Here is a 144,179-nt window from a genome sequence, read left to right as displayed (position 1 = left end):
TTTAAATGAAAGAAGTTTGGAACCACCAAGACTCTTCCTAGAGCTGGCCGCCTGGCCAAACTGAGCAATCGGGGGAGAAGGGCCTTGGTCATGGAGGTGACCAAGAACCCGATGGTCACTCTGACAGAGCTCCAGAGTTCCTCTGTGGAGATAGGAGAACCTTCCAGAAGGACAACCATCTCTGCAGCACTCCACCAATCAGTCATTTATAGTAGAGTGGCCACACGGAAGCCATTCCTCAGTAAAAGGCACATGACATCCCGCTTTGAGTTTGCCAAAAGGCACTTAAAGGACTCTCAGACCATGAGAAGCAAGATTGAACTCTTTGGCCTGAATGCCAAGCGTCACGAAACCTGGCACCATCCCTACGGTGAAGCATGGTGGTGGCAGCATCATGCTGTGGGGATGTTTTTCAGAGGCAGGTAGTGGGAGACCAGTCAGGATTGAGGGAAAGATGAACGGAGCAATGTACAGAGAGATCCTTGATGAAAACCTGGGGCGAAGGTTCACCTTTCAACAGGACAACGACCCGAAACACACAGCCAAGACAATGCAGGAGTGGCTTCGGGACAAGTCTCTGAATGTCCTTGAGTGGCCCAGCCAGAGCCCGGACTTGAACCCGTTCGAACATCTCTGGAGAGACCTGAAAATAGCTGTGCAGCGACGCTCCCCATCCAACCTGACAAAGCTTGAGAGACTCTGCAGAGAAGAATGGGAGAAACTCCCCAAATACAGGTGTGCCAAGCTTGTAGCGTAATACCCAAGAAGACTCGAGGCTGTAATTGCTGCCAAAGGTACTTCAACAAAGTAAAGGTTATAAATACTTATGTACATTTGATGTTTCAGTTTTTTATTTTGAATACATTTGCAAAGATTTCTAACAACCTATTTTTTCTTTGGCATTATGGGGTATTGTGTGTAGATTGATGAGGGGAAAAAACCAATTGAATCCATTTTAGAATAAGGCTGTAACTCAACAAAAGTTTGAAAAAGCCAAGGGGTCTCAATACTTTCCGAATGCACTTTTTTGATAATAATAATACTTTTGGGCTGAACAAAAAATTAAGAGGACAGATTATTGTATGGGACAATATACAAACGTTTTTGGGAAAGATACATTGATAAGAAAGAAATTGACTGATTTTAAGGTTGTGTCATCAGATTTGGGGAGGGGTGGGGTCATCAGAAATTCTGGCTAAAGAAATGGGGTCCCCGCTGAAAAAGTTTGAAAACCACTGGCCTAGATAGATAACACATTCTACAACTCACCAGCAAGCCAATATTAGTTGAGTGTTAGTCTCTGGTGGAGAGACTACGTAAACATAAATGGTACCGTAGGTCTGTCATGATACAACGGGATGCGGGAGATAGCGAGCAGCATTAGTTCCGGTCCTTGGGTTTTTCCTCACCGGTTATTTGGAAAAATCTAGATTTGGTGTGGTGTGTCGAATTTCGGAAGGGGAGGGGACATTTGGCCCATAGACTTACCCGTAACTTGCAAAGAGAGAGGGTGGAGCTCCTCGTTCTATCTCTTCTCTTCACATGTATGGACCCAGAACTTAATCGAGCATCTGACCAATTACGCGAGATTAACCGAGATTAGTCGCATGTGAGCAAATGAGCCTTTATCTCAATTTATCTCACTTCTCAGGAGCATTAGTTTTAAATAATAGGCTATGTGATTCAGAGGAGACTGGTGGGGGAAGAGCTATAGGAGGATGGGCTCATTGTAAAGACTGGAATGGAAAAGTATCAAACATATGGAAACCATGTTTGACTCCGTTCCATTGATTCCATTACAGCCATTACAATGAGCCTGTCCTCCTATAGCTCCTCCCACCAGCCTTCGCTGATGTGATTATGCATAGATTATGCTGTAAAGTTCTGATATGTGTTTTCTAAATCTTCCTAGACCAATTTCAAACCCAGTCAGCTGTATTCAAAACTTTTTGAAGAAGTTCAGAAAGTAAAATATTGGAAAGTCAAAGTGGACTCAGAGGCTGTGCAAAAAGACAGGAAGCTGCAGGAAAACAAAAGAACAATTGAAACCCAACGCAAAGCCATTCAAGAATTGCAGGTATGTACCAGTAAATGTACTGGTATAGGCCTATATTGAAACGACAGAGTAAAAATGCTATAGTCCTTAAAAAAATATATTATTATTATTATTATCCTATGTTTCCTTTCCTTTATGTTCAGTTCGGAAATGAAAGCCTCAGCATAAAACTAGAAGATCAGATCAGTGAGAATGATGATCTGCAGAACAAGTATGTATTTGATTATAACATGATACTGTCACTATAGATTGTATCATCATCATTCTGCTTTTATCTGTAATGTTTATTTCTTCAACAGAAACAATGCAACACGGAACCTATGTAATATACTGAAGGATACGTTTGAAAGATCAGCGGAGAAAATCCATCTATGTGAGTAAAACATGCCGTCTACTCAGCCTAAGTGTACATGCTAGTTGCCTGAATGCAAAATGATGACATTTCGTAGTCTACGTTGTCCTCAAACCAACCTATGTTCTCTTAGTTGAATCTGAAAGAGAGGAAACCCATCACTTGTTCATGGACAACAGTGAAAGTATTCAGGTGAATATTATAATTTCCTGTTCTTTTGATTAAAATGATATAATGTATTTGTTATCTTCATTAATAAAGCATGTATGGCGTCAGTTACATGATGCTAGTGAAGAACAATAAAAAAAAAAAGTTAATTAATTGTTATAGAGGATGAGTGCTGCCTTTGAGAGCCTACGTATTCAAGCAGAAACTGACCGCCATGAAATGCTGAAAGGTATGTATATATCATCATCAATGCACTTGTATTGTGTTGTTGTGAACATAACACTAGGCACTTTACACAGTATATAAAAAGAGAACAATAACTCCAATGATGTGAACATTTTACAGTCAAAGAGGATTTGCAAGAATGTGCCATTCTAAAGGAGACATTTGAGAAAGAATTCAGCATGAAAGAAGAAGAGGTTCGTCTATAACTGACTCAACATGAGTAATGGACACCCTCTCTCTGAGTGGTTCCCAAAACAAACATTTTTGTAAACCTTGTTGTCACAAACAATATGAACAGTATTTGACATTGTGTATGTAGACTATGCAAACTGAAAGTATCTCTTACAGGTTGTGATACTTCAGATGAAAATGAAGGACAAAGAAAAAGAACTTCAGGCAATCCTGCTCAACCTCCATGAAACCCAAGAGAGTTGCAAACGGTTACAACAGGCAGAAAGTAAGATGGTCACTATTTGGACGAGACTAATATTACTAGAGACGTTGGTTATGTAATTATTATCCCAGCATGTGAGTTATTCCATAGGACGATTTGCACAGGATGTTTTTCCAAACTGCCTCCATTATTCTTTTTTTCCCTTCATTCAATTTACCATTATGACAGAAGCCTGGAGGTTTTTATTCTAGGTGTGAAGATATTTCAACGTCATGTCTAGACAGTAGGCTACACTGATAACTCGTGCTTGGCTGCCAAATTTATAGGTGTCCCCATAATATTTAAATTGAGGAAGTGTGATCAAAATCATTATTTTAGCGATCCACGGTAGAAGTCCCTCCGAATAAAAATGCCTCCAATCCTGCTGATATGAGCTGCTGAACAGTAGGCCTATTTGCACTTGAGATACATTTATGGATGAGAAAGTGAACTTGCCATTTCCAAAAAAGTTGAGCTCAGTGGATCGGGATGCTTTGTGATCTATTAATCTACTGCCTACTACATCAACAGCCAGGGTTTCATTAAAGCGGCAATCAGCAGTTTAAACAATAACAATGCCTTCTCCCGCTTCTGTTTTGGTAAAAAGCTGAGGGATGGGGCTGAAGAAATGTAACCACTCTCAAATTCAAAGACATAGCTATGGATGCAAAGTCTGGGCATCCATGATATCAAAATTATAGTTTTAGGCTATAAAGTGTTTGTTTACATTTACATTGTTTACAAACATCAGAGTAAAACAAGCTTACATTTTAGGTTCTGATGGGGTACGACAGTTGAACTAAGCTCATGAGGCATTTATAAGTTGTATTCGTCAAGAATCAATGGGTACATATCAATAATTCACAAATCCCAAAATGGATGTAGCAACAGCAGATTGCCCCTTTAAATAAGCCTATAACCGCAATACTTTTTTATTGCGCATTTAGGCCTAATTAAGCTGACACATTTGGCGATGTTCAACTTCAATTCACTGGCACAAAACATATAAAGAAAAGTATTCAGTATGAAAGTTGATAAAGGCAGGCCAGTCATATGAAATATACACTATATATACAAAAGTATGTGCACCCCTTCAAATTAGTGCATTCGGCTATTTCAGCCACACCTGTTGCTGACAGGTGTATAAAATAGAGCACACAGCCATGCAATCTCCATAGACAAACATTGGCAGTAGAATAGCCTTACAGAAGAGCTCAGTGACTTTCAACGTGGCACTGTCATAGGATGCTACCTTTCCAACAAGTCAGTTTGTCAAATTTCTGCCCTGCTAGAGCTGCCCCGGGCAACTGTAAGTGCTGTTATTGTGAAGTGGAAACGTCTAGGAGCAACAACGGCTCAGCCGCGAAGTGGTAGGCCACACAAGCTCACAGAACCGGACCGCCGAGTGCTGAAGCACGTAGCGTGTAAAAATCGCCTGTCCTCGGTTGCAATACTCACTACCGAGTTCTAAACTGCCTCTGGAAGCAACTTCAGCACAATAACTGTTCGTCGGGAGCATCATGAAATGGGTTTCCATGGCCGAGCAGCTGCACACAAGCCTAAGATCACCATGCGCAATGCTAAGCATCGGCATGGTGTAAAGCTCGCTGCCATTGGACTCTGGAGCAGTGGAAATGCGTTCTCTGGAGTGATGAATCACACTTCACCATCTGGTAGTCCGACAGATAAATCTGGGTTTGGCGGATGCCAGGAGAACGCTACCTGCCCCAATGCATAGTGGCAACTATAAAGTTTGGTGGAGGAATAATAGTTGTGGGTGTTTTTCATGGTTCGGGCTAGGCCACTTAGTTCCAGTGAAGGGAAAACCTGTGCACAAAGCGAGGTCCATACAGAAATGGTTTATCGAGATCGGTGTGGAAGAACTTGACTGGCCTGCACAGAGCCCTGACCTCAACCCCATCGAACACCTTTGGGATGAATTGGAACGCCGACTGCGAGCCAGGCAGATTCGCGCAACATCAGTGCCCGACCTCACTAATACTCTTGTTGCTAAATTGAAGCAAGTCCCCGCAGCAATGTTCCAACAACTAGTGAAAAGCCTTCCCAGAAGAGTGGAGGCTTTTATAGCAGCAAAGGGGGGACCAACTCCATATTAATGCCCATGATTTTGGAATGAGATGTTCGACGAGCAGGTGTCCACATACACTACCGTTCAAAAGTTTGGGGTCACTTAGAAATGTCCTTGTTTTCGAAAGAAAAGCTAATTTCTTGTCCATTAAAGTAACATAAAATTGATCAGAAATACAGTGTAGACATTCTTAATGTTGTAAATGGCTATTGTAGCTGGAAACGGCTGATTTTTTATGGAATATCTACATAGGCGTACAGAGGCCTATTATCAGGAACCATCAGTCCTGTGTTCCAATGGCACGTTGTGTTTGCTAATCCAAGTTTATAATTTTAAAAGGCTAATTGATCATTAGAAAACCCTTTTGCAATTATGTTAGCACAGCTGAAAACTGTTAAATAAAACTGGACTTCTTGAGACTAGTTGAGTATCTGGAGCATCAGAAATTGTGGGTTCGATTACAGGCTCAAAATAGCCAGAAACAAATAACTTTCTTCTGAAACTCGTCAGTCTATTCTTGTTCTGAGAAATGAAGGCTTTTCCATGTGAGAAATTGCCAAGAAACTGAAGATCTCGTACAACTCCCTTCACAGAACAGCGCAAACTGGCTCTGACCAGAATTGAAGAGGAGTGGGAGGCCCCGGTGCACAACTAAGCAAAGATTACGGATGTGGTGTTTTGTTCTCGTGCACATAATTACATTACCCCCAGTAAAACTAATTCCGTCCGAATAGGTCTTGGTGAACCTTTACCTCCATTTCATGCATTTTACTGGAAGTTAAACTTAAAGCATGGTAGCTGCATCCTAACTGCTTTACTCCTGTATAATATCATGACAGAGCAACATCAGGAAGCCCTTCAATGTTGCAAACAAGAACAAGAATCCCTGTTAGAAAGTCTGCAAAGTGCAGAACAACTCAATGAAGAATGTGAGGTTAGTATGTTTTCTTGTACTCTAATATGCTGATGAAAATAATATTTAAATCACAAGTTATGCAATTCATCATGCATATTCCAAGGGGGCATATGTTTGTCATTTTACATTCTAAAGTGTTATTTATCTTTATGCGGCTGTGGACAGTACATAATGAGACAATGGAAAACATGCATTGTTACTTTGAATCTCTTTAGGGAAATAGAAAAGCTATTGCGACAGCATTAGAGCGCAACAAAGAGGAGAATGCAAAGGTCATTGCCAAGAAAGACTCAAGCTTGGAAGAGCTCAACAAAATAAAAGATCAACAAGCAGACAAGCTTGTAGAGATTCAGGCCACAGCCCAGGAATTTCAGACATCATTAACAGTTGAGATACAGAGGTGGGAAATTCATGTTTGGTGAACCCAAATAGTCAGAATGGTAATCAAGATTCTTATATTACTTTGAATGTTAACTTGTTTCCCAGGGCAAAAGAACTTGAACTGAAGCTTACTGCAGTCACAGAGGAACTTGACTGGAAAAACATTGAATTAGGTAAAGTATTGCTCGGCTTCGCCTCGTACCTACCGCCGTGCTAAAAAAGGTGTATCACACACCCTCTCGTGTTATAATTGCTTTATTTTCCAAACATTGACATTTGTTTTTAGCTTGTATGCAACCATAGATTAAATATACTTTTTGTTTTCTAGGAGAGCTCAAAGAACAGAAAGAAAACCAAGACAGCCAGCTGCAAATCCTTGAAGATGAATTGGTAAAGATTACCGTATATATATTGGCACTTCCCTCATAAATGTCATGCCTAGTCCATGTAGTGAGGTTAATGAAAGATACATTATTTAACTCTTGCCTTTAGGATGTCAAAACTAAATCCATACAGTCACTAGAGGAAACAATTAAAATTGTGGAGACCAGAACATCAGAACTCACCACAGAGCTTGAGGGGAAACATGCTGAAATTCACCAAGTCAAGGTGAGATGATGTTCAGATGATCGTTGTGTAGATACATTTGTAGCGCTACTTATTCAGAAGGATATTGTTTGCATAAATCTTATTATCTTTTAATATTGGAATATGTTGTACCCTTCTAGAATAAAGTGGAAACCATGTCTGTTGAAAAAATTTTACTGGAAAAGGCTCTTGAAAAGGCTGAAACGATGCAAAACGACTTGAAAGAAAAATCCAATATGACTGAGGTTTGATTCTATTAATTGTATTTTCCTTGCACAATATTGGCAGTGCATATTTGTGTTTAAATTTTTTGTTTGACACCTCTACATGCATGAGTCCAGGAAATAGATTTTTCATATGTTGTATCCCACAGAGGAAAATAAAAGAGATTGAGGGGCAGTTATCTGCTGCAATGAGAAGAGATGAAAGATCCATCAAGGAGAAAGATCATCTAAAGACAGACATTGTACAGCATGAGTGAGTCCTTTGATGTTCAAATATCAATTATTCAAAAACCTGAGGGATAGTTTTCGTCCATGTCTCTTTAAATAATGCTGAATGTGAATTCTTCCCCAGGGTGAAGTATGAGGCGCTATCAGCAAGTTTCAATCAGCTGCAACTTGAGAAGAAGACTATTCTGGAGCAGATTCAGAATGAATCTTCAGAGGCAACCATTCTGATAGCACAACTTAAGGTCTGTATGAATTGAACATGTGTTGCTGTCTGTATAGTATAATACAGAATAATTTAGCAGTTTGTTGATAATTCATGGTAGTGTGTTGTAATGGGAATATTTTTCTCATTCAGGAGAGCGAGGCAAAAGAGATGAAGATGAAGAAGGAAATTGAAAGACTCCAAGAAGAAAACCAACAATTACGGTCAGTTAGAGTTCATTGTTTATAAATCTTTAGTAATTATAGTAATTATACAATGCAGCAACATTCTTTTTTTTCAAAATCATTCACCTTTTCTTTCCTGTAGAGAGGAATTGAAATCCTTAAATGCCAAAGTTGAAGAGCAAGGCCAAGACACTGAGAATCTGCAGAAGAAACTTGAAGAAAGTGTAAGCAAATCAACTGTCTGGAGGTTGTAATAATACTGTGAAATTGTGAAAATTATGATAATTCCCTTTTAGTGTTTGAAAAGTTTGAAAAGACCGCCTGAAATTATTGCCTGTTTTGGTGGAATGGAGTTTTGGCCTGCCTGGTGTCATCACCATGTGGTAAATTAGTTAATAGACCAATAAGAAAGAGACTTTCAAACCTCTGCCAATAACAGCTAGTTTTCAATTTCCCCCTCCCCACTCAGACAACTCCCAGACAGTCCTAGCAAAATTATTGCTTGAGAAATTGCTCTTTGCTAAGAAGCTATTTTTGTTTATTTTTTACTATTTTATTTGAAAACAGTCACAGTAAGATACTTAATTGTTACCCAGAAATGATTTGATATTGAAATTAAAACGTCTGTATTGGAACTTTCAACATGATGTCTGTTTAACACAAAATGATATGGCCATGTACTATAAATGTCCAAATGTAAATGCACGTCAGTTTTATTCTATATTCACACAAATGAGTGATAGTAAATCAAGTTGACTATTTTCTGTTTTACTTTATTTCTGTAGTGTGGAGATCTGCAAGCTGAGTTCGCAAAGAAAGAGAAACAAATGAAAGCAGTGGAGTCAAAGGTCATTATCAAAGTCATGTCTACACCTGGATTATTTTCTCTTTAATTATCTTATCAAACACTTTGCTTTTTCTCTCTAGCTGTCCAACCTGAAGATAAAATTAGAGAGTAAAACTAAAGTCCAGGACGAATACCAAAAAGAGGTTTGTGTTGACAATTTTTTGTTGTTGATAAAATTACTAATTAATTATACAGTAATATAAAACATTCAGCTTTCTATAACCTGTTTTTCATTTACTTGTTTGTTCTCAGAACAAAACGTTGAAGAAACAAATTGCAATTGAGACAGCAAAATCCAGTGAACTTGAAAATGAGGTACCGTGTGGCTTTTAAATGATCACTTACAAGACAATTGCAACATTGTAATGCAGTTGTGATGCAACTTGGTTTTTCATCCATTACAGATAAACAAATTGAAAGAGGAGTCAGAAAATGTTCAACGATCAAATGAAGAGGAATGTAAAAGATTGCTTGATGATCTTGGAACCAAATCAACATCTGAGGCAGAGCTTCAGAAAAAGGTGCTTGTTGGAAGTTACATTCTGGAAGGTACATTCTGGTAGATGTGGCAATATACTTACTGCACATCTTGATCCGTGCAGGTGCAAAAGCTACAGTTTACAGCTACAGATGCAGTCAAGAGTAAGGAAGATGTTGAAATCAAATGTCAGAACAAGATAGCAGACATGGTTGCCTTGATGGAAAAGCATAAGGTAAAGTTATCTTTTGGTCAATATCCACAGATTACACCAACACTGCTGCCATCTTGCATGTTGTAGGAAATGTTCTCCATGTGTGTTTGTTAACATTTAGTTCTCTGTTGGTATCAGAACCAGTATGACAAAATGGTTGAGGAGAAAGATGCAGAGCTTGATGAGAAGAAGAGGAAAGACATGGAGGCTACTGCTAATAGAACATCACTGGTATGATACATTATAGTAGAGAAATACACATGAGATTGGATTAACTGGGAGTATTTCAGTAGTGTCATAGCTCTGCTTCTTGGATATTTTTCTGATTTTTCCTCAGGAATTGGAGCTGTCACAGCAGAACATTGAGAATGACCGTTTGAAGGAACAACTAAAGAAAGAAATGAATGAGAGGGTAAGTGTGTCATGTCCCATGCTGACAAAGCTGTGTCAAGTGACAAATGTTGTCTATTTACTCAGTCATGGTGTCATGTTGGGTTGTAGGAAAGCTTACTACAAGAGATTACAGACCTGAAAAAAGAGATTACATCTCAGAAAATGAGCAGGCAACTGGAGACACAGGATAAACAGGTATATATTCAGATTTCAGAGCATTACAACAACAGTTTGTGTTGTTTAAAAGTGTCTGACAAAAAATGTTTTTAATTTGTTATATTTACAAATTAGCTGCCTGAGCCAAAGTCCAAAGAAGTGAGGTGTTCTGAAACCCCCAAAGTATCCTCCTCCGCCAAGATGCCTGTGTTCCGTTTGGCAAAGGACAGTCAGAGAAAGCCAAAAACTCCGAAAGCCTCTGTAACCCCATCCCAAAGCTCAGACAAAATAGTTGCTTTAACTCCAAACATTAATGTAAGTGATCATGAACTTCTTAAAAATGATTGTGTTCAGGTCAAACGTTTTCTGAAAGGTTTCTCCACTACATCCATGTGCATGATCACTGTATTAGATGAACTGATATTTTTGACATGTCAAAGGAAATGGAAAACAAAGCCCCAAAAACTCCATCTTGGAGCTCCATGACTAGAGTTGCAGCAACACCACGAATGAAGGTATTGGAATTGGTTGATTATTTTGTGTGTTGTATTCATAATGCATAAGCTAGGCTATTCAATAATAAATGACCTGTATGTTGTATGATCACTGTAGAATTTATTAGATTAACTGACGTCGTATGTTTGATGTGTCAAAGGAAACCGAAGCTCTCAGAACTCCATCTTGGAGCTCCACCAATATAGTTGGCGCAACACCACGGATTAAGGTATTGGAATATGTTGCTAGATTTCTTTATGTGTAGTATTCATTAACTGTGTTTTCATTTGTTGACCGTGATATGTGAACCATTCCCCCAGAGGATTCTCTCCATCCTATTTCTTTGTGAGTGATTGAGTGATTTTCTCCACAGTCTTACAGAATCAGAACTCCTCCGTCCACTGGGAAGTCTGTGCCCTGGGGGAAGAGCACCCTGGAGCTTGACCCCAAGTCTGACAGCTCTGAACATAATGATTTATTGGTAAATAATGCTTCAAGATCTAATGAACACACTGCTTTAACTTAGATTTGCTTAAAACATTGGATTGGTTTAAAACTCCCAATGACCACAAATAAATTAAACTCATAACTTTATATGCATGCTGGATGGAATGTACATGCACATTTAATTGTGGAAATCATTTTGCTTTACATATCACATCTTCTAACTTGGGTCTTTCTGGTTCTTATAATGGCAGAGCATTGCAGTTGCAACTGATCCATTCGAGAGCAGCCTGCAGCCAAGTGTCCCAGCAGCACAGCATCAAAAAGTGGACATATTCAGGAAGGTAGAATGAGCCAGCCTTACATTAACACCAAATACTTGACTTACTTGGCAGTACTCCCTCTGCATTATGAAATAAGTTGTGGAATACCATATTGCATTTTCTGGTATAGTCTATACTCTGCAACTTCTAAAATATAGTCTGTAACTTGTAAAAGTAGTTAATGCTGTGATGTCCAGGTCAGTATTAGTCTGTAATGTTTCAGATCCAGAGCCCTGCCATTCAGAAATCACCTGGGAGTGCTTTAAAGCTCGCTGCAATGAAAAGGATGCGGGATGCTGGTTGGACATCTGTCACTGGTGCTGAAAAGAAGAAGAAAAAATCAGTTGAAAAGATCTTTGCATAAGAAGCAAGTGCTGTGCTTTTCAAGATAGACTGTTTTCTGTGTGTCTGGGGGAAAAAACAGCGAAAACGGTCTATGCTCTTTTCATTACACCACTGCACTCAAGTTCATTCATGTCTATAGTTGTCTGATGCTGGGAAAGCTGTTGACCAAAATATAAATTTCAAATGCAAGTCAAACAAATTTCAAATGAACCAAGTATGTTATCTTGTTTTGTTGTTACTGTTTAGCAACTTTACTCATATTATTAATGGGAAAATATGTCAAATGCTTGTTGTTTTGACCAAACTTGCCACTTTTGAGTCCATTCAACATGAATAAGTTCATGTTTTCATTAAATGTAATGTATTTGTTCGTAACATTGTTTTTGCTTGTGTGGTTTTTATGAACCTATACACTATAAATACAAAAGCTTATATACAAAAGAATGTGGACACCCCTTCAAATGAGTGGATTCGGTTATTTCAGCCACACCCGTTGCTGACAGGTGTATAAAATCAAGCACACATTTTTATCATTTAGCAGACGCTCTTATCCAGAGTGACGTACAGTTAGTGCATACATTATACATATTTTTCTTCATACTGGCCCCCCGTGGGAATGGAACCCACAACCCTGGCATTGCAAACGCCATGCTCTACCGACTGAGCTACATCCCTGCCAGCCATTCCCTCCCCTACCCTGGGCCAATTGTGCGCCGCCCCATGGGTCTCCCGGTCGCGGCAGGCTACGACAGAGCCTGGATTTGAACCATGATCTCTAGTGGCACAGCTAGCACTGTGATGCAGTGCCTTAGACCACTGCGCCACTCGGGAGAGTACACAGCACACAGCCACGCAATCTACATAGACAAACATTGGCAGTAGAATGGCCCGTACTTAAGAGCTCAGTGACTTTCAACAGGGCACCGTAATAGGATGCCACCTTCCTGTCAGTTCGTCAAATTTCTGCCCTGCTAGAACTGCTGTAAGTGCTGTTATTGTGAAGTGGAAGCCCACACAAGTTCACAGAACGGGACTGCCGAGTGCTGAAGCACGTAGCACGTAAAAATCGTCTGTCCTTGCAACACTCACTACCGAGTTCCAAACTGCCCAGGAAGCAACTTCAGCACAATAACTGTTCGTCGGAAGCTTCATGGAATGGGTTTCCTGTAGCTCAGTTGGTAGAGCATGGCGCTTGCAACGCCAGGGTTGTGGGCTTGATTCCCACGTGGGGCCAGTATGGAAAATGTCTGCTAAATGACTAAAATGTAAAAAATGTAAATGTTTCCATGGCCGAGCAGCCGCACACAAGCCTAAGATCACCATGCGCAATGCCAAATGTCGGCTGGAGTGGTGTAAAGCTTGCCCCCATTGGACTCTGGAGCAGTGGAAACGCGTTCTCTGGAGTGATGAATCACGCTTCACCGTCTGACGGATAAATCTGGGTTTGGCGGATGCCAGGAGAACGATACCTGCCCCAATGCATAGTGCCAACTGTAAAGTTTGGTGGAGTAGGAATAATGGTCTGGGGCTGTTTTTCATGGTTTGGGCTAGGCCCGTTAGTTCCAGTGAAGGGAAATCTTAACCCCATCGAACACCTTTGGGATTAATTGGAACGCCGACTGCGAGACAGGCCTAATTGCCCAACATCAGTGTCCGACCTCACTAATGCTCTTGTGGCTGAATGGATGCAAGTCCCTGCAGCAATGTTCCAACATCTAGTGGAAAGACTTCCCAGAAGAGTGGAGGCTGGTATAGCAGCAAAGGGGGGACCAACTCCATATTAATGCCCATGATTTTGTAATGAGATGTTTGGCAACATTGTGTGATGAATTGTTATTTATTACTATTTATATTACTACCAAATAAAATGATGCTTCAATTTGTCATAGTCATTTATTTGTATTTACTCAGATTGTCATATTCTCCCTTTTGCAACGGAAAAGGGATCCGACTAATACATCCCTGTTTTATACCTTTTAATGTGACCCTCCCTAATTAGGGTCCTAGGGAAACACTGACCAAAACTAGTTTTCCTACTACCGTATCACATAAATCAAACATTTACATTTACATTTACATTTACGTCATTTAGCAGACGCTCTTATCCAGAGCGACTTACAAATAGGTGCATTCACCTTATAGCCAGTAGTACAACCACTTTACAATGTTTTTTTTTTTTTTTTTTTTTTTTGGGGGGGGGGGGGGGTAAAGGTGGGGGTAGAAGGATTACTTTATCCTATCCCAGGTATTCCTTAAAGAGGTGGGGTTTCAAATGTCTCCGGAAGGTGGTGAGTGACTCCGCTGTCCTGGCGTCGTGAGGGAGCTTGTTCCACCATTGGGGTGCCAGAGCAGCGAACAGTTTTGACTGGGCTGAGCGGGAACTATGCTTCCGCAGAGGAAGGGGAGCCAGCAGGCCAGAGGTGGATGAACGCAATGCCCTCGTTTGGGTGTAGGGACTGATCAGAGCCTGAAGGTACGGAGGTGCCGTTCCCCTCACAGCTCCATAGGCAAGCACCATGGTCTTGTAACAGATGCGAGCTTCAACTGGAAGCCAGTGGAGTGTGCGGAGGAGCGGGGTGACGTGAGAGAACTTGGGAAGGTTGAACACCAGGCGGGCTGCGGCATTCTGGATGAGTTGTAGGGGTTTAATGGCACAGGCAGGGAGCCCAGCCAACAGCGAGTTGCAGTAATCCAGACGGGAGATGACAAGTGCCTGGATTAGGACCTGTGCCGCTTCCTGTGTAAGGCAGGGTCGTACTCTCCGAATGTTGTAGAGCATGAACCTACAGGATCGGGTCACCGCCTTGATGTTAGCAGAGAACGACAGTGTGTTGTCCAGGGTCATGCCAAGGCTCTTCGCACTCTGGGAGGAGGACACAACGGAGTTGTCAACCGTGATGGCGAGATCATGGAACGGGCAGTCCTTCCCCGGGAGGAAGAGCAGCTCCGTCTTGCCAAGGTTCAGCTTGAGGTGGTGATCCGTCATCCATACTGATATGTCTGCCAGACATGCAGAGATGCGATTCGCCACCTGGTTATCAGAAGGGGGAAAGGAGAAGATTAGTTGTGTATCGTCAGCGTAGCAATGATAGGAGAGGCCATGTGAGGATATGACAGAGCCAAGTGACTTGGTGTATAGCGAGAATAGGAGAGGGCCTAGAACTGAGCCCTGGGGGACACCAGTGGTGAGAGCACGTGGTGCGGAGACAGCTTCTCACCACGCCACTTGGTAGGAGCGACCGGTCAGGTAGGACGCAATCCAAGAGTGAGCCGCGCCGGAGATGCCCAACTCGGAGAGGGTGGAGAGGAGGATCTGATGGTTCACAGTATCAAAGGCAGCAGACAGGTCTAGAAGGATAAGAGCAGAGGACATAGGTATGGTGTTTTTATAAATGTGTTCCCTACTGTTCTGACCTACAATTCACAATATTGCAACGCAACACAGATACATAAAGTATATTCTTGACGTTGATAATAAAAGTGAGTTACCTCGGGTGCTCAACACGTAATGCTGATGTCACTGTCACTATTGCCGCGTTCAAGTGCTAGTCGGAACTAGGAAACTCGGAAATGTTCGACTTGCTAACTTGTTGTAGTTATTCACGTGCCGCATTCAATAAATTAGCAAATCGAAATGTCCGAGTGTCCTAGTTCCAACTAGCATTTGAACGCGGCATAGCCCCTTTGCCCTTCCTTGCTCCGCTCTCCCACCGCTGACTACGCTCCAGCTGCTTGCGCAGCTGCCTGCTGGTGTCTGCAGCTGGCTCCCCTCTCTAGCCCACATATTCAATGTACAGGTAGCTTAGACCATGACAGGCATCGCCGCTGCCTCCTTCTTCTCCAACAGTTGCAGATTCGGTGGTTGCGGACTCCACTTCGAATCGTTGGCCGAACTCATCGTGCATATTGAGGATAACCACATCGGTAAGCATTGAACGAACCAGACAGAAACAGTCAATCTGCTCACTGCACTTCTGCAATGGCCGTGGCTAGGGCTAGCACGAACCAGTTAGCTAGCTATAGCTACTTCCTGCGTCTGACAGCGCTGTTGGTAGGTGTATTGATGGGACGTTTGTCTTTAGATTTGGTATATTTACTGTCACGCTATAGCATTGCAATGTATAGCTACAAACTGCACGATTAGGAACCATCTCGCACTTCGGAAGCGCCAGTTGGTCAATACATTCAACATTTACGCACGGAACCTATTGCTCGCGCTAGCTATTGCCATTTGCAGCCCTGTCTATGTTTGCAGCGCTAGGCCTGCGCAAGTTTCGTTGCAAACACTTGCTAGATACTGCAACTAGACAGCGCAATGATGGAATGAACCATTGTTGACAACTTGTGTAGCTTTAAAGAAACCTAATTGAAGATTAATTTAATAAACTACCAAGCTGTATTTAGTGTTGAAGTTCGCAAGCCCCTTGGTAACCAGTTAGTTTGTTGACAATGACTGTTATTACACTGTTCTAACGGTGCCTTCCTCGATATTATGAGATTACAATGGCCATGGGGCTCAGATCACAGTGCAATTCAAGTTTAGTTACAATGTTACAATGTTATACTCATGCATTATAATTGCATTGATAATTTGTGAGGTTCTCTCTCACACACACACACACACACACACACACACACACACAAACTGCTAGAGAATGCAGGTGTGCAGCAGACAGTAGAGGAGTACAGAACAGTGGAGGTGAAATTCAGTCACCCTGGGAGACGTGTGGGCGTGAGTCTTGTCCTGATGCAGATGAGTTACCCAATATTGATGAACCTGGATGTGGGTCACACCACCTCTTCTCACTCACACATGATGTTGTCCCTCAAGGGTCACAGTAACTGAAGATCCTCCCACATTGATTAAGCTTCTACCTTGGGGGCTTTATCCTACATGTATCCTATGATCCAACACTGTCTGCAGTCATTGACTTTTCAGTGTTATGGATCTATGGATTGTTGTGTGTTTGTATAAACTGTGTGTATACCAGTGTTGGGGAGCAGTGTACTACATGTAGTTCAACTAACTACATTTTGCAGTAATTTGTAGTGTTTTCAGTATTTAATTACTTTTTTGCCATGTAGTGGTGTAGCTAACTACTGGAACTACACACAACTCTTTTTGCAAAAATAAAATAAATTATGGGTGAAATAGGCAATAATGTCCTTTATTTTTTGGTGTCAGACCTGCCTAATTTTCACTTAAAACATTGTTTTTGTGATTAATAGGATAAATTACACATTCTGTTAACGTCTAACTACAGAGTGATATGTTCTTGCAATTTGTTGTCTATGACATTTTAGATTTACAGTGAGGGAAAAAAGTATTTGATCCCCTGCTGATTTTGTACGTTTGCCCACTGACAAAGAAATGATCAGTCTATAATTTTAATGGTAGGTTTATTTGAACAGTGAGAGACAGAATAACAACAAAAACATCCAGAAAAACGCATGTCAAAAATGTTATAAATTGATTTGCATTTTAATGAGGGAAATAAGTATTTGACCCCCTCTCAATCAGAAAGATTTCTGGCTCCCAGGTGTCTTTTATACAGGTAACGAGCTGAGATTAGGAGCACACTCTTAAAGGGAGTGCTCCTAATCTCAGCTTGTTACCTGTATAAAAGACACCTGTCCACAGAAGCAATCAATCAATCAGATTCCAAACTCTCCACCATGGCCAAGACCAAAGAGCTCTCCAAAGATGTCAGGGACAAGATTGTAGACCTACACAAGGCTGGAATGGGCTACAAGGCCATCGCCAAGCAGCTTGGTGAGAAGGTGACAACAGTTGGTGTGATTATTCGCAAATGGAAGAAACACAAAAGAACTGTGAATCTCCCTCGGCCTGGGGCTCCATGCAAGACCTCACCTCGTGGAGTTGCAATGATCATGAGAACGGTGAGGAATCAGCCCAGAACTACAAGGGAGGATCTTGTCAATGATCTCAAGGCAGCTGGGACCATAGTCACCAAGAAAACAATTGGTAACACACTACGCCGTGAAGGACTGAAATCCTGCAGCGCCCGCAAGGTCCCCCTGCTCAAGAAAGCACATATACATGCCCGTCTGAAGTTTGCCAATGAACATCTGAATTATTCAGAGGAGAACTGGGTGAAAATGTTGAGGTCAGATGAGACCAAAATTGAGCTCTTTGGCATCAACTCAACTCGCCGTGTTTGGAGGAGGAGGAATGCTGCCTATGACCCCAAGAACACCATCCCCACCGTCAAACATGGAGGTGGAAACATTATGCTTTGGGGGTGTTATTCTGCTAAGGGGACAGGACAACTTCACCACATCAAAGGGACTATGGACGGGGCCATGTACCATCAAATCTTGGGTGAGAACCTCCTTCCCTCAGCCAGGGCATTGAAAATGGGTCGTGGATGGGTATTCCAGCATGACAATGACCCAAAACACACGGCCAAGGCAACAAAGGAGTGGCTCAAGAAGAAGCACATTAAGGTCCTGGAGTGGCCTAGCCAGTCTCCAGACCTTAATCCCATAGAAAATCTGTGGAGGGAGCTGAAGGTTCGAGTTGCCAAACGTCAGCCTCAAAACCTTACTGACTTGGAGAAGACCTGCAAAGAGGAGTGGGACAAAATCCCTCCTGAGATGTGTGCAAACCTGGTGACCAACTACAAGAAACGTCTGACCTCTGTGATTGCCAACAAGGGTTTTGCCACCATGTACTAAGTCATGTTTTGCAGAGGGGTCAAATACTTATTTCCCTCATTAAAATGCAAATCAATTTATAACATTTTTTACATGCGTTTTTCTGGATTTTTGTTGTTGTTATTCTGTCTCTCACTGTTCAAATAAACCTACCATTAAATTATAGACTGATCATTTTTTTGTCAGTGGGCAAACGTACAAAATCAGCAGGGGATCAAAAAAAAAATTTCACTAAGTAGTTTGGATGTAGTGAACTACTTTTTCTAAATAACTTTAGGTTAAGTAAACTATCTTTTTTTAAGAGTAGCTTTAGTGTAGCTTAACTTCTTCCAGTGTGAAGTAATTGGTAGCTTGATGAGCTAAATTTTCAGAGTAGCTTCCCAACACTGGTGTATACTGTGTTTACAGTGTGTACTACAGTGTTTACAGTGTATACTACTGTGTTTCTGAGTGTATACTGTGTTTATAGTATGTACTACTGTGTTTCTGAGTGTATACTGTATTTACAGTGTGTACAGTGTGTACTACTATGTTTCTGAGTGTATACTGCGTTTACAGTGTGTACTACAGTGTTTACAGTGTGTACTACTGTGTTTACAGTATGTGCTACTGTGTTTCTGTGTGTAAACTGTGTTTACAGTGTGTACTACTGTGTGTACTACTGTGTTTCTTAGTGTATACTATGTTTACAGTGGGTACAACAGTGTTTCTGGGTGTATACTGTGTGAACTGAGCTGTGTATCTGAGTGTGAGACTGTATGCATTGGGAACATGATACCTATCTCTGATCAGCTGGCAACCATTCCTAAATACTCCAATCAACCACTGCATTCAGTCAAGCCTGACAGGATTCTGGCTCAAGACATAGGCTATCTGTATTTTTGCCCTTTTAGCTCCATGACATTGCCCCAGTCCAGAATTATGAACCATCCGCCCCTTGACCAGACCAAAACCCTGAGATAGGTTCATGGCTGCCACGCCACGGAAGATAAACCATGTCACTGGGCGGAATGCAGGGAGAAGTCCTGGCAGGGTTCTAATCTAAATCAAAGTTTAGCAGGCAGAGCAGTTTGATATAGTGCACTACTTTTGACCAGGGCCCATAGAGCTCTAAAGGGAATAGGGGGTCATTTGAGACGCAGACATATTAAATGTGGTGTTTAGGTTAGTATGGTGACATCAATGCATAGGCCTAGTTCTATAGATGTGTCATGGCACCATTTGATTTCTGCTACTTTTAGAGGACATAGGTTTAATGACTAGGCCTATGTCTGGTTTGTTCCACCCCATCCGTTGTCACTTAGTTTATAACAATGACATTACCAAAAATTGTTCAGGGAACACTGAAATCCAAATTCAATATATTTGCATTATTACTGTGTAGACTAGCCCATATCTTAATACTGTGTAGACTAGCCTATATCTTAATACTGTGTAGACTAGCCCATATCTTAATACTGAGTAGACTAGCCTATATCTTAATACTGTGTAGACTAGCCCATATCTTAATACGGTGTAGACTAGCCCATATCTTAATACTGTGTAGACTAGCCCATATCTTAATACCGTGTAGACTAGCCTATATCTTAATACTGTGTAGACTAGCCCATATCTTAATACTGTGTAGACTAGCCCATATCTTAATACTGTGTAGACTAGCCCATATCTTAATACTGTGTAGACTAGCTCATATCTTAATACTGTGTAGACTAGCCCATATCTTAATACTGTGTAGACTAGCCCATATCTTAATACCGTGTAGACTAGCCTATATCTTAATACTGTGTAGGCTAGCCCATATCTTAATACTGTGTAGACTAGCCCATATCTTAATACTGTGTAGACTAGCCCATATCTTAATACTGTGTAGACTAGCCCATATCTTAATGCTGTGTAGGCTAGCCTATATCTTAATACTGTGTAGACTAGCCCATATCTTAATACTGAGTAGACTAGCCTATATCTTAATACTGTGTAGACTAGCCCATATCTTAATACGGTGTAGACTAGCCCATATCTTAATACTGTGTAGACTAGCCCATATCTTAATACCGTGTAGACTAGCCTATATCTTAATACTGTGTAGACTAGCCCATATCTTAATACTGTGTAGACTAGCCCATATCTTAATACTGTGTAGACTAGCCCATATCTTAATACTGTGTAGACTAGCTCATATCTTAATACTGTGTAGACTAGCCCATATCTTAATACTGTGTAGACTAGCCCATATCTTAATACCGTGTAGACTAGCCTATATCTTAATACTGTGTAGGCTAGCCCATATCTTAATACTGTGTAGACTAGCCCATATCTTAATACTGTGTAGACTAGCCCATATCTTAATACTGTGTAGACTAGCCCATATCTTAATGCTGTGTAGACTAGCCCATATCTTAATGCTGTGTAGGCTAGCCTATATCTTAATACTGTGTAGACTAGCCCATATCTTAATACTGTGTAGACTAGCCCATATCTTAATACCGTGTAGACTAGCCTATATCTTAATACTGTGTAGGCTAGCCCATATCTTAATACTGTGTAGACTAGCCCATATGTTAATACCGTGTAGACTAGCCCATATCTTAATACTGTGTAGACTAGCCCATATCTTAATACTGTGTAGACTAGCCCATATCTTAATACTGTGTAGACTAGCCTATATCTTAATACTGTGTAGACTAGCCCATATCTTAATACTGTGTAGACTAGCCCATATCTTAATACTGTGTAGACTAGCCTATATCTTAATACTGTGTAGACTAGCCTATATCTTAATACTGTGTAGACTAGCCCATATCTTAATACTGTGTAGACTAGCCCATATCTTAATGCTGTGTAGACTAGCCTATATCTTAATGCTGTGTAGACTAGCCTATATCTTGTAGGCCTGTTATTTGTATGTGTGTATTTTAAATGGATCAAATTGAGGGGGCACGTGCCCTAGTTTTAATGGTGTGTGTTCATTTTGCGTGGTGGGGTTTTCTCAGGATCAGTAGGGAAAGGAGGTGTATGGTGACGAGGCTGGAGTCCATTAGCAGTGCTCTGTCTGTCTGTCTGTCTTTATTATTGTTGCATGATTCATTGGGTAAGTCTTTCTGCAGGCATGCAGAGAGGGAGAGAGGGAGGAGGGAGAGAGAGAGAGAGAGGGAGAGAGGGAGGAGGGAGAGAGAGAGAGAGAGGGAGAGAGAGAGAGAGAGGGGGAGAGAGGGAGGAGGGAGAGAGAGACTGAGGAATGCTTTTTAGATTATCCAGTCCCTCAGTCGGGCACCTTATTCCCTTTTTTGTTCAAGCTGGGCTGAAGCGCGTCTGGGTATGCTTTCACTCTATTGAGACTGAGGGGGGTTTGGGTCTGTCTGTCTGGGAAAGGCTACATGGGGTCTTCAAGTCACAAGAAGTGTTTCTCTTGTGATAGCCTGACTATACCACCGTTTAGCCGTGATATGGCTGTGGCCTCCCTAATGGTGTCTATAATGTATAGTATTGTAGAATAATTGATCATTGTATTAGTAATGACACAATCTAGGCCTAAACTGTCATTTCAGATGACAATTTCAATCCCATGCATTTCCCCAGTATTCGTAGGGGTCCTAGTTTGATTAGTATACATTCAAAATGTTTAGTTGTATTTCTTCATAAACTAGGAAACTGCCTGCAACACTTCAGGTTGCCACAGTACACAGTGAGACAGCTGGGAAACTGCCTGCAACACTTCAGGTTGCCACAGTACACAGTGAGCAGCTGGAATATGAGGGCCATTCCTAGAATACAACACCTGAGGAATTCCAAATCACCAGGAAGCTGAAGCACATTCTAGATACAAATTTACTGAGCACTACACAGTCAAACTAGCCTCTCTTGAAAATAGTTTTGAAAGTATCCACTACATATGCTCCAGTTTTACACGTAGGCCTAGCCTACATTATATCTGCAGTTTTTGACCCAATCAATCCACCATCCCAGGGCTCAATACTTCTACAGTATGGAAGCAAACCTGGCCCAGCCCAATCAAAGGCTCTGGCCCAGCCCAATATTAAGCCCAGGCCCAGCTAGAGGTTGACACAGGAACAGGATTCCTGAAGGATCGGGATTTAAATTATAGAGTCAAATTCGCGACAAGATCAACAGTCCACAGGAACGGGAAGTACAGGAATGTGTTATTTTTAAACTGAGTTACGTTTGTGTTATAAGCAGTTTTAGGAGGTCATATCATTTTTTAATGTTTTTGCCCCCAGCCCCTAATTCTCCCAACAGGCTTCAATCTCTAATAAAACAATTATAATTGGCCTTTATCTGCTGGGCAGGCAATGAAAAGTAGTTAGCTAACAGCGAGCTAACTGCTCTCTCTCTGGTCTCATGAGCAGCCCAAAACGAGTCTGTTGCTGAGCAGTTGTCTCGGGGGCACATCCGTGGCTTGGTGGAATCTACCAGCGTGCTGGGGGGTTTAATTCCTTGCCAGCGGGCTACAGTGCGTAATTACCCACCGCGAATCTACACGAAGACTAGGGTTGAGTTATTGTAGGTTATGGGGAAGCTCCATATCCCATCTCTCTTCTGTGGTGCTCGGTGTGATTGTCATTTCTCTTGTGTCTGGTGTGCTCAGCAGAGGGGTTGAGCAAGATTATTATGATATATATAAATCTATTTTTTTTTTTCCTGACTATGGCGTCTAATGTAGACGAGTTCATTCACTTTCCATCAGAAGAACTGTTAGAATTATGTACTAAAGAACAGCTGTTGAAGGTTGCTGAACACTACAAGGTTGAAATTAGTGATAAACGCCTAAAAAATTATATTAGGTTAATATTGAAGGCCAATTTGATGGAGAGTGGTATTCTGGATGTTACCACTGGGGCAGCCTCTGCTGAGGACACGTTGTCTCCCCGATATGTTACAATGACCGCTCCATCGGTTAGTCATAGTAGTCTTCTTTTTGAACAGCAGAAAGAACTGCTTCTGTTACAGCTAGAGCATGAACAAAATGGACAAAGAGCTAAAATGGAGCATGAACAAGCTAAAATGGAGCATGAACGAAATGGACAAAGAGCTAAAATGGAGCATGATCGTGTAAAATATGAAAGGGAATTGGAATTTAAACAGGATATGGAGCGTGCTAAAATCAAGCTGCAACAAGAGCGACTAGAGTTGGTTAGGGAAGGAAAGCTCTCAGGGGAGAGTTTGCTCTGGGAAGGTGACCCAGAGTTACCTAGGGGTCGTTCCTCTTTTGGTCGTAATCCAGACACATTTGATGTTGTAGGGAATTTACGGTTGTTGCCCCAGTTTAATGAAAAGGACCCGGAGACATTTTTTTCGTTGTTTGAGCGTGTTGCTGACGCTAGGAGTTGGCCTGATTCTGATCGCACTTTGATGTTGCAGTGTGTGCTGACTGGTAAAGCGCAAGAAGCATATTCAGCTCTTAGTGTAGCAGACAGTGTTAGTTATGAGAAGGTTAAAACAGCTGTGTTACAGAGTTATGAATTGGTCCCTGAGGCTTACCGCCAACGATTTAGAACTTTAAAAAGGGATGATCAGCAGACTCATGTTGAGTTTGCGCGAATATTATCTTCACAGTTCAATCGCTGGTGTTCTGCCTCTGCAGTTATGACTTTCCAAGGGCTGTGTGATCTGATTATGTTAGAACAATTTAAGGACACAATCCCTGATCGTATAGCGACGTACATTAACGAACGAAAAATAAAGACTGTCGCTGAAGCTGCGGTTTTGGCAGATGAATATGTGTTGACTCACAAAAATGTTTTTGCAGAACCCCGTATTCGGAGTGAGTGGGGGCGTTCGCAGAGATTTGGGCCTCGCTCGCCGAGATACTTCGGTTCCCGGGCAGAGTTTCATTCAACTAGGGTTGAGCCTGATACCCGTGGTAAAACTGACGTTGGTCAAGAGTGTCACTACTGTCAAGAATTAGGTCATTGGAAAAATGAATGTCCGATTCTTAGGTCTAGGGGTAAATTCAGTACAGGTGCTTATGGTAAATCGAGGCCTGCAGCGTTAGCAGCTCCTGTTCCACATCAGTTCACTCCTGACGCATTGTCTCATGCCCAGAGCCAGGTGAAAGGTTATATTGATCCCGACTATTTACCTTTCGTTACGGAGGGTTTTGTGTCTATGGTAGGAAGTAAGAACCTAGTGCCAGTAAAGATCCTAAGAGACACAGGTGCCTCTGAATCATTTGTGTTGGAATCTGTGTTACCCTTCTCTGCGGAGACTGATTCGGGGAATAGTGTTCTAATTAGGGGAATAGGTTTGAACACTCTGTCAGTTCCATTGCATAAACTGATGTTGGATTGTGGACTGGTGAAAGGTGAGGTTGTTGTGGGGGTGCGTCCTTCATTGCCTATTGAGGGTATTGACGTGATCCTTGGAAATAACTTGGCTGGGGAGCGTGTGTGGCCTATCGCGTTTCCATCTTTAGTGGTTTCCACTAAGCCGTCAATTGTAGGGATTCCTGATGAGAGTGCGCAGAATTTCCCAGAGGTGTTTTCTGCGTGTGCAGTGACGTGTTCTATGATCCATGACGACCTGGTCACGGAGCTGGCTAACGAGAATACCACAAAGAAGTCTGTTACTGTTTTCCCTGTTATCCCGTTATCTATATCCCGCTCCGATTTAATCGAGGCGCAACGGACTGACCCTACATTAGAAGAGTTGCGGGACCAAATTGTGCCTGTGGAACAGTTGGGAGATGTCGCACAGGGCTATTTTCTCCAAGAAGAGGTCCTGATGAGAAAGTGGATGTCTCATGGTAGTTGTTTTCTGGGGGAGGCGATTAGTCAGGTGGTGGTATCAGTTAAGCTTCGTGAGTTGGTGCTAACAACTTCTCACAATGACGTTGCTGGGCATATGGGTGTGAGAAAAACCTACAATCGTATATTACGACATTTCTTTTGGCCAAGATTAAAGAGGGATGTTTCTGATTTCATCAAAACTTGTCACACCTGTCAATTAACTGGTAAACCTAATCAAGCTATTAAGCCGGTACCACTGTTCCCTATTCCTGTACTCAGTAAACCTTTTGAGTATTTGATTATTGATTGTGTTGGTCCTCTGCCTCGTTCTAGAAAGGGTAGTAATTATTTGTTGACTGTGATGTGTCAGACCACTAGGTTTCCTGCTGCCTATCCTCTCCGGTCTATCACGACTAAGGCTGTGTTAAAAGCTTTGACTCAGTTTCTCTCACTGTTTGGAATCCCTAAGGTCATTCAAAGTGATCAAGGATCTAATTTCACCTCTAATCTCTTTGGTCAGGTTCTCCAACAACTCCATATTAAACACAACTTGTCTAGCGCCTATCATGCCCAAAGTCAAGGAGCACTGGAACGGTTCCATCAAACACTTAAGTCTTTGTTGAGAGCTTATTGTACTGAGATGGAAAAGGATTGGGAGGAGGGGTTGCCTTGGTTATTGTTAGCTGCTAGGGAGGTTTCACAGGAGAGCACGGGTTTTAGCCCAAATGACCTAGTGTTTGGACATCGGGTGCGTGGGCTTTTATCTGTTCTCCAGGATGACTGGAAGTCTCCCGAGCCTCCTCAGTCCCTGTTATCATATGTGGGTGATTTTCGGTGACGCTTGTATGCCGCTGGTGAAATGGCTAAAGAGAAGCTATCATCTTCACAGGACAGGATGAAGAGCATATATGATCGCCGAGCTGAGCCTCGTCACTTTAGTCCAGGTGATCAGGTTCTGGCTCTGCTGCCAATTGTTGGTTCTCCTTTTCAAGCCAAGTTTCAAGGTCCATATACAGTGGTGCGCCAGTACACTGAGCAAAATTATCTAGTTGCCACTCCAGAACGGAGGAAAGCCCACCAACTGTGCCATGTAAATTTGTTAAAACCCTATTATGCACGTTCCTCTGAGACTGAACAGTGGGAGTCTACAGAGGACGGTAAGGCTGTTCTTTTGGCTGATACTGTTTATTCCAAGAGTTTTGGTCATGCTAGGTCTGTGCAGGAGCGGGAAGATGTTTCTGGTCCCGACGATTGCATACTGCAGGGTAGATTGAAAAATTCAGAGACACTGGAGATTTTAGATAGCCTTCTTACGCATCTACCTGTTGATGGGCGGAAAGAGATAGTTGGTTTGATTCGGAGATTTCCAGGGTTGTTTTCTGATACACCTACACGTACAAACTTAATAGAACATGATATTGACATTGGAGATGCTGACCCCATTCGTCAACGGTTCTATAGAGTTTCTTCAGAGAAACTGCGTTGTCTGGATGCTGAGGTCCGGTACATGCTGGAGAGTAAAATAGCAGAGCCTTCTTTCTCCAGTTGGGCTTCTCCCTGTATCTTGGTCAGTAAATCGGATGGAACAAATAGATTTTGTACGGACTACCGTAAGGTAAACGATGTCACTAAGCCGGATTCATTTCCTCTTCCTCGGATGGAGGACTGCGTTGATCAAGTCGGCGCAGCTAAGTTTGTGAGCAAATTTGACCTGTTAAAGGGCTATTGGCAGGTGCCACTGACGAGTAGGGCACGTGAAATTTCTGCCTTTATTACACCTTTTGGTCTGTACTCGTATTCGGTTATGAGTTTCGGACTGCGTAATGCGCCTGCCACTTTTCAGCGACTTATGAACAGGGTTGTCTCTGGTCTGGCCGGGTGCGCTGTTTATCTGGACGATGTAGTGATATATGCAGATACTTGGGAGGAACATCTGTCCCGTATTCAAGCCTTGTTTGGACGTCTGGCTGCGGGTCGCCTCACGATAAATTTGGCTAAATGTGAGTTTGCTCAGGCGACTGTTACATACCTTGGAAAGGTGGTTGGGCAGGGTGAAGTGCGTCCTGTTCGGGCTAAAGTGGTAGCTATTGATGCTTTTCCACTACCAGCTACTAAAAAGGAACTGATGCGTTTCTTGGGAATGATTGGGTATTATCGTGGTTTTTGTAGGAACTTCTCTACTGTGGTCGCTCCCTTGACAGATTTGCTGAAAGCTAAGGCTGTGTACGTATGGTCTTCTCATTGTCAACAGGCTTTCGAAGATGCAAAGAGGTTGCTTACTTCAACTCCGGTACTGGCTGCTCCTCGTGTGGATTTGTCATTTACCTTGCAGGTGGATGCTAGTCATGTGGGGGCGGGTGCAGTTTTGCTGCAAGCAGATGTGGCTGGGGTTGAGAGGCCTGTTAGTTTCTTTTCCAAAAAGTTTAACCATTATCAGTTGAACTATTCGGTCATTGAAAAAGAAGCATTAGCACTTATATGGGCGCTACAACACTTTGAAGTGTATGTTGGGTCGGGTGTAGTACCTATTGTGGTCTACACCGACCATAACCCTCTCACCTTTTTGAGGTCCATGAGGTGCCCTAATCAGAGGATAATGAGATGGTGTTTATTTTTACAATCCTTCCATCTAGATGTGCGGCACATCCGGGGGACTGATAACGTGATTGCTGATGCGCTCTCTCGTGCGCCCTGTTCATGAATATTGATGTGACCGACCATTGTTTGATTTTGTCATGTTCTATCTTTCCTGTTTGTCCCTTCCTAGTCTTGTGTTCTTCTTTCCTCTTAAAGGTTGCTTCCTGTGTAAAGGTTGCTGAGGTCTGGAGAGGAGGATGATGGGTGGGGCAAGTGGAGGTGTGAACATGTACAATTTGTCGGTTTGGGACGCAGGGGCTGGTACGTTGGTCCGGGGTCCTTGTTGGTCCCCGGTCTTATGGGGGGGGGTGTGACGACCCTCCCACTCTGTCTGCCGTATTCTCTCTTTGCTCTTGTTTCCTTATTAGGATGCCGGTGGGCGGAGTTGGGAGGGTCGTCAGCTACATGGGAAACACCTGGGCCGGGTGTGTCCCAGCATAAATGGACCTCTTCCACATTCATTGGGAAGACTCTCTCCAGGCAGATACTTTGACTTTGGTTGTGGTATTTTTGTGGCCTTTTTGGTTGTTTGCTTTGGCACCTCTCAACACTTTTCCATATTACATTTATGCAAGCAAACACTCACTTACACTACTGATTACTGATTACACACCCCATCGTTATTTGAGTTAGTTTACTTTAGGTAATAAATATATACTTTAAGTATTCCTTGTCTCCACGTGTCTCCCTTTTGTTACGAACTTGAGCCGGTTCGTGACAAAACACACACACAGCATGGGGGGAGGGACAGGACAGGACGGAACGGAAGGGATTTTTATCAGGACAGAAAAGTTTTGGGAGTTATATAACTGTTGCGGGATGAATTTTTACTCCCATGTCAACCCCAGCCCCCCAGCCCTAGCCCAGCCATAACCCCAGCCCCCAGCCATAACCCCAGCCCCCAGTCCAACCCCCTGCCTCAGCCCCAGCCCTAGCCCAACCCCCTGCCTCAGCCCCAGCCCTAGCCCAACCCCCTGCCTCAGCCCCAGCCCTAGCCCAGCCCCCAGTCCAACCCCCTGCCTCAGCCCCAGCCCCCAGTCCAACCCCCTGCCTCAGCCCCAGCCATAACCCCAGCCCCCAGTCCAACCCCCTGCCTCAGCCCCAGCCCTAGCCCAACCCCCTGCCTCAGCCCCAGCCCTAGCCCAGCCCCCAGTCCAACCCCCTGCCTCAGCCCCAGCCCCCAGTCCAACCCCCTGCCTCAGCCCCCAGCCCAACCCCCTGCCTCAGCCCCAGCCCTAGCCCAGCCCCCAGCCCAGCTCCCAGCCCAACCCCCTGCCTCAGCCATAACCCCAGCCCCAGTGCGAGCCCCAGCCCAGTCTTGCCCAGCTCAGCCTTCAATATCCTCTATACCCTCCTTTAACCCTCTGCTTGTGTGCTGTGCATGTGTCCAAGGTGTTAGCCCAAGGAGGGGGGCTCCCAACACTTCCAACGACTTATTGGGGAATAATGAGCCAATTAGTGGTGCCCAGAGTGGAAAAACTCAGCGGCTCCCCTGCCTCACACACACACAGACACACTGAACCCCCTCCGAGGTCCGCTGGCCTACCCTGTGCCCGCCTTCGCCTCGCAGGAGTGCGAAATCTGACGCATCCTGCCAAGCGGATTACAACGAGGGTGCTTGATTTGGCGTTTCTTCCTCCTCATCTGGTGGCCTGCTGCTCTCAAACACATTCTGCTGTATAATTAGGGAAGGGGCCTGGAAAACAAGCTCACAAGGCATTCTTGTCCCCGTATTCCCCTTCCATGTTCCAGCCGGGAGCCTCCTGTTTGGGGTTGTGAGCAGTAGGTGGCAGCGGTGGGTTGTTGATGAGAGGCCCGTGCTAAAACAGTGGGGGTTTATATTTGTCCTATTTCACATGTACAGGTGTGTATTATACACGTGTGTGAATTGGAAATGTGTTTTTGGCATATCCCAACTCCCCCTGAGATACCCTGGGGTCACGGCCAGGGTCGGCCATTATCAACAGCGACCCTGGAGCAATTTAGGGTTAAGTGCCTTGCTCAAGGGCACATCAACAGATTTCCCCACTTGGTCGGCTCTGGGATTCCAACTAGCAACATTTCAGTTACTGGCCCAACACTCTAACCGCTGGGCTACCTGCCGCCCATTGAAAGAGCCGTATGGATCAAGCATCTCGGTGGGAGAGCTGATCAAGGATAAGAGAATGAACAATGAATAAGAGTACATGGACCAGGAGGACCTGATCCTAGATCAGCACCCTTACTCTGATACGCTAGATACATACAGCCCTCTCCTGATCCCCCTAAAGAGGTGATGCTTTTCAGAAGCATAAGATCACGTGACTGGATATATCTACTGAATGTGTTCCTGTCCATAGAGCGTGTAAAGAACGTTACCGTTGTTCTAATTTCAGTACTTCTCAAGTGTTTTGAGGACATAGCCTAACCTACAATGTTTATGTCTCTTGAATTGCTGTGTCAACTTTTAATCAGGGTCTCACTCCCACCAGATATTCTCCCATCAGCCTTGGGATTCGAACCGTCAACCCTTACTGGCCCATCTCTCTAACCTCGAGGCTACCACCGCCCATAAATGCTGAGGTCTATTACAACTTCTACAGCATTTCCAATGAATATGTTGCAAGGTGGCGTGGCTTCACTGGAGCCTGGTTAGTGGTTCGGCCTACGTTTCCCCTAATTACAGACTCTATATTTCAACTCTGATATGAAAACAGACTTAAGCCGCTAATGTGAATATTGGCGGGTCCACTAAGTCCAGTAACCCCTGACAACCCTCAGCAGGGTTTATCACAACAGGTGCTAATGGGTCCTGAACTGCATCCTGAATGGCACCCTATTCCCTATATAGTGCACTACTAGGGCCCTGGTCAAAAGTAGTGTGTTATATAGGGAAGATAGAGTGCCATTTGAGACGTAGCCCTGGACTGGCTCTCTAAAACGGACTGGGGAATAACAGGAGCTTTAAGGCCAATTTCAGCCCAACCACCATGTTACAGTAAGCGCCCCAATGGTCCTGTAGTGGTCTAGTAGTGGTTAAAGCGCCCCAATGGTCCTGTAGTGGTCTAGTAGTGGTTAAAGCGCCCCAATGGTCCTGTAGTGGTCTAGTAGTTGTTAAATATCCCCAATGGTCCTGTAGTGGTCTAGTAGTGGTTAAATCTCCCCAATGGTCCTGTAGTGGTTAAATCTCCCCAATGGTCCTGTAGTGGTCTAGTTGTGGTTAAATCTCCCCAATGGTCCTGTAGTGGTCTAGTAGTGGTTAAATCTCCCCAATGGTCCTGTAGTGGTCTAGTAGTGGTTAAATCTCCCCAATGGTCCTGTAGTGGTCTAGTAGTGGTTAAATATCCCCAATGGTCCTGTAGTGGTCTAGTAGTGGTTAAACTGACCACTGGTGGGTTTAGTTTGTCCCGGCTCAGATCTCTGTGTGTTCTGTGGGAGACAGGTCAGTGTAGGACCAGAGAGAGAGAGAGCCTTATCCTCGGTTATGTAGCCCTGGCTGTGTCTCTGTCTGGGGCTGACCTCCATCCCTACCAGCCTATCTGTCTGCCTGCCTGCCTGCCTGCCTGCCTGCCTGCCTGCCTGCCTGCCTGCCTGCCTGCCTGCCTGCCTGTCTGTCTGTCTGTCTGTCTGTCTGTCTGTCTGTCTGTCTGTCTGTCTGTCTGTCTGTCTGTCTGTCTGTCTGTCTGTCTGCCAGTCTGTCTGCCTCTCTGTCTGTCTGCCAGTCTGTCTGCCTCTCTGTCTGTCTGTCTGTCTGTCTGTCTGTCTGTCTGTCTGTCTGTCTGTCTGTCTGTCTGTCTGTCTGTCTGTCTGTCTGTCTGTCTGTCTGTCTGTCTGCTCTAACAATGGGCCTGTTTGTAGCTGCTCTCTACACAGGGGGCTCATTTAGGGGCTTGAGGAATGCACCCCCCAAAATCTGCTGAGCGGAAATAATAAATTTGGGAAGCAGTAACTGGCGCCCCGATCTCTGCACCTGGTGGACCTAATTACATTTACCCCCCTACCCCTCGCCCCTCCCCCCGGCTGACACCAGTGCTGCACTCAGTTTAGTCAGTCAGTTAGTCACCCCTACCAATAACACACATGCACACACACACACACACCGGCTGACACCAGTCCAGTCAGTCACTGCTGTTCTCAGTCAGGAGGTGACTAACTCTGACTCTAGAACAGAACTGTCTTTATACTGTAGTGGAGCTGTAGCAGATAACCTGCAGGCGGTGTTGATATTACACACTCACTAGGGGATCTGGTTCTGGGTTGAGGGTGTGGGTGTGTCTGTGTGTGGACGTGTTTAACTATACTTGTGGGGACCAGAAGTCCCCACAAGAATAGTAAACAAACAAAAATTTGACCAACTGGGGACATTTTGTTATTCCCCACAAGGAAAAAGGCTATTTCTAGGGGGTTTAGAGTTAAGGTTAGAATGAGTGTTAGAATTAGGGTTAGGATTAGGGGTTAAAGGTTAGGGTTAGGGTTAAGGTTAGGTTTAGGGTTAAGGGTTAGGTCAAATTTAATTTAGAATGGGAATCAATTGTGTGTCCCCACAAGGATAGTAAAACAAGACTGTGTGTGTCTGTGTGTGTGTCAATGCCTGTATGTACATGTGAGTGCATGCATAGCCTATCTGTTTTCAGTCCATTTTCACATCTCAGGTTCAGTCATTGTACAATCAGCCGTGTTATTTAAGGACCTGCGGTAGCAGCAGCAGGGACCAGACTACCAACCAGTGAAGTGCAGTTTGACTCTGTGGTTTCATTTCCTCTGTGGAAGTGGTGTCTCAATGTGTTCCCTGTACCAGGACTCTGGCCAGTGTTCCCCACTGCTCAGACCCACCATAAACATGTCACCATGAACCTTACCACTCCACGCTGTCCAGCAGTGCACTGGGTTGAGGGGGAAGGGGCTGCTGGGATAGGTGACTGACTGACTGGCTGGTTGGTGGAAATAAACGTGGAAGGGAGGGTGGGTGGAGAGGAGGGGGGGTAGGGCCTGTGTCTTGAGGGAAGTTGGGTGGGGGGTAATGAAGGGGTACAGGGGGCGTCACTTCCTCTCTTGCCTCAGGAAGGCAAGTTGTGTTTTGTTGTGTGATGATGGTGATCACCGTCCGTCCTGTGGTTGGCTGGCCCATACAGGCTGGAGTCTGGACGTAGCGAGGGGTCTCTCTTTAACTATCTTGCCTAACTAGAACACGGCCATTACATCATGTCTGCCTCTTACTTATGCTGCTGGGATGTTTTCAGTCTCACCGTACTACCTGTTACAGGCCTGCCAGTAAGTTTGTTAAAAGCAACAACTCATTTAGTCACTTTGTGCAGTTGCGTTCACTGATTTTAAAGTGTTCTTCCTGTACCTACGTGCCACTGACTCAGGAGGGAGTGTGTTGTCTTGATCAGAGCATTTTAGCATCAGGTGACTTTAACAAAACCAATACAGTGAGGGAAAAAAGTATTTGATCCCCTGCTGATTTTGTACATTTGCCCACTGACAAAGAAATGATCAGTCTATACATTTAATGGTAGGTTTATTTGAACAGTGAGAGACAGAATAACAACAAAAACATCCAGAAAAACGCATGTCAAAAATGTTATAAATTGATTTTTTCATTTTAATGAGGGAAATAAGTATTTGACCCCCTTTCAATCAGAAAGATTTCTGGCTCCCAGGTGTCTTTTATACAGGTAACGAGCTGAGATTGGGAGCACACTCTTAAAGGGAGTGCTCCTAATCTCAGCTTGTTACCTGTATAAAAGACACCTGTCCACAGAAGCAATCAATCAATCAGATTCCAAACTCTCCACCATGGCCAAGACCAAAGAGCTCTCCAAAGATGTCAGGGACAAGATTGTAGACCTACACAAGGCTGGAATGGGCTACAAGACCATCGCCAAGCAGCTTGGTGAGAAGGTGACAACAGTTGGTATGATTATTCGCAAATTGAAGAAACACAAAAGAACTGTCAATCTCCCTCGGCCTGGGGCTCCATGCAAGATCTCACCTTGTGGAGTTGCAATGATCATGAGAACGGTGAGGAATCAGCCCAGAACTACACGGGAGGATCTTGTCAATGATCTCAAGGCAGCTGGGACCATAGTCACCAAGAAAACAATTGGTAACACACTACGCCTTGAAGGACTGAAATCCTGCAGTGCCCGCAAGGTCCCAATGCTCAAGAAAGCACATATACAGGCCCGTCTGAAGTTTGCCAATGAACATCTGAATGATTCAGAGGAGAACTGGGTGAAAGTGTTGTGGTCAGATGAGACCAAAATCGAGCTCTTTGGCATCAACTCAACTCGCCGTGTTTGGAGGAGGAGGAATGCTGCCTATGACCCCAAGAACACCATCCCCACTGTCAAACATGGAGGTGGAAACATTATGCTTTGGGGGTGTTTTTCTGCTAAGGGGACAGGACAACTTCACCGCATCAAAGGGACGATGGAAGGGGCCATGTACTGTCAAATCTTGGGTGAGAACCTCCTTCCCTCAGCCAGGGCATTGAAAATGGGTCGTGGATGGTTATTCCAGCATGACAATGACCCAAAACACACGGCCAAGGCAACAAAGGAGTGGCTCAAGAAGAAGCACATTAAGGTCCTGGAGTGGCCTAGCCAGTCTCCAGACCTTAATCCCATAGAAAATCTGTGGAGGGAGCTGAAGGTTCGAGTTGCCAAACGTCAGCCTCGAAACCTTAATGACTTGGAGAAGATCTGCAAAGAGGAGTGGGACAAAATCCCTCCTGAGATGTGTACAAACCTGGTGGCCAACTACAAGAAACGTCTGACCTCTGTGATTGCCAACAAGGGTTTTGCCACCATGTACTAAGTCATGTTTTGCAGAGGGGTCAAATACTTATTTCCCTCATTAAAATGTAAATCAATTTATAACATTTTTGACATGCGTTTTTCTGGATTTTTTTGTTGTTATTCTGTCTCTCACTGTTCAAATAAACCTACCATTAAAATGATAGACTGATCATGTCTTTGTCAGTGGGCAAATGTACAAAATCAGCAGGGGATCAAATACTTTTTTCCCTCACTGTACACCCTAGAACCAACAGACAGATAGACAGACCACCGCTGTGGACCACCTGTGTGGATGGTTTAGCCCTCTCTCCTCTCCAGGGGTCCACACCCTGGTCCTAATGGGGGGGTCCACACTCTGGCCCTAATGGGTGGGTCCACATCCTGGTCTTGGGGGGCTGTCAGGGGGGTGGGGGACCAGAGGGGGCCAGGGGGGTCTCTGCGCTGGTGGCCCCAGAGGGGAGCGGTTGGTTGGGGCTCTGGGAAGCTGGCCCCCTACCAGATACACACTCAGGCCAGCTGAGGTGTATGTGATTTACAGTGTGTGTGAGTGGATTGATCCAGGGCTAATAGCGTGGCCGGTGAGCAGCCCTCCATGACTCTGCTCTCTGCTCCTGTGGACAGCTCATTATTTTATTATTTTTAGTCACTTATTTAATCATGGGAGCCCAATTGAGACCAGGGTCTCATTTTTAATGGTGCTCTGACATAAAATAAAAGATACAACTACAAGATACAAGATAGAATAACCAGTACATTGCATTAGAACATCATAAACAAATTATTAGTCAATCAAAACAATTGCACACCTCGGTGAACTCATTTTATCATCAGGGTTTTAAAATGCCCTAGTGGCACCAGGGAATCCAAATGTAATGAATTTTGTAAGTAATTCCAAAATTGTGGAGCGTTAAAACTAAAAGCGGATTTACCTAGTTCGGTGGAGACCCGAGGAATCGCAAGAGTTAACCAACCCCGTGAACGTGTTTGGTATCTCATGTTTTTATACTTTAACAACAAAGGTAAGTCAGAAGCTTGTATAGTAGAGCTTTGTAAACAAAAAGGGAGTAATGAAGTGATCTACGGGACTTTAATGAGGACCAGCCAACATTTTGATACAGGATCCAGGGATGTGTATTAAAACAATCACCTGTGATAAAGCGAAGGACACTATGGTAGACGGCATCCAAATGTTTAAGAGTAGTTGCTGCTGCATTCTGGTAAATGGTGTCACCGTAGTTAAGAACTGGCAGGAAAGTTGACTGTACAATCTGCTTCCTGCTGTTTCTGGAGAGGCGTAAAGAACTGGCAGGAGAGTTACCTGTACAATCTGCTTCCTGCTGTATCTGGAGAGGCGTAAAGAACTGGCAGGAGAGTTACCTGTACAATCTGCTTCCTGCTGTTTCTGGAGAGGCGTAAAGAACTGGCAGGAGAGTTACCTGTACAATCTGCTTCCTGCTGTATCTGGAGAGGCGTAAAGAACTGGCAGGAGAGTTACCTGTACAATCTGCTTCCTGCTGTATCTGGAGAGGCGTAAAGAACTGGCAGGAGAGTTACCTGTACAATCTGCTTCCTGCTGTATCTGGAGAGGCGTAAAGAACTGGCAGGAGAGTTACCTGTACAATCTGCTTCCTGCTGTTTAGGGAGAGACATGATCTACAGTGGGGGAAAAAAATATTTAGTCAGCCACCAATTGTGCAAGTTCTCCCACTTAAAAAGATGAGAGAGGCCTGTAATTTTCATCATAGGTACACGTCAACTATGACAGACAAATTGAGGGAAAAAAATCCAGAAAGTCACATTGTAGGATTTTTTATGAATTTATTTGCAAATTATGGTGGAAAATAAGTATTTGGTCACCTACAAACAAGCAAGATTTCTGGCTCTCACAGACAAGGGCAAAGGGACCAGGACGACTGATCCGTGTAAAGGAAATAATGAATTGGGCCATGCATCGTGAGATTTTGAGTGAAAACCTCCTTCCATCAGCAAGGGCATTGAAGATGAAACGTTGCTGGGTCTTTCAGCATGACAATGATCCCAAACACACCGCCCGGGCAACGAAGGAGTGGCTTCGTAAGAAGCATTTCAAGGTCCTGGAGTGGCCTAGCCAGTCTCCAGATCTCAACCCCATAGAAAATCTTTGGAGGGAGTTGAAAGTCCGTGTTGCCCAGCGACAGCCCCAAAACATCACTGCTCTAGAGGAGATCTGCATGGAGGAATGGGCCAAAATACCAGCAACAGTGTGTGAAAACCTTGTGAAGACTTACAGAAAACGTTTCACCTGTGTCATTGCCAACAAAGGGTATATAACAAAGTATTGAGAAACTTTTGTTATTGACCAAATACTTATTTTCCACCATCATTTGCAAATAAATTCATTAAAAATCCTACAATGTGATTTTCTGGAGAAAAAAAGTATCATTTTGTCTGTCATAGTTGACGTGTACCTATGATGAAAATTACAGGCCTCTCTCATCTTTTTAAGTGGGAGAACTTGCACAATTGGTGGCTGACTAAATACTTTTTTCCCCACTGTATTTCTATAAAATAAGCCTACTTTAAATCTCAGCTTCTTAACTAGCTCATCCGTATGTTTTTTAAATGTCAAATTATTATCAATCCATGAGGGGGTGGATTTTTTGACCACTTTCCAGAATTTAGCTGGATTTCCACCACTCTCAGATACACAATTCAAGAAGTATGTTGACTTTGCTTTTAGAACCAGAGTAAGACATCTGTTTCTCAAATGTCTGAAGGACTGCCAGTCAGAGGTAGAATCAGTCAATCTAGCCTTAGCCCAAGCTAACTTTCTTTCATGAAATCTTTAAGACAATTCATGCATGAACCATGAGTTAGATCTGTCTTTTACCCTTAATCTCTTATATTGGGGCATAGTTATCTGCAACAGAGTTAAACAGAGAGGTAAAACATTTAAGTGCCTACCCCACATACACCCACCCTACCCCACATACACCCACCCTACCACATATACCCCGCTCTCCCAGCTTTTGACAGGAGGGGAATAATGCATTCATTAATGTGTCTTTCTAGTTTTATGTCTCCGAGCGGGTGGGAGAGGAGAGGTGTGCGGTCCTTTTCACAGTGGGTAAATCACAGTTAATGAAACACTCAGTCTCAGCGAGTGGAGCTCTGAGAGAAACCCTACCTACCTCCCTCCAGACCGCTGAGGTTGAGGTTTGGACCACTACAATATATTACCTGGTGGGAGACCACAAGCAAACACTGCCACTGCACTGCCATGCACTAGTGTAGCCCTAGTGCCCAGAAAAGGGGACGCAGTCCAATTGGCACCCTATTCCCTGTTTAGTGCATTTACTTTTGACCAGGGCCCATAGAGCTCTGGGCCCGTATCCACAAAGCATCTCAGAAAAGATCCTAGGAATCCTGTTAAAACCTGTTTTATGACTAAAAATACTCCCAGCTCAGAGTAGGTTTTAGGATGATGTTAAGACACTGCCCAGACAAGCTCTGAGCCAGGAGTAAAATCAACTCCTAAAAGTTGGTAATCACGACAGTTTGAGGTACCGCTAAGGAAAGATAGTGATGACGCATGCTGTTGCATGTAGGTCTAGATTATTTATGGATTCATCGTACAGAAATGCGGGAACCAACTGACTCGCTGCCTTTTCATCTATCAACAAGACACCTACAGTGCTTTCAGAAAGTATTCAGACCCCTTCAGTTGTTCCACATTTTGTTACATTACAGCCTTATTCTAAAATGGATGAAATGCATTTTTTTTCCCTCATCAATCTACACACATTACCCCATAATGATAAAGCGAAAACAGGTTTTTAGAAATGTTAGCAAATGTATTAAAAATAAAAAACAGAAATACCTTATTTACATAAGAATTCAGACCCTTTACTCAGTACTTTGTTGAAGCACCTTTGGCAGCGATTACAGCCTCGAAACTTCTGCCTTCTTGAAGGCCAACGGGTCACTGCGCAATAGCTAGCAGTAGTTTTCCCCCGGTCTAGCTAGCTAGCTTTTGTTGTCGGCTAGTTTGCAGCGGCTGCAGCAGGTGTTATCAAATGAATAGTGGTAGTGGTAGTATAGTGGTTGTATCATCTCCATTCTCTCTTAATGGAGAGGTGTTCTTAATTTACAGCTCCAGGCTACATGGACAGCCTCATTTCACATCTACAGTAACAGCATTGGGCTGGACCTTGGTGATGTGCTATGTTTGCTTTCAGTTCCAAAGCTGAATATGATAGCTCCAAAGCTGAATATGACAGCTCCAAAGCTGAATATGACAGCTCCACAGCTGAATATGACAGCTCCAAAGCTGAATATGATAGCTCCAAAGCTGAATATGACAGCTCCAAAGCTGAATATGACAGCTCCAAAGCTGAATATGACAGCTCCAAAGCTGAATATGACAGCTCCACAGCTGAATATGACAGCTCCACAGCTGAATATGACAGCTCCAAAGCTGAATATGACAGCTCCAAAGCTGAATATGACAGCTCCACAGCTGAATATGACAGCTCCAAAGCTGAAGATGACAGCTCCAAAGCTGAATATGACAGCTCCAAAGCTGAAGATGACAGCTCCAAAGCTGAATATGATAGCTCCAAAGCTGAATATGACATCTCCAAAGCTGAATATGACAGCTCCAAAGCTGAAGATGACAGCTCCAAAGCTGAATATGGGTCGTAGAAGAGCCTACTTGAGTAACTGGGATATTTTTTTCCTACTAAACAACATAGGCCTAGTTGAATGCACTGTCTGTAAGTCGCTCTGGATACGAGTGTCTGCTAAACACTTTAGCCTACGCTGAATGAACATAAAGGCAAGCGTTAAGAGACCTATAGCTATAGCCTAGCCTATAGACCTATAGGATGCATTAGAGGAGGGATGGAATCATGGCAGTGAAGACTGGTGGTGCATCTGTCAGCCATTACCCCAGCACGGCTTCAACGTGTGTGTATGTGAACACTGTGTGTGTGTGTGTGTGTGTGTGTGTGTGCATGCGAGCGTCCATCAGTGTGTAAGAGGGAGCCTTGTACGCTTGCCACTATGTCCATCCACACACACCCCAAATCCTCTGACCAGACCCACTGTCCACTTTCACCATTCTGCACACACAGACCGCAGGACCTAAGATGGGAAGATGGGCAAAGGTACTAGGGTGTGTTTTGGTGCACATAACACGTACCTAGCTACTGTTGTCCATGGACAACATTGGGCCCTGTAGAATTACATAAGGAACACTTAATTTAATAAGATCTCTATGTTGGGCCCACCCAAAGTGAACGCTCTCCGGAAAAGCTGCAGAAGTCGTTTTTATGAGGGGTTACAGGTCAGATCTAGTGTGAATCTGGGGCAACACCTCAGTGGGAGAGCTTTGAAGATGTTCACGGAGGTGCTTCAGAACAAAGTGCTTCTGCTTTATATGAATAAATCAGTGTGACCTCAGGCGGATACCAGGGTGTATTTTGGGACACAACACAACACGTTGCTACTTGCTTTCCTCTTCTACTTGACCATGTGATTTAAAGACCCTCAAACTGCACTTAGCGTTATCTATTTATTAGATTTGCTAGATTTGCCAGTGAGGCGAACACCATACACAGTGTCATTATATTGATACACTGTGATTGTCTGAATCAGGTTGTTTAGTGCTGGGCTGGAATAAAAGGCTGCCTCAGTAGTGGCTCTCCAGACCAGAGCTGTAGTTTTGAAGAACCCTTCCCCTAAAGGCTGTGGTTGCTTTTCTGCGTCCCAAATGGCCTAGGCTGAGCCCTACGGGCCCTGGTCAAATGTAATGCACTATATACTGAATAGAGTGCCATTTGGGATATAACCTTTGACCCTTGGGGCCACATGCTGCCAGTGTTTCTCTTCATGGCCACAGGGGGGCAGCACTTTCCCATAGCCCAGGCCAGACCAGGCAGAGGCAGGCACTAGGTAGGCAGGCACAGCTGGTGAGTGGCAGACACGGGGTGGGTTTATGGGGCATCTCCGCACTCCCACATGGCATCGCAGTGGGGAGGCTGTTTGAAGTTGGGCCTGGTTCACCTCAGGGTGTGACGGGAGGGAGAGAGAGATGGAGGGAGGGAGGGAGGGAGGGAGGGAGGGAGGGAGGGAGGGAGGGAGGGAGGGAGGGAGGGAGGGAGGGAGGGATGGAGGGAGAGAGGGAGGGAGGGAGGGAGGGAGAGAGGGAGGGAGGGAGGGAGGGAGGGAGGGAGGGAGGGAGGGAGAGAGGGAGGGAGAGAGGGAGGGATGGAGGGAGAGAGGGAGGGATGGAGGGAGAGAGGGAGAGAGGGAGGGAGGGAGGGAGGGAGGGAGAGAGGGAGGGAGGGAGGGAGGGAGGGAGGGAGGGAGGGAGGGAGGGAGGGAGGGAGGGAGGGAGGGAGAGAGGGAGGGATGGAGAGAGGGAGGGAGGGAGGGAGAGAGGGAGGGAGAGAGGGAGGGATGGAGAGAGGGAGGGAGGGAGGGAGGGAGGGAGGGAGGGAGGGAGGGAGAGAGGGAGGGAGAGAGGGAGGGATGGAGAGAGGGAGGGAGGGAGGGAGGGAGGGAGGGATGGAGGGAGAGATGGAGGGAGGGAGGGAGGGAGGGAGGGAGGGAGGGAGGGAGGGAGGGAGGGAGGGAGGGAGGGAGGGATGGAGGGAGAGAGGCTGTCCGTTGTTTGGCAGCACTGCAGAGCCGAGCCAAACGTCTGGAGCACAGCATGGGAAAGCACAGTGTGTGGAGGGTTGTCTAAACTATGGGCAACATGGTGACTGCAGTAAGGAAGAGGCTGCATAGTTAAAGTTGGATCAGATCAGAATAATAATAAAATGCCATTTAGCAGACGCTTTTATCCAAAGCGACTTACAGTCATGTGTGCATACATTTTTTTTAACGTATGGGTGGTCCCGGGGATCGAACCCACTACCCTGGCGTTACAAGCGCCATGCTCTACCAATTGAGCTACAGAGGACCACAGAAGACTTATGAGAAAGCCCAGTGCCAGCCAGCGCCATGGAAGGCTTCATTAAATACGTTGTGTAGCCTAGATTAGACCCAGCCTTCTTTGTTGTGCGTTTTTAATGAAAAGCTAATTTATCTAGTTTGTTGATGAGATGTGAGAGAGGGGTTTGGATACGAGGTGGTTTGTGGACGATCTCCAGCTGTGCTTAGCTTGAGGACGACGGCTAGTCTAGACAGCAGCCCATGACGTAATTTGTTAAACATCATCACACTAGCTAGCTACTGTTGTTTTGGTAAGAGTGACACACACCCAGTCCGAACACACAACCACTGCCTCCCCTCTTGACCACATGTGATTGTTATGAGGACCATTCAGTGACAGCTTTGTTGCTGTGTGTGTGTCATGTCTGCTGTTATATGATCAGGCTAACCTCTCTCTCCCTCCCCCTCTCCCTCCCCCTCCCCCTCCCCCTCTCCCTCTCTCTCTCCCGTCTGTCTCTCGTCAGACACAGATCCTCATCAGTTGGAGAACCAGGAGCAGCAGCAGCCCACCTATGTTGCCCTCAGCTACATCAACAGGTGAGCAGGCTACTAGCCTAACCCTGACCTATACTGAACAAAAATAGAAACGCAACATGCAACAATTTCAAAGATTTTGCTGAGTTACAGTTCATAAAAGGAAATCAGTCAATTTAAATAAATAAATTAGTCCCTAATCTATGGATTTCACATGACTGGGAAGTGGGCCCACCCGCTGGGGACCCAGGCCCAGCCAATCAGAATTAGTTTTTCCCTACAAAAGGGCTTTATTACAGACAGAAATACTCCTCAAAAATACTATTTGTTCAGTGTATATACCAATCAGACCTTTAACCATGTCCCAAAGGATCATGGTTATGAAATCCCTAATGAGCGGTATTCTTATGGTTCAGTTTAAACTGTCCTAACTCTGGCCAGAAAAGGGATTAATGACCAAATGTCATTAGTAAATAGTTGATTAAACAGTTACTTATCTCAGTATGACCCTGTGAAGGTTTGTGTTTGAGGTCTAAGTCTATGCTACATGATAGGTGTATCGGAGGTAAGAACGTGCCTTAAGCTCACCAATGGTGCTATCCAATAGGATCCTTTTCTATAGCACAACTGGTTGGTACGTTGTCAAGAAGACCTCTGGTTGGAGTCCAGTAAGGGGACAGGGACAGTGGAGGAAGAAAAGCTGTTAGCAGCACATTGACTTCGGTTTCATAGGGCCATGCACTTCAACCTCCGAGGGAATCTGGTCCCAGTGTGTGTGTGTGTGTGTGTGTGTGTGTGTGTGTGTGTGTGTGTGTGTGTGTGTGTGTGTGTGTGTAGCCTAGTTCCACTAGCAACTTCCATCTAGCAGCAGTCAGTCTCATCTGGTGGATAACTCAGTTTAATTGTGTTAGCATTGGGTAACAGGATGTTAAGTTACCCTGGGTCCTACATTAATAGACCAAGATGACATTTCAATCTCATCCCAGTTCTCTTTGATATGGAGATATAAAAAGGTCGAAGGCAATCTGAGGCAGTAGTGTAACTGTATGAAAAACGTGGTCCTCTGTAGCTCAGCTGGTAGAGCACGGCGCTTGTAACGCCAAGGTAGTGGGTTCGATCCCCGGGACCACCCATACACAAAAATGTATGCACGCATGACTGTAAGTCGCTTTGGATAAAAGCGTCTGCTAAATGGCATATTATTATTATTTATATTATTAAAAAGGGGCTAGCTACCACTGTCTGTCTCCCCGTCTTTAGACACACATCTTGATGCGGTTTCAGCTTTCATCTGTTCATTTCACTTCTGCTTTAACAGTGTCTGTGTGAACAGTTCATTTTTATGACTTACATTTACACAAGACTTTACAATGTAACAACGTTTTGGTCAGAGATATAGGCCTACTGTTAAACATGACGTTTGGTCAGAGATATAGGCCTACTGTTAAACATGACGTTTGGTCAGAGATATAGGCCTACTGTTAAACATGACGTTTGGTCAGAGATATAGGCCTACTGTTAAACATGACGTTTGGTCAGAGATATAGGCCTACTGTTAAACATGACGTTTGGTCAGAGATATAGGCCTACTGTTAAACATGACGTTTGGTCAGAGATATAGGCCTACTGTTAAACAGGAAGTTTGGTCAGAGATATAGGCCTACTGTTAAACATGAAGTTTGGTCAGCGATATAGGCCTACTGTTAAACATTAAGTTTGGTCAGAGATATAGGCCTACTGTTAAACATGAAGTTTGGTCAGAGATATAGGCCTACTGTTAAACATGAAGTTTAGTCAGAGATATAGGCCTACTGTTAAACATGAAGTTTGGTCAGAGATATAGGCCTACTGTTAAACATGAAGTTTGGTCAGAGATATAGGCCTACTGTTAAACATGAAGTTTGGTCAGAGATATAGGCCTACTGTTAAACATGACGTTTGGTCAGAGATATAGGCCTACTGTTAAACATGAAGTTTGGTCAGAGATATAGGCCTACTGTTAAACATGACGTTTGGTCAGAGATATAGGCCTACTGTTAAACATGAAGTTTGGTCAGAGATATAGGCCTACTGTTAAACATGAAGTTTGGTCAGCGATATAGGCCTACTGTTAAACATGAAGTTTGGTCAGAGATATAGGCCTACTGTTAAACATGAAGTTTGGTCAGAGATATAGGCCTACTGTTAAACATGAAGTTTAGTCAGAGATATAGGCCTACTGTTAAACATGAAGTTTGGTCAGAGATATAGGCCTACTGTTAAACATGGGAATGATAGACTCAGAGCATATGTTGTTGTACAGTGACTTCAGCGGTATAAGTTTGTAACGGAGGAGGTTCTGTGAACAACCACGCTGGCACGATGAGACTAACCTTGCCTAAGACCTGACACGCATTAGCTCCCTGAGCTAATACCTAGGCTTTAGCTCAGCAGGCTAGTACAGCCTTGTGGCGCGCAAGTCAATCAATCTATCAAATTGTATTTAAAAAGCCCTTTTTTTACATCAGCAGATGTCACAAAGTGCTATACAGAAACCCTGCCTAAAACCCCAAACAGCAGCAATGCAGATGTAGAAGCACGGTGGCTAGGAAAAACTCCCTAGAAAGGCAGAAACCTAGGAAGAAACCTAGAGAGGAACCAGGCTCTGAGGGGTGACCCGGATTCAAACCGAGTTGGTCATATATGATGTGTGGTTGTGTGTCCTCTCTCATCATCCATCTCTCTCTGCCTCCTCCCTTCCCCAGGTTTATGACAGAGGCAGCGCGTCGGGAGCACCATGAGAGGCTGAAGAGGAAGGTGCACCCCAAGCTGTCTCAGACAGGCAGTCTGTCTCGTAGCAGTAACATCTCCACTCCTCCCAGACACAGCAGTGGGAACCTCACCCCGCCTGTCACCCCTCCCATCACACCCTCTTCCTCCTTTCGTAGCAGCACTCCTACGTGTAAGATACCGTGTGACAACAGAGTAGACCACCGTCATCTAGGAGGCAGGCGGCAGTAGTTTATGTAATATGGATTATGTCACTTCATTGTCCCATATTTTGGTTTGGATCAGGAAGTGCCTCTTTAAGTTTCAGGAGAATACAGGGAATATATGTGTAATGTCTCACAGCAGGGTCCTTAGAGAAGCAGAGAGGGTTGACTCTCACGGTCAGTTGGTAGAGGCCTGCACAGGGAAGGTACAGGGCTATGTCTAATATTACAGAGCTTAATTCCTCAGAATCTCATCATTTTAAGTTTCCATGGCATTTGCTTACTTGTGTTCATTGTTTGTGTCTTTCCCATGTCGCCACTTAGTAAGATATGCTGGGTCTTTCAATCCTAATTGCTGTCTCTTTGGTTCTTGTGGTTGTGGAGTCAAATCTTATGTTGCATTGCCTTAACCCTAGGACCTTGTGAAACGGGCTAAATTCTTTCCCACAAAACAGTCTCTCCACAATTTCGGGCTCAGTAACAAGGCAACAGTAGAACCCTGTGGGAACCCTACAGCCAGAACACATGTGGAAGGCTTGAGTCTGAATCTGTCTCAGCACATCAGCCGGTCCAAAACCCCTGAGGCTAGGATGCCCATGCCAGCCATAGGATGCATCCCAAATGGCACTCTATTATAGTGCACTACTTTTGACCAGAGCCCTATGGGCCCTTGTCAAAAGTAGTACACTATATATAGGGAATAGGGTCCCATTTGGGACTGAGCCTTAGTCATTAACTGTGCTTGAATCAGAGCAGAGTACTGGAGCTGCTGAAATAGGAGTATTAGTCTAATTGTTTATGGATGGCAGTAAGCACGTTTTATGACAAATCGTATTTTGTTGGGTGTTGTGTGTGTGTGTGTGTGGTGTGTGTGTGTGTGTGTGTGTGTGTGTGTGTGTGTACCTGTGTCTGTATGTGTTTCTCCCCTCCAGGCAGTGAGTATGATGAGGAGGAGGAGGAGGAGGAGGACTATGAGGAGTCAGACAGTGGTGAGTCCTGGACCACAGAGAGTGCCATCAGCTCAGAGTCTATCCTCAGCTCCATGTGTATGAACGGAGGAGAGGAGAAACCCTTCGCCTGCCCTGTGCCTGGCTGCAAGAAGAGATACAAGGTGGGCCAACCGCACTCAGTCCATGAATCAATACCATGTGTAAATGGAAAAACCTCAAATAGCTTTTAACTAGAGTCCTGAGTTGAACTAAGAGTCAGAGTGTTTCCTCATCAGGTCATGTGGTCAGGAAAGTCTCCTGTCCCTACCTACCCGTCTGTGGATATTGGCTAGATACATAGTCTATGCTTTCTGTTCAAGTGACTGCTTCTCCTTCTCATAAGACTCCAAATTAAAACCATCCATTACCCAAGATGTTGGTTTGGTCCTAAACAGACCAAGGCTCTGCATACAGATAAAGCAACACCTCACGGCACAACGCCTCTCCCCTATTTGACCTAGATAGTTTGTGTGTATCTACTGATATGTAGGCTACGTGTGCCTTTTTAAAATTGATGTAGTTCTGTTCTTGTCTGTTAATGTTCTGTATTATGTCATGTTTCATGTTTTGTGTGGACCCCAGGAAGAGTAGCTGCTGCTTTCGCAACAACTAATATGGATCCTAATAAAATACCAAATACCAAAATGCTGCGGTAATGACACTGTGATGTCCATATTACAACCCAGTTCAAACGGATTGTCAAATACCGCCATAGAGTTACCGCAGTTGAGAAAACAGGGTGTTAGTCAAACATTACAGCATGTCAACATCTTGAAATGCAAAACATCCACGTCCACTGCAGTGATTTAGGGAGGTTTTTACAGGATTTTCCATTCCCATCTGGGTTGGCTGTGTGTCCGGGATAAATGGTGTTCAGCTTGAGAAAATGGCATTGCTGACGTGAATGACAGGATTATGGCTGATGACACACTTAGTAGTAGACTGTAGGCCAGATGTCAAACTCATTCCACAGAGGGCCGAGTGTCTACGGGTTTTCGCTCCACCCTTGGAACTTGATTGATGAATTAACACCCCTCACCTGATTGTCTAGGTCTTATTTGAAAGGAAAAAACTAAAACCCGCAGACACCCCTGCTGAGTTTACGTTTGACACCCCTGCTTTACTAGAAACATGATATAGAGTTAGTAATAGACTCTAGGCCCGGGGTGTCAAACATACTCAATGTATGTGGCACCTTAAGTGGGGAGGACGCGCTCGTGGTAATGGCTAGAATTAGTGGAATGGTATCAAATACATCAAACACATGGTTTCCAGGTGTTTGATGCCATTCCATTTGCTCCGTTCCAGCCATTATCAGCAGCCTCCTGTGAACTAAATATACACTGCTCAAAAAAATTAAGGGAACACTAAAATAACACATCCTAGATCTGAATGAATGAAATAATCTTATTAAATACTTTTTTCTTTACATAGTTGAATGTGCTGACAACAAAATCACACAACAATTATCAATGGAAATCAAATTTATCAACCCATGGAGGTCTGGATTTGGAGTCACCCTCAAAATTAAAGTGGAAAACCACACTACAGGCTGATCCAACTTTGATGTAATGTCAAAATTAGGCTCAGTAGTGTGTGTGGCCTCCACGTGCCTGTATGACCTCCCTACAACGCCTGGGCATGCTCCTGATGAGGTGGTGGATGGTCTCCTGAGGGATCTCCTCCCAGACCTGTACTAAAGCATCCGCCAACTCCTGGACAGTCTGTGGTGCAACGTGGCGTTGGTGGATGGAGCGAGACATGATGTCCCAGATGTGCTCAATTGGATTCAGGTCTGGGGAACGGGCGGGCCAGTCCATAGCATCAATGCCTTCCTCTTGCAGGAACTGCTGACACACTCCAGCCACATGAGGTCTAGCATTGTCTTGCATTAGGAGGAACACAGGGCCAACCGCACCAGCATATGGTCTCACAAGGGGTCTGAGGATCTCATCTCGGTACCTAATGGCAGTCAGGCTACCTCTGGCGAGCACATGGAGGGCTGTGCGGCCCCCCAAAGAAATGCCACCCCACACCATGACTGACCCACCGCCAAACCGGTCATGCTGGAGGATGTTGCAGGCAGCAGAACGTTCTCCACGGCGTCTCCAGACTCTGTCATGTCTGTCAGGTGTGCTCAGTGTGAACCTGCTTTCATCTGTGAAGAGCACAGGGCGCCAGTGGCGAATTTGCCAATCTTGGTGTTCTCTGGCAAATGCCAAACGTCCTGCACGGTGTTGGGCTGTAAGCACAAACCCCACCTGTGGACGTCTGGCCCTCATATCACCCTCATGGAGTCTGTTTCTGACCGTTTGAGCAGACACATGCACATTTGTGGCCTGCTGGAGGTCATTTTGCAGGGCTCTGGCAGTGCTCCTCCTTGCACAAAGGCGGAGGTAGCAGTCCTGCTGCTGGGTTGTTGCCCTCCTACGGCCTCCTCCACGTCTCCTGATGTACTGGCCTGTCTCCTGGTAGCGCCTCCATGCTCTGGACACTACGCTGACAGACACAGCAAACCTTCTTGCCACAGCTCGCATTGATGTGCCATCCTGGATGAGCTGTACTACCTGAGCCACTTGTGTGGGTTGTAGACTCGGTCTCATGCTACCACTAGAGTGAAAGCACCGCCAGCATTCAAAAGTGACCAAAACATCAGCCAGGAAGCATAGGAACTGAGAAGTGGTCTGTGGTCTCCACCTGCAAAACCAGTCCTTTATTGGGGGTGTCTTGCTAATTGCCTATAATTTCCACCTGTTGTCTATTCGATTTGCACAACAGCATGTGAAATGTATTGTCAATCAGTGTTGCTTCCTAAGTGGACAGTTTGATTTCACAGAAGTGTGATTGACTTGGAGTTACATTGTGTTGTTTAAGTCTTCCCTTTATTTTTTTGAGCAGTGTACTTTAAAATGACTAAAATCAAATCGAAACACTGTAGAAATTATATTGGACCTACATTCAAACAGTTTCTTGACTGTGTCCAGCTCGCTGACCGGATGCGACCCCCGGGGCAACATTGAATTGACACCCCTTCACTAGGCTGTACAAGAAGCATGCAGAGATTAAGGACGTTGTGTTGAGTTAGTTCAACTGACAGAAGACATCTGGACAAATATAGGCTTCTTGAATCCTTTGCGAGATGGACAAATAATCAAGTATATTTTTATATATTCTATTCTGTCACTATGTTGTACAGTAAACATACAGAGAGATGTGTAGTTAGGTTTAGTGTTATGAGAGAATCATGACTGTTATACAGTGGGGAAGAAAAGTATTTAGTCAGCCACCAATTGTGCAAGTTCTCCCACTTAAAAAGATGAGAGAGGCCTGTAATTTTCATCATAGGTACACGTCAACTATGACAGACAAAATGAGAAAATCTTTTCCAGAAAATCACATTGTAGGATTTTTTATGAATTTATTTGCAAATTATGGTGGAAAATAAGTATTTGGTCAATAACAAAAGTTTCTCAATACTTTGTTATATACCCTTTGTTGGCAATGACACAGGTCAAACGTTTTCTGTAAGTTTTCACAAGGTTTTCACACACTGTTGCTGGTATTTTGTCCCATTCCTCCATGCAGATCTCCTCTAGAGCAGTGATGTTTTGGGGCTGTCGCTGGGCAACACAGACTTTCAACTCCCTCCAAATATTTTCTATGGGGTTGAGATCTGGAGACTGGCTAGGCCACTCCAGGACCTTGAAATGCTTCTTACGAAACCACTCCTTCGTTGCCCGGGCGGTGTGTTTGGGATCATTGTCATGCTGAAAGACCCAGCCACGTTTCATCTTCAATGCCCTTGCTGATGGAAGGAGGTTTTCACTCAAAATCTCACGATACATGGCCCCATTCATTCTTTCCTTTACACGGATCAGTCGTCCTGGTCCCTTTGCAGAAAAACAGCCCCAAAGCATGATGTTTCCACCCCCATGCTTCACAGTAGGTATGGTGTTCTTTGGATGCAACTCAGCATTCTTTGTCCTCCAAACACGACGAGTTGAGTTTTTACCAAAAAGTTCTATTTTGGTTTCATCTGACCATATGACATTCTCCCAATCCTCTTCTGGATCATCCAAATGCACTCTAGCAAACAGACGGGCCTGGACATGTACTGGCTTAAGCAGGGGGACACGTCTGGCACTGCAGGATTTGAGTCCCTGGCGGCGTAGTGTGTTACTGATGGTAGGCTTTGTTACTTTGGTCCCAGCTCTCTGCAGGTCATTCACTAGGTCCCCCCGTGTGGTTCTGGGATTTTCTTGTGATCATTTTTACCCCTTTGGGTGAGATCTTGCGTGGAGCCCCAGATCGAGGGAGATTATCAGTGGTCTTGTATGTCTTCCATTTCCTAATAATTGCTCCCACAGTTGATTTCTTCAAACCAAGCTGCTTACCTATTGCAGATTCAGTCTTCCCAGCCTGGTGCAGGTCTACAATTTTGTTTCTGGTGTCCTTTGACAGCTCTTTGGTCTTGGCCATAGTGGAGTTTGGAGTGTGACTGTTTGAGGTTGTGGACAGGTGTCTTTTATACTGATAACAAGTTCAAACAGGTGCCATTAATACAGGTAACGAGTGGAGGACAGAGGAGTCTCTTAAAGAAGAAGTTACAGGTCTGTGAGAGCCAGAAATCTTGCTTGTTTGTAGGTGACCAAATACTTATTTTCCACCATAATTTGCAAATAAATTCATTAAAAATCCTACAATGTGATTTTCTGGATTTTTTTTCTCAATTTGTCTGTCATAGTTGACGTGTACCTATGATGAAAATTACAGGCCTCTCTCATCTTTTTAAGTGGGAGAACTTGCACAATTGGTGGCTGACTAAATACTTTTTTTCCCCACTGTATGAGACTGATCCAGTGTTCTCCAAATCCAGTTGAAGACCCTGATTGGTTGAATATTTGAATCAGATGTGTGTGAATCAGGGCTGGATCAAAAGCCCCTGTACACACCCAGTAGCACTCCAGGACTGGAGTTGGCGAACACTGGACTAATTCAACCTTAGCTTACTCTGCCCACTTACACTCTGTACTGTCCCCTCCCCCTCATTCAGAATGTGAACGGGATCAAGTACCACGCCAAGAACGGCCACCGGACACAGATCCGCGTCCGCAAGCCCTTCAAGTGCCGCTGTGGGAAGAGCTACAAGACGCCCCAGGGCCTGAGGCACCACACCGTCAACTTCCACCCGCCCGTCTTTGCCCACATCCGCAAGATTCAGCAGTAGCACCCCCCCACCCCATTTTCTTCATATCTTTGTACTTTTTCACATTTGAGCTATCATGTGTCTTTTTGATATATTTTTGGCACATCGTGCTTACTGTTAAGATGATGATGATGCTATGTTTGAAATAGTGCGTACTGCCGCGTTCAAAACAACTCGGAACTCAGAACTCTTCGACTTCAGTGCAGGGATCTTTTTTTATTTTTGTGACTGGCTCTGACTTCCGAACGGTCATCCAGCTCGGAATTCCAAGTCGGAAACTCTGGCATCTTTATAGAGCTCCGACTTTCCGACCTGAAGATCACTGACGTCATGATTTGACCTCTTTTTTCCCCCCCGAGTTCCCAGTTGTCTTGAAAGCACCATGAGTTAAGGTTCATAGCCCTGCCCCTGGGCTGTGTTCGGCAGAGCAAATCGTGGTGGAATATTTACATACAGATATGTTGTGTACGTTACCACTTACTGAACTTGACTCGAGTGTTCAGGTAATGTTGTGTTCGAAAGAAAGGGCATGAGAGTGGAGAGGCCAGGGGAGAAAGCAAGCATCACCACCACAAAGTGGAGGCAAGAAAATCTGAATGTTTGTGAAATATAACAATGTCTATACATCCTGTGTAGCTCAGTTGGTAGAGCATGGCGCTTGCAATGCCAGGGTTGTGGGTTTGATTCTCACAGGGGACCATTTTATTTTTTAAAGGTATGAAAATGTATGTATGCCCTTGCTCTGGATAAGAGTGTCTGGTAAAATAGTAGGCTATTATATATTTTTCCCATTCTGAAAGTATAGTTTTAAGATTCACTTTTCTAGTATTACTTTATTTTTTTTTTTTTTTGTGTTTTAGCACCAAAATACTATCTCAGGTGAGAGTTTGCCGCCAGCATTTCAGCACCACAATCCTAATCACAATCCTTCCCGTGTTCTGATAGGTACGCGACCCAAATGGCACCCTATTCCCTATATAGTGCACTACTTTTGACTATAGCCCTATGGGCCCTGGTCCAACAAAAGTAGTGCGCTAAATAGGGAATAGGGTGCCATTTGGGATACAAATAGTATTTTAGGATCGGCTGTTATGCTGTTCACTGGAATCTTGGGATTGGGTGTCACAGCAGTCCCAGTATTCCGGAACCCATTCCCAGTATTCCGGAACCCTTCCATTCAAGGGTGCTGAGCAGTTATCTTCTTTGCCATAGCCTTGTGAAGCATTTAAGCACTTTGTAGTAACCAGTTGGCAACAGAATTAGGATGGTTTTCGTTGCCAATAACTCTTGTCTGCTACATGTCTGGTCGGTGTGTGCAGCAGCAGTCACAGGAACTAGAGAGAGAGCCAGACTCTGGATGTACTCAACTTTTCCAAGGGAGTTTTACATTTTTTCAGACCTCCAGTGTTTCCTGTTTGTTGTGGTGAGATTATGTATCTGGTTTCCTTGAATTGTAGACCAGAAGACAGAGTTCCAATCCAGTATCTGTGTATAGCTCCATAGTGACACTTCAGGAACGGCTCATTTGAGCTAGAGTAGACATTCCTGTAAAGAAAAGATGGTCATATCTCCATTCTGCTCCATTTCTCCTCCTGTGTCCCTCTAGCCTTTTAATGTAGTCTTATAAAAGGTAATGTGCCATACTGGTTATCAGAGAGCAAGGGGCTAATCAACAACCCATCAAAACATCATCACTGCATGGAATTCAATGTTGTTATGGAACTACACGTTAATGTGTGCGCCCTTGCCCTATTCCCTATATAGTCCATAGGGCTCTGGTCAAAAGTAGTGCACTATATAGGGAATAGGGTGCGCCATTTGGGACACAGATTATGTTGATGGACATTGACAGTATTATACTGCCAATACATATGGAGGGAAGTATTTGATATATTGTGTATAGTAAATGTATTGTCTCTAAGTGCAATAAATTATATTTTTATATGTTTCTGGAGATTGATGACCCTTACTGTGTGTGTATGTATTCTGTAAACTAAGGCAACACCAGAGGTTGTTTTGGAACTGACGGTGATGTACAAAACAAGCTGCTTTAGAAATGTAGCTGTGATTACATTTGAAACATCACAATTGCCTCTGATGTGTCCCTGGACATTTTTGCACCATTACATATTTTTTTCCACCTTTATTTAAACAGGGAGTAACATTGAGACCAAGGTCTGTTTTACAAAGGAGCCCTGACTGAGTATGTATGTGCACAAGGTATTGAATAAACTGACTGGGTATATTATAGGCTGATACGCTACATTGTTCCAAACAGACTTTATTAGTTCAGATTTCATTACATGGGACTCACACAAAGAAATCAAAGGTTTTCTATGATCGTGAAATAACTTGCAGCAAATAACGTAAATAACAAAAATAATAGTTTCTCATCTAACAGAATCCTGGCATGCATTTTAATCAGTAGCGATAGGTGAAGCATGACTTCTTTAGCCAGACACAACCAAACCGGTGGATAATTAAATAATGAGAATCGAAAGAAACTGAAAATCAACTAACAGTAAAATATGACAGCTCTTTCTAACCATACATACACATATTGCAAAAGCTTATACAACACTGTTGGCTTTTAAAAGATTATTCTAAAATAGATTATTTAAAGATAATACAATAATCAGGTTTAGAAGCAATGATTTGTCCCGTCTGTCTGCATATAGTGCACCGAGGCGGCTGCTTTCTAAAAAAGAATGAATACCTGAATTTTATTATGAAGCTCAGGGGAAAGCATTTTGGTTGGAACAGTTCAAATGTATGTTTTGGTAAACGCCTGATGTAGCCTACTTTCCCTGACTTTACATAGTCTAGTAGTGTCTGAGACTGGTGAAGTACAGCGATGACATAGTACTTCACATCATCATCGATCATATCCCACTAATAGAATCTTGATCAGCCACTTCATGTTAAAGAACCTATTATTAAAGACGTTCTGATTCACACAGATTGATAGCCCTGGTCTGAAATATACATGAAATCAGAGCACATGGTTTTAATGGAGAACCAATCACACCACCCAATATATAGACCTTTTCCTTAGTTAATAAAATACGCTAATCAAAACGTCAACGGTCCTAAAAGTGAATCGGAATGAGATCGTCACACCTGTTACAGATGGCAGGGGAAAGAGAGTGCAAGGCAGTTTCATTTCAGTGGCGACTGACAGAAACTGAAGGGTGTAGTGGATGTGGTTTTTAGTCGAAGTTGAGCACGTTGGTGTCAAAGTGGGTGAGCACGTGGTTCTCGAAGATCTTCTGGTCGCAGTCGAGGGGGAACTGCTCGCTGCACATGGGGCACACCTTCCAGTGGCTCTCTACATGCTCCTCAAACTTACTCTGGTCGTAGTTGGGCGGGAAGATCAACTCACACAGCGGACAGCGCTTTTGGACGTTCACACTGCACAGAGGGGAGAGAGAATGGAGTGATGGAAAGAGAAGGAAGGAGTGATGGAAATAGAAGGAAAGAGTGATGGAAAGAAACAAAGAAAAGGTATTGAGAGAGCAACCAAGAGAGAAGGTATTGAGAGAGCAACAAAGAGAGAAGGTATTGAGAGAGCAACAAAGAGAGAAGGTATTGAGAGAGCAACAAAGAGAGAAGGTATTGAGAGAGCAACAAAGAGAGAAGGTATTGAGAGAGCGTTGTGTTAATGAGCAGCCAAGTGATGATGTTGGCAGAGGGGAGCAGAGCAGGACAGCTAACAGGCTAATAAAGGCCATCTGTCAGGTCTACTCTACGTGGGTGGGCCGCTAGCTGGGCTGGGCCACTCATGTTAACACCTACATTAAAGAACAAAGACTTTACACATGTTATCATGATATACACAGGTTGGAGCTGGGAAGCTGCTGTGCTGGGGTGAGAGAGACCAACTTCAATGCATTTTGGGGAGCTCAGGCCTTCAGTGTGTGTGTGTGTGTGTGTGTGTGTGTGTGTGTGTGTGTGTTTGTTTGTGTTACCTGGCCTCAAAGCAAAAGGGAGTCTGTCCATCATTTAAGAATGGGCTGTGGGGTTCAGTAGTTGCTGCAGGCTGTTCATTGGCATTGCCCTGTGGTGGAGGGTAGAAAACTACTTCAGAAATACTATCACACACACAACTGCTGTAGCAGAAAATCATCCCACTGTGTATGATGCAACATATCACTGAGTGAACCTCAGTGGAGGCTGGTGTCACTTTAAAATCGGAGGACAGCTCATAGTAATGGCTGGAATTAAGGTAACAGTATCAAATCAAACATGCTTTCATAATGTTCACTTTATTCAATTCCAGTTATTACTAGGAGCCGTCCTCCCCTCACCAGCCTCCTCTGGTCTATCTTTAAAGCAGACTAACTGACTAACTCACGTTGTTGATGTTGTTTTCAGACTAGCTAACTACCATTGTTGTTTTCAGACTAGCTAACTACCATTGTTGTTTTCAGACTAGCTAACTACCATTGTTGTTTTCAGACTAGCTAACTACCATTTGTTGTTTTCAGACTAGCTAACTACCATTTGTTGTTTTCAGACTAGCTAACTACCATTTTTGTTTTCAGACTAGCTAACTACCATTGTTGTTTCCAGACTAGCTAACTACCATTGTTGTTTTCAGACTAGCTAACTATCATTGTTGTTTTCAGACTAGCTAACTATCATTGTTGTTTTCAGACTAGCTAACTACCATTGTTGTTTTCAGACTAGCTAACTACCATTTGTTGTTTTCAGACTAGCTAACTATCATTGTTGTTTTCAGACTAGCTAACTACCATTGTTGTTTTCAGACTAGCTAACTACCATTGTTGTTTTCAGACTAGCTAACTACCATTGTTGTTTTCAGACTAGCTAACTACCATTGTTGTTTTCAGACTAGCTAACTACCATTTGTTGTTTCCAGACTAGCTAACTACCATTGTTGTTTTCAGACTAGCTAACTATCATTGTTGTTTTCAGACTAGCTAACTATCATTGTTGTTTTCAGACTAGTTAACTATCATTGTTGTTTTCAGACTAGTTAACTATCATTGTTGTTTTCAGACTAGCTAACTCACATTGTTGTTGTTGTTCTGCTGCTCCTCTGGGTCCTCCAGGCCGTCGGGCCGGCTGAGGTTGCGTGCAGGCTGGATGCAGACTACGTTACTATCCCAGGAGGGGGGGCCCACAGGGGGCAAGCGAGGCAGCAGGTCATCAGAGAACTCTCCGTCCGCTCCATCTAGAGTGAGGGAAAAGAGAGGGTCAAAGGTCAATAGGAATGTAAGCATATTAGGGTTTCAAAATTCAGATACCTTTCCCAAAATTCCCAGGTTTTCCAGAAAGAAGCTACAAGAAATGATACATGAAATGAATAGCAATTGAATGAATCTGAACCAACCTCTTGCATCTGAGGTGGAGTAAGGGTTCCCAAAGTGCAGCTGTGTAGGGCTCTGGGGGACCAGCAGTGGAGTGGGGGCGTCCTGGGGGTAGGGCAGGGGATACTGCAGGAACACAGACTGAATGCTCATCTCCTCTGACACTACAGCCTCCGTCTTCTTACCACCACCACCACCACCGCTCTTCTGGAGATCCTGGTGGGGACAGACAAGACAACGGAAACTATTAGATTATATTATTATACATTTATGATTGGAAAGGGAATCCTTTAAAATAACTGATCTTGTATTTTCTCTAACAGAATTGTGCTATCTTGTGGAGGAAATGTATTCATATTTTTCATATATTGTAAATATTATCTTTTGATGCTAAGAAGTACCACACCTGAAACGTCACTCTAAAAGTGTAGCTGCTCCTAAGAAGGAAAGACTTAGCTACATATCTAACTTCAGCTACATTTCTATGTCCATCCTCTCCAGGATAGTCAATACATGACTGGCCACAACCACCTCACAGCAGCTCCTAGAACTATGGTCGGTCTCTCTCCCTCTCCCTCGGTCCCTCTCTCTCGCTCTCCCTGCCTCGTTCCGCCTCTCGGTCCCCATCTCCCTCGGCCCTCTCTCTCCCCCTCGGCCCTCTCTCTCCCCCTTGGTCCCTCTCTCTCCCCCTTGGTCCCTCTCTCGGTCCCCATCTCCCTCGGCCCTCTCTCTCCCCCTCGGCCCTCTCTCTCCCCCTTGGTCCCTCTCTCTCCCCCTCGGCCCTCTCTCTCCCCCTTGGTCCCTCTCTCTCCCCCTCGGCCCTCTCTCTCCCCCTTGGTCCCTCTCTCTCCCCCTTGGTCCCTCTCTCTCCCCCTCGGCCCTCTCTCTCCCCCTTGGTCCCTCTCTCTCCCCCTCGGCCCTCTCTCTCCCCCTTGGTCCCTCTCTCTCCCCCTTGGTCCCTCTCTCTCCCCCTCGGCCCTCTCTCTCCCCCTTGGTCCCTCTCTCTCCCCCTTGGTCCCTCTCTCTCCCCCTTGGTCCCTCTCTCTCCCCCTTGGTCCCTCTCTCTCCCCCTTGGTCCCTCTCTCTCTCCCCCTTGGTCCCTCTCTCTCCCCCTCGGCCCTCTCTCTCCCCCTTGGTCCCTCTCTCTCTCCCTCGGCCCTCTCTCTCCCCCTTGGTCCCTCTCTCTCCCCCTCGGCCCTCTCTCTCCCCCTTGGTCCCTCTCTCTCTCCCCCTTGGTCCCTCTCTCTCTCCCTCGGCCCTCTCTCTCCCCCTTGGTCCCTCTCTCTCTCCCTCGGCCCTCTCTCTCCCCCTTGGTCCCTCTCTCTCCCCCTCGGCCCTCTCTCTCCCCCTCGGCCCTCTCTCTCCCCCTTGGTCCCTCTCTCTCCCCCTCGGCCCTCTCTCTCCCCCTCGGCCCTCTCTCTCCCCCTTGGTCCCTCTCTCGGTCCCCCTCTCTCTCTCTCTCTCTCCCCCTCTTGGTCCCCCCCCCTCACTCTCTCCCCCCCTCGGTTCCCTCCCCTTTCCCTCCCTCCGTCTCGCTCCCCCGTCTGTCTCTCTCTCTCCCCGTCTCTCTCTCTCTCTCTCTCCGTCTCGCCATCCTTCTCTCCGTCCCTCTCTCTCTCGCACCGTCTCTCTCTCCCCTTCTCCCTCACAAACAGTTTAATTAGTCATTCATTAAAAAAGAATATCCTCTCATTTTCGAAGGCAATGGAAGGTTTGTGTTTTACTGGAAGTTTGAAGCAGACGCCAATTTAATTGACAGTCTCAACCTCAAATTGGGTCGTTTTGTTACTCTTAGTGACGAATGCGTCCGCTAGCTAGCTCCCCTTCAGCAGATTCCCCGGGCCCAATCTGGACTTCTCTGTGGTTCAGAGTAATTGAATGGAAAATGAGAAGTCACTTTGCTTTACTTCACCAATTAGAGATGTGTTAAACCCCAGCCAGATTAGGATATGGGAAAATTGCTGCTCTTTTTGGGGTGTTTTTAGTTCAGAGAGGTCTATAAAGGCAGAAAATGAAAGCTATAGTGTAGTGTTGCTATACTTACTAACTTCACCAACTATACTAACCTCCTCAAGTCTCTCCTTGTCCTTCATCAGAGTGGCCAGGGTGTCCTTCAGTTCATTCAGCGCACGCCCCTTCTCAGCCACCTGACTCTGAAGGAGGGAGACGGTCAGGAGACGGTCAGGAGACAGTCGGGAGGGCGTAGGGAGACATGGAGTACACATGGAGAACACATCAGTTTAAGATTATGGCCGTTGAGGAAAAATATTTTGATATCAAATAAATGTCTATCAGTATTAAGGAAAAACATGCCAACTCCTGCATTAGTCAGGCAACAGGAGAGGAGTCCTCAGAGTCCAACCCTGTCCCTGGCTGTCTCTGCGGCTGTGTTCCAAACGGCACCCTATTATCTATATAGTGCACTACTTTTGTCAAAAGAAGTGCACTATATAAGGATAGGGTGCCATTTGGGACACAACTTCAGAGTCCGACCCTGGCGGTCTCCAGGACTTACATAAACAGCAATAAAGCCTTCCTCTGAACGGGCTCTGCACATTAACACAACTGTCACTGGAGTTGGCCTTCAACTGGAGTATTTTCTATTTATTTGCCGTCCTAACATCTGCTCTGATTCTAGCCTGGTCCCAGACCTGTGTGTGGTTTGGCATGACTTATGATAAGTCAGAGGAGATGGCTACATCACTATCACATCCATATCTGGGACCAGGCTATATCATGGCATGACAATGACAGGGAGAGGAGGTTGGATAGAACATCCATATCTGGGACCAGGCTTCTCTTGAAGTATCTAGCTCTCCAGGACTGGAGTAGGAGAGTCCTGCGCTACACTAACCTGGTAGTGATTCTCCTAGCCTGGTCCCAGACCTGTGTGTTGCCCTGCGCTACACTGACCTGGTAGTGATTAGCCTGGTCCCAGACCTACATTTTTACATTTACATTTATATTTTAGTCATTTAGCAGACGCTCTTATCCAGAGCGACTTACAGTTAGTGAGTGCATACATTATTATAAAAAAAAAAAAAAAATCATACTGGCCCCCCGTGGGAATTGAACCCACAACCCTGGCGTTGCAAACGCCATGCCAACCAACTGAGCTACATCCCTGACCTGTCTGTAGCCCTGCTCTAGACTGACCTGATAGTGATTATCCTAGCCTGATCCCAGACCTGTCTGTAGCCCTGCACTACACTGACCTGGTAGTGATTATCCTAGCCTGGTCCCAGACCTGTCTGTAGCCCTGCTCTACACTGACCTGGTAGTGATTATCCTAGCCTGGTCCCAGACCTGTCTGTAGCCCTGCTCTACACTGACCTGGTAGTGATTATCCTAGCCTGGTCCCAGACCTGTCTGTAGCCCTGCTCTACACTGACCTGGTAGTGATTATCCTAGCCTGATCCCAGACCTGTCAGTTTTGGGTTTGAGGAAACAGAAGCCTGCACAACATAATCTATACTGACCTTTTATGATCCTCGTCGGCTGGTCTCAGATCTGTGTACTGCTATACATAGTTTACAATGTACGTGGTAGCGGTCCTCCTAGCCTGGTAACTACAGAATCTACACTGTACCTTATAGCGGTCCTCCTCAGCTGTTCTCAGACCTGTCTGTAGTACTGCTCTACAATGTACCTTATAGCGGTCCTCCTCGGCTGCCAGCTGCAGCTTCAGGCTGTCGTTGGTCTTCAGCTGCTCCTTCAGCTTCACCTCCATCTTGGCCAGCTCATCAGCAAACATGCAGCTACGCTCCTTCTCCTCCTAGAGAGACAACACTCTGGTCACAACATGTAGCTACGCTCCTTCTCCTCCTAGAGAGACAACACTCTGGTCACAACATGTAGCTACGCTCCTTCTCCTCCTAGAGAGACAACACTCTGGTCACAACATGTAGCTACGCGCCTTCTCCTCCTAGAGAGATAACACTCTGGTCACAACATGTAGCTACGCTCCTTCTCCTCCTAGAGAGACAACACTCTGGTCACAACATGTAGCTACACTCCTTCTCCTCCTAGAGAGATAACACTCTGGTCACAACATGTAGCTACGCTCCTTCTCCTCCTAGAGAGACAACACTCTGGTCACAACATGTAGCTACGCTCCTTCTCCTCCTAGAGAGATAACACTCTGGTCACAACATGTAGCTACGCTCCTTCTCCTCCTAGAGAGACAACACTCTGGTCACAACATGTAGCTACGCTCCTTCTCCTCCTAGAGACAACACTCTGGTCACAACATGTAGCTACGCTCCTTCTCCTCCTAGAGAGACAACACTCTGGTCACAACATGTAGCTACGCTCCTTCTCCTCCTAGAGAGACAACACTCTGGTCACAACATGTAGCTACGCTCCTTCTCCTCCTAGAGAGACAACACTCTGGTCACAACATGTAGCTACGCTCCTTCTCCTCCTAGAGATAACACTGGTCACAACATGTAGCTACGCTCCTTCTCCTCCTAGAGACAACACTCTGGTCACAACATGTAGCTACACTCCTTCTCCTCCTAGAGAGACAACACTCTGGTCACAACATGCAGCTACGCTCCTTCTCCTCCTAGAGACAACACTCTGGTCACAACATGTAGCTACACTCCTTCTCCTCCTAGAGAGACAACACTCTGGTCACAACATGCAGCTACGCTCCTTCTCCTCCTAGAGAGATAACACTCTGGTCACAACATGTAGCTACGCTCCTTCTCCTCCTAGAGAGACAACACTCTGGTCACAACATGTAGCTACGCTCCTTCTCCTCCTAGAGAGATAACACTCTGGTCACAACATGTAGCTACGCTCCTTCTCCTCCTAGAGAGACAACACTCTGGTCACAACATGTAGCTATGCGCCTTCTCCTCCTAGAGAGAACAACACTCTGGTCACAACATGTAGCTACGCTCTGGTCACTGACTGCTCCTATTTAAACCAGAACCTCTTCCTCCTCTTTGGAGTGGGGAAAAACGGTCATGCTATCACCCTCCTTCTCCTCCTAGAGACAACACTCTGGTCACAACATGTAGCTACGCTCCTTCTCCTCCTAGAGAGAACAACACTCTGGTCACAACATGTAGCTACGCTCCTTCTCCTCCTAGAGACAACACTCTGGTCACAACATGTAGCTACGCTCCTTCTCCTCCTAGAGACAACACTCTGGTCACCCTTGGGGAAACCGTGTTCTCTTTCTACACTTTATGATTGATAGATTTGTAGATTGATTGGTTGGTCTGATGGACTATGCAAAAACTCTGACAATATGATGATGAACACACCAGACAGGAAGCCAAGAAGAGTTCTTACATTCAGCATCTGTTTGCATTTCCTGTACTTGTCGCTCCTGTCGGACGCCTGTCTGCTGAAGCCTTTGAGTTTCTCCTGGATGATGGCCTCCAGCATGGGGTCAGCAGAACCTGGACTCCCTGGGGATACACAGGTCAGACCGTTACTATCCCATCAATAGTTTTAACATCAAGGACCTCTTTGGAAAAAGTGTTTTAGTTAATGCTTCCAAGTCTTATTCTCTGGGATCAAATGCACATCTTGTTTGATGGAAGTATTATTTTGACCCCAAATTCAACTCTATTCAATAGATAGGGGCTTAGAAATAAAACATTTAGCATGTAAACCATACCTGAAAGTTTTACAACAAAGGAGGACATGTTTTAATTCAGGGTGTCACTGGTAGCAATATGTGAGGTGAATGTGTGTGTACCTGGCACAGAGGTGTCTGGACTGACAGACAGAGGGACGGCCATGGTCTCAGCTGCTGGGTTCTTCCTCAGCTCCTAGACACAAACAATATGAAGACACATGTTGATGAGTGTGTGTGTATGTGTGTCTGTGTATCCATGCCTGTGTGTGTGCCTGTGTGTGTGTGTGCGTGTGTGTGTGCGAGTGCGTGTGTGTGCGTCTCACTCACCCCCGGTTGTTCAGAGAGCTTGACCACCTGCCTCTGCAGCCTCTGACACTCCTTGTACTTCTCCTTGTAGTGTTCTGCAGCCATGTGCAGCCGGAGCTTCAGGTCCTCCACCTCTCTCTGCAGCTCAGCCACGGTGGCTGGGTCAGCCTCTGCCTCATCCTCCACCCTGCACACCTCAGACTTAGCCTGCTGCTCCCACAACACACAGAGGGACAGTGAGGACAGAGACAGACCAGACAGACCACTCCATGTTAACATCAGACCGGTCCAATATTTGAGCAGGTAAACCTTGTCCGATCCAGAACAGTCCATAGGGGCAGGAGCTTAATCACCTGTTTTTGTAGCATGAGGTTACTTGATGTACAAGTACACCTCCTGGACAGGACACTAGTCTATCTCCTGTTTCTGTAGTGAGGCAGCTTGATGTACCAGTACACCGCCTGGACAGAACACTAGTCTATCTCCTGTTTCTGTAGTGAGGCAGCTTGATGTACCAGTACACTTCCTGGACAGGACACTAGTCTATCTCCTGTTTCTGTAGTGAGGCAGCTTGATGTACCAGTACACCTCCTGGACAGGACACTAGTCTATCTCCTGTTTCTGTAGTGAGGCAGCTTGATGTACCAGTACACCTCCTGGACAGGACACTAGTCTATCTCCTGTTTCTGTAGTGAGGCAGCTTGATGTACCAGTACACCCCCTGGACAGGACACTAGTCTATCTCCTGTTTCTGTAGTGAGGCAGCTTGATGTACCAGTACACCACCTGGACAGGACACTAGTCTATCTCCTGTTTCTGTAGTGAGGCAGCTTGATGTACCAGTACACCTCCTGGACAGAACACTAGTCTATCTCCTGTTTCTGTAGTGAGGCAGCTTGATGTACCAGTACACCACCTGGACAGGACACTAGTCTATCTCCTGTTTCTGTAGTGAGGCAGCTTGATGTACCAGTACATCCCCTGGACAGGACTCTAGTCTGTCAAATATATCAGCTGCACTTGATTTAGTTTGTCCAGTACAACGGAACCAATGGAATCGTCCCAAAAGTTCAAACTCCAAGCTAAACTGAGTGCAAACTAAGTATACATCCAAATTCAAACAGCCCTTTGGCTCCTGGTCAAAAGAAGAGCACTAAATAGGGAATAGGGTGCCATTTGGGACGCAGACAAAATCCATTGAAATCAAGGTCCTCCTTACTGCCTCTAGCTGGGTGTCATCCTTCATCTGTTCCACCAGGCGCTCCAGACGGCCACACTGTGCCAGGGCCTCCTGCTTCCCCTGCAGCAGGGCGTCTGTCTCCAGCCTCATGCGGTACAGGTCAGCCATGGTGCGGTCGCGGGCGCTGGACGCGTCCCTCAGCTCAGCAGACAACATGGAGGCCTGCTGCTGTTTGGCCTGAAGCTGCTCTTCCTTCTGACGAAGCTGTTCCTTCATGACCTTCAGCTCACCCTGCACAGGGACACCAGGGGAGAAAGGGAAATACATGCACAGGTATAACGGTCAGTACATCTCTCTCTCACATACACACAGGTATGGATGAACAAATCATGCACTCTGAATTAACATTTGTTGTGAGTTCGAATCCCAGGTCTGCCCACTGCCGTTGTGCCTTTGAGCAAGGACCACTCCATAGGCGCTGCTCTGCGGCTTTGACGGTGTTGCTTCCAGACTTTAGTCTCTTGTAGGTGTGGGGTCTGAATATTATGGTGTGCGGCCCATATTCCCTACCACCTATATAATGCACTGGTCCAAAGTAGGGATCTAGGAGGTAGCCATGATAATATTCTGATTCTTACCAAGGGGGAGGCCTTGGCCAGGAACTCCTTGTGTTGTTTCTCCTTCTCAGTGAGGCAGGAGCGGAGGCGTCCCACCTCCTCTTTGAACTGAGCAATGGTGTTCTCCTTGTTTACACCCACAGCCTTCAGCATCTGCAGCTCTGCACTCAGCTTAGTGTTCTCCAGCTCACGGTTCTTCAGGTGGATCTAGAACCGCAAACAAATATTTTAAATACTTTTTTTGAATGGCAAAATCACATTACAATCAAAAAGGATTCTAACATTTCAAAGGTCACAGAAAGATGGACGATGTAGGGGGTTCGTATAACAAATGAATCATTAGAAAGTGTAGCTATGTTTCTGCCTGGTGTTCCAGTGACACCCCTCTGACTACATTAATCATCATCCTTCAGCAAGATGTAGCCAGCTCCTAAAATAATGCAGAATAACCTTAATTACAACACAGAGATTGAGGTGGGCTCGTTAAACTACCCTGCAGTCCCACCAAAATGGCACCCTAAACCCTCTGTAGCGCACTACTTTTGACCAGGGGTCATAGGGCTCTGATCAAAAGTAGTACACTATATAGGGAATAGGGTGCCAATTGGGACACAGCCTCAGCGACGCGGCCGGCTAAACAAAGTGCGGCTTTCACTTGTGCTTCCGTGGCGACAGTGTGCGTGCGTACCACTCCTAGTTCCTGAGCTGTACCCACCAGTCACCACCACTACAAAGCTCCCCAGAAACGGCAGGCGAGAACCAGGCGGAAGAGGGCCGGAACAGACCATATCCTGTTCAGCCACAACACTGTGGGATCCCACTGAGCAGGGAAACAGCAGCTACACACACTAGTGGGATTAACTGGATTGAGAGAAGTGGTCATATTAACTGGATTGAGAAAAGTGGTCAGATTAACTGGACTGAGAGAAGTGGTCAGATTAACTGGATTGAGAGAAGTGGTCAGATTAACTGGACTGAGAGAAGTGGTCAGATTAACTGGACTGAGAGAAGTGGTCAGATTAACTGGATTGAGAGAAGTGGTCAGATTAACTGGACTGAGAGAAGTGGTCAGATTAACTGGATTGAGAGAAGTGGTCAGATTAACTGGACTGAGAAAAGTGGTCAGATTAACTGGACTGAGAAAAGTGGTCAGATTAACTGGACTGAGAAAAGTGGTCAGATTAACTGGACTGAGAAAAGTGGTCAGATTAACTGGACTGAGAGAAGTGGTCAGATTAACTGGACTGAGAGAAATGGTCAGATTAACTGGACTGAGAGAAGTGGTCAGATTAACTGGATTGAGAGAAGTGGTCAGATTAACTGGACTGAGAGAAGTGGTCAGATTAACTGGATTGAGAGAAGTGGTCAGATTAACTGGACTGAGAAAAGTGGTCAGATTAACTGGACTGAGAAAAGTGGTCAGATTAACTGGACTGAGAAAAGTGGTCAGATTAACTGGACTGAGAGAAGTGGTCAGATTAACTGGACTGAGAAAAGTGGTCAGATTAACTGGACTGAGAGAAGTGGTCAGATTAACTGGACTGAGAAAAGTGGTCAGATTAACTGGACTGAGAGAAATGGTCAGATTAACTGGACTGAGAGAAGTGGTCAGATTAACTGGATTGAGAGAAGTGGTCAGATTAACTGGACTGACAGAGGTGGTCAGATTAACTAGACTGAGAGAAGTGGTCAGATTAACTTTTGACTATAGTCTAAAAGACATCTCTGGTATGATTCCATACATTTTCCCAAGATTCCCAGGTTTTTCATAAATCCCGGTTGCAGGAAATCTTGAATCCTGGGAATTTTGGGAAAGTACCGGAATCTTGCAACCCTAGGTATGATCCTTCACAGCTACAGTCACATGACTCATAGTACAGGAGCAGTGTGCGCAACGTAGGTGTGTGTGTGTGTGTGTGTGTGTGTGTGTGACCTTGTAGAGTTCCTTCTCATCCTTCTCATCCTTCAGGTGTGACTCCATGCCATCCTTCTCCAGAGTCAGCTTCTTCACTCTGTCCTTCAGGCTGTCCAGCTCCGTCTCTTTCTGCAGGCCCTTCTGGGTGACTCCCATCAGGTCATCCTCCAGCTGCAGGACCCTGGCTGTGGCCTCCTCCTGTACCTCCTGGGGACAGAGAGACAGAGGGAGGGAGTTAGTAACCTGTAACCTTAAATGTCTTTTTTATGTCCGTTTTACCCTTTTAAGCCAGAGACAAATTGTGAGAACCTAAGGGACAATAACGTTCTCCTCTCATCTACTAGTTCCCCTGGAGAATTTAGTTGGTTTGCTTCTCTGTCATGTAGATTAGAATAGAGAACCATGTCAGGTCTATACAGGATATATATCTGCAACGTCTTCAATTGAATCACTTCCTGTCTCTAAAGCACAACAAGAACAAATCCTCAGTGCTGTGACAGACAGGCGGCCGCTAGAGGAAATCCCAGCCAGTCCTGTGTGTGTCAAACACAGAGACACTGCCAGGTCTTTATGGATTCAATCACACAACACACACGGTCACCCTGTAAATCCAATACTAACTGTGTGGCTGTGAGCCGGAGAACGGGAAAAAAACGTGTCAAGTTTTCGTACTACTTTTGAGATGTAAAATCATCTGCCTACAAATCATCCATTTCAATCTGGCGTGTTATTCTGTTTTGAGGCTGGAAGGGAAGCTTGCTCTGTCATAAGTACAGGACTGCACAACGTCTGCTCCAAAAGGCATTGCAGCAGATTAGAATTTGTTTCTACTGTAAGTTTATGAGCCGAATTTTGGAATCATTTTTTTCACAGCGCATTAAAAAAAACGTATAAAAAGTGTAGTCGTAAAATGAACAGCCACCAAATGTGTAATTATGTTTTCATCTCAAAGCCATTTTCAAAACCAGCAGCTTTATGGAACGGAATAGTTCTATGCATTATCATAAACACAATGTTTTAAAAGATACATGTGAAAGTATTAAATATCTGGTGCTGAACAGTGATCACACTCAAGATCATTACTAACTGGACTTTATTTAGTTCTTTATTTAGTTATAGTGGTTAGAGGTGGAACAACGTGTGTGTGTGTGCGTGTGTGTGTCTGTGTCACACTAGGGGATGCTGAGAGACAGAGGCTAGATGGAGACATTTCAGGTCAACTGCCACCAGAGTCTTGTTCAGTGAGTGGGCACAGCACAGGGAAAGAATTGTTTGGAAATGGGGGAGGTACAAACTGAACTTGTCCAGTAAGAACACTCATTGTTGCTGTCCGTATCAAAGGGTTTTGCTACGTTTTGCTCTACCTCCCAGGAGTTGTTCTCACCTGGTTCTCTCGTCTCAGTTGGGTACACTTCTCTTTCTGCTGCTCACACTCTTTATGCAGGCTCTCCTTCTCCTCCTCTAGCTGGGCCTTCTCCTTCTGCAGGAGGCTCATGGTCCGAACCATCTCCTCCTTCTCCTCCTCTAGCTGGGCCTTCTCATTCTGCAGGAGGCTCATGGTCCGAACCATCTCCTCCTTCTCCTCCTCTAGCTGGGCCTTCTCATTCTGCACGAGGCTCATGGTCCGAACCATTTCCTCCTTCTCTCTGTGGGCCTCTTCCATCTTTTGCTGCAGGGACAAAGAGAAAGCATTGAGGTGTGTGTGTGTGTGTATTCATGCTTGTGCGTGTGTATGTGTGTATGTGTGTGTATCAGTGCAGAGCCTGGCTCGCTCTCTGACGTACCTCCAGGTATCCGGTCCTGGTTGTCACCACCAGGATGTCCGAGTTGCACTCATCCTCCACGGTCAGCAGCTCGTCCTCTGAGGGGCTTTGAGCCCGGAACAGGAAGGGTGTGCTGGCCCCCCGGATCTCCCCCTTGTGGGTCACATAGCAGAACTGGTAGAACTCCCCATCATCGTTGGGCACGTAGTATCCTGAGGAAGGAACAGAACAGACAACATCAGAAAGAGTCTAGGGCTACGGGCTCTTTCTGGACAGGGCCTAGGTATCTAGGGTCATATCAGGTAGCAGGTAGCCTAGCGGTTAAGACCGGTGGGCCAGTAACTGAAAGGTTGCTGGTTCGAATCCCCAAGACGACTAGGTGAAAAATCTGTTGATATGCCCTTGAGCAAGGCACTTAACCCTAATTGCTCTGGATAAAAGCATCTGCTAATTGACTAAAATGTACATGTAAACATCAAGCCTCTCAGAGTAGGAGAGCTGAACTAGGATCAGGTCCCCCTCTGTCCACAAAATTTTAATTGTGATGTAAAACAAAACAAATGCTCAGGATCTCAGTTTCAACCTTTAGCAATCAGAGCCCTTCTCTGGCTCCAGTCCTAGGCTAGCTATTAATAAAGAACACAATGAAAACTATCTTGTTAACACCAAACAAGAAATCCCTTAAATGGGTAGAGTTTCATATTTTACTGTGTTAGTATAAAAGTCTTAACAGCCCTCTGAGGGGCCAGGCCTCTTGACATGAGGTTAGAAAAAGTGTAAAAGTTCCATAAAACCACGGCGCGTTCAGTGGGCCCAAATCACACCTTGAAACACCAGCGCTCTGTGGATGGCAGTGCCCTCTGTGTGGTTCTCAGGAACAGGACACCACAAGAACGTGTAATAGTCCCTCGCTGTGCTCCATCCAACCTGCAACACAGAGGGTGGGGGGGGGGCGTTAAAGGTGGAAATACAACGCACCAGGTTGCACCCAAAACGGCACCCTATTCACTACATAGTGCACTACACAATATATAGGGAATAGGGTACCATTTGGGACATAATTACAGTAATAATTGAGGAAGTTAGCAGACAGAAAAACCACCCAAAGTTGTGAAACAGTATCCTACCTACACATGACACAGTGCCAGCCACACTGTGGAACGCACAGCAATGTTGAAACGTTGGTGTTTTACCCAATAAATTACTGGGAGTATAGATAGAGAGATACTCTATTTTTATAGCTTTCAGTTTATTCTCCGTTAGGTCACAATATGGACCATGATCATGAAAACCCTTTGTAATATAAAAAACCTAAAACCCCCACTTAGGCTAGGTTATATTAAGGTTTTAGATGTGAAAAAGGGGTTCGTTTCAACATTCCCATATTCCTGCGTGCCACGTGTCGTATATATGGCCTATAATGAGGCCCGGCCTCGTCAACATGCTCCGCTGCAGAACAGCGCCAACAGCTCACCTCCAACAGGAAGGGGGAAATAGGTGAAAATGATATACTTCAAAATGGAAACCAACATGTAATTATATTAATTTTATGTGTTGTTAACTGATGGCTGGTGAGGGGGAGTACAGAAAATACATCCAGAAGGCCATAAAACTGTCAAACAAAATCAGGATCCCAGTGCTGGCTGGGGTTACAGGTCTAGGCTACAGGCTCAGTGCTGGCCTGGTCGGTCCAACTACGATACACACAACACCAAAACAAGCCTGGTCGGTCCAACTACGATACACACAACACCAAAACAAGCCTGGTCGGTCCAACTACGATACACACAACACCAAAACAAGCCTGGTCGGTCCAACTACGATACACACAACACCAAAACAAGCCTGGTCGGTCCAACTACGATACACACAACACCAAAACAAGCCTGGTCGGTCCAACTACGATACACACAACACCAAAACAAGCCTGGTCGGTCCAACTACGATACACACAACACCAAAACAAGCCTGGTCGGTCCAACTACGATACACACAACACCAAAACAAGCCTGGTCGGTCCAACTACGATACACACAACACCAAAACAAGCCTGGTCGGTCCAACTACGATACACACAACACCAAAACAAGCCTGGTCGGTCCAACTACGATACACACAACACCAAAACAAGCCTGGTCGGTCCAACTACGATACACACAACACCAAAACAAGCCTGGTCGGTCCAACTACGATACACACAACACCAAAACAAGCCTGGTCGGTCCAACTACGATACACACAACACCAAAACAAGCCTGGTCGGTCCAACTACGATACACACAACACCAAAACAAGCCTGGTCGGTCCAACTACGATACACACAACACCAAAACAAGCCTGGTCGGTCCAACTACGATACACACAACACCAAAACAAGCCTGGTCGGTCCAACTACGATACACACAACACCAAAACAAGCCTGGTCGGTCCAACTACGATACACACAACACCAAAACAAGCCTGGTCGGTCCAACTACGATACACACAACACCAAAACAAGCCTGGTCGGTCCAACTACGATACACACAACACCAAAACAAGCCTGGTCGGTCCAACTACGATACACACAACACCAAAACAAGCCTGGTCGGTCCAACTACGATACACACAACACCAAAACAAGCCTGGTCGGTCCAACTACGATACACATAACACCAAAACAAGCCTGGTCGGTCCAACTACGATACACACAACACCAAAACAAGCCTGGTCGGTCCAACTATGATACACACAACACCAAAACGTTGATCTAACCTATGAGACTTTATGTAAGCAAAATCAAATCTCTCCCTATGACACACATTCTCTCACCCACACAGTTTGTTTACATATGGTCAGTGTGAAGCAGCACTGTTGCCACTTGACAGTCTGTCTCACTCCTCACATAAGTCTGACCAGCTTGTTTTCCTCCACTACCGCATCATCGCTGTGTGTGTGTGTGTGTGTTGCAGATGATCCTGTGCTACGCTACAATGGTGCCAGTGTTGTTGAGAATCCCCTGGGTAGTTGTCCCGGGGAGGCGTTCCCACTTCCAGCAGTAAAGAACAGGAAGCTATTAAAGCAGGCACATAGTTAGTGACTGTCATTACAGAATGAAGGAAGGCTAGTAGCAGTAGGCGTTACTGCAGCAACACTCATTAGTGGTGAGAGAGGTGAGAGTCAGGGGCTGACTAAAGCACCTTTCCCATGGACCAGAGGGCCTAGCCTGCCCTGTAAACAGCCACACTGACAACCAGGAGAGGAATGGACACAGTGTGCATACCTGGGTCTACTCATGCTGGATAAGCTTCATCCAACAGGTCTATTGGCTGGATAGGCTATCCTGTTGGATACAGGTCTATTGGCTGGATAGGCTATCCTGTTGGATACAGGTCTATTGGCTGGATAGGCTATCCTGTTGGATACAGGTCTATTGGCTGGATAGGCTATCCTGTTGGATACAGGTCTATTGGCTGGATAGGCTATCCTGTTGGATACAGGTCTATTGGCTGGATAGGCTATCCTGTTGGATACAGGTCTATTGGCTGGATAGGCTATCCTGTTGGATACAGGTCTATTGGCTGGATAGGCTATCCTGTTGGATACAGGTCTATTGGCTGGATAGGCTATCCTGTTGGATACAGGTCTATTGGCTGGATAGGCTATCCTGTTGGATACAGGTCTATTGGCTGGATAGGCTATCCTGTTGGATACAGGTCTATTGGCTGGATAGGCTATCCTGTTGGATACAGGTCTATTGGCTGGATAGGCTATCCTGTTGGATACAGGTCTATTGGCTGGATAGGCTATCCTGTTGGATACAGGTCTATTGGCTGGATAGGCTATCCTGTTGGATACAGGTCTATTGGCTGGATAGGTTGGGATAACAATAGCGTGCACAAAAGTGAGAATCTTGAGTTCCCGAAAACAACAGACCAAAAACCATTTAGCTAATCCAGGATCTAGCCTAATTATACCCTTTTCGCATGCAAAGCACATTCTTAGAAGAAAAAAAACATCTGTGCCAACATGCTTAAAATACATTTACATTTTAGTCATTTAGCAGACGCTCTTATCCAGAGCGACTTACAGAAGCAATTAGGGTTAAATACTTTGCTAACATTCCCATAAGACGTAATGCCAGCACACTGTTCTTCAGCAAGCTGCTGGTTAGGGACTAGTAGCTAGCATAGTAAGCTGCAGGTTAGGGACTAGTAGCTAGCATAGTAAGCTGCAGGTTAGGGACTAGTAGCTAGCATAGTAAGCTGCAGGTTGGGGACTAGTAGCTAGCATAGTAAACCGCAGGTTAGGGACTAGTAGCTAGCATAGTAAGCTGCAGGTTAGGGACTAGTAGCTAGCATAGTAAACCGCAGGTTAGGGACTAGTAGCTAGCATAGTAAACCGCAGGTTAGGGACTAGTAGCTAGCATAGTAAACCGCAGGTTAGGGACTAGTAGCTAGCATAATAAACTGAAGGTTAGGGACTAGTAGCTAGCATAGTAAGCTGCAGGTTAGGGACTAGTAGCTAGCATAGTAAGCTGCAGGTTAGGGACTAGTAGCTAGCATAGTAAACCGCAGGTTAGGGACTAGTAGCTAGCATAGTAAACCGCAGGTTAGGGACTAGTAGCTAGCATAGTAAACCGCAGGTTAGGGACTAGTAGCTAGCATAATAAACTGAAGGTTAGGGACTAGTAGCTAGCATAGTAAGCTGCAGGTTAGGGACTAGTAGCTAGCATAGTAAGCTGCAGGTTAGGGACTAGTAGCTAGCATAGTAAGCTGCAGGTTGGGGACTAGTAGCTAGCATAGTAAACCGCAGGTTAGGGACTAGTAGCTAGCATAGTAAGCTGCAGGTTAGGGACTAGTAGCTAGCATAGTAAGCTGCAGGTTGGGGACTAGTAGCTAGCATAGTAAGCTGCAGGTTAGGGACTAGTAGCTAGCATAGTAAGCTGCAGGTTGGGGACTAGTAGCTAGCATAGTAAACCGCAGGTTAGGGACTAGTAGCTAGCATAGTAAGCTGCAGGTTGGGGACTAGTAGCTAGCATAGTAAACCGCAGGTTAGGGACTAGTAGCTAGCATAGTAAGCTGCAGGTTAGGGACTAGTAGCTAGCATAGTAAACCGCAGGTTAGGGACTAGTAGCTAGCATAGTAAACCGCAGGTTAGGGACTAGTAGCTAGCATAGTAAACCGCAGGTTAGGGACTAGTAGCTAGCATAGTAAGCTGCAGGTTAGGGACTAGTAGCTAGCATAGTAAGCTGCAGGTTAGGGACTAGTAGCTAGCATAGTAAGCTGCAGGTTAGGGACTAGTAGCTAGCATAGTAAACCGCAGGTTAGGGACTAGTAGCTAGCATAGTAAACCGCAGGTTAGGGACTAGTAGCTAGCATAGTAAGCTGCAGGTTGGGGACTAGTAGCTAGCATAATAAACTGAAGGTTAGGGACTAGTAGCTAGCATATTAAGCTGCACGTTAGGGACTAGTAGTTAGCATAGTAAGCTGCAGGTTAGGGACTAGTAGCTAGCATAGTAAGCTGCAGGTTGGGGACTAGTAGCTAGCATAGTAGACCGCAGGTTAGGGACTAGTAGCTAGCATAGTAAGCTGCAGGTTAGGGACTAGTAGCTAGCATAGTAAACCGCAGGTTAGGGACTAGTAGCTAGCATAGTAAACCGCAGGTTAGGGACTAGTAGCTAGCATAGTAAACTGCAGGTTAGGGACTGGTAGCTAGCATAGTAAACTGCAGGTTAGGGACTAGTAGCTAGCATCGTAAGCTGCAGGTTGGGGACTAGTAGCTAGCATAGTAAACCGCAGGTTAGGGACTAGTAGCTAGCATAGTAAGCTGCAGGTTAGGGACTAGTAGCTAGCATAGTAAACTGCAGGTTAGGGACTAGTAGCTAGCATAGTAAGCTGCTGCAACAGTTGAAGGCTTTCTTGTTCGCCATGTTTGTTAGCATATAGCCTAAGTAGCCTAGTCCAAGCCAGAACAACCCTTACGGCAGGAGAATCACACTGTATCAATCAAACAGGTAGGACAAGTGGATCTACGACAGGTTAATTATAAAGGCTGTGTTTGCCTGTCCCGACACTCCTCTATCAGTGTGTAGGTGTTTGTTCGTGTGTGTGCGCTCTCAGAGCACCTCAGATCACAACTCACAGTAACCGTTCCAACATCAAAGAGCCATAGGCACAAGACACGGTGCAGCCTAACAAGAGTCTGTCTGTCCCCCACCCTCACCGCTTTGCTGTTGACGCTAAATAGATGGTTGTATGAAATGTTTGGTTTATCTTGGCGAGTGGTACCGTGCAATTATGACATTTGTTGTACACGACTATAGGTTTGCATAGCCTAGGTACATGGGGAGAACAAGTATTTGATACACTGCCGATATTGCAGGTTTTCCTACTTACAAAGCATGTAGAGATCTGTAATTTTTATCATAGGTAAACTTCAACTGTGAGAGACGGAATATAAAACAAAAATCCAGAAAATCCCATTGAATGATTTTTAAGTAATTACAGTGGGGGAAAAAAGTATTTAGTCAGCCACCAATTGTGCAAGTTCTCCCACTTAAAAAGATGAGAGAGGCCTGTAATTTGTATCATAGGTACACGTCAACTATGACAGACAAAATGAGAAAACAAAATCCAGAAAATCACATTGTAGGATTTTTTATGAATTTATTTGCAAATTATGGTGGAAAATAAGTATTTGATCAATAACAAAAGTTTCTCAATACTTTGTTATATACCCTTTGTTGGCAATGACACAGGTCAAACGTTTTCTGTAAGTCTTCACAAGGTTTTCACACACTGTTGCTGGTATTTTGGCCCATTCCTCCATGCAGATCTCCTCTAGAGCAGTGATGTTTTGGGGCTGTCGCTGGGCAACACGGACTTTCAACTCCCTCCAAAGATTTTCTATGGGGTTGAGATCTGGAGACTGGCTAGGCCACTCCAGGACTTGAAATGCTTCTTACGAAGCCACTCCTTCGTTGCCCGGGCGGTGTGTTTGGGATCATTGTCAGGCTGAAAGACCCAGCCACGTTTCATCTTCAATGCACTTGCTGATGGAAGGAGGTTTTCACTCAAAATCTCACGATACATGGCCCCATTCATTCTTTCCTTTACACGGATCAGTCGTCCTGGTCCCTTTGCAGAAAAACAGCCCCAAAGCATGATGTTTCCACCCCCATGCTTCACAGTTGGATGCAACTCAGCATTCTTTGTCCTCCAAACACGACGAGTTGAGTTTTTACCAAAAAGTTATTTTGGTTTCATCTGACCAAATGACATTCTCCCAATCCTCTTCTGGATCATCCAAATGCACTCTAGCAAACTTCAGACGGGCCTGGACATGTACTGGCTTAAGCAGGGGGACACGTCTGGCACTGCAGGATTTGAGTCCCTGGCGGCGTAGTGTGTTACTGATGGTAGGCTTTGTTACTTTGGTCCCAGCTCTCTGCAGGTCATTCACTAGGTCCCCCCGTGTGGTTCTGGGATGTTTGCTCACCGTTCTTGTGGTCATTTTGACCCCACGGGGTGAGATCTTGCGTGGAGCCCCAGATCGAGGGATATTATCAGTGGTCTTGTATGTCTTCCATTTCCTAATAATTGCTCCCACAGTTGATTTCTTCAAACCAAGCTGCTTACCTATTGCAGATTCAGTCTTCCCAGCCTGGTGCAGGTCTACAATTTTGTTTCTGGTGTCCTTTGACAGCTATTTGGTCTTGGCCATAGTGGAGTTTGGGGTGTGACTGTTTGAGGTTGTGGACAGGTGTCTTTTATACTGATAACAAGTTCAAACAGGTGCCATTAATACAGGTAACGAGTGGAGGACAGAGGAGCCTCTTAAAGAAGAAGTTATAGGTCTGTGAGAGCCAGAAATCTTGCTTGTTTGTAGGTGACCAAATACTTATTTTCCACCATAATTTGCAAATAAATTCATTAAAAATCCTACAATGTAATTTTCTGGATTTTTTCCCCTCAATTGGTCTGTCATAGTTGACGTGTACCTATGATGAAAATTACAGGCCTCTCATCTTTTTAAGTGGGAGAACTTGCACAATTGGTGGCTGACTAAATACTTTTTTTCCCCACTGTAATTTGCATTTTATTGCATGACATAAGTATTTGATACATTAGAAAAGCAGAACTTAATATTTGGTACAGAAACCTTTGTTTGCAATTACAGAGATCATACGTTTCCTGTAGGTCTTGACCAGGTTTGCACACACTGCAGCAGGGATTTTGGCCCACTCCTCCATACAGACCTTCTCCAGATCCTTCAGGTTTTGGGGCTGTCACTGGGCAATACGGACTTTCAGCTCCCTCCAAAGATTTTCTATTGGGTTCAGGTCTGGAGACTGGCTAGGCCACTCCAGGACCTTGAGATGCTTCTTACGGAGCCACTCCTTAGTTGCCCTGGCTTTGTGTTTCGGGTCGTTGTCATGCTGGAAGACCCAGACACGACCCATCTTCAATGCTCTTACTGAGGGAAGGACGTTTTTGGCCAAGATCTCGCGATACATGGCCCCATCCATCCTCCCCTCAATACGGTGCAGTCGTCCTGTCCCCTTTGCAGAAAAGCATCCCCAAAGAATGATGTTTCCACCTCCATGCTTCACGTTTGGGATGGTGTTCTTGGGGTTGTACTCATCCTTCTTCTTCCTCCAAACACTGCGAGTGGAGTTTAGACCAAAAAACTATATTTTTGTCTCATCAGACCACATGACCTTCTCCCATTCCTCCTCTGGATCATCCAGATGGTCATTGGCAAACTTCAGACGGGCCTGGACATGCGCTGGCTTGAGCAAGGGGACCTTGCGTGCGCTGCTGGATTTTAATCCATGACGGCTTGTGTGTTACTAATGGTTTTCTTTGAGACTGTGGTCCCAGCTCTCTTCAGGTCATTGACCAGGTCCTGCCGTGTAGTTCTGGGCTGATCCCTCACCTTCCTCATGATCATTGATGCCCCACGAGGTGAGATCTTGCATGGAGCCCCAGACCGAGGGTGATTGACCGTCATCTTGAACATCTTCCATTTTCTAATAATTGCGCCAACCGTTGTTGCCTTCTCACCAAGCTGCTTGCCTATTGTCCTGTAGCCCATCCCAGCCTTGTGCAGGTCTACAATTTTATCCCTGATGTCCTTACACAGCTCTCTGGTCTTGGCCATTGTGGAGAGGTTGGAGTCTGTTTGATTGAGAGTGTGGACAGGTGTCTTTTATACAGGTAACGAGTTCAAACAGGTGCAGTTAACACAGGTAATGAGTGGAGAACAGGAGGGCTACTTAAAGAAAAACTAACAGGTCTGTGAGAGCCGGAATTCTTACTGGTTGGTAGATGATCAAATACTTATGTCATGCAATAAAATGTAAATTATTACTTAAATATCATACAATGTGATTTTCTGGATTTTTGTTTTAGATTCCGTCTCTCGCAGTTGAAGTGTACCTATGATCGAAATTACAGACCTCTACATGCTTTGTAAGTAGGAAAACCTGCAAAATCTGCAGTGTATCAAATACTTGTTCTCCCCACTGTACATGTTCAAATGTTCTGAGAAACTAGGTTAAATCATGGAAAAGACAGAAGCCTGTGCTTGAGAGGAATTTAGGGCAACTAAAAACATTTATAGTTTAATTGATTAAGACAAAGGAAGGATTGTTGTGGAATGGAAATGTGTATTTTTGCATATCCCACTCCCCCTGAGACACCCTCGGAGAGTGGGGTCACGGCCAGGGGTCAGCCATTATTGACGGAGAAATTAGGGTTAAGTGCCTTGCTCAAGGGCAGATTGAGAGATGTTTCACCTAGTCAGCTCGGGGATTCGAACTGGCAACCTTTCGATTACTGGCCCAACACTCTAACCGCTAGGAAACCTGCCACCCTATATACCCAATATAGTTTTAACACCGTGTTGCTCTACCCTATCATGACTTATCAGATCAGTGCAGATGAAGACAAAAAGACAAGGATAGGAAACCATTTCAGGCTGAAAGATACAGACATTTTTTTTTTTGTTCATCTGTTATGAGGCAATAGCAGCTCCATGTCACTAGGGGGCGATAGCACCTTACAGGCTGAGGTATGGGGCTCAGCGGTGGAGCTGCACCACACAGCTCTTGGGACAGTGAGTGAAGTAAAGAAGAAATTCAACTCTTGTAATTTGATGTAAAAAATCAATGTGTTTTGGTATGTAGCCTTCATCAGAGTTTTTAAAAATAAAGGAGCATTTTTATCAACTTTCACTGTCCTCCAACTTTCGCTGAATTTCCTCTTCAATTCAGTTTGGTCCTCAAGTCAGGTAGCGGCAGTGTTCTTCCCTTCCCACAGTGAAAGAGTGAGTCATGGTCCAGGTATCTGTCCTCCTGTGAGTGCTGCCTGGAGCTCAACTTGGCACCCCAGCCTCCTGTCTGTCAACACGCCCAGGAACATTTACACGATTTATGTTCCATACTGCTCTGCTTCGCGAATTAGCGTGTTTGGGGTTTAGGAAAACGTGCACCACTGCTGCAGTTAGGTGCTGTGGTATGCCATCGCCATCAGACAACACTCCAATCAAATCCCCGACTCCAATATTTCAAACAAATCCCCAGATGTTACCTGATCCTCCCTTGTGTTGGATGTTGCTTCCCAAATGGCACACTATTCCCCCTACTTTTGACCAGAGCCTTACTATGGGTAGGAAAAAGTAGTGCCCTATATAGGGAATAGGGTGCCATTGGGACAGTCGCATCCCTAATATAACCACAATACTCACTTGGAGCTTGGCCTTCTCTTTACCATGCTACTCTACACACAGAATATTAAACAAAGGGTTCATGTTTAAAATCAACTTGTGTTCTGCTTTTATGGAGCAAATTTATGGTTTAAACTCAAACTTAATCATTTTATCCGTTCAATTAGATATAATTATATGACACTGAAAGTAATTTTTTACAGTAGGCTTCTGCCACACGTTCTGATAAAAAACACATTCTGCAGTGCCATAAAACTACAGAGAAACAGAAGAAATCGTGTGTGTGTTTGTTCATTGAACTGCGTTCAATCCAGCCCACATAGAGAGGAAACAAAAAAAACAGAGCGGAAACAGAAACAGACCGCTGCTTTGATCTGGTCGGATAAGATGTGAGCCCAGACATACAGACCACATCTCACCAGTTCCAGCTCTCCTCTAAAGAAGCATTGCTGCTGCTGGTCTACTGCTGGAGAAAGCGCTGGCCCCAGCTCCACTCCGCCCGCCATCTTTCACTACAGAAGAGGCTCAAATCAATAAAGTGCCAGTGCATTGGATTTAATGTGCTCCTATAACCAGATCCATCTGGGACGCGCCAGTCTGCAGAGCAGGACAAAAAGACTCCCCTCTCCCTTCTGCTCTGCCAACCTCACTTTTCATACTGAGGGCCCAACTGCGGCTGCACTCACACACATAGATTACAGGACTTGGTTAACCTTACTTTTAAACATTGTTACTTTTTAACATGTGTAAAGCAAACCTTTCTCAGATAAACCAGGAGTCTTGAGAGTACGGTTGAGTACAAAATGGCACCCTAATCCCTATATAGTGCACTATTTTTTACCAGAGCCCTATGGATCCTGGCCAAAGGTAGTGCCCTATAAAAAGGGTCTAGGTAACTATTTGGGACACAACACAATTCAAATATGGTTGCTCACAGCGAGTGGACTGGCCCAGATTGAAATGATAGGTCAGTCTCTATTAATAGGTGTCCATGTTCCACTCTAGAAATGTAATCAAGTCTGGTAGTGACTGGGTCTGGTCACGTGACCAATGGGCGTTATGGTCGCTAGTCACTAGAGCGCTGCAAGCCCAATACCTCTTTTTCATATTTTATTACATTATTTGGATAAGGATTTTTTTTTTTTTTTTTAAGACTGATTAACAATGCTGACTACCCAAGGAGGCAAGAAAAACAGCGCTTCTCCGACTTCTTCCTCTATAGTTAAGCGTCAGAAGACACCCCTCAGCACTGAAACTGAGTCCTTCATATCTGCCGCGATTTCTGAGGCAGTTCCAAATCTAAAATTGTATCACCTATCGTTCCAAACGAATTTCCTGAAGACCTGGTTAAACCCAGAGGCTTCTGTTCCTTGGCATGCTATAGAAGAGTCAATAGTTTCTCCTATTAGATTACCAGATGTATTATTTTCTGGATTGACTCCTAAAAAAATGTGCATTATTGTTTGGACCCATTATAGCGTACTCAGTAAATGTGTGGAAAGCTACAGAGAAGCATATGAGATCTAATCTTAAATGGCATTCATACTCTCCAATATGCGGTAATATATCATTCTTAGCGTGTAAGAAACCATTTATATCAGATTCTTGGTCTAAGAAGGGTATTTATACTTTCAAAAGACATATTCAATTTGAATGGACTCCTCAGTTTCCAGGAAATCTGTCAGTGTTTTAATGTCCCAGGTGCATCATTTTGTCTTTACCTTCAACTCCGCCTATCCATGCGAGCCTATGAGGTCCCCTGGGGAGCAGGACTAACAATACACCCATTGGTCAAAATTCTAATGGACAGACACCCCTCAAAAGGAGTCGTTTCTAATATCTATAGTCAATTAATTCTAGCAGCACAAAAACCATTAACTCTATCCACTGTCTGGGAAAATGATTTTACACTTGCTGACAGACAAATCAATTGGGAGACAGTATGGCAAAATATATTTGGATAATTTAGAAACCCCAATCACCAATTAATTAATTTAAACATTTGCCATAGAACCTAACTAACACCTCAAAAAAGACATCACATAATAAAAACTTGATGTAAAAAAATATATATATATATATATATATAAAATCAGGTCTGGAAGATAGATGCCCTTGGTCCTTTGTAATAGAATTGACCTGTTATTGGCAGATGAATCAGCAACATGACATCATTATTCTACACAGCGGGCCGGGGGTACTTCCTGCTTACAGGCTTCAACGATAACATGATGACCCTAACTGACCAGACTAACACTATTGACCACATTGGGAAGTAGCCTGGTCCCAGATCTGTTTGTGCTCTTGCCAACTCCATTGCTGTGGGAAAATGTTTGGCGTGACAAGGAGTTGACATGATAGCATAAACACAATGGTACTCAAGCTAATTGGGAGGAGCTAAATATTGGCAGATTTGGAATTGTGTTTGATTTCTGTAAGCTGAAAGTAACCCTGTATGATGTACGCTGTATTTCTGAGTCCACCTTAAAAAGAGATGCATGGGAGAGGAAGGAGGGAGGACGGACTCACCTTGAATATGCCGACCCAGTCCTTCTGGTGTGGTTTGATGAACTGGGTGAGAGTGTAGTGACACTCTAGAGCAGCGTGGGGCAGGTAGCTCTTCCCCACGTTCTGGAAGATGACGTGTGCAAAGTTTGACGTGTCCATGGCACTGCCTACTGATGTCTCGTCCAGGAAGAGAGCCATCGATCACTCAGCACAGGCTGCATGGGAAGAGAACAACTGACAGCATAAGTTCTGTATCCCAAAAAAGGAAAGGTGACAGCATCTTCTACAAATGACAACAACAACAAGGTTTTCAATTCATGGTGCGACTGTATGGTATTTTTTTAAGCTGGGGTGTCTTGATATTTCGAAACAATGCTCAGTCTCCAGAGCATTGATAGTCCCCTGCTATCATCCAGAAGGCGAGGTCAGTACAGGTGCATCAAAGCTGGGACTGAGAGACTGAAAAACAGCCTCTATCTCAAGGCCATCAGACTGCTAAACAGCCAACACTAGCACATTAGAGGCTGCTGCCTATAGACATAGACTAGAAATCACTGGCCACTTTAAGAAATGGAACACCAGCCACTTTAATAATGTTTACATATCTTGCATTACTCATCTCATATGTATTACTGTATTCTATACTATTCTACTGTATCTTAGACCATGCCACTATGACATCGCTCATCCATATATGTACAATACCAGTCAAAAGTTTGGACACAGGGTTTTTCTTTATTTTTACAATTTCTACATTGTAGAATAATAGTGAAGACATCAAAACTATGAAATAACACATATGGAATAATGTAGTAACCAAAAAAAGTGTTAAACAAATCAAAATATATTTTATATTTGAGATTCTTCAAATAGCCACCCTTTGCCTTGATGACAGCTTTGCACACTCTTGGCATTCTCTCAACCAGCTTCACCTGGAATGCTTTTCCAACAGTGTTGAAGGAGTTCCCACATTAGCTTAGCACTTGTTGGCTACTTTTCCTTCACTATGCCGTCCGACTCATCCCAAACCATCTCAATTGGGTGGAGGCCAGGTCATCTGATGCAGCACTCCATCACTCTCCTTCTTGGTAAAATAGCCCTTACACAGCCTGGAGGTGTTGGGTCATTGTCCTGTTTAAAAAAATTATAGTCCCACTAAGCCCAAACCAGATGGGATGGCGTATCGCTGCAGAATGCTGTGGTAGCCATGCTGGTTAAATGTGCCTTGAATTCTAAATAAATCACAGACAGTGTCACCAGCAGAGCACCTCCACACCATAACACCTCCTCCTCCATGCTTTACGGTGGGAAATACACATGCGGAGATCATCCGTTTACCGACACCGCATCTCACAAAGACACGGCGGTTTGAATCAAAAATCTCCAATTTGAACTCCAGACCAAAGGACAAATTTCCAGTCTAATGTCCATTGCTCGTGTTTCTTGGCCCAAGCAGGTGTCTTCTTCTTATTGGTGTCCTTTAGTAGTGGTTTCTTTGCAGCAATTCAACCATGAAGGCCTGATTCACACAGTCCCCTCTGAATAGTTGATGTTGAGATGTGTCTGTGACTTGAACTCTGTGAAGCATTTATTTGGGCTGCAATTTCTGAGGCTGGTAACTCTAATGAACGTATCCTCTGCAGCAGAGGTAACTCTGGGTCTTCCATTCCTGTGGTGGTCCTCATGAGAGCCAGTTTCATCATAGCGCTTGATGGTTTTTGCGACTGCACTTGAAGAAACTTTCAAAGTTCTTGAAATGTTCCGTATTGACTGACCTTCATGTCTTAAAGTAATGATGGACTGTCATTTCTCTTTGCTTATTTGAGCTGTTCTTGCCATAATATGGACTTGGTCTTTTACCAAATAGGGCTATCTTCTGTACACATCCCCCACCTTGTCACAACACAACTGATTGTCTCAAACGGATTAAGAAGTAAAGAAATTCCACAAATTAACTTTTAAGAAGGCACACCTGTTAATTGAAATGCATTCCAGATGACTACCTCATGAAGCTGGTTGAGAGAATGCCAAGAGTGTGCAAAGCTGTCATCAAGGCAAAGGATGGCTATTTGAAGAATCTCAAATATAACACATATTTTGATTTGTTTAACACTTTTTTGGTTACTACATGATTCCATATGTGTTATTTGATAGTTTTGATGTCTTCACTATTATTATACAATGTAAAAAATAGTAAAAATAAAGAAAAACCCTTGAATAAGTAGGTGTGTCCAAACTTTTGACTGGTAGTGTATATATTCTTAATTCATTCCTTACTTAGATTTGTGTGTATTGGGTATATGTTGTGAAATTGTTAGATATTACTGCACTGTCAGAGCTAGAAGCACAAGTATTTCGCAATAACATCTGCTAAACACGTATATGTGACCAATAAAATGTGATTTGACAGTGGGCCTATTAGTCTGGTACATTCAGTTAAGGCTCATTAGTCTGTTGTTGCCATGGCGTGCATGACTACTGTTGTTGCCGTGGCGTGCATGACTACTGTTGTTGCCGTGGCGTGCATGACTACTGTTGTTGCCGTGGCGTGCATGACTACTGTTGTTGCCGTGGCGTGCATGACTACTGTTGTTGCCGTGGCGTGCATGACTACTGTTGTTGCCGTGGTGTATATGACTACTGTTGTTGCCGTGGTGTATATGACTACTGTTGTTGCCGTGGTGTATATGACTACTGTTGTTGCCGTGGTGTGCATGACTATGACACGCTCATCATCCCTGACTAGAGTTCACAAGGGTTGGTCTGTTCTGGTCTGTTCCCCAGCTCTTCACTAAACTATGCAAATCAATTACTCAACAAGCGGAAAGTTCAACACACCAACAACCTAAGTCGATCTGGACAAGAGTGTCTGCTTAGTGACTAAAATGTTAAATGTAATCTAAATGTACCAACAAAGATCTTATCTAAAAATGCAATTCAACTTCCTTAGGACTGGGTGTTCTTCCTGCATTTAGCTTTGCAGTGTGGTTGGTTCACACAAAGCAGCAAGGATACCATCTCAATCAGACTGTTCTTATTTAGTAATCACAGTAATCCAGGTACAGCCTCCAGATGGAACATCCACTGAGACCTCTGAGGAAAGAACCAAACTAAAGGTTGTCGGTATATTTAGACAAAGGACTTGATCAGTGACCACAGTGAGAGAAAGTTTAATGTCACTGTTGGTTCAGAATGTGTGACTCCTTTGAGGGTTTAACTACTGTTACTAATGAGATGCGTCCCAAATGCTATTCACCATAGTGCACTATAAAGGGTATAGATTTAGTCTGGCCTAAACTGTAGCCTGAATGTGCTGATGAATAGATATTTGACCTCTTGCCACAAAATCCATCAGCATTTTCCCTGAAACAAGATAAGAGTTTCTACTTTCCACACTGTTGCAATGAGAAAGAAGTTTCAACAGTCAAAGGACCTGTGTAAAAATGTTGTCCTCGATCTCATTCTCAACAGATAAAAGTTATATCACTGAACCCTAGCTAAAAGTCTAATAAAGGTATGTAGGCTCTTTTTTAAAATTATTATTAACTAGGCAAGTCACTTAAGAACAAATTCTTATTTACAATGATGGCCTACCAAGAGGCCTCCTACAGGGACTGAGGCTGGGATAAAAAATGTATGAAAAAAAATAGGACAAAACACGCATCATGACAAGAGAGACACCACAACACTACATAAAGCCAGACCTAAGGATCAGACATGATTAGCAGGAATTTCCAGTCTCTCTGTTCAGTCACAGTGACGTGTTCAGGAAAATGGTACACATGAGAAGTATCTAAGACAACATTGGTAAATAGAGAAAGAAAACACAGTCCAGGAGGTTGTAATCTAGGTAAAACACGCCAACAACACGCACCACTTATTCATGTCTAAAAACAGGCTTGTACTAAATCATTTCCAAAATTATGCAATTTGCCAGACAATAGCAGAGCATTGTTCGACATGCCAATTGTATGGGACCTAAAAAATAAACGGTTATACTTAAATTATACATTTATTATACGGATTGTGATGAGTGACATGAATATTAATTATCTGAATTGTTGACAACCCAGTGCGTGTGTCAGCCAGTGTGTTTGAGCCAAATTAATCACACAATGATGTAACTTTATGGCTAGCTGACGTTAGTTAATGTATAGTAATGGCATTAGAATTAACTGGGAAGGTATTATATGGCTAGATAGATTCCAGACATAAATACAGCCATGTGGCAAAACAAAGAAAAGGCCTAGCTAAATCGTGTAGTTAAGCTAGCATTCTGCTGTAAATCGAAAATGTTACTTGTTTAGGCTAGTTAGCTAGCTAGATAACATATGCTAGCTAACTCCCTAATGATAGCCTAGCTAGCTTGTTCCAATAGCTAGCTATGTATCTAGCTAGCTTTAACAGAGATGAATGACCATTTTCGAAAACGTGATAGGGGGCAATGACTTCAGCCAACCTTGTACTATGTCCTCCCAAAATAGCGTGAGTTGTCCGTCAACCCTGCTAGCTAGCTGTTTGCTGCCCTGGCTTTAGCACGGACCCTTTGGCTAGTTAGCTATCATATCAAGTTACCAGGGCAAGACGAATACATTTTTCAATAGTTGTTATTTTTCATCGACAAGAGCACATAAAATGATAACGTACCCATTTGCCATGCTGAAGAGTAGAGGAAAACCAAAGATAGTCGTCAAAACTGTTATTGACGCAGTTGCTCGATGTTAAGCGCAATCCCCGTCTTCTCTTCCTGGAATAGAACAACAACATTAGCTACATCACTTCCGGAAAAATACTGTTATTGGTCAACTGGGAATTCCATCCTTGTTACAATGTAACAAATTGTTAACAACGTGTAGCTAACGATCTGAAAAACGCTGAATGGCACAATGAATAGATATTTGACCCACTTTCTGATACAGGAAAGAAACTCTGAAATTTGAGTAGGACCCATCAAAGTGGTAGATGACAATATATTTGGCCCATTGTGGGTAAAGATAGTCCACCTTTTTCAGTTTAATTAGTTCTGTATGCTGTTGATATAAAGCAAATTATAAACTGGGTGGTTCGAGCCCTGAATGCTGATTGGCTGAAAGCCGTGGTATATCAGACCTTATGCCAGGGGTATGACAAAACATGTATTTTTACTGCTCTAATGAAGTTGGTAACCAGTTTATAATAAATAGCAATAAGGCACCCGCTTTGCATCATGCATAAGAACAGCCCTTAGCCGTGGTATATTGGCCATGAACCACAGCCCCTCGGGCCTTATTGCTTAAAAAACCTACTATTCCCCATCCGCATCGGATGTTCTTCAAATTCCTCTCATAAGATAATGTTCCATAATATAGCAAACTGTTCCAACACCAGATACTGTTCCCCCATAATATTCCGCTCCTCCAGATACTGTTCCCCCATAATATTCCGCTCCCCCAGAGACTGCTCCCCCATAATATTTCACTCCCCCAGACACTGCTCCCCCATAATATTCCGCTCCCCCAGATACTGTTCCCCCATAATATTCTGCTCCCCCAGAAACTGTTCCTCCATAATATTCCGCTCCCCCAGATACTGCTCCCCCATAATATTCCGCTCCCCCAGATACTGTTCCCCCATAATATTCTGCTCCCCCAGATACTGTTCCCCCATAATATTCTGCTCCCCCAGATACTGTTCCCCCATAATATTCTGCTCCCCCAGAAACTGTTCCTCCATAATATTCTGCTCCCCCAGATACTGTTCCTCCATAATATACTTTTACTCGATCAGACTTGATATAGTTAGGGGGGCTTGACATATTTAGGGAAACCATGACTGCCAAAGGCTGTATATAACATGATCGTCATATTATGATGCAGTACAGTATGCCCCTTATGCCGTTATTATATAGTTTATTTGCTGATAACGTTAGGTTTCTTTATGGTTGAGCTATTGAAAACGCGTTTCCACCGCCTGAGCAGACTATTGAATTGGTGTTATTAACTACTGATTTTGCATTTCAGTGCTTGAGGTATGAAATCAGCCATGTCCTTCAAGTTCATACAGTTCGGATATCCCGCCCCCACTGTTTCTCATTGGATATAAACCCGGGGAAACGGCTTTGCGATTGGACAGAAAACGTGTCATTTACAACCCACACAAGGATGTCACGCTGAATCCGAGGTCAGAAAGCAAAGAAGCATGGCCGCTGTTTTAAGGGGGTCTCGGAACCTATGGGGAAGGAGCCTCAAACATGTTGACTTTACTTTGGGTAAGGAGTTAAAAAATTATAAAAAATATATAATATCTACCATCAATGTTGAGGACCTGTTTGATGGCAATTCCCTTATGACACGAAAGGCACCGCTGCGTGCAAATCAACGTTGAATAAAAGTTGATTAGCATTGGCTATTGTGGCTCGCTCACTTCTGCTAACTAGCTAGTTAGTTTGCTAAAATAGCTAGTTAGCTAAAGTCATGGGACGTTGGTTGATCGAAACATTTGTTTTATTGTTTATCAGGACAACCGATAGCCACCACCAGCAAATGTTCTAATCAGAGGTGTGTATCTCGCACAAGTAACAAGTTGAGGGTCAAGTCAAAGCCCACAGCTCTTGTCAGCAATTCAGTAATTGCCAAGCGAGTTCTGTATTGAATAGGGTGATTGTTTGCACAAAGGGGTGTATGCACTCACTAACTGTAAGTCGCTCTGGATAAGAGCATCTGCTAAATGACTAAGTGGCCAGGACAGATCATTGAGATGTAGCCCAACTATAGCTAGTCTGTTCTGCTGCATGTTTGATTTACATCTCTTCTCATACCAGTGCTGTGCCCCTACTGTCCTCACTGGTAGTTCAACTCTTACCATGACAACCCCACCTACTGTCCTCACTGGTAGTTCAACTCTTACCATGATAACCCCACCTACTGTCCTCACTGGTAGTTCAACTCTTACCATGATAACCCCACCTACTGTCCTCACTGACCATGTGGTCCTCTGTAGCTCAGCTGGTAGAGCACGGCGCTTGTAACGCCAAGGTAGTGGGTTCGATCCCCGGGACCACCCATACACAAAAAAAAAAAATGTATGCACGCATGACTGTAAGTCGCTTTGGATAAAAGCGTCTGCTAAATGGCATATTATTATTATTATAACCCCACCTACTGTCCTCACTGGTAGTTCAACTCTTACCATGATAAGCCTACCTACTGTCCTCACTGGTAGTTCAACTCTTACCATGATAACCCCACCTACTCTCCTCACTGGTAGTTCAACTCTTACCATGATAACCCCACCTACTGTCCTCACTGGTAGTTCAACTCTTACCATGATAACCCCACCTACTGTCCTCACTGGTAGTTCAACTCTTACCATGATAACCCCACCTACTGTCCTCACTGGTAGTTCAACTCTTACCATGGTAACCCCACCTACTGTCCTCACTGGTAGTTCAACTCTTACCATGATAACCCCACCTACTGTCCTCACTGGTAGTTCAACTCTTACCATGGTAACCCCACCTACTGTCCTCACTGGTAGTTCAACTCTTACCATGATAAGCCCACCTACTGTCCTCACTGGTAGTTAAACTCTTACCATGATAACCCCACCTACTGTCCTCACTGGTAGTTCAACTCTTACCATGATAACCCCACCTACTGTCCTCACTGGTAGTTCAACTCTTACCATGGTAACCCCACCTACTGTCCTCACTGGTAGTTCAACTCTTACCATGATAACCCCACCTACTGTCCTCACTGGTAGTTCAACTCTTACCATGGTAACCCCACCTACTGTCCTCACTGGTAGTTCAACTCTTACCATGGTAACCCCACCTACTGTCCTCACTGGTGGTTCAACTCTTACCATGATAACCCCACCTACTGTCCTCACTGGTGGTTCAACTCTTACCATGATAACCCCACCTACTGTCCTCACTGGTGGTTCAACTCTTACTATGATAACCCCACCTGCTGTCCTCACTGGTAGTTCAACTCTTACCATGATAACCCCACCTACTGTCCTCACTGGTAGTTCAACTCTTACCATGATAAGCCCACCTACTGTCCTCACTGGTAGTTCAACTCTTACCATGATAACCCCACCTACTGTCCTCACTGGTGGTTCAACTCTTACTATGATAACCCCACCTGCTGTCCTCACTGGTAGTTCAACTCTTACCATGATAACCCCACCTACTGTCCTCACTGGTGGTTCAACTCTTACCATGATAACCCCACCTACTGTCCTCACTGGTAGTTCAACTCTTACCATGATAAGCCCACCTACTGTCCTCACTGGTAGTTCAACTCTTACCATGATAACCCCACCTACTGTCCTCACGGTAGTTAAACTCTTACCATGATAACCCCACCTACTGTCCTCACTGGTGGTTCAACTCTTACTATGATAACCCCACCTGCTGTCCTCACTGGTAGTTCAACTCTTACCATGATAACCCCACCTACTGTCCTCACTGGTAGTTCAACTCTTACCATGATAAGCCCACCTACTGTCCTCACTGGTAGTTCAACTCTTACCATGATAACCCCACCTACTGTCCTCACTGGTGGTTCAACTCTTACTATGATAACCCCACCTGCTGTCCTCACTGGTAGTTCAACTCTTACCATGATAACCCCACCTACTGTCCTCACTGGTGGTTCAACTCTTACCATGATAACCCCACCTACTGTCCTCACTGGTAGTTCAACTCTTACCATGATAAGCCCACCTACTGTCCTCACTGGTAGTTAAACTCTTACCATGATAACCCCACCTACTGTCCTCACGGTAGTTAAACTCTTACCATGATAACCCCAACTACTGTCCTCACTGGTGGTTCAACTGTTACCAAAACCCAACCTTGTGAAAAACGTGACCTAGCTCTCAAACTCTAGGTGGCATTCTGCCTTCTCCCTACAGTTTTCAGCGGTTAGCTTCGCCCACGACTGGCTCATGTCAACTACAATCCTGACGCTGTGTTTTAACTTTTAGAAACGTCAATAATTATAGCTTGGAAAACAATAATGGCGGCTTTCGAAACACGGTCCTTACATCAGCGACAAAGATTCCTTCATATAAAAGATGCACTTACTGTAGCAATTGTGCACAGATACCCTTACACTCAGGTGTTCGGAGCATGCTAGATAGCTAATCAGCACAGGTCTGTTTTCTGTTAAAAAAGAACTCTAACATGTAGATACGTCCATGTGGCAAGACCAACCCTAACCCTATAAAGGTGTGGATCATTTTTTTATTATTATTATTTCTCGCTGATATGAAAGGGCCTTTCAATAATAAATAATATAATAATATGCCATTTAGCAGAGAAATAAATGGCATTCCTTATGCTTCCAAAAACCGTACCGCAAGCGATGTGTGTTAATGTTCAGACCGAGCATCGGGGCGCTTAATAAAACTGCCCCATACAGAAGACGCCTTCTTCCTGTGACTCTTCTGTGTAATGTAATGGAACTGAGTCATGATCGAGGGTTAGTGACCTTAATTGCAATGGCAGTAGGTCTAGCACACAACACCGGGGTTGCGTCCCAATAACCTTCATTGAATTGACTGGCGCTGGTACATGGAAACAACCTCTAGCCCATGCCTACACCAATCCAATGCCTTTATGTTTGTGGGAGGACACACTTCAGGAGGAAGTAGAGATTATTGAGACGCAGCCAAGGGGTCTTGTGTGCTGCACTTTCTGAGTGTGTGTGTGTGGTAGTTCCCTAATGCCTCGTTCAAATGCTAGTCGGAACTCTGACATTTCCGACTTGCTGATTTGTTGAAAGTGGCACGTGTATGGCTAAAATCAGTTAGCGAGTCAGAAATTTCAGAGTTTCCAAGTTCCAACTAACGCGTGAATGCGGCGTTAGTCCAACAGTGGCAGGTCACGTGTGTCTTTCCACTGAAGCCACTATGAAGATTGATTGGGAGAGCCAGCCATGTGAGAGACCTGCAGCCTGGAGACCCCCCTCTCTGCTAACACACATTTACACACCACAGTGTATTTATAAGATGCCCTTTGGCCCAATACATCTCTACTTTCATCCAAAACCTTCGTTCTATCCTTCTGTTTTATAGGAAATAGTGAATGAGTTCACTACTGGTTCACAGGTTTACTGCTTTGATATGGGATTTGACAAAATGAATGTCTGGAAGCCATGTAGAAATGTCTGGCTACCTTTCCTTGGTCCTAATTTGTTTTATCCAGCTTGCCTCTGACATTACCCACTGGAATGTACAATACAGGTCTTGGTTAACTATTGATAGGGCTGGGTTATGTTTGGATTTCATTGAAACAGAAGTGCAAGGCCTAGATTAGAAGTGGCCTTGATGTTTCAATGGACTAGGGAGCCTTTTGACAGCATTTTGCAAGAGACTATAGTTTTTCACATTCCGGTCATTTCTTTTTGTTAGTGAAGCCTACACAGAACAGCTGTGTTAGAGCTTTCTCAGCTTGGCTGAAAGGTTTACAAAAGGCCTAGGGTAGTCTAGTCTCATCAGTAGTAGTCTAGCCATCTGTCAATAACACCGCTCCTTACAAGTTGTTCCTGGGGTGTATTAGGAACCAAACGGGCTGAAACTGGGAGGGACCTAGGCCTACCTGAACTTGTCCAATAAGGAACATTCGTTTTCATTGGAACGTTTCGCTACGGATTGCACCGGTTTGCACTAATGAATACACCCCTGTACCCCCCCAGTCTCCAGCAGGTCCATGGCCTCTAAGACCCAGGTGGGTTTCATCGGCCTGGGGAACATGGGAAAACCAATGGCCAAGAACCTGCTGAAGCACGGATACCCCGTCATCGCCACTGACGTCTTCCCTGAGTCCTGCAAAGAACTGCAAGAGTTGGGTGCCCAGGTGGGACAAAAAACTATCTTTCTTGTTTTCTAATGGCAGCGCATTGAGCGCAATGCACCGGATGATGGCATACCATAGCGCTCTGTTGTGATGACAGCTGGAAGGTGCTAAAAAAACATGAACAAAATACCATGACTGAAAACTATATTGTAGATAGGTGGAACCACTTTAATTAGTGTCCAATCCAAACAAACTGAGTCCATCATAAGATTTGCCTCTCGTCATTGCCTATCTACTTCTTACTCTAATCCTAATGGTTGTGCTTGCCTGGGGTGTAGCTTATTCATTATGCACCACCAGACTAAAACAGGGAGGGACTACCTGAATTTGTCCAATAAGAAACACTCGTTTTTGAAACATTTTGCTACGGTGTGCCCTAATGAGTAAAGCCCTGTTTTGTCAGATCGTGGATAACCCTGCGGAGGTGGCAGACCAGGCAGACCGCATCGTTACCATGCTGCCCTCCAGTCCCAACGTCATCGAGGTTTACACTGGACCCAACGGTATCCTCAAGTAAGATCCCTTGCTCTCAATTACTCACTGGCTGTGTCCCAAATGGCACCATATTTCCTGTTCCCTTTATAGTGCACTACTTTTCACCAGAGCCCTAATAAAAGCAGTCTCCAAGTCAAGTCACTTAGCCATCTGTCTTTAACAGAAACCCTTCAGACTGTTGTTTAAACTATAAGGTGGGTACTTTACTGTTCTACAGGAAGGTCAAGAAAGGCTCGCTACTCATCGACTCCAGCACCATCGACCCAGCCGTTTCCAAGGAGATGGCCGTGGCCTCGGAGAAGATGGGGGCTGTTTTTATGGACGCGCCTGTGTCAGGAGGTAAGGACTAATACTGTGTTCCAAATGTCACTAATCCCTATATAGTGCACTAGTGTTGGCCCGGGCCCATTTGGGGGGTCTCTGCTGCAATCTGAGAGGACCAGCCTTTCCACTCCTTAATTGTTGAAATGGACCAGATTTAGGAGATGGAGCTCTCTAGCGCATTTGTGGGCCGCGATGTGGATTATTTCAGAACCCAGCATCTGGAGTTTGATCCGATGACCCTTCCACCCAAACGCTCCGTTCTCAGATCCCAGCAACCTAAAAATCTCCTGCTCTCTCTCTCTTTATTTGTGCCCCTCTTCTTCTGAAAACATCTGGTTTTGAAAGTCTACTACCAGTTCATCACTCTCTCATAGCACAACTTTACAACAATTACGAATCTTTTTACTGCAAACCATTTGACCAAGTTATATAAAGAGAAACATCTCCATCATGATCATATGTGTACTCATGTCCGTTGCCACATGTATCTCTGTGAATTACACTGGGAGGAAGACTGCATTGTATTGCTCCTGACAAATCGGTGACTCTACCCAGGACAGCAGACTCCCATGTGGGCATAGGTTCAGGTTAAAATGGCCGACACTGGATCATTTCCTTTCATGTCTGACAAAATGGTGTATCCATCCAGTCTCTGCTTCTCATGTAGATGGTTGAGCCTGGGTCATAAAGAGGAGGAGGAGGAGTACCTTACCTACCTGACAGCCTGGGTCATAAAGAGGAGTACCTTACCTACCTGACAGCCTGGGTCATAAAGAGGAGTACCTTACCTACCTGACAGCTTGGGTCATAAAGAGGAGTACCTTACCTACCTGACAGCCTGGGTCATAAAGAGGAGTACCTTACCTACCTGACAACATGGGTCATAAAGAGGATGAGTACCTTACCTACTTGACAACATGGGTCATAAAGAGGAGGAGTACCTTACCTATGTGACAGCCTGGGTCATAAAGAGGAGGAGTACCTTACCTATGTGACAGCCTTGGTCATAAAGAGGAGGAGGAGGAGTACCTTACCTACTTGACTGCCTGGGTCATAAAGAGGAGGAGTACCTTACCTACCTGACAACCTGGGTCATAAAGAGGAGTACCTTACCTACCTGACAACCTGGGTCATAAAGAGGAGGAGTACCTTACCTTCCTGACAACCTGGGTCATAAAGAGGAGGAGTACCTTACCTTCCTGACAACCTGGGTCATAAAGAGGAGGAGTACCTTACCTACCTGACAACCTGGGTCATAAAGAGGAGGAGTACCTTATCTACATGACAGCCTGGGTCATAAAGAAGAGGAGGAGGAGTACCTTACCTACTTGACAACATGGTTCATAAAGAGGAGGAGTACCTTACCTACTTGACAACATGGGTTATAAAGAGGAGGAGTACCTTACCTTCCTGACAACCTGGGTCATAAAGAGGAGGAGTACCTTACCTACTTGACAACATGGGTCATAAAGAGCAGTAGGAGTACCTTACAGGACCTGGTCGAAAGTAGTGCACTAAATAGTGAATAGGCTGCCGTTTGGGATGCAGACACTGTGTGGGGGGTAGGGAAGATGAGGACGAGCCGTACTGGCCTTCAGAAAGGCTCCAAGCCGTAAAACACACTATCACAGTCTTGGGAACACACACACACACTGTCGCATACGCTACACACACTGTTTGTTTGAACTCAGCCTTTTAACTTGAGGAAAGGCACTTTCTTTGAGTTGATGTTGGCCTATTTTACGATCAGGCCCTAAAGATTAGTAATGATTTATATGCGTCCTTCCTGCGGCAGTGCTCATGGATTAAGGCTGTCCAGCTTCCCACATTGAACTTGGGTGGCTGCAGGTCACAGGGGTGTGTGTGTGTGTGTGGTTAGAGTCAAGTATTGCAGCATGTTACTACCTTGATTCTGTGCTGGAATGCCAGTGGTTGAACATGTTATCAGTGGTCAGAAAACACAAACCACTTGAGGACTGTGTGTGTGTGTGTGTGTGTGTAGGACAACACGTGTTGCATGGCAGTATTAGAGCACAGAGGAATGAGAGGAGACTGGTGTCATTGTTACCCAGGAGATGGTACTGTAACCAAGGAGACCACACACACACACACACACACAAAGCCAGGAGCACACATCATGTTTAACTTCCAACTCTGCTTGTTCTGAATCCAGCAAGGAGCTTTGCTGTAGCCCAATTCAGACCAATCCAGAGTACCTTCTCCAACCCAGACTTACTGACATAGTGCTATTTTATTGTGAGAGATGGTGTATATAATCAGGATGTTCCCTGTGCTTTGAGAGACTGTAAAAAAACAAAAACATTGTCCCTCTGGTTCTCTGTCTTTCATGTGTTGCCTCTTCCACCCAGAGCCCACATTGCGTCAGAGAGGTTTGGCAGCAGACACACTGTTGGAAGGAATGCCTTGTTTTCTGGAGCAATAATAGGAAATCCACAACTTGGGTTGCGTCCCCAAATGGCACCCTGTTCCCTATATAGTGCACTACTTTTGACCAGAGCCCACAGGGCCCTAGTTAAATGTAGTTCACAATATAGGGAACAGGGTGCTATTTGGGACGCTCCCCTGCGCTGTCAGCGGTAGTCATCTTACAATAACCTAGTCCCAAATCCAGTCATTGCGAATAGTTTTCTTATACATTTTCATTTCAATGAATGGACTTGTATGTAAAACCTTGGGAAATGTTCATCATGAAAGGCTACTGTAGTGACTGGAATGAAAACGTTTGACCACAGAACTCACGTAGCCACCAACAAACACATTCACTTTCACTGTAACACACGTCCTTACAGAGACTCAGTCATTGGTGTGTGTGTGTTGGTTCCTAGGCTGTGTAAGATGGCAGAGCTGGAATCGTCACACATACACACACACTGCTCATTAGTATGGCAGAGAGACAGAGAGCCTGTAACTTTGGCAACAGAAATGAAAGGGTTGTCTTTTTATGTACGCACTTTGACGATTTGCGTAGCTTGTTCAAGTTTTTAATGCGTTTGAGAAAATCTCCCCCATTTTAAAAAAATGGTTACCCCACCACATTTGGCATGGGATTTGAGACATTTCTTTCTCTCTGTGCTCTGACAGCTTTTTGCTTTCACTTCATTTAGTCTAAATATGTTCAGCTACCTTTCACCACAACCTCACTTTTCCTTTCAGTTGATTTTATGTGAAATTACTTTCTCACCCAAACTTGGTGAGCGAAGGGTGGGTGTTGGGACAAGGGAACAAACCACTGTTTAGGAAAGTGCTTTGTAGTTTTGCATCCATCTTTCCGTGATTAACTCATAACAGTTTTGAGGAGCTGAGAAGCGACAGCAGTGACTGACAGACATACTGTTCTAATGAAACCATCATGCGTGTTTTATATGCTACAAGCACGGCCCATCCCAAGGCCTGTGCGTGCGCCTGTCTGGTGTGTGTGTGTACAACGTTTCCACTTCACCAAAGTCTTCATCAGGTATTCTCAAGTTTAGGATGTGCATATCACCCTCCTTTTCTCCAGGTGTGGGGGCTGCCAGCTCGGGGAAGCTAACCTTCATGGTGGGGGGAGTAGAGACGGAGTTTACTGCAGCCCAGGAGCTGCTCACCTGTATGGGAGCCAACGTGGTGTACTGTGGGGCCGTCGGCACTGGACAGGTAGGCATTAACATTTACAAGAGTTACGTCTCAAATGGTACCCTATTCCCTATATGGTGCACTACTTTTGACCAGAGGCCCTGGTCAAAAGTAAAACACTTTAGGGAATAGGGTACCATTTGAGACGCACAGACGCACACAATACATTCATACTAGGGGCATTATGGGTGGATTATTACAAAACGACGTGTGACTGCGTAGGATGTAACCAAGGGTCTGTTTCTTACAGGCTGCCAAAATCTGCAACAATATGCTGCTGGCGATAGGCATGATCGGAACCTCTGAGACCATGAACCTTGGCATCAGGTTGAGTATTGCCAATACAATCTCTGCTGTAAATGTATCTCCGACAAAATATGTTGTGTTGCACTTAACGCTTGTTGAACAGAACCATGCCGTGAGAATCGTACATATCTGTAACACTACACTCTTAAAGTAACTATCCACTGGAAAAGCTCCTTTTTAAAAGCACATACTCTATCAACTGATGTCTACATGTTGTCACTTTACTTGTCCTTTACTTGTAGTTGTGGTTAAACCAGCAATCAGAGAAATGACACACGGTAAACAGTAACCCACGTTAAACTTGTAACCGAAACTAATGGTAAAAAAATGCTTGTGATTTCCTGAATCTGTCCGTCTGGCCCCTGACAGACTAGGGCTTGACCCTAAGCTACTGGCTAAGATCCTGAACATGAGTTCAGGCCGCTGCTGGTCCAGTGACACCTACAACCCTGTACCTGGTGTCATGGAGGGAGTCCCCTCTGGAAACAACTACCAGGGAGGATTTGGGACCCAACTCATGGCCAAGGTGGGGCTCTCCCTCACTCCTGTTTACTCCATCTCTCTCCATCTCTCTCTGTTTACTCCATCTCTCTCCATCTCTCTCTGTTTACTCCATCTCTCTCCATCTCTCTCTGTTTACTCCATCTCTCTCCATCTCTCTCTGTTTACTCCATCTCTCTCTGTTTACTCCATCTCTCTCCATCTCTCTCTGTTTACTCCATCTCTCTCCATCTCTCTCTGTTTACTCCATCTCTCTCCATCTCTCTCTGTTTACTCCATCTCTCTCCATCTCTCTCTGTTTACTCCATCTCTCTCCATCTCTCTCTGTTTACTCCATCTCTCTCCATCTCTCTCTGTTTACTCCATCTCTCTCCATCTCTCTCTGTTTACTCCATCTCTCTCCATCTCTCTCTGTTTACTCCATCTCTCTCCACCTCTCTCTGTTTACTCCATCTCTCTCTGTTTCTCTCTCTCTCTCCATTGGAAGACGTTTAGTACACAAATGTTTGTGAGTGACACAGCAGATGATTCTTCAGGGGCTCTTTAATTTCCTGTGACTTTATTTTAGTTAATTTCTCTGTCAATAATAGTATTAATAACTTTACATGTAACGTGAAAGAGATGTGCCTTTGACATGTTTAACTGTGCTGTGTACAACAAGCGGTGATGGCAGAGCACTAATGAGTGTTTCTCCTCTTAAGGACCTGGGGCTAGCTCAGGCCACAGCCACCAACACCAAGACCCCTGTCCCTCTGGGCTCCCTGGCCCACCAGATCTACCGCATGATGTGTGCTCGGGGCTACGCCGGCAAAGACTTCTCCTCCGTCTTCCAGTTCCTGCAGGAGGATGAGAATAAGGAGGAAGGCCAATAGGGGCGGGGGAACACCACCCCACCTCTGCCCCATCCATAGCCTTACCAGGGTCTGTTCCATACAAGACTACTACCATGTAGTTGGGGTGCGTCGGTTTGCCCCCCTCTCCCCAGGACTTGTCAAGACGTGTGTATTGGGTCAAAGCCAAGAGAGCCGTGATGTGACAGATCATCTTAACAGAGTACTATACTACACTGTGTCTCTAAGATGGGGGGTCATGTTACCTGTGTGTGTGATCCTGCGTTTTGTTAAAGTAGCACTCCTTTAATGTTTTAGATCGCTAGGCTAGAAGACAGTGGATGTTTGAGGTGTGGGGAGGTTCTCCAAAGTCACTGTCGCTAACCACTACCGCTATCACCATGACTATATCGGTGCTACCCTAACACACGTCGCCATTGAAAGCCACCCAGGCGTTGTCAAGGAAATGACCCAAGTTAGACTTGTTAACGACCACACTCACTCGTCAACAATAGACGACTGAGACTTCAGATGATTCTTAGTTCTAGTCACCACTCACTCACTGCAACTTCACGTGTATTGATCCTGATCATTGATTTGTTTGTTGTTTTTCACTTCCTGTTGTGGAGGGATAGAATGTTCCTGTCTTATTTGTATGTGTTTTAATGTTTAATAAAAGGTGAGAGATTGTAGGAGTGTTTTTTTCCATCCAGTGATATGTCAATCATTGCTAGTGATTATTGGATTGCTTTTTGACCCACTGCCCTAAACCCTCGCACAGCTGTACAGTCTGTTTTGAAGGAGGAGATGTACTGTGTCTGTACAGTCTGTTTTGAAGGAGGAGATGTACTGTCTGTACAGTCTGTTTTGAAGGAGGAGATGTACTGTGTCCGTACAGTCTGTTTTGAAGGAGGAGATGTACTGTGTCTGTACTGTCTGTTTTGAAGGAGGAGATGTACTGTGTCCGTACTGTCTGTTTTGAAGGAGGAGATGTACTGTGTCCGTACAGTCTGTTTTGAAGGAGGAGATGTACTGTGTCTGTACAGTCTGTTTTGAAGGAGGAGATGTACTGTGTCTGTACAGTCTGTTTTGAAGGAGGAGATGTACTGTGTCCGTACAGTCTGTTTTGAAGGAGGAGATGTACTGTGTCTGTACTGTGTTTGCAGGAGGAGATGTACTGTGTCCGTACAGTCTGTTTTGAAGGAGGAGATGTACTGTGTCCGTACTGTCTGTTTTGAAGGAGGAGATGTACTGTGTCCGTACAGTCTGTTTTGAAGGAGGAGATGTACTGTGTCCGTACAGTCTGTTTTGAAGGAGGAGATGTACTGTGTCCGTACAGTCTGTTTTGAAGGAGGAGATGTACTGTGTCTGTACAGTCTGTTTTGAAGGAGGAGATGTACTGTGTCCGTACAGTCTGTTTTGAAGGAGGAGATGTACTGTGTCTGTACAGTCTGTTTTGAAGGAGGAGATGTACTGTGTCCGTACAGTCTGTTTTGAAGGAGGAGATGTACTGTGTCCGTACAGTCTGTTTTGAAGGAGGAGATGTACTGTGTCCGTACAGTCTGTTTTGAAGGAGGAGATGTACTGTGTCCGTACAGTCTGTTTTGAAGGAGGAGATGTACTGTCTCCGTACAGTCTGTTTTGAAGGAGGAGATGTACTGTGTCCGTACAGTCTGTTTTGAAGGAGGAGATGTACTGTGTCTGTACTGTGTTTGCAGGAGGAGATGTACTGTGTCTGTACAGTCTGTTTTGAAGGAGGAGATGTACTGTGTCCGTACAGTCTGTTTTGAAGGAGGAGATGTACTGTGTCCGTACTGTCTGTTTTGAAGGAGGAGATGTACTGTGTCTGTACAGTCTGTTTTGAAGGAGGAGATGTACTGTGTCCGTACAGTCTGTTTTGAAGGAGGAGATGTACTGTGTTTGCAGGAGGAGATGTACTGTGTCTGTACAGTCTGTTTTGAAGGAGGAGATGTACTGTGTCCGTACAGTCTGTTTTGAAGGAGGAGATGTACTGTGTCCGTACTGTCTGTTTTGAAGGAGGAGATGTACTGTGTCTGTACTGTGTTTGCAGGAGGAAGACGAGGTGCCTGATGATGAGACTGCTCCAGATGATTAGATCATTCTTATTTTATTAAGCGCCTCGTTAGAGAGGGTAAGCGCACTTTTTAAAGTTTTGCATCACAGTACAAATATGTATTCTAGTAAAGGAATGGTGAAAAGAGATATCTGAGGTGTTGCATTATTAAGCCAGCCCACATACTGTCCTTCATGTCTGTAGGTTACTGCTTTTATTTTGGGAAATAAGAACTGGGGTGTATTCACTAGGAACCAAACAGAAACAAATAGCTGAAACGGGGAGGAAATAACCTGAACTTGTCCAATAAGAAACACATGTTTTTGTTTGCGAAATGTTTTGCTACATTGCGCACTAATTAATACACCCGGCCCTGATTTAACCTAAGCGCTCATGAATTCTGCATACACGGGAAGTGTGGCTGGCTGCTACAGTATAGCTGCTTCCTATAGGTCAAGCAAAATGAACAATGCAGTGTGCTGTACATGCAGAGGAGAAGATGGCCAAAGACTGCCAGAAGTGGAGCGACTCTGTTGCTGCCCTATGCGACCAGCCAGCCGGACGGGGAGGAGTGAGCCAGCGTGCACGTGACTGGGTGAATGTGGTTGTGTAGTAAGCCTATAGAATTCAATAGGGGTTCTTATACACAGAGTATACCAAACATTAGGAATACTGAGTTGCCCTCAGAACAGCCTCAATTCGTCGGGCCATGGACTCTACAAGGTGTCGAAAGTGTTCCACAGGGATGCTGGCCCATGTTGACTCCAAAGCTTCCCACAGTTGTGTCAAGTTGCCTGGATGTCCTTTGGACCATTCTTGATACACACTGGAAACTTTAGTGTGAAAAACCCAGCAGCGTTGCAGTTCTTGACACAAACCGGTGCACCTGGCACCTACTACCATACCCCATTCAAAGGCACTTAAATATTTTGTCTTGCCCATTCACCCTGAATGGCACATATACACAATCCATGTCTCAATTGTCTCAAGGCTTAAAAACCCTTTAACCTGTCTCCTCCCCTTCATCTACACTGATTTGAAGTGCATTTAACAAGTGGCATCAATAAGGGGTCATAGCTTTCACTTGGATTCACCTGGTCAGTCTGTCATGGAAAGAGCAGGTGTTCTTAATATTTTGTCCACTCAGTGTATATGATGCATTGGAGTTTGCCAATATAACACTGAGTTAACCCTGAGGTAGGAGAGGCCTTCCAAAGTGTGTCAGGAAAACAGAAAACTTGTAGAAGCAAGAAAGGAAGTGCTTCCAGGATACACCAGCAGAATTTTGTAGATTGAAGGGGCTCTTTAGTTAAGGGGTGAAATGGTCGGGACTCTTTAGCTAAGGGGTGAAATGGTCATCAAGTATCAAGGAGGTCCTTGTTTTCTGATGGAAATAGAAAACGGTTGTATTCTCTTTCCTTCCCTTGATCTCTCGCTCTCTCGCTCGCCCAAGACAAAGAAGAGAGCGGCATGTTTCTGATCTAGTTTACCAAGAGAGACACTGAGAGGCCAGGATGCCATAGGTCACACGATCACAAGGCTAGCCCATAAAAAGTCCATTAAGCACTGGAGACTAAGTGCAGTGTTATCTGCTTGCCAGCTATTACAAACAGAGCACCACTTTGGTCCTATATCCTATAGAGCAGAGCAACCAGGCCAGGCAGGCCAAAGTGAAAGGTTTCCCTGGGTGTCTCTGAGTTAGCTAGAGAGCCTGGGAGTTCTACACAGAGTGTGCGTTCCAAATGGCACCATATTCCCTATATCGTGCACTACTTGTGCCAGAGCACTATGGGCCCTAGTCACAAGTAGTGCACTTTGTAGGAATCGGGTCCAATCTGAGATGAAACCACTGTCGCAGGAAGAGGCAGAGCAAAGGAGATGCTGTTGCTGGTTGTTTAGCTTGGGTTGGGGAGGGGGGCGGGATCACTGATACATGTTGTGGACTTGACTCTTATTTTTTTTTAGGCACAACGGTGATAAAGCACCATTGTGCCTCAATCAATCTACTGTGACTATAAATACAGTGCAGTTAGCGAAAGGATAATTGAAATGGTGTGATCTTGAATAGGAGTGTGCCCTCTTCCACCTCTGCAGGTTGTAGCCTCCCGACCAGCAGCCAACTGCACTGACACCTCTTCCACCTCTACAGGTTGTAGCCTCCCGACCAGCAGCCAACTGCACTGACACCTCTTCCACCTCTGCAGGTTGTAGCCTCCCGACCAGCAGCCAACTGCACTGACACCTCTTCCACCTCTGCAGGTTGTAGCCTCCCGACCAGCAGCCAACTGCACTGACAGAAGTAAGTAAGGAACTGTGTACTGTTCAAAGTTCACAATATATTCCGAAGTTAGTGCATTTCTGTTCAAATTTTATGGAGCCAACTGACAATTATGGAAATTAAGTATTTTGCTCATAAGTGTTAGACATAAAGGGAATTATTTACCAGGTTTGGCTCCACAAAAAATGCATGACTATTTTCTATATGTGTGTTGCTATTAGTGAATTAAATCCCCATGCCAGCACACATTCTGACTAGCAGGGATCAATAATGGCTGTCCACTCACTGAAAAGTACAGTTTATTACATACGCTATTTATAATTTATAAACTAAGCAGGTGATCCAGTGTTTGTAAAAACGAAATAGGCTACAAGATTATATTGTGATATTACCTTCCTTTCTAGAGATTTCGTTCAAAGGAATAAAACAATATTGCATTTTTCTATATAATCATTCACTCATTCTCGTATAAGTTGTCGTAGGGTGTATCTACATGTAATTGTATTGTATTATCTAAAGAGCTACACACACTAGTTAGTTAGCAGAAGTCTGTATGTTTTCATGGAATTAATTCAACAACGCTCATCCGGCAGGACGCGTCATTCGCTGATTTTTACTTCTACGCCAACATTAATGTCAATTTGGACGTCAAATATAATAATAATTACGATAAAATGATGAATGGTTTAATAATAAGTTAATAGTTATGTTATTAGTTTAATAATTGTATTTATTCAATTTCGCATAGGACATCGCTGTTTGTTATTCACATTTGTGTTAGGCCAAACAAAAAATATTTTAGGAAAATGTTGTATCGTCTAGTATTTCTGAACTGTTTCTATTTCAAAATGTACCCTTAACGAACATTTAATTTCTATAACATCTGAAGGGTCATACTCAGACGAATGTTATAGCTAGTAGGCTATAGGCCAATTAACATCTAAATAGTTGGTTGCTGCAATTAAGCGAAGTCCTTAATAAGCCACGGCCAAATAATAAACAATACAATCATATTTAAGAAATGCAGTTCAAACTGGTTTATTGGATTAGAACAAAATGTGTACATTACCATCTACACAGGCCACTTAGCTACAAATTTGAGTCACATTCAAACTCAGTTCTTAAGTAGACCATCAATTTATAAAAAAACTATACTTTAGAATGACAATATGCATAGGATTAGACTGATTCGGCGTGGTTTTATAGGACTATATCATTCGCAAAACAGTATTTCCAGTATTAGGCCTATTTTCTAGTAGGCCTACTATATATTCCTCAGTGGCCTTGTGGTTAGTGTCGGCTCTAAGATTGGAAGGTTGGGAGTTCGATCCCCGGCCGAGTCATACCAAAGACTAAAAATGCGTCTCTGCTTGGCACTCAGCATTAAGGAGATAGATTGGGGGGTAAGGCCCTGGGACAGACTAGCATCCTGTTCAGGGGGGTGATTGCCCATTTTAATTATTAAAAGGTCTTAATTGACTTCTACCATCATGTGAGCCTATGTGTTTTATTTTGTGAAACGAAAAATACACCTATGAAGGCCTACTGAAGAGACACAGACACGCATACACACACATGATAACACACGCACTATACACACACGAACACATGAATTTTGTGTTGTAGATATGTGGTATTAGATACTTGCACATTGTTGATTTTCTGTCGAATTTCTATAAAGTGCATAGCCTACCGCATTAAAATATGACGTTAAAATAACCCTTTCAATATTTCAGCGGGTCAAAGGTGTCTTTGAAAATTACTTGAGCGTCGATTACTATGTCCTCTAGATCTATCAACCTTTTGATGAACGAATTTACGCAAGGACCCTGATATGATTTGTTAAAACTATAGGCCCAATGTATAGCCTCTTTCTACAGTGTGCGCTATGCCCACGCTGATTCAGGGCCCACAGCCAATGTGTGGCTATGGCACCGCAAGCCATATTTATCTAGGAAGAGCCTGAGTGTGTGTCCATCATGCCAGATAGGAGTATAGGTTAGATCCCTTCCTTTCCCTCACCGGCCCACTCCACCACTGCACTGGGGGTCTGGTCATATTCGATGTTGGTAGTAGCATCGCGTCATTATTTTATTTATGACTAGCTACATGACGCTTTTTCAATGACTGTGGTAGGGCCGCTAATGTCTCTACTGCGACCATTGAATGATCTCAAAGCCGCATGAATATAGGCATAAATAACATAGGCCTAACATATGGTTTAACATGACAGCCCAGCCTCATTGAACTCGGCTCTATTCGCAGAGAAGAGAAGGGAAGGAGTTCTGACTGAGTTTAGCAGACATGGCGATGGCTGTGATATTTCCTGCCCACTCGGTTGGATGGCAATTCGCCCAAGGCTTGGAATGAAACACCATTAATAGTATAGCAGTAGGTCTAAAGCGGAGGCCTATCCCTCATAACCTCCAAAAGAACTTGGTAACAGCATCGACCGAAACCGTGGAACCAGATTTCAATTGATATGTCCAATTGCTACAATCGGTTGTCGAAAATAAAAACTTTTTTGGCGGCAGTTTTGCAGGATATTGTATATTCGGGTCATGAGTCTTGTAGATCTACTATATGTCTACTTTTGGATCTCAAACATATAGGGACAGGCTATATATTGGGAACGGTGTATCAGGGAAAACATGGGCAGTTCAATAGCTATGAAGAATACAGGTTAAGACATTTTAGGGCAGTGTCACAACCAAATCCTAATTGTCTCCTGCAAATACCTTAACCATAAAAGGCACCTTCTCGGCCTATTGTCTTGGTGCTGATGCTTGTAAAATGTCGAATACATTGTTATTCAATTATTCCAACCAACTACATCTAATGGAAGAAATGCCGTACAATTTGTTCATTCGTTCTCTCTCACAGACAAAGCCAGTGGCGATGTTGTAACCTGTAGCCTTTTGCTAATTCTAACTTAAAATAAGATATAGTCTAGCTTCGTTTTTTCTTTTTCTTTTAGACCCAATTTCCACATTTTATATTTGTGCACAAGTAAAAATGCAATTTCACAAACAGTTATTTTGTCATTGATTCGAATTGATTAGCTCAATTTGTTCATCTTGTAGCCTGTAGCCTAACTGAGATAGCCTGTTATTACCACGTGCATAACAAATCATGAGAGAGCAGAATGTTTCTCTCGTTCCTAATGAGCTGAAAAGCTGGTGCAGTTTAACTTCTCTTTGAAACCACAGTTTCCTATTGTCCGCTAATGTTTTACGTGTCTGAAATGCGAATAGAATAGGTTTAGGCCTGGCAAACTAGGAACTATGTCTTTAACCCTGGAGAAATGCCACGTCGGTAAACACGAAAACCGGTCGGATGCCCTTACATTTTTATGTTCAGCATGTTTCTACAATTACATAATTTCCTCACTACTTTGCCAAAAGCTCACATGGACAAATGAATACATATTCTTCCCCCCCAAGTCACTAAGAAATGCTACAGGCTATATTGAATAAGCGCAGAGGTTTCTTTAAACATCGTCAAACGATCACCAAAGTTTATTTTCAACAATGTACTTGGGGTTGTTTTCTCACCTTTCCTGAAGGAATTCAAGCCATACGGTCAGTGGTTGAATGACAACAACATATCTGGCTAGACGGACTGCAACTAACTTTCAACTTGACCTTCTCCTTGGCCTCCAACAGTCTAACCCATATATGTAAAAGACCTCGCTGCCCAATAGTGTGCTAGCTGCTTTCTGTCGGTAGGTTATAAACATTTAAGCCTATAAGAGACTGAACAGCAGATAGTATGAAAATGTATGCACTCACTAACTGTAAATCGCTCTGGATAAGAGCGTCTGCTAAATTACTAAAATGTAAACTGTAAATAGAATAGCAGTGTGTTTCATGCCGTGGCATGCATGGTTTACTTTTCAGTGAATTTTATGCACAGACTATTCATGATTTCCTTTACAGATTGCATGACTGAAATTTCTCCACCAAAGCATTTTAATGTAGTTTCACCTTCCTTGATAGTTTCCTATTAGCCCAAAACAAAATGTAGGATACTTCGTGTATAATTAAAATGTGGGATAAAAACGTATCGAACAAAAACATGGATTGGTGTATTTTGCAGCACGTTGTTTCCAAGCTCTGCGCATTCTGGTCAATTAGAAAGTCGTTAAAATTATTTTCCAGACTCACACGGTGTAGTAAAAAAAAGAATATTAATTAATTAATTTGATTTGAATCAACCCATTGAACATATTTCGTACAAACTGCCTTGTTTAATGTTATTTATTTAACCTTTATTTAACTAGGCAAGTCAGTTAAGAGCAAATTCTTATTTACAATGACGGCCTTGGCCATATAACTGTTGATAAATTGAAATGCGGAATGGTTGCATACATAAATCTGCGTCCACCGCCTCTCCATTCTACTGTTTTTATCAGCATTTTGACAAACAGGATTTTAACGTGTCAGTCTCCATCCATGTGATGTTTCCTCAGCAAAATTCTAGGCTATAAACCAAGAATGACATCAGACAGATGATGAATGAATCACAACTATGGTTACCTGTATGATATCTCGAAACTACTCATCTTGTTTAAAAAATGTAGTCATTTTCCTCCTAAATGCTATATTGTTTTAGCGTATAAACATTTTGGGCATGGATCTGCATTATCTGCAGTCTAGACGTTTATCATCTCCTTTGCATATCACGTGCCTGGCTTTGCCCAATAACCTTGCGATCTTTAGGTCTACACAGGCGCGTGAGTATCAGTTACTCTCCCAGATTCCATATCTCTTTTTTCAGTCGTGGGGATTTTTTAAAAAGAGCTGGTTGTCTCGATGTAGGGCATGCTATGACAGCGTCATTACTTCTCCATTCGCGCTGGATTGACCCGGTCATGTTCCTGTATGATAACGGTTTGGATGAGATAAACAAAAACATGGAGGGGTTTGCAGGAGGCAATTTTGCAGCAAATCAGTGCAGGAATTTGTTGGCGCATCCGACGTCCCTGGCTCCAAGCACTACCTACACGTCGAGCGAGGTGCCAGTATCTGGCATGGGCGAAGCTGTCAAACAATGCAGCCCTTGTTCCGCAGCTCAAAGTTCCTCAAATGCGTCCTTGCCTTATGGATATTTTGGCAGCAGCTACTACCCGTGTAGGATGTCACACGGCAGCGTGAAGTCCTGCGCGCAGCCCTCCTCTGACTATGGGGACAAATACATGGACACATCCGTTTCAGGAGAGGAGTTCCCAGGGTCCAGGGCGAAGGAATTCGCTTTCTACCAAGGCTATTCCTCCAGCCCTTACCAACCTGTCTCCAGCTATCTGGAAGTCCCGGTGGTACCAACCCTCAGCGGACCCACCGAGCCCAGGCATGAGCCTCTTCTGCCGGTGGAGCCTTATCAGCCATGGGCTATCACCAACGGATGGAATGGTCAGGTTTACTGCGCTAAGGACCAGCCACAGTCAAACCATCTATGGAAATCGTCCATTCAAGGTATGGGCTTACGGCTATACATTCTTAAATGTTTTCACAAGCTTATGCATTATTTGTATTGCAACATTAAAACCTCACAGTTAAAAAAAAATCAAAAGTAGAAACACCATCATTCGTCCTGCTTTGTTTTTCCTTTTACAATTAGCATATTAATCATTCGTTTGAAGAAATCATCATCCATCTTGTCACCGTAATGTGAATTGTGGATAGGCACGACAGACCCAATCGTTATTGGAAACTATACTACGTTTCTAGGCTAATTAAGCACGTGTTTATGCTCTTCACACAGACACTGTATCTGGAGGGGATGGCAGCACTATTCGACGTGGGAGGAAGAAGCGCGTGCCATACACCAAGATACAGCTGAAAGAACTGGAGAGGGAGTATGCCGCCAATAAATTTATCACAAAGGACAAACGACGAAGGATATCTGATCAGTCAAACCTGACAGAGCGACAAGTGACTATCTGGTTTCAGAACAGGCGAGTAAAAGAGAAGAAGGTCGTCAACAAATTTAAGAGTCCCAGTTAGCTGTATGTGGAACTACTGAAACAAAAAGACAAAAAAAGAAGAGACTTGATGGGTGTTCAATGAAAATGAACTATATTATAATTTATTACACAATATAAGGCGTCTCCTCGGCCGCCATGGGTTGGCTCTGGTTTCGGAGGTCCACTTGGCAGTAGTTTTTTTCTTTTTGGTCGTAATTAATTGAAACCATTCGGTGTCCTGTGTTTGAAGGAAATGGGGAAATAACTTCCTCCTTGTTTATATATTCTGTCTCATACTCTTTTCAACGGACATATAGCTTTTATCATTTTCTACAATCTGTTCCCAATACTCTACATAACTCATAGCCAAAAATATGAAATCTCAAGTCAGAAGAACTAAGCCTCCTGTAATTGGAAACGTAAAAACTAAAATAAGTGTGGGACAATTCCATTTTAGCTCCATCAGAGTAAGAATTAATGAGACAAAAAATAGCGCATAATTTATATTGACGGTTTGAGATTATTTGTTGAATTTGAATATAGATTCCCTGAATTTATTGATATTGAAATGTTGGCGAGAGCGCTAATGCGCAACCCGCAAATCCTGTAGGCCTACGAATATTATTTTAAAAGCTGAAACATTTCTCATCACAAAATGGTTGAGCTATTAATTAGTAAATTGCTTTACATTTACCCTATGCATTCTGTGAATATTCGGTTAATTATAAACGATTAGATTTTTTATTCTGTCTGAGTAGGCTATGTCTTTTCCCATACAATAATTATCATCTTAACTCTCTGTTTTATGCACCAATTATCTGCGCAGCCATCATCGTTTGAAAATGCTGTATTTCGTTTTCTATCATAACAAATGTAAATACATCGTATCTGATTGCAATTAATGAACAGTTACATTTAAAGTTCCCCTGTTTTTGACTGCAAACATATAGCCAATAAGCTCTTCCCAATAAAAGTTGGAGAAACCCCATTACCTTGTAGCCTAATGTTCATATTTTTTCTCAGACAAATGAAAAGTCAGACTTTACAAACGAGCATTGCTTTTGTAAGAATGTTTATCTCGGGGTTAGTTTCTTAGTTTTTTATTTTTCTTGAATTTAGGTAGGATACAAGCCTATTAGACCTATGATTAGCGTTGATAAAACGAGTCAAACATACATAGCTTTCCTTTTTGTCATTTAATGTTGTAGAGGCCTGCAACATTGAGCCATTATAATACCAGTAGGCTACTGTAGGAGAAATCCCTTACTGATGATGACGAGATGGCAATGTTGCCATCTGCTGCCGGATCTGCGTCATTGCATTTGATGAGTTCAGGTCTAGGCCTGACCATTGCCAAACTGAACAAAAATATAAACGCAACATGTAAAGTGTCGGTCCCATGTTTCATGAGCTGAAATAAAATATCTCAGAAATGTTCCATACACACAAAAAGCTGATTTCTTTCTAATTTTGTGCACAAATTTGTTTACATCCTTGTTGTGACATTTCTCCTTTGCCAAGATAACATTTTACATTTTAGTCATTTAGCAGACGCTCTTATCCAGAGCGACTTACAGTTAGTGAGTGCATACATTTTTCATACTGGCCCCCCCTGACAGGTGGTGGATTAAAGCTGATTAAATATGATCATTACACAGGTGCACCTTGTGCTGGGGACAATAAAAGGCTACTCTAAAATGTGCAGTTTTGTCACACAATGCCACAGATGTCTCAAGTTTTGAGGGAGAGTGCAATTGGCATGCTGACTGCAGGAATGTCCACCAGAACTGTTGACAGAGAATTGAATGTTAATTGATCTACCATAAGTCGTTTTAGAGAATTTAGCAGTACATCCAACTGGTCTGGCAACTGCAGACCACGTGTAACCACGCCATCCCAGGACCTCCACCTCCCAGGACCTCCACATCCGGCTTCTTCACCAGCCGGATCGTTTGAGACCAGCCACCCAGACAGCTGATGAAACTGGGGAGTATTTCTGTCTGTAATAAAGCCCTTTTGTGGGGAAAAACTAATTCTGATTGGCTGTGGGTGGGTGGGCCTATGCCCTCCCAGGCCCACCCATGGCTGTCCCCCTGCCCAGTCATGTGAAATCCATAGATTAGGGCCTAATTAATTTATTTCAATTTACTGATTTCGTTACATGAACTGTAACTCAGTAAAATTGTTGATGTTGCTGCATGTTTGCGTTTATATTTTTGTTCCTTATATTTTGATATATGGCTCTGACCATGTCTTAACCCATGCAGGTGAAAAACATGGAATGATACTTATCCAAGATTCCTTCATGTGAGCAATGTTGCCGAATGGAAACGATTCAGTATTGAGTACTATAGGAAATGGAAAGGCATACACTGATTTTTACTCTTCTCAATTGAGAACTTTAAATATGTAATACTGTCGTGGAAACCTATAGCTAATATTGCCTTGTGGATATAGCCTTAGTATGATTTTTTTTTTCTTTTTCAAATGGGAATTAATGCACTGATTTAAATGTGGCTAATATTTGACAATAATGCGTGCACGATATTTAGTCATCTGATTACGTTTTGTTACAGATTCGTTAATGAATCTCCAAGCTGGGCCTATATAGAAATGTAAGGTTTGTCGATGCGCCCCAGTTGTTTTTTGAATCACTTTTAAAGAAAGGCAGACACTATTGTGGATATAATTTATGATCAAATGCTCAATCCTTAAAATTCAACTCAATATATCCTATCTCCGTTCGGCCTATAACTACTTTCAATGTCATGTTATGAAAATTGGACATTATAATAATAATAATAACATTCTCAGAAATGCTCAGGGAATTAGTGTGGATATACTATATATCACTTATTAAACTATATAAAACTAAATATAAATTTGGCAGAGAAGGTGTATAGCTGTTCTATGGATTAAATGACCAGAGCAAAAAATATGCAAGTAAATAAATAGTTAAATATGAGAGAATATATCTTGAATCAATAGACTATACCTAAAATCAAAAGATGGGCAATAGAAACATATTTTTTACAGTCATTATATATACAGCACTAACTACGACTGAAAGGATGAAGGTCAAATCAAACGTTTCACCTTAAGCTATACCGACTGGGGTCATATTATACCCAATAAAAGGTAGGCCTGTATCTTGCAATTAACACTTTTGTGAACTATTTACAAACATAGCTTATACATATATATATACATAGCTTATATATATATAATAGAGAGAGAGAGAGAGAGAGAGGAGAGAGAGAGAGAGAGAGAGAGAGAGAGAGAGAGAAGAGAGAGAGAGAGAGAGAGAGAGAGAGAGAGAGAGAGAGAGAGAGAGAGAGAGAGAGAGAGAGAGAGAGAGAGAGAGAAGCAGATTGACCGGCTTAAACAGGACGCGTCTCCACGGAACAGGGTCTTCCTCAGGCAAAACATCACATGACAACATCATAATAACTAAATATAAACTATACATTATATAAGGGATAATCAACGAGGGGCTATGCTTCTATGGAAAATAATGAACGAAGTGGAAAGTGTGTTCCACGACGTGCTAGCGAGTGGAACTGACCTTTCACGGAGGTGCATTATTTTCCAGAGAACTCATAGAGCCCCTCGTTGATTATCCCTTTTATACCATGGCTATAATTGAACACATTTGCCACTAGACATTTGTTCATTTGTCGGTAGAAATGTGTTCAACATCCACTGAAGTAGCTAGCAAGTTTACTAGAGAGCTACGGTAATGTTTGTTGCAGTGGTAACCAAACAAACAGACTTGCTAGTTTAGATAACCAAACCATCAGTCCTAGCTTGCTATTATGAAAATATAATTCAACAATACCAATACTGTTTTCAATTCGACTTTTGCTTTCAAAAGCAGCTCAAACAAACATGTAAAAATTAACTATAGCCATTGAATTCTACCATGCAAATGTACCGTGCGCTATAGGGAAATAATGCACGCTCTAGAATGCCCTTCAAGCCAATCAGAAAGGAGTATTCAACAATGCCATGGTATAAACAGTCATAATACAAAGACAACTATGGTAATACATACATATCCAAATGTGTGCGTAAAATAGTGTGTAGTTGCGTGCGTAATGCGTGCTTAAAAGTCAACATTCGATCTATCAGAAGACACCCATGATGTAGAATACAATCATACAAGGACTAATCCCGTGGAATGTCAACTATATATTTGAAAAGGACATGGGGAGGCAGAGTAGATCTAGGAAACAGGTTACTTGTTTAAACCATTAGGAACAGCTGTGTCCAGGAGGTGGATTCACTTCTCCTTTAAAAGGGCATGCCCAAATCATCTCTTAAATGGATTGTTACTCAATGAGTTCGTTTTAAATTATAATAATGAGTTAATTTTGGGGATTTCATTTAAAGCATGCTAATGGGGTGGATTGCAGTCACTGCTTTCAAGGTAAGGAAACAAATATGTAAACATGTCAAATCGCGGAACTGTCCCTTTATGCCATACCCACATTACTCAGTTTGTCCCACCAAGGAGAGGTCCCACTAAAGGTGCCAGGTTGAGGGAAATTGTGGTGCTGGACTTTGTGCAAGTCTGGACTGGAGCTTCTTACGTATATAACCTGGGCCCTATTCACTAGTCACCAAAGAGAAGAAAACAAACTGGAAAAGGGAGAGGCTAACCTGAACTTGAACACCCGTTTTCATTGCGAAAAGTTTTCAATTGCAAAACGTTTTGCACTAATGGATTCGATTTATGATTGTACTGTTTTTGCTGCCACCCAAAGTCTAATTTGATAGCAACATTTCAAGTGACTCTTGTGCGGTATACACTTGTGTGTAGTCTATAGCAGACCAGCAGAGGACTTCTCAATTCCCTGCATGAGATACAAATAACTATAATAGTCAATGGAATACATGTTTACATTTTAGTCATTTAGCAGACGCTCTTATCCAGAGCGACTTACAGTTAGTGAGTGCATACATTTTCATACTGGCCCCCCGTGGGAAACGAACCCACAACCCTGGCGTTGCAAGCGCCATGCTCTACCAACTGAGCTACAGGGGATACATCAGATATCTTCTTAAACCAGAAAGATAATTGAAATAAAATGGGCAATGGGAATTCCAATTCATCCCTGCTATACTTTATTTAAAAAATATATACTCTTGTTCTATTTAGATTTTTCTAATTCATGCAATTGTGGTTTGACATTCAAGTGAGCAAGTCCGTACACATCAATTTAATTGAATCAAATATATATACTCGTTTAAATAACTGTTTTAAACTTCTGTATGCTTGCCTTGGACATGTACAGTACCCATGGAAAGAATACTCCTTGCACATGTTGCCTTACAGCCTGGACTTTCAATGGAATGAATTAGAATATTCTTCACATTACTTATTGCCCAATTTCCAACACCAATCCAAAAACATAAGTATTGTAGTGACTGTTAAAGGTGCTTTGCCATGCAATTAAATGGCTCAGGGGTCTAGAAACATTCCCGTTTTTAAAATGTGAGAAGGTGTATATCATTCGATCAAATGTAATACTACACTATACTCTCTTAGAAAAAAAGGGTTCGAAAAGGGTTATTCGGCTGTCCCCATAGGATAACCCTTTTTGGTTCCAGGTAGAACCCTTTTTGGTTCCATGTAGAACCCTCTATAGAAAGGGCTATACATGGAACCCAAAAGGGTTCTACCTGGAACCAAAAAGGGTTCTTTAAATAGTTATCCTATGGGAACAGCCGAAGAACCCTTTTAAATTATAGAATGCACCTTTGTCATTATAATCAGTTATGGTAATAATAAATAAAATAATATTACGTATGCCTGCTAGAACTATACTGCTATTTACTACAACTACTACTACTACTACTACTACTACTACTACTACTACTACTACTACTACTACTACTACTACTAATAATAATAATAATAGGCTATAATAAGAAATAATGGTAGCTAATGGTGTGATTACAAATATGACTTTATTATTACAACGATTATAACCTTATAACTCAAGTAAATAATATCTAGGGGTTCACATGTTGAAAGGTCCGTCCCACACCCAAAGCTGTCTTTTAAAATCCTGCTTCCAGGGCTCTTGACCGCAAGTATGTCCTTTAATTATCCGAGACTTTTAGGAGGATGGTGATGGGAGTTCCGCTTGTTGCAACAACACATCCAATGCATCCATGGTTCTTATGGCACTCCCAACTAAAGCATACTCAGTTACTCCCTTTTCGTTTCCATAACCATATCTTGCCGTATATCTTCCATATAAGTATATCTTGCCGTATATCTTCCATATAAGTATATCTTGCCGTATATCTTCCATATAAGCATCTCTTGCCGTACGTCTTCCTTTATCATGATGCCTTTAGAGATGAGATTAGGTCTATCAGCCTCTTCTCTTCTCCTCTGTGCTCTGCTTCTCCTGCTGCCAGCCGTCTCACCTAAAGAGGCAGTATAGAGACAGATTTAAAGCTGTAATCTTCCCGCCACCCATCTCATCTACTGTAAAGAGGTAGTATAGGTAGTATAGAGAGACATTAAGCTGTGACGTTCCACATTTCCAAGTGCAAGACACTTGGGTCGTAGAAATATAGTCTAAACTCCCCCCACCCCAGCCTGTAGAAATGCTCGTTAAAGTTAGTAAGGCCTATAGCGCCTATACAGAAAATAACATCTAAATGGCATAAATATGTGAGCGCGCCAGTGGAAAAATGTCTCACACCCAAAGAGAGTGGTAAAGTACAAATGTTTTCTATTTAAAATCAGTGGCAATGGAGCGTGTAAGCTACATAACTAAGTTACCACTTTTTCTATTACACCTGCCTCTCACATGTTGACGAGTTCTTAACGAGACCATTCCATTTTAAAATCAGCATTTGTGGCTATGGGTATAGGCTTATTTAATTCGGCTAGATTGGAAAAGTCATCGAAAACGCCATAATTTAGTTAAACATGTCAAATCATTGCAAAAGTTAGGCCTATCTGGTTTCATTGGTAGGCTATAGGCCTATCTGGTTTAATTGGTAGGCTATAGGCCTATCTGGTTTCATTGGTAGGCTATAGGCCTATCTGGTTTAATTGGTAGGCTATTGGCCTATCTGGTTTAATTGGTACGCTATTGGCCTATCTACCTAAATGATTGCCAGATTTGAAAACGGACGTAGTATTTCCATCATGATGACAAATTTGTGATGACAAATTGGGATATATTATTAACAACATTTTAACATATGGTTATAAAAGACAATCGTTTCTCAATACACAAAGAATATTGAAGTATTTCGGCTAGTGACCTGTCCAATAGGGCAGGGTTTCCCAAACCCGGGACCGAGTTTGGGAAACCCTGCAATAGGCCTATCAAACAGTTAACGGGAATTAACTGTTAACGAGGAATGAACTTATACAGGAATGAACTTCATCCGGGGCACGGGGCAGGGGTGTTTGTGACCCCTTTCTCACAAATAATGACCCTTTCCCTTCCCCGAACTTGAGTTCTGCAGCACGCAAAAAGAGACTGACGGTGCAGTCTGATAGATGGGCTATATGTTGCCATGTGTTATCCTATAGGATACAACAAACGACATACTTTAGCATATATAGTTAGCCTAAGGGCCTCGAGGCATGCTCACAGAGAATAAAAACATTAGGCTTTTGCTATAAAGTTATATTCTTTAACGAACCATTTAATCGTTCAATATTTCGTAGCCTATAGGCCTATATTACATGCATTCCAAGACATTACAGTCTCCATTTTACGCACAGGCCTAAGTACTCACCCGGAGCCTTGTTTTGAGTCTCGTTTCATTGAACTTCATGAATGCCAGCTAGTCGTCTGGTGAGCACGCCGGCCGCAGCAGTCCCCACATGTCTGTTCTGACAATGGCAACGACACAGACAACGGCAAAGTGCTATAAAACATGTCTGACTCGAGCTGATTTTGTTGGTTGGTGCTATATACCCTGAACTCTATTGTTGCATTTTAAAACCCTAATGTCAGCACAAAACGTGTCCGGAGATGCAGGTGATAGGAAAGAGAATGCATTAGGCGCGTGTATGCTGCCATTCCATTCATTTATCGTTCTCTCACTATGTGCAACAGTTTAGTTTATTATTAAGCTATATATTATATGTGTATTAGAATATCCAAGAGATGTCCCATTTTCTGTAATGTTGGACGCACGACACAATATTCATTTTTAGAGTGCCCCACAACAGTATTGTAATCTGACACTAGTCTTGCTATGCTTCGGCCCTGAACCAAATTGTCTAAATTGTTTAGCCAATTTGGTGCAGCGGGTTAGGACGACAGATTATTTTGGTCTGTTTTGGCAACAATTGACAATTCTAACTTCGGATAGGCCTAATAGGAAATATAAACGGAAACTGATTCTGAATTTGCATAACGCCTAACCATTACTGTTACAAATGGAAATGCCTCCAAATATATTGATATAGCGCTAGATTGAGATGGGCTTCTGTATAATACCATTTTCTTCTTGTAGCCTTAGCCCACAGGCTGTAGGCTAATATTACTACTAGCGTAATACATTAGTGGAAAAGGCATAGTGGTTGTGGAAATGGGTTGATCCAGAGCCTTTTATTACAAATAGAAGGCTCTGGGTTGTTCTGGTTTAATTATATTTTACCCATACACTTTACAATGCCTTTATGTGTCCATACAACAGCATATGCGCCATAGTGATCAATGTATGTTCCAGAGATAAAGATGTGAGAATATAACACATGAAAAATATATTCTAAAAGTATTAATAAATGTCGAACACCAAGATTATCGTTAATAACAAAGGTTATTCGCACATGCTGCAGCAAGGCTTTGATTTACCGTGACTTCAAATGTGTTTCAAATCATACTAATACGTTCTTTGGTATGGTTACTTATAAATTCGGAAAATTATTTCATATAACACACTTTAATTAAGAAACGCATTCACTCATTGCCACGCATCAGTTGAACAGACATATCTGTCCAATTCTGCCCCTGGTCACATGACTGGCGCTCTCAGGAACGGAATGGATTGAGAACAAACTGCACGTCAGCTTCACGTCTTAGAATTTGTTGCTCAACGGATTTGCTTCAAAGTGACTGGAGCCTAGCAGCACAGAGGAACGATGCGAAGGAAGGCATGGTAGGCTATTATAGTAGGCTACAGGCTACGCAAGATCGAATCATTATGGATTTTGATGAGCGGGTCCCAGTTGGGTCTAATATGTATTTGCCCGGCAGCTGCACCTATTACATCTCCGGATCAGACTTCTCAAGCCTCCCTCATTTTTTGTCTCACCAGAGTCAGTCTTCTAGTCCCATGACATATTCCTACCCATCCTCAACTCTGCCACAGCTTCCGTCTGTCAGAGAGGTAGCTTTCAGGGACTATCATGACATTGCTAGCTCCAGTAAATGGCACCACCATAGGGGCGGTATGTCACACTGCTACCCCACTGAGGACACGGTGCATAGGGACTGTCTATCAAGCTCGACCTCCTTGGGGGAAATATTCACGAAAAATAACTACAGTGATGTCTATCACTCCAGCACCTCCAATCCCATATCCAGTCTCCATGGCAGTGTGAGCAGGAATGGAGTGCTACCACAAGCCTTTGATCAGTTTTTCGATACTGCCCACGGAAGCGTAGACAACACACCAACAAACGAACACTCCGTGGACAGAACTGCCACCAAACTACCTCCAGTTCCGGTGACCGGCTCCGATAAGTGCCGGGGTACAGAGGAGAGACCGCCGCGCCAGGAGAGCTGCAGCCCGGTGTCTTCTTCCGGCAACAATGAGGAGAAATATAGCTGCAGCGGTGAGTATAAAGACGACGCGCACCAGTTCTGTGAGAAAGTTTGCAATCTAACGCGCTGCTGTTAAGGCGTTTATATGCTGTTTTATAAGCGCATAAGGTTTATTGAGGGGCTGTAGATCTACCCCAACAAAAACGTTGTTATAAACGACAAGATCACGTGCTTGGGACTGAAATTGGCTGTGAAAGACAGAGCATTTCCCCCTCTAAAATATTCGAGCATATTTGTAGGCCTATTAGTTGTTGTAGTTTATAGACGCATAGCTCGGCTTACTTTTCATAACGTATCAAACGACTGCAACGAGAACTTCATGAATTTATAGATTTATTGCAAAATTATATCTTCATACATTATAACTCAGGGACGAATTGAATCGTGTTTCTCTGTTTTTGTGCTGCATGGTTCCCCCTATAACCTGATTGTTATATTGTTATTATATTAATATAATCTTAGAGATATAGTATAAGGTGATAAAGTAAATAATTTAACATTTCATTGATTTCATTGATTCATTTATTTATTTAGCCAGGAGGATAGTCCACTCAGTAACAATTGCCACCCACTGTGCACAGACGTCATTTCAACGTCTAGTTTTGATTTACATTTGGTTGAGTTGTCAACTAACGTGAAATCAACATGAAAGCAACAAAACAATTCACCATGTCATTGGATTTAGGTTAGAAGTTGGATGAAAAAAATTATGGAATTCCCTTACATTGATGACTTTTTTGCAAATCCAATCAGTTTTCCACGTTGATTCAACGTCATCATATTACATTTGTTTGTTGTTGAAATGACGTGGAAACAACGTTGATTCAACCAGTTTTTGCCCAGTGCGGCACTGTTTTCCAGGGAGTCCTGGGATCCACAAAATCTATAAAAACATTCACATTACATAGAAAATGTGTAGAAAGCACAGCATACACAGTATAATACATTAGGCTAGTATACAATAGAAAGCGTTTACCACTGCGTTTTTGTAATTATGTTCCTTTTGTGAGGGCTCGTGTTTGATGTTGTCGAGAGGTGTTATTATTAGGGCTATTGATTTTTACCACCCATCATTTCCATATACTGAACTCTAAGAAATGTCATGATTATGTTGCATAATGTACCCTAAATATGCATAGAAATGTTGGGATTTAAGCTTATTAAAAGCAAAACCTGGCCAAAACGATTTATCCAGTTTCTATCTGAATTGCAATTATTCTTTTCAGGTGGACAGAGAACGCGTAAGAAGAGATGTCCATACACCAAATACCAAATCAGAGAACTGGAGAGGGAGTTCTTTTTCAGTGTTTACATCAACAAGGAGAAACGTCTTCAACTTTCGAGGATGCTCAATCTCACCGACCGCCAAGTTAAAATCTGGTTTCAAAACAGGAGGATGAAAGAGAAGAAACTGAACAGAGACCGTTTGCAGTATTATACAACGAACCCTATGCTGTAACACTGACTGATGGATTTCGTCTTTCCCTCAGACAAGGCATGCATGAAGCTCAATCGCTAATTTCAAGTTCGTTACTGTCTGCAAATTTCTGATTACACCCCTCCTGTGATGGACGGACATTTGTAGATTTCTTTGTCCACCACACTTCATTTTTTGGAAGTAATATCTACTGTTTTATTATGATTATTATGATTATTATTATTATTATTATTAGACCTATTGGCCTATTTTCATTTTAGGTGTTTTCTTGTTCACAGTATTGATCATTTGATCTTGCTATTTGTTGTTACGAAGTGTGGTGCCACCAAAACAGAAAATATATTTGGTCGAATCCTAACTTGCGTAAAAGTCATATTTTCGAGCATCGCATTGTCATCAATGCGTAATGCATGAATTACACGAACGTTTGATTTACGCGCGCCTATTTCATGTCAAATTCGACATTTAACTGTGTACAATATTTAACAACCTGTATCTTTACATTTATTACAAAGGGGAAATACCTTTTCCATGACGAGAAGGAATGATTTATCCCAAACTTTGTTGGTTGTTTGTTGTCGCCATTACACACGCACAGAAGAACTAGCCTATAGTTTAATATAGGCCTGTTATTTATGCATTGATTGCCATTGTTTTTGTTCTCGTGAAATATTCGACATACAAAGGTTATATTGTAAAATAGTTCAATCAACCCTGATACTTGAAAGTGTTCGTTTTGTTTAAGTTCTCAATGTCGGAACATGTCAGCCATTTGCCTGCGTTTGTGGCAAGAGATAAGCTGCTCCAATATATTGAGCCGAAATAGCCTATTTGTGGGACATTTTAGTTATTTGTCTTCATTTTTTAGCCTATTCAAATGTTCCTCTGTGTAAACAGCCTACGATGTTGTTTGGAATGATTAGGCCCTATATAGGCTTAGCCTATTTCACACACCCTATTGGAGACATACGAGTCACAGGTCGAGACCTTTCCATTTGTTTTCTTAGTTTATTTTCTATAGGGTCTATATGTCTCGAGAAAATATCTCCTTGTATGATTCTCGACATAAAACCTGGCTGCGTGGGTCATATCAGATGTATGATGTATTTGACTTTACATTGCCCCCATGTGCCGAAATGGGATCCTCTGTAATTAACGTTAAATATCCATTACGGAACTTCCACCCAAAAGGTTGTCTAGCACGTTATTTTATTCAACTTGATGTACCATGCTAAACCATCTATCACGGGAGGACTTTTATATAGAATCAACGTCTGGAGTTTAAATGGCCCGCGTTTAAGGTTATAGTTTCAAAAATAAGACTAGGCCTATAAAAGAGAATGTATAGCCTACCTTAAATAAATAAAGTAAAACACTTAAGGTAGGCCTACATTTAAAAAAAAACTTGATCAGTTGTTGTTTTATTATATTGGCAAATTCTAATATTAGGCCTACTGATTATGTATTAGGCGTATGTGTAAAACTGGCTGATGTTTGGCAATATTTCGGTTAATGTCTTATAGTTCAAAGCCTATGGGCGTTCATGAATAGTGGGCTAGTGAAAACAAGCAATAAGCTGGTGTAGACGGCCTGCTGCAGCCAGTACGCGTGATGGTTCATCCTGGCCTGTCAGGCTAGCCGAAATGCCGCCTTTACTGACACATCCTCCCTGTTGCTGCAGCAACTTGGCCATAAAACGCGTCTTCGTCTGGAGCATTTGTACAATTGGAGTGTAGTGCAATAAACCGTCTGAGACCAAGGTTATTAACTGTGACTAAGGGCTTTAAAAACAACGGCTGCCGCCTGGGAGCAGTGAAAGCTTGTGTTCGCGGACTTTTGCGGCTTCATTTGTCTCAGCAGCTCAGCGTGCACGGGCAGGAATATATTCAGGTTGGAATCTGCAGTTCGAACGTGGTTGTTTGTTCCACTGGGGGGCGCTACTCCGATCAATGTCATGGATCAATGCCGTGGATGTGGACGGAAACTAACTCTGGCCGAGACTCTTCTTCCCATGCATCAAACATCCAAAGATCCACAGACTCATTACATTACATGGTTTCATTGTTCAGGTAATTATCCCTATGTGTGTATTATTGTTGAATATGATCTTATTTTCATCTAAATATATTTCAAACTGCTCGAAATGGGAGAAAAATACTTGTGTGGTCAATTTTTTCTTGGTAAAATGGGATAAAGTGAGGCGTTTTTGTAATGAGTATTTCCATCCTGCTACAACATAATTTCTAAAGCTGGGATAGGATAAAGTAACCCCCCCCCCAAAAAAAAAAAAAAAAAAACATTGTAAAGTGGTTATCCCACTGGCTATAAGGTGAATGCACCAATTTGTAAGTCGCTCTGGATAAGAGCGTCTGCTAAATAACGTAAATGTAAATAGAATATAGCTCAAATACACATTATTGGACCTATAATATTAGTACAGTTGGAGACCGGGCTGACCCACTCATTGCTGGAAAGGACCAATGTATTCCGTGTGGAAGAGGACGACTGAATAGGCCTACCTACCGTTTCACAGCACATAATAGCTTGTGGTTATTTTATACAGTATACATCTCAATATAACCAATATGCTAAACGGCAAATAGCTTTAAACATAGGCCTCATACTGTCTAGAGATGTCTATGGCGTTTTTCTGGAAAAATAACACAACCTATTGGAATGGTTCTTATTTGAGTCATTATTACCATAGTTTACCAAATACAAACGTTAGATTATAAAATGTGTTTGGTTTGTGTGTGTGTTGGGGAGGTGAGGAAGGGAAGGGGAATAGCCTACCAGAGGGCTTTTTAGTCTCCAGTGAAAAATAAAATAGCTGTTAGCGGATGTAGTAAAGTGGCACATTACGCACGAGGGGCGCAGGCATATTTTTTGTCCCGTTGCAAGAATAACTTGGAACAGAGGAAACATTGTTAACATGATTTTATTAGCAGCTATAAGGAGACATGCATACAATGATTTTAAGTATGATAATAACTTAATAATAACTTAATGTACCACAGGCTAGAGGCAAATAAATAGGCTGTTGAAATGATTCTACGCACGCCATGAGACTAGTACGCAATCAAATGAATGGCTTGGGCCATTCATTAAAAATAATAATTTCTAAATCGGATAAAAACTCAAATAAGTCGCACCATATAGTGTTTTTGGTGTCAGAACAATAACGTAATATAACCGTGGTAATTATAGTAACAAACATATCAAGGATTATATTTTTCCCAACTGCATGGGGGAATAAGGGAGGAATGTATTTAGAAAGGCAGTGGTTAGAACCACATAATACATCTAGTCCTATTGTTATGATTTACGTAGGCCTAATCTATTTCTATACAATTTGGGGATATGAGTCTGAGGATATTGTTTTCAATTGGATTCTTAAGGAAATAAGAGGGATCCCACAGAAATTGGCTCTGCTGGTGTATAAAATCATCTAAACGTGACGAGTTTACACTTGTAAAATGCATTACGCACAAATTACGCACAAGGTTTTTCATAACAAATGCACGTATTTGATAAATAACGTGTTTGTAACGTTTTTATTTTCGACTGTATTTCCCATTATGTTAACAAGATAGGTAAACAATCTTTGCCACAGCCTATTTTGTTACTGACTTAACCAGCAGCAAAGTGGAAAACTAATTTTGTTGTAACAGCCTACACTGGATTCTTTACTCTTGCTTCATGTAGGCCTAGTAGCCTGTAGATTTTCAAGGCTGTTGATTATTGTTTGCGCATGTAAAATTATCTCTAATTGGTAGCTAAATAGCTCACATTCACACTTGTAAATAGGGGACATTAACTAATAGTCTATTAAACATTTTGTCACAATGTTCTGTGAACTTGAATAGAGCAATGTTTTGACGCTTCTTGGAGAGAAAATTGTAACTAGCTTTCCACTAAAATGTTTTCAAGGTCTGAAGACATCTGCAGTTATTTGCACTGTCCCTTCACATGTAAATAGTTATTTGTGTATGATCATATCTTCACTTCTCTCTGCCTCGTGTGTGTGTGTGTGTGTGTGTGTGTGTGTGTGTGTGTGTGTGTGTGTGTGTGTGTGTGTGTGTGTGTGTGTGTGTGTGTGTGTGTGTGTGTGTGTGTGTGTGTGTGTGTGTGTGTGTGTGAGTGAGAGTGGGTGCATGAGGTCAATGTTTACAACACAGATTATCGTAAAAGGTAATGCAGCCCATTTCATATCACCTATACTATCTATCCACCAGTTTAGGTTGAACTGAAAGCCTTTAATACACCACTTACCTTCACCTTTTCATTTATTCTATTAAACCTTTAAACAAAATGAATATGGCATACTGGCATTACGTGCCTTGAATGGGAGGAGTCTCTCTTCTTGTGTTTTAATTGGCTGTCAGCTAAAGCGCAGAGAAGTGTGAGTATCAGTAATAATATCCAGCATGTTTTGCACAAGAAATGTCAGCCAGAAAGGGCTATCCTCATCCTCCGTCAAATTATACCCCAACGATGTCATGCTCTGACAACCAAAGTGGAAACTCGTTTTTAGTGGACTCCTTAATCCACGGAAGAACCGAGAGCGGTGCCTCCTATTACCAAAGTAACAGCCTGTATTTGCCACCAGGCTCGGAGTACTCCTATGGACTACCCAATGGCACTTTTTTCTCGGGGCTCAGTAAACGCAACGAGAGCAATTCTCAAACTATGGTACCCTCTTCTGGCCCATATTCCCATATTCAAGGGATGGAAACATGGCTAGAGACCTCGAGATCTTGTCGAGTAGATCAGCCGAGCAATCAGCAGCAAATTGCTCATTGTTCATTCTCTCCGAGCATCAAAGAGGAGAATGCGTACTGCCTGTATGAATCAGAGAAGTGTCCAAAAAGGTCAACAACGACGGACGACATTTCATGCCAGGTTACAAACAGCACCGTGCCTGTTCCCGGTTACTTCCGCCTGTCTCAGACATATACCGCTTCAAAGCTTTATCAAGACGTTCAGCCGAACCCACAGCCGACTCACTTCGCTCTCCAACGTCCGGCCCGTTTCGACACCTCACCACCATCGGCTACCCGGGTGGTGGATACAGGCAGGAGGGAGAGTGAAGCACCGCCTGACCCACCACCATGTGCTCCAGCCCCGTCAAGAGATGAGGACACCCGGACATCGTCTGCGGATGGTGTGTCCTCCCCCGAACCCACCGAGAGCTGTGCAGAAAGTCCAGACAAACCCGTTAAAGGTGAGTACTACTCTAAATCCCAAATATGACTTTATGACAATGGGCTCTTGATGGGTGTACACGGAGGGAGTGTCAATGCCCCCGAGTCAGTGTAGATGTGCCTTGGCGTTAACCTTGGTTTTTAGAGGCATATCCTACTGCTATATCGATTATATTGTGGACATTAAAACTTCCCATATGTGGGTTATATGCGCAGTGGTAAAAGCATATCTTTGTTGGGTTTGACAGAGTGGCCATGAGCTGGGATTTCCTCCAGTTTTTTAAATGAGTTTCTGACGAGGAGCAGCAAGTCCAGTCCAGTACATGTGTCCAATACAATGCGTTGATGTCCTCAGGCGTCCCCATAATCCATCAAATGCAGCCATCATTTCAGCAGACTATGAGTTACTTTTGTCTTAATAAAGGCGTATTATTACATTGACATATAATTAAGTGGATATTGAGCACAACGTGGATGTAATGGCTTAGGTTTTTGGATAGATGCAAAATATGTGCATACAACGTGCATTGTGTGTGTGTGTGTGTGTACATTAACTTCGTATTACTGTCAAATAAACTCATGGGTCCAGGATGGCTATTCAAAGATAATTTGAGACAACAAATGTTTTTTTGAAAGGATAGGTGTTTGTCTATAGATGCAAACATGTTATGGAATTGGGGAATACATTATTTCTGTGTACAATAATTACATTTGGGCAATAATTATTTTAAAAGGTTGTCTACCTCCGTTAGCATGGTCGTGCAGTATTTACTCACGAATTCAATGAGGTTACATTAGGCCAAAGTAACTTGGAAAGTGCATTACGCACGAATTACGCATAATGTTTTTCATAACAAATGCACCGTTTTTGATAAATAACGTGTTTATTTCATACAATATTTAAATACAAAACCAGTTGGAAGAATATACACTGGCATTTTAAAGTTACATCAGTGCAGTAGCAGTAGTAATTTCTCGTTCATTCCCTTTCTACAGGAGATGGAAAATCTGAAACAAAGGCTAACTGGCTGACAGCGAAGAGTGGCCGGAAAAAGCGTTGTCCCTACACCAAGCACCAGACTCTTGAGCTCGAGAAAGAATTTCTCTTCAATATGTACTTGACTCGTGAGCGTCGCCTGGAGATCAGCCGCAGCGTCCACCTGACAGACAGGCAAGTCAAAATCTGGTTCCAAAACCGAAGAATGAAACTGAAAAAAATGAGTCGTGAAAACAGGAGCTATCGGGAGCTATCGAACAACTTCAGTTTTTCGTGAGACATTCGTGCGGTATTTGGCGCCCTCCTTCATCAATGACAAGGGCGCCTTCCTTCGAGAAACCCTTGTTGTGTGAATATGACCGTGTAGGATAGGCCTACTATAGCTAACTTATTGATATGTCGTTTTTTTGACGTTGTACCTGTATACGTCTCTGTTTTGTTTGTCGTGGTTATGTATTTATACTGTCATAAGATATGGTTGCTCCGTTTATGTATAGAGCAACAGTTAATATAGATATGGAACGACTTAAGTGTTTCAGAGCTGCACAATATCGGCATTCGTTGTACATAACATAATACATGGATGTAGCCACCTTGAGTGACGCATTGACATCTGTGCATGCTGGAATAGCTCTTGGGGAAATGTTGTAACCTGTAGCAATATAGGCCTACGTTACGTCATGGCTAAAGAGCCTTGACGGGTTTGATATTTAATATCTTTACATTATGCTGGTATGATAGCCATATATACTAAAAGCATCACACAATAACTATTTTGTTAAAGGTTTTATTTATACACACGAAATGTATCTGAGACTTGTAAATATTGTTTACAGTTTGCCTTCTCATATTTGTCTTCATGATTTTATTGTTCTCGCCGACCGTTTTAATAATATTGCCCATATTCTCATTGCTTTGTCTATAGAGAGACTATACTGTGAAATTCATTGATATGTGGTGTGTCGGCCTCACTAAGTAAGTCAATAAAAACATGGCACGTTTTTACCTTGCATTAGCATGCTTTAGTCCACAGATCATGTTTCCTGTATAGAATGTAATCTTTCATACCCACGATAGGAATAGCCGGGGGGCGGGACTGCCCTCTTTATTCCACGAGCTTCCATTTTTCAGATGCGGGTTGGTTTTACAGTAAAAAAGAAAGAAAAAAAAGAACATCAGTTCCCTCTTTTCTGTGATACTAATGCCCTTCATTTCAATATGAATCATTGCTTGCTGTCTAGGACTCCCTGGAAAACAGTGGCATTTGTTACTGAGTGGACTATCCTGGCCAAATAGATACAAATGAAATGGCCATTATGAAGTTTTATGGTCAAAGAGATTCCGTCGGGATAGCTATTGTTTACTGCAGGGTGTACTGGATAGATGGTGCCAAAATGACCCGGAAAACAACATTATTTTCTCAAGGACATCACTGGCGGTAGTTTGGTTCATCATCATATGCTTCCTATGAAAGGACACAAAGTCTGTCGACCTTTGGAGCGTTGTGAAATGTGCACGCAATAAGACACACTATTTTGGCTGTATCTTTTCAGGTGTGCAAATGGTGTGCTATGCGTAAAAGAAGTGTAAACATTGAGAAATGCTAGAATTTTGACCAACTAATTACAATTACATATAGAATCACAGTAAATTATAAGATCCCTATGATTCTGACTGTATATGTTCCAGTTGTGCAAACCGAATGAATGCGTCCAGAAAATGTTTGTAGCCTATATCTATTTCTCTAGGAGGAGAGAGGGCTGTTGAGGGGTTTAGGTAGTTTCGTGTTGTTGGGCTGTATTTTCCCCCACAACACGAAACTGTCTTAATTGCCTCAGTAAAACTCGGCGCTTCACAGAAACACTCCAAATTGTCTCTGGCACCAGAGCTGTGCCCTGAAGGAAGTAGGCTACATTTACTGAGTAGCCTAGACGTGTGTAGAATATTCTATAACAATTCGGATGCATTTATTTATGTAATGTCTCTGCAGAAATGTATTGTCTCTCATGTCGACATTAGGCTATTATAAGTATGCAAACAGCGCAGCGGAGCCATGCTGCAGATTTCGCGCCTACCTGTCACTTCAAAAGCATCTCTGCATTTGAACTTTATGTTTATTGTGGTATAACGTGATATAATCAGAATTCGATATAATTCCAATGCAAGAACCCCCAAAATGTAGCCCCTTCCCCGATTTCAACTGCCCCCTTACCCCCTTAAGTCACTTTATCCTGGCGCCGGGTCTGATGCATATAACAAAAAGAAAAAACGAACAAAAACAATCATGGCTGCAAGGGACATTTTGTTCCTCACATATTCGCTATATCTATTCAAAACAACAACAAAAGAGGAGCAATAGAGGCGGCCTTTAGCCTGTATGTCTCAGACAGAGAGAGCGCGAGTTGGCTTGAGGTAGAGGAAGGACTGCAAGGCCTCGGTTATGATCATTGCAGTCTGGCCAATGCCTCGTGCGCTGCTGCCGCGTTCCCAGTGGCACACATTCGAAGTGCCGGATGCGTCTGCTGAGCCACACAATTTACACAAAGGATGGATTTTATTGGCGATATTTAGTCCAGACAGCCAGGTTGTAACCTAAAGAAAAACAACTAAATAGCCCCCGTAATAAAAAAATACTGTTATAGTACCTATCGTTTTTTCTCTCTCCCCAGTTTGATGGCTAAAAGCGCCGGGCAGACACTCCTAGTGTTCACTCATTGGTCCATAAATAGTAAGGGGCTGCTATGGTTTTACACACTAACGCAACGGGATCTTTCCCCACAATCTATTGAAACTTGGATTTGTTGATGCTACTATGTGGACGTATTGTATCTTTATTTCTGGACACTAATTCGATGGTAGAATACACATAGCTTGTTCCTTGTGTACACATATTGTGTAAATTGTTGTATAGGCCTGTGTTTTGCAGTCTTAAATAAAAATAATAGTCCTAGTCTTACTATCAAATAATAGCCTATGTGAGGTATACATTAGATTAGGTCAACTTTGTCGTATCGATTTGGGACAATCATTTGGTAAGTAAGATCAAATTCATTCGTTGGAATGTAATAATACACACTATAAAAGTCAAATTAAATAAAAATGACTAAAAAGCACTTTCAATGGAAATTCTCCATTGGAGATTCTCTATTGAACATTATTTTTAGTCCAGGACTATGGTTCAATCTGTGTCCGGGAAACCGGCCCTTGGTGTGTTTAGCCTAAGGGGCCACACGGGCCTACGTTTATAACATTTTACACGGAATTTAAATGTTCATATCCCAGAGCAATGGAGACAGTATCACTAAAATAGTTGCTGTTTTGGTTATCCTTATTTTACTGCACGTATAATCGAATAATCTCGAGCCTTTTGAAGAGCATTACTCCGGATGATAATAATCGAAATATCTGGTTTGAATAACACGTGCAATAGCCTAATAACAATGAAAACGATTTCCTATGGCTGTATTATGAATACATCAAATGGCAAATATGATTAATATGGCAAATGTCAAAACTCACACTCACATTTACCCTACAGATACTACGTAGGCCTGTTAACGCACAGGCCTACTATTTTTAAATGTGGGTATGTATTGGCCAAATCTTTAGAGTCATATTTAATAAGTAGCCTATATAACGATATCACCAATCTAATGCTATAAAGTCTTTGGAATAACCTCGGAGTTTTTGCCCTTATAGGGAGGCCTATAGGCAATAATGGACTGAATTATGTTGATAGATACGGGATTCTTTGTTGAATAAATTCAATCTATCCAATTCCAAATTTTAGATAGGTGGTGAGAGTTCTTAGCAGCAAATGAATAGGTCTTATCCTGCGCATAGAAACTACTACATGCCACAATGTAGATATAGCTCCTTAGCACATTGCTGCATTCCTTTCTTTTTTAAGGATGCTAGAAAATATGCTATACTCCCCTACTTTGTAGACCTACATAAAACATATCAACGTTAAAGTCTCTTTTCACAACAAAAATCATAAACCTTAATACTTGTATAAAATTATATCGGCATATGGCTTTGCTATTACAAATATGACGGAGGAAAATGGTGACCATTTAGCTAGTTGAGTAGACTGATTTATTATTTATTGTTCTGTCCCACGGTCACGTGTCTGCGCCACCCAATCCAATCCCGGCCAAGGTTCAATTTATTGAACGAATGTGGTGGTTCTTGGTGCAGCGAAGAAGTAGTATCATGATCCAGTTTTTCTAAATATATGACAGTGGAAGTTTAGTAGCGTTTTGCTGTGTGTATTTGTTGTCATGTCGACATTAGGCACGCTGAGTTACTATGCAGACTCGCACCTTCCCCCAGACCAAGGCGATATTATGGCACCCACATACTCAAGCAGACCAGGGCTGGAACATGCGAGCCAGCCGATTCTAACTGAATATGGCGGTCAGGAATCTTGCCCTTTGCAGACGAAATCTTCTATTTTCAGCGCGTCTTGGAATCCCATTTCTGCTCATCAGCCTCCGAGCTGCGCATCTATAACACATCAGCCATATTTACACCATTGTCCAACAGGAGATACCGATGGGATGTATATGCGTTCCTGGACGTTGGAACCGGTTTCTACGTCGATATGTTTAACGGGATTATCGTCAAATATGCACTATGATATCAAACCCGAGCCGCTAATAGGGAATGGGGACTGCACAACGCTGGAAACGCACACACCTCTTGTGTCCGACATTGACAATGGACGGTTCCTCGCAGAGAAGGATACGATCGGGTGTGATGTCATTTTCTCCAAACCCAACGAAGAGAGCAGCACATCAACCGTAGAGGAAAGGAGGGAGAGGGAGATCGACACAAGTAAGCATGGCATCTTTCATTTGGCTTCGTGCGTCATGGTGATCATGATCTCATATGTGTCTCGATCTTTGATATTAGTGAATGTTGAATTAAGCAGGAATCTAGAAATATAAGATGAGAGGCTGTTGTTAATCAATTATTCATATATAAAATAGGCCTGCTGTAAAGGTTGAGTTCACGTCGAATTATTGTATCCATTATTTGATAACGAATGGATCCATATTGCGCCAAAGCAGTACCACTGACCGACAGCAGCAAAATACCCTCCCCTCCTCGACCCAGTTTGTAGCCTACTGTGAAAGATAATATGATTTTGCTATTTGGATTATATTGGACCAAAGCAGCTGCCCCACAGTGGGAAAATGTCCTCCCCTCCCCTCCTCGTTTTTACTGAGAGAAACCACGATTTTGCTATTTGGATTATGATAGACAACACTATACCAGTTCATTTCCCACTGTTGTGGGCAGTAGACTAGGCCTTAAAAGTATGACCTATGCTACAGTAGTAGACATCATTCATGCTCTTATGGTCATGAATATGAATACAAGAAGAGGCTTGGTCAGCTAATATTTCTGCAGATCTTAAAAATAGGCATTCATGTAACGAGATCATAGGTTTAGGCTATCTCTAGTCTAGCAGAACAACGACAGTCCATGGATATCCATGGATATCCTCCATTGGGGGTTTAGTAGGGTAAGTAAGGCCGAAACGAGCACATAAACGGCTGATTGTATCAACTACTGCATGTTGGCTATTTCAGCAAGACCTTGTCTGCGGTTGTTCGTCATCCACAGTTTGTAATACCATTCTGACTCTTGTGGAAAACATTATTTCTCATGAGCTCTGTCTCGCTTTTTTATTTTTATCGAACCCTCTTTCAGATGACCCATCCTCCAACTGGCTTCATGCAAAATCCACCAGAAAAAAGCGCTGCCCATACTCTAAGTATCAGATTCTCGAACTGGAGAAGGAGTTTCTGTTTAACATGTATCTCCCCCGTGACCGTAGATACGAAGTAGCAAGAGTTCTTAATCTGACTGAGAGACAAATTAAAATCTGGTTTCAGAACCGCCGGATGAAGATGAAGAAAGGTAATAAGGACTGTCGAAAGACATGTTAAAAAGGCGAGTAGAGCGGGCCTTGTAGACCCGTAGAGTCAACTGTGAATAGTTAGAATTGGTGGACTTTCAGGAAACAAAGATATTTCTGGAAAATAGTTCCTAATCTATCCACATGTTGCTTGATCTATAGTCTATGTTGTGTTCTGTAGGACTGTTGTGTTGTTGTCGTTGTCAAATCTGTTGGCTCGTTTTCTTCCTAGAGTGTTCTCTGTTTGGTAATGGTTATTTGTTTGATTGGTACTTTGACGTTATCTCAATAACTTTGGATGTCATTGGTAAATAATTCCATTAGTGCACACAGATTATATGTTAGAAATTGTCTAATGTTCGTTGCATGAAATGTTTCATGAATTGATTTTGTGTTGTTTTTTTTTCATCAAGAGTTTAGTCTATGTTATAGGCCAAATAATGTTTATGCGTTGACTACCTGAATGTGTTTCAACTACCTATTAGACTATTAATTTATAGTTGTTTTTGCCAAAAGCAACATGTTTTTCCCAGTGTGAGATTTTTTAAATTGCTGGGATAAAAATCCTTAACAGTTTTGTCTATGGAATTAGAGCAACACTGTGCACACGCAAAATACCTCAATGTAAGAGTATTTCGATTCTAAAATGAAGAGTCGTTTGTATGAAATATCAAATAAAATTTTTAAAATTATTTTGTGCGTCGCAATCCATATTTTTTGTTTGGAAATCAGATAATGAATTATTACTAAGATTCTAATTGTTGCTAAATGTCCAACATTTGACAAGATATTTGTATTTATTTGCTTCTATCCAAAACATATCTAACAACTATAGTTGCTACAGCCCTTAATCTTATTCAGTTCTAATTTTCATTTAAAAAGGCAACCATATTTTTCATGTATAGGCCTACGCCTGATACAAATGTTGCGTATGATAAACTATCACAAGATGCATTGGCCTATTTATTAAAACATTAAACATATCCCATATCAATATTTACAGAAAATGTTATTTATTTAGTCAAAATTTGAGAGTATATGTAGGCTAGGCCTAAGGGCATAATTATATCCAAACAGGTACTAAAGAAGTGGATATATGTCAAGCCTACAGGCCTATATAGGATTAGTGGATTTAAAGCTGGCATTTCCCGTGTTGTCCATGTTGTCTTAGTACCGCCACACACTATTTCAACAGCCCCTTCTCTCCCTTTCCTTTAGGCCTTGTTAATAGCACGGCCATGAGTTCTGAATCCCAACATACAGTACATATACAACGCATTGCTGGACACTGGACAAGCCAGCTCCATGCTATTTGCTATAGGCCAACTGTGCACTGGCAGACGATATTGGTTGCCATGCAGCAATAAACCACAATCACAGCCTTAACTGTTTATGGGGTGCAAAGCGATTGAGAGCGGAAACGAAGCAACACCATGCACGTCTGCGCGTCGGAATATCACTATAATACGCTTTTCATACGGGCTGTTTTTAAAGGGTTAAACATTTCAATGGTTGTAATTACAAAAAAACATGGTTAACCACGTTGTTCAAAAAACATATATTAAAAGACGAAAACACCTATGTTTCCAGTCACACACACACACACACACACACACAATTCACACTGCCACACTCACAGGGCCTGCTATGGTGTTGTTTGGCCGCGCTGTGACGCAGATGGGGCCTGTCTTCAAAGGTCGTAATCCAGAAAGCTCCTCCATAAAACGCGGGCTCAGCCATGCTGTCTGGTTTTTCTATTTTAATTACTTTATGACTGTGCACCAACAATTATACTGTTTCAGCGCCGATACATCCATTTGTTGTTTTCGGGCACAAAAGGCTGGCTGAGACTCATAAGCTTTATTGCCGTTTCCAACCAATGACTAATCTTAAATCCTCGCCTTTGTGGTCCAATTTCAATAGGTATCGTAAGCAATTTAAACTATTTGAACTTATAAAAATTGTTAACTATATATTTAATGTGTTGAAACACAACATGATGGTAATTCAGTCACAAATATGTCTAGGCATAATCTTACTACTAACCTATGCGGGCATTTTGGGCGCATTTAGTGTTGCTGTTGTCGCATAACCAGCAGGTGGAAGCAACGTCACGTTTGAGATCGAAGAGTCCCAAAAGCACATTTTGGCTGCAGCCTTGCTTCTTGAACCGGGACGAACGACCATGTGTTCTAGTGTGTAGTCCAATGCAAGCAGGACATATGAGAATAACACGCCTGTCCAAGATGTGGACAGACGTGGGCTACTTATATGCAGTCGAAAGTATGTTTTTGTCCATTTTCACTTTGAAACAGGAGACCAAGGTGACACAAAGAGAGCAACAGAGAGAGGTTTGAGAGTTGATTACATGTTAATAATAATAATAATAATAATAATAAACATGTTACTTATCATAGATAAACTGCATCGACAAAATGGCTGTTCGGTAGCATTATCTTTACCCCATTACATGCTATGGATGGACATTCATTGTATACCTTTAGTGTGTTAATAAATAGAATATCGCCAATAAATAACAAATTCTATCAGCAAAATTAAACCAAACCAATAAAACAAAGTCTAGTTAAGCTATAATTTATCAATTTTTCCCATGTTAATCCACTACATTACAAACTAAACACCTTATCTGCATGTGAGAGAGAGCAATAATGCAGAATTTCATCATGCAGGTCCTCTGCTTGGCCTGCTTGATAATGTAGGTCCTCTGCCTGTTTCTAGCACCAATCTCTGTGTTTTTCTGTGAGGACAGAGGCCATCAAGGACAGAGGGGAGGGGCTGAGGGGCAAGAGTTTATCTGTTTGGATACTAGGCACTGTCTCCAAATGGCCTGTTCCCTAGTTGTTCTGCTGCAGTGGGCTCTCTTCTCCCTTTTTGTCATTTACAGGAGCAATTAGGATTAAGTGCCTTGCTTAAGGGCACATCAACAGATTTTTCACCTAGTCAGCTCGGGGATTAGAACCAGCGACCTTTCGGTTACTGGCACAACACTCTTACCCACTAAGCTACCAGCCGCCCCCTCAACCCTTCTGTCTTTCTAGCTCTTTTGGACTTGTTGTTGCAATGTCACAGCTGAGGTGATTTGTCTGGACCCCTCTCATCTCATCTCATCAGAATAATGCTTATAACTATATTTGTCACCTTCGAAATTATTGTCACCCTTATTGGCACCCTTGATAAAGATTAGCAAAAAATACTGTATAAAATAAATAATACAAATACTACTTTTTTTGCTTGGGCTTATTGTCTTGCTGGAAGATCCACTTGCGGCCAAGTTTCAGCCTCCTGGCAGTGACAACCAGGTTTTTGTCTAAAATATCCTGGTACTGTAAAATTCATGATATTGTTGACCTTGACAAGGGCCCCAGGACCAGAAGAAGCAAAATAGCCCCATAACATCAAAGATCCACCACCATCTTTTACCGTAGGTATGAGGTACTTTTCTGCATATGCTTCTGTTTTCCAACACCAAACCCACCACCATGGTGTGCGTGGTCAGAGAGCTCTATGTTCATGTCGGTGATCCTCTGTAGCTCAATTGGTAGAGCATGGCGCTTGTAACGCCAGGGTAGTGGGTTCGATCCCCGGGACCACCCATACGTAAAAAGGTATGCACACATGACTGTAAGTCGCTTTGGATAAAAGCGTCTGCTAAATGTCTTATTATTATTATTATGTAATCTGACCATGGCACTGGTTCCAACCCAAGTGCCAATGCCGTTTAGCAAATTCCAGGTGTTTATTTGTTGGATGACATGAAAATATCCAGAAAAGTACCTCATACCTACTGTAAAAAATGGTGGTGGATCGTTTATGTTATGGGGCTATTTTGCTTCCACTGGTCCTGGGACCCTTGTTAAGGTCAAAATGCATTGTTGGTTAAGGGCTTGTAAGTAAGCATTTCACTGTAATGTTTACACCTGTTGTATTCGGCGCATGTGGCAAATAAAATTTGATTTGATTTGATTTGACATCATGAAATTGACCCAGTACCAGGATATTTTAGCCAAAAACCTGGTTGCCTCTGCAAACTTGGTTGCGGCTGAAAGTGGATCTTCCAGCAAGACAATAACCCGAAGCACACATCAAAATCCACAAAAGAAAGTGTTAATTGACCACAAAATCAACATTTTGCAATGGCCATCTCAGTCTCTGGACAACTCCATTGAAAAACTGTGGTTTGAATTGAATAGAGCAGTCCATTAGCGCAGACGAAGGATATCAAGGATCTGGAAAGGGAAGGGTGCCGCAGTATTGAAAACATGGGTGGCAATAATTTTGACCCCTATAATTTATGAGAAAAAAAAGTATTACTTGTTAAACACAATCTCTTTCTCTGAGCAATTATATTAGTATAAAATATGATTTGGAGCATACAATATAGCTCAGTATTTGTATTATTTATTTCATACAGTCTTTTTTGCTTATATCTATCAAGGGTTTCAATAATTTTGGAGGTGACTGTGCATAGCCTCACAAGTCTCACAAATCTTTGTGCATTTTCACATCTTGGACAGACATGATATTCTCATACTTCCTGCGTGCATTAGTCTACACACAGTTTCCCACTTTGAACTTTTGAAAGCTTTGTGTTAGGGGTGATCAGGAATTTGGTTATGGGCTAAAATAATCCAAAACTATACCCTGAAGAAGCAAATCTGGGGGAAGAGTGAAAGGTACACAACATTTAGTTGTTCAGCCTTCCCAACGTACAGTGGGGAAAAAAAGAATTTAGTCAGCCACCAATTGTGCAAGTTCTCCCACTTAAAAAGATGAGAGAGGCCTGTAATTTTCATCATAGGTACACGTCAACTATGACAGACAAATTGAGCATTTTTTTCTCCAGAAAATCACATTGTAGGATTTTTAATGAATTTATTTGCAAATTATGGTGGAAAATAAGTATTTGGTCACCTACAAACAAGCAAGATTTCTGGCTCTCACAGACCTGTAACTTCTTCTTTAAGATGCTCCTCTGTCCTCCACTCGTTACCTATATTAATGGCACCTGTTTGAACTTGTTATCAGTATAAAAGACACCTGTCCACAACCTCAAACAGTCACACTCCAAACTCCACTATGGCCAAGACCAAAGAGCTGTCAAAGGACACCAGAAACAAAATTGTAGACCTGCACCAGGCTGGGAAGACTGAATCTGCAATAGGTAAGCAGCTTGGTTTGAAGAAATCAACTGTGGGAGCAATTATTAGGAAATGGAAGACATACAAGACCACTGATAATCTCCCTCGATCTGGGGCTCCACGCAAGATCTCACCCCGTGGGGTCAAAATGATCACAAGAACGGTGAGCAAAAATCCCAGAACCACACGGGGGGACCTAGTGAATGACCTGCAGAGAGCTGGGACCAAAGTAACAAAGCCTACCATCAGTAACACACTACGCCGCCAGGGACTCAAATCCTGCAGTGCCAGACGTGTCCCCCTGCTTAAGCCAGTACATGTCCAGGCCCGTCTGAAGTTTGCTAGAGTGCATTTGGATGATCCAGAAGAGGATTGGGAGAATGTCATATGGTCAGATGAAACCAAAATATAACTTTTTGGTAAAAATTCAACTTGTCGTGTTTGGAGGACAAAGAATGCTGAGTTGCATCCAAAGAACACCATACCTACTGTGAAGCATGGGGGTGGAAACATCATGCTTTGGGGCTGTTTTTCTGCAAAGGGACCAGGACGACTGATCCGTGTAAAGGAAAGAATGAATGGGGCCATGTATCGTGAGATTTTGAGTGAAAACCTCCTTCCATCAGCAAGGGCATTGAAGATGAAACGTGGCTGGGTCTTTCAGCATGACAATGATCCCAAACACACTGCCCGGGCAACGAAGGAGTGGCTTCGTAAGAAGCATTTCAAGGTCCTGGAGTGGCCTAGCCAGTCTCCAGATCTCAACCCCTTAGAAAATCTTTGGAGGGAGTTGAAAGTCTGTGTTGCCCAGCGACAGCCCCAAAACATCACTGCTCTAGAGGAGATCTGCATGGAGGAATGGGCCAAAATACCAGCAACAGTGTGTGAAAACCTTGTGAAGACTTACAGAAAACGTTTGACCTGTGTCATTGCCAACAAAGGGTATATAACAAAGTATTGAGAAACTTTTGTTATTGAACAAATACTTATTTTCCACCATAATTTGCAAATAAATTCATTAAAAATCCTACAATGTGATTTTTCTGGATTTTTTTCCCTCATTTTGTCTGTCATAGTTGACGTGTACCTATGATGAAAATTACAGGCCTCTCTCATCTTTTTAAGTGGGAGAACTTGCACAATTGGTGGCTGACTAAATACTTTTTTCCCCCACTGTAGTTCAATGTTGTGTTAACGTCTTAGCCTACTGTTGCAATGGTTGTTGAGCACCCTAATTTTATGAGGTTGTTTATGTATTGACTGTAAATCCCTCTGGGCGAGCGAGAGAGAGAGAGAGAGAGAGAGAGAGAGAGAGAGAGAGAGAGAGAGAGAGAGAGAGAGAGACAGCTAAAGGTCCAGCATGTAAAATATAGGCTGAATGTGATGCGTGAATGGGATTCCATTCAGTTCACTATGTCAAGGGTAGACAACTTTCAACGTGTCTCTGGCAGAAGCGGCCATTTGAAAAGCCTTGGATGTTGTTTGCCGTGCCCCCTCCCCGGCCCCAATACATCAAGCCCCATGTCAGCTCCAATGACAGAGGCCATTATTGAGGATTCGGTAGAGAAGTTCACAGAGATGTCATGGTGATGATGAACACCTGGGTTACGTCCCAAATGGCACCCTGTTCCATATATCGTGTGCTACTGTTGACCAGGGCCGGTAGGGGAAATAGGGCTCTGGTCAAAAGTAGTGCATGCACTAAAGGAATAGGGTGCCATTTGGGACGCATTCCTGGTCACTTGTGTCTTCAGCTTCAACTTCACATCATAGTGTAACTGAAGGGTCCATAAATATAGTTACGTTGACTGGATATAATATAGGATATAAATATAGTTATGTTGACCCTTTTGCAATGCAAAGTAAATAAGGATTTGATTCCAAGTCCAATTCCAAATTCCTTTAATGATTAAACCATATGTTTACCACAGTAAATTACAACTCTGATTAAAACATGTACAACAGTGCCCTGTCTAATCAGAAAACATATATTTGGACTGATTAGAGGAACAGTTATTTTCTTCTGTTTGCTTTGTGATATTATTGAGAGCCCAGGAACACACAGTTAGGCCTATAGTACAGGAACACACAGTTAGGCCTATAGAACAGGAACACACAGTTAGGCCTATAGTACAGGAACACACAGTTAGGCCTATAGTACAGGAACACACAGTTAGGCCTATAGTACAGGAACACACAGTTAGGCCTATAGAACAGGAACACACAGTTAGGCCTATAGTACAGGAACACACAGTTAGGCCTATAGTACAGGAACACACAGTTAGGCCTATAGAACAGGAACACAGTTAGGCCTATAGTACAGGAACACACAGTTAGGCCTATAGTACAGGAACACACAGTTAGGCCTATAGTACAGGAACACACAGTTAGGCCTATAGTACAGGAACACACAGTTAGGCCTATAGTACAGGAACACACAGTTAGGCCTATAGTACAGGAACACACAGTTAGGCCTATAGAACAGGAACACACAGTTAGGCCTATAGAACAGGAACACACAGTTAGGCCTATAGTACAGGAACACACAGTTAGGCCTATAGTACAGGAACACACAGTTAGGCCTATAGTACAGGAACACACAGTTAGGCCTATAGTACAGGAACACACAGTTAGGCCTATAGAACAGGAACACACAGTTAGGCCTATAGAACAGGAACACACAGTTAGGCCTATAAAACAGGAACACACAGTTAGGCCTATAGTACAGGAACACACAGTTAGGCCTATAGTACAGGAACACACAGTTAGGCCTATAGAACAGGAACACACAGTTAGGCCTATAAAACAGGAACACACAGTTAGGCCTATAGTACAGGAACACACAGTTAGGCCTATAGAACAGGAACACACAGTTAGGCCTATAGAACAGGAACACACAGTTAGGCCTATAGAACAGGAACACACAGTTAGGCCTATAGTACAGGAACACACAGTTAGGCCTATAGTACAGGAACACACAGTTAGGCCTATAGAACAGGAACACACAGTTAGGCCTATAGTACAGGAACACACAGTTAGGCCTATAGTACAGGAACACACAGTTAGGCCTATAGTACAGGAACACACAGTTAGGCCTATAGTACAGGAACACACAGTTAGGCCTATAGTACAGGAACACACAGTTAGGCCTATAGTACAGGAACACACAGTTAGGCCTATAGTACAGGAACACACAGTTAGGCCTATAGAACAGGAACACACAGTTAGGCCTATAGAACAGGAACACACAGTTAGGCCTATAGTACAGGAACACACAGTTAGGCCTATAGAACAGGAACACAGTTAGGCCTATAGTACAGGAACACACAGTTAGGCCTATAGTACAGGAACACACAGTTAGGCCTATAGAACAGGAACACACAGTTAGGCCTATAGTACAGGAACACACAGTTAGGCCTATAGTACAGGAACACACAGTTAGGCCTATAGTACAGGAACACACAGTTAGGCCTATAGTAAAGTGCATTAGGAAAGTATTCAGACCCCCTGACTTTCTCCACATTTTGTTACGTTACAGCCTTATTCTAAAACTGATTCAATTAAATGTTTTCCTCATCAATCTACACACAATACCCCATAATGACGAAGCGAAAACAGGTTTTTAGATTTTTTTGCAAAAAACCCTGAAATACCGTATTTACATAAGTATTCAGACCCTTTGCTATGACACTCAAAATTGAGCTCAGGTGCATCCTGTTTCCATTGATTATCCTTGAGATCTTTCTACAACTTGATTGGAGTCCACCTGTGGTAAATTCAATTGATTGGACATGATTTGGAAAGGCACACACCTGTCTATATAAGGTCCCACAGTTGACAGTGCATGTCAGAGCAAAACCAAGGCATGAGTTTGAAAGAGTTGTCCGTAGAGCTCCGAGACAGGATTGTGTCGAGGCACAGATATGGGGAAGGGTACCAAAACATTTATGCAGCATTGAAGGTCCACAAGAACACAGTTGCTTCCATCATTCTTAAATGGAAGATATTTGGAACCACCAAGGCTCTTCCTAGAGCTGGCCGCCCGGCCAAACTGAGCAATCAGGGGAGAAGGGCCTTGGTCAGGGAAGTGACCAAGAACCCAATGGTCACTCTGACAGAGCTCCACAGTTCCTCTGTGGAGATGGGAGAACCTTCCAGAAGGACAACCATCTCTGCAGCACTCCACCAATCAGGCCTTTATGGTAGAGTAGCCAGACGGAAGCCACTCCTCAGTAAAAGGCACATGACAGCCCACTTGGAGTTTGCCAAAAGGCACCTAAAAGACTCTCAGACCATGAGAAACAAGATTCTCTGGTCTGATGAAACCAAGATTGAACTCTTTGTCCTGAATGCCAAGCGTCACGTCTGGAGGAAACCAGGCACCGCTCATCACCTGGCCAATACCATCCCTACGGTGAAGCATGGTGGTGGCAGCATCATGCTGTTGGGATGTTATTCAGCGGCAGAGAGACTAGTCAGGATCGAGGGAAAGATGAACGGAGCAAAGTACAAAGAGATCCTTGATGAAAACCTGCTCCAGAGCGCTCAGGACCTCAAACTGGGGGCGAAGGTTCACCTTCTAACAGGACAACGACCCTAAGCACACAGCCAAGACAACGCAGGAGTGTCTTCGGGACAAGACTCTGAATGTCCTTGAGTGGGCCAGCCAGAGCCCGGACTTGAACCCGATCGAACATCTCTGGAGAGACCTGAGAATAGCTGTGCAGCGACGCTCCCCATCCAACCTGACAGAGCTTGAGACGTAACAAAATGTGGAAAAAGTGAAGGGGTCTGAATACTTTCCGAATGCACTGTATATACACCACTGTAATGCAAAGGTCATATGATACATTATAAACTGGGTGGTTCGAGCCCTGAATGCTGATTGGCTGACAGCTGTGGTATATCAAACCGTATACCACGGGTATGACAAAACATTTGTTTTTACTGCTCTAATTACATTGGTAACAAGTTTATAATAGCAATAAGGCACCTCTGGTGTTTGTGATATATGGCCAATATACCACGGCTAAATTACATTTACATTTTAGTCATTTAGCAGACGCTCTTATCCAGAGCGACTTACAGTTAGTGAGTGCATACATTATTATTATTTTTTCATACTGGCCCCCCATGGGAATCGAACCCACAACCCTGGCGTTGCAAACGCCATGCTCTACCAGCTGAGCTACATGGGACTCTGCGTTATGTCGTGCATAAGAACAGCCCTGAGCCGTGGTATATTGGCCATATACCACACCTACTCAGGCCTTATTGCTTAAATATACACCATTGTAATGCAAAGGTCATATGATACAAAATACACCACTGTAATGCAAAGGTCATATGATATTTGTCAGTTTCTTTTCATCTGAGATTAATGATGGTGTTTGGAAATGTGTTCAAATAATGCCAGAGAAGCAAGAAGTAACATGACATAATAAACTGGTCCTGAAAATCATGAAAGACCATTATTATTTACACATTTATGCACTATAGATGAAATATTGATTAAAATGGAAACCTTTGATCAAATCAATCAAACTTTATTTAAAGTGTATTTAAAATCTCAACACATGTTACAGTAAAGCATGAAAGAAGTAAAGCAAACCAGAAGCAATCAAATAGATGAATAAAAGAGCATAAAACACAAAAGGATGTGTAAAACAATAACATCTCTGATTAAAGACCAAGCTAAAAAAAGGTGGGGTTTTAAACGTGATTTGAAAAGGGCCTAAAATATTACCTCATAACTACAAAACATGTTTGACAACAAATGACGTTGTTAAATCATTCAGCACAAGGCCTTGTCCTCTCCTGACCCAATTCCTGGACGCCCTCAGTCTTAACACGTGCCTCGATGTTCAGTCAGAGAAGGAAGAGGAAGCGAGACATCACACTCCCTCATTTTTTTCTGGTTCATATACAGTCAATGAACTAAGCAGACCAGACCCAGCTGCTAATGCACTGGTGCCTATGGGAGAGCCACTCCGATAGACTGGAGCTGACCATAAAAAAAAAAAAAATGTGTGCACTCACTAACTGTAGGCCTGACCTATAGGCTATATTCATAACGTATCAACCCTAAAGCTACACGAAGGGAGCATGACTTACCATTAATTCATATGTCCGGATATGTAACTACACACGCATCTCGTCCTTTGAGCTGTGTCTGTGTGGGGGAGGTTGATCTACAGAACAATACCATATGTGTAGGTGTATAGTCGTCTCACTAGTCCCACTCACTGCCATCGCCATTGTGAATTATCCTCCTCCCCACATATACAGACTTACACATTTTTCAAATGGATATCCAGTCTTATCCATCATCTCGTACGACTCCACTCCTATCCCACTGCAACACGTCTGTTCAGGAATACTCGATGTTATGTTTTTACTTCCGGTTCCATGATAATAATGTTCCATAACCATTTTTACCCAAAGGGCCTAATGCAGGCATGGATTACATTGTTATACTGGAAAGGGAAAGGGTTTAACCCAACCCCTCTGATTGATTATGATTCATTCATAAGACAAAACAAGACATCCATGTGAGAAAATATGTTTTATTGTGCTCAGGAAATTCAGGAACAGACAGTCATCTGTCTTCGATCTAACAATTAACTGACTTGAACCGAATTCGCTATACAACTGTATCCTTTCTTTTTTAAACAGAAAACGTCAAAATAAAGTAAAAGATATCAGATATCAGTAAGATTATTAACCATTAATTACAATTTAAACAGTATTTGTAATTGCTGATTATTCTCACTACTATATTGATCCCAAAATGAATAGGCATACTGCGGCTATTTCTACTACTACTTGGTATTGATGTTGATAACAATTTCCATGTGGAATATTAAAGTATTCTAACAACATAATCTGAAAACGTTTACTTTCCTCTGATAAGTAGTCCTCGAAGAGAAAAAAGGTTAACTTCTAGTCCCCTTTTTTCCTGCCATGCTTCCCAGGTGTCTCGTCTTGTCTTGACGGGGGAACAGACGGTTAATGTAGCTCCTGTCCACTACCCTGCCAGATACACATCACAATGAAGTTAAGCTTCATTCAACCAAAAATGTCACATTGATTTATGCAGTTGTATTTCGGATTGAAGTTGACACCCAAACAATAATTTAAGCCGTGAATAGAAATGAAAGGATAAAAGTAAACTATTTTTTGTTTAGTAAAACTGTAATAATAAATAATGTATATGTTCATATATTATTGATATCAATAGCATACTAAATTAT

At 43.3% G+C, this 144,179-nt stretch overlaps 8 protein-coding genes across 8 annotated transcripts in view; 7 read left to right on the top strand and 1 right to left on the bottom strand.

Annotated features, from left to right (window-relative positions):
• The window catches only part of LOC311120322 (synaptonemal complex protein 1-like), a gene marked incomplete at its 5' end in the record, with an annotated part of 17,042 nt that extends 4,927 nt beyond the window's left edge, over window positions 1–12,115 (top strand). The window contains 31 exons of the mRNA XM_084194944.1: window positions 1,913–2,077; window positions 2,200–2,267; window positions 2,356–2,429; window positions 2,542–2,600; window positions 2,739–2,805; window positions 2,922–2,995; window positions 3,150–3,258; window positions 6,163–6,257; window positions 6,455–6,639; window positions 6,726–6,793; window positions 6,949–7,010; window positions 7,113–7,229; window positions 7,349–7,453; window positions 7,582–7,685; window positions 7,785–7,902; window positions 8,016–8,086; window positions 8,190–8,271; window positions 8,833–8,895; window positions 8,975–9,037; window positions 9,147–9,209; window positions 9,299–9,415; window positions 9,497–9,607; window positions 9,725–9,817; window positions 9,924–9,998; window positions 10,088–10,174; window positions 10,271–10,450; window positions 10,576–10,650; window positions 10,791–10,859; window positions 11,004–11,111; window positions 11,329–11,418; window positions 11,621–12,115. Of these exons, the coding sequence (XP_084051070.1) occupies window positions 1,913–2,077; window positions 2,200–2,267; window positions 2,356–2,429; window positions 2,542–2,600; window positions 2,739–2,805; window positions 2,922–2,995; window positions 3,150–3,258; window positions 6,163–6,257; window positions 6,455–6,639; window positions 6,726–6,793; window positions 6,949–7,010; window positions 7,113–7,229; window positions 7,349–7,453; window positions 7,582–7,685; window positions 7,785–7,902; window positions 8,016–8,086; window positions 8,190–8,271; window positions 8,833–8,895; window positions 8,975–9,037; window positions 9,147–9,209; window positions 9,299–9,415; window positions 9,497–9,607; window positions 9,725–9,817; window positions 9,924–9,998; window positions 10,088–10,174; window positions 10,271–10,450; window positions 10,576–10,650; window positions 10,791–10,859; window positions 11,004–11,111; window positions 11,329–11,418; window positions 11,621–11,761 (2,958 nt within the window). The 3' untranslated portion in view covers window positions 11,762–12,115. The remainder of the gene's footprint in view (window positions 1–1,912; window positions 2,078–2,199; window positions 2,268–2,355; window positions 2,430–2,541; window positions 2,601–2,738; window positions 2,806–2,921; window positions 2,996–3,149; window positions 3,259–6,162; window positions 6,258–6,454; window positions 6,640–6,725; window positions 6,794–6,948; window positions 7,011–7,112; window positions 7,230–7,348; window positions 7,454–7,581; window positions 7,686–7,784; window positions 7,903–8,015; window positions 8,087–8,189; window positions 8,272–8,832; window positions 8,896–8,974; window positions 9,038–9,146; window positions 9,210–9,298; window positions 9,416–9,496; window positions 9,608–9,724; window positions 9,818–9,923; window positions 9,999–10,087; window positions 10,175–10,270; window positions 10,451–10,575; window positions 10,651–10,790; window positions 10,860–11,003; window positions 11,112–11,328; window positions 11,419–11,620) is intronic.
• Window positions 12,116–15,551: 3,436 nt separating this feature from the next.
• LOC311120319 (juxtaposed with another zinc finger protein 1-like) lies at window positions 15,552–51,225 on the top strand (the record flags this gene model as incomplete). The annotated part of the gene is made up of 5 exons (XM_084194941.1): window positions 15,552–15,666; window positions 42,028–42,100; window positions 44,782–44,978; window positions 45,942–46,120; window positions 51,052–51,225. 5 exons carry the CDS (start codon window positions 15,552–15,554, stop codon window positions 51,223–51,225), a joined length of 738 nt encoding a protein of 245 aa, XP_084051067.1.
• A 2,242-nt stretch (window positions 51,226–53,467) lies between these two features.
• On the bottom strand, window positions 53,468–85,894 carry LOC311120333 (tax1-binding protein 1 homolog B-like). Its single transcript, XM_084194955.1, has 17 exons — window positions 85,780–85,894; window positions 81,154–81,347; window positions 68,739–68,841; window positions 67,936–68,126; window positions 67,536–67,820; window positions 66,170–66,358; window positions 64,258–64,443; window positions 63,659–63,910; window positions 62,461–62,649; window positions 62,254–62,326; window positions 61,842–61,960; window positions 60,187–60,312; window positions 58,604–58,690; window positions 56,561–56,753; window positions 56,241–56,401; window positions 55,173–55,261; window positions 53,468–54,615 (listed from the first exon to the last, which is right to left on the bottom strand). Exons 2-17 carry the CDS (start codon window positions 81,328–81,330, stop codon window positions 54,414–54,416), a joined length of 2,622 nt encoding a protein of 873 aa, XP_084051081.1. The 5' UTR covers window positions 81,331–81,347; window positions 85,780–85,894; the 3' UTR covers window positions 53,468–54,413.
• Window positions 85,895–87,270: 1,376 nt separating this feature from the next.
• On the top strand, window positions 87,271–98,757 carry LOC311120336 (3-hydroxyisobutyrate dehydrogenase, mitochondrial-like). Its single transcript, XM_084194957.1, has 8 exons — window positions 87,271–87,379; window positions 91,818–91,978; window positions 92,382–92,491; window positions 92,691–92,812; window positions 96,318–96,451; window positions 96,681–96,757; window positions 97,106–97,262; window positions 97,939–98,757. The coding sequence occupies exons 1-8, from the start codon at window positions 87,310–87,312 to the stop codon at window positions 98,107–98,109; spliced, it is 1,002 nt and encodes a 333-aa protein (XP_084051083.1). The 5' UTR covers window positions 87,271–87,309; the 3' UTR covers window positions 98,110–98,757.
• Window positions 98,758–107,202: 8,445 nt separating this feature from the next.
• Window positions 107,203–109,831, top strand: LOC311120328 (homeobox protein Hox-A13b-like). The gene is made up of 2 exons (XM_084194948.1): window positions 107,203–107,893; window positions 108,183–109,831. Exons 1-2 carry the CDS (start codon window positions 107,248–107,250, stop codon window positions 108,422–108,424), a joined length of 888 nt encoding a protein of 295 aa, XP_084051074.1. The 5' UTR covers window positions 107,203–107,247; the 3' UTR covers window positions 108,425–109,831.
• A 7,745-nt stretch (window positions 109,832–117,576) lies between these two features.
• Window positions 117,577–119,658, top strand: LOC311120321 (homeobox protein Hox-A11b-like; the record flags this gene model as incomplete). The annotated part of the gene is made up of 2 exons (XM_084194943.1): window positions 117,577–118,210; window positions 119,426–119,658. The coding sequence occupies 2 exons, from the start codon at window positions 117,577–117,579 to the stop codon at window positions 119,656–119,658; spliced, it is 867 nt and encodes a 288-aa protein (XP_084051069.1).
• A 4,314-nt stretch (window positions 119,659–123,972) lies between these two features.
• LOC311120318 (homeobox protein Hox-A10b-like) lies at window positions 123,973–126,839 on the top strand. Its single transcript, XM_084194940.1, has 2 exons — window positions 123,973–124,861; window positions 125,838–126,839. Exons 1-2 carry the CDS (start codon window positions 124,081–124,083, stop codon window positions 126,113–126,115), a joined length of 1,059 nt encoding a protein of 352 aa, XP_084051066.1. The 5' UTR covers window positions 123,973–124,080; the 3' UTR covers window positions 126,116–126,839.
• Window positions 126,840–130,121: 3,282 nt separating this feature from the next.
• LOC311120317 (homeobox protein Hox-A9b-like) lies at window positions 130,122–131,798 on the top strand (the record flags this gene model as incomplete). The annotated part of the gene is made up of 2 exons (XM_084194939.1): window positions 130,122–130,677; window positions 131,560–131,798. 2 exons carry the CDS (start codon window positions 130,122–130,124, stop codon window positions 131,796–131,798), a joined length of 795 nt encoding a protein of 264 aa, XP_084051065.1.
• Window positions 131,799–144,179: the final 12,381 nt, after the last annotated feature.

This window comes from Coregonus lavaretus (genome assembly GCF_964263955.1).
Source record: "Coregonus lavaretus genome assembly, contig: HAP1_SCAFFOLD_166, whole genome shotgun sequence".
Lineage (NCBI taxonomy): Eukaryota > Metazoa > Chordata > Actinopteri > Salmoniformes > Salmonidae > Coregonus > Coregonus lavaretus.
Note: the sequence above shows the minus strand (reverse complement) of the source record. Positions and strands in the feature narration are given on the sequence as shown.

Coding starts and splice junctions, on each gene's coding strand:
- LOC311120333 (XM_084194955.1), bottom strand. CDS start 81,330: ATGGCTCTCTTCCTGGACGAGACATCAGTAGGCAGTGCCATGGACACG. Junction 67,821..67,935: donor CCAGGACCGGATACCTGGAG/GTACGTCAGAGA, acceptor TTGTCCCTGCAG/CAAAAGATGGAAGAGGCCCA. Junction 56,754..58,603: donor ACAAGGAGAGACTTGAGGAG/GTTAGTATAGTT, acceptor TGTCCCCACCAG/GATCTCCAGAAGAGCGGTGG.
- LOC311120318 (XM_084194940.1), top strand. CDS start 124,081: ATGTCAGCCAGAAAGGGCTATCCTCATCCTCCGTCAAATTATACCCCA. Junction 124,862..125,837: donor TCCAGACAAACCCGTTAAAG/GTGAGTACTACT, acceptor CCCTTTCTACAG/GAGATGGAAAATCTGAAACA.
- LOC311120328 (XM_084194948.1), top strand. CDS start 107,248: ATGACAGCGTCATTACTTCTCCATTCGCGCTGGATTGACCCGGTCATG. Junction 107,894..108,182: donor ATGGAAATCGTCCATTCAAG/GTATGGGCTTAC, acceptor CTCTTCACACAG/ACACTGTATCTGGAGGGGAT.
- LOC311120336 (XM_084194957.1), top strand. CDS start 87,310: ATGGCCGCTGTTTTAAGGGGGTCTCGGAACCTATGGGGAAGGAGCCTC. Junction 92,813..96,317: donor GGACGCGCCTGTGTCAGGAG/GTAAGGACTAAT, acceptor CCTTTTCTCCAG/GTGTGGGGGCTGCCAGCTCG. Junction 96,452..96,680: donor GGGCCGTCGGCACTGGACAG/GTAGGCATTAAC, acceptor TGTTTCTTACAG/GCTGCCAAAATCTGCAACAA.